This window comes from Dreissena polymorpha, chromosome 1, assembly GCF_020536995.1.
Source record: "Dreissena polymorpha isolate Duluth1 chromosome 1, UMN_Dpol_1.0, whole genome shotgun sequence".
Taxonomy (NCBI): domain Eukaryota; kingdom Metazoa; phylum Mollusca; class Bivalvia; order Myida; family Dreissenidae; genus Dreissena; species Dreissena polymorpha.
Window position 1 is genome coordinate 205,095,480 of NC_068355.1, and position 112,394 is coordinate 205,207,873.

A 112,394-nucleotide genomic window follows, 5' to 3' on the forward strand; every position below is an offset into this window, starting at 1 on the left:
AAAACGTGTATTCTTTTTATACTATTGTTGTTGTTCTTCAGAGTTTATTTTTCAGGTCCCACGCCCCTTCACGGAGTCATTTTAACTGGACCTGCCCCTGTGACCTTTCAGGGGAGAAAGATTAATTTAGAGCCAAAGTAGGTCAAATTTACCCCGGTTTCCCGGGTATTCGCCAAAGATATAATTTGGATCCAAATAGACCAGTGCACGGAGGCCAATGATGCATTAATGTACCCTGGTTGATAATCTCAATATAAATTCTTGTTTGGACGCAGCTCCGCCAAGGGTCTGCAGCTCACCGCTCTGCCTTTATGGCCACTCTTGCTGTCACCGGCCGTCGTCTTCATCCCCGCGACGGTTTCCCCAGTGCTTTGAGCGTACTGAGTACCGCCGCCCCGGGGTCCCTCTATAAGGACATCCCCTCGATGTTCTAGTGACTACCGGTACTCCCTATGCAATAGTAGCCCCAAGGACGCCCCGTATTTCCTCCACACTGGTGATCTCGCTGTCCTACTATTCCCGTCCCTCTACAAACGGTTTCTCTGGTATTCTTTTAATACCATCGAATGGTTGATTTAAATATCCACCGTGTGTTACATGAAATATGGAAATGATATTAAAAGGATTATTTTCGCTGAAGCGTATGCTTTCAGACGAAACCACATCATTTGGATGGAATAGCAGCAAAATTATCAAGACCCTCTGACGTTTTACCGCTAAACCCTATATAAGTAAACGGATATTTTTAGTTGTTAAGTTAGGCCTTTACTATACCTATTCTAACTGTTGTTACAATTGTGGTTTATAATATTGAATCCTTTGCATAACGATTGGTCATGTTCAAATGTGTTTGTAAAAGTGTTATTCGTTTTATAATGCTGTTATGTTTTTTTGTTGTTTAGATTTGTTGTACATTTATTATATAGATCTCTTGCGGTTATATTGAACAAATAAGTTGATAATTATATCTGTAATGAGTCTTCTGTTATAAATTATAAAATATATAATTCATTATAAAAAATAATTATGTTAATTATATCAGTAATTATTACATTTCGTACATCAATATTATATGACGCCCCGTTAATTAATCTGACACGTGGTAAGTGTGAACGCAGCAGGCTAGTATCCTCTTGACACTCCGTTGTAAACACAGCAGGCTAGTATCCTCTTGACACTCCGTTGTAAACACAGCAGACTAGTATCCTCTTGACACTCCGTTGTAAACACAGCAGGATAGTATCCTCTTGACACTCCGTTGTAAACACAGCAGGCTAGTATCCTCTTGACACTCCGTTGATTAAATCACAGCATGCATTAATTACATGCTAATCTCTCACAAGAACACTATACTGTCATACAGTTTTGTGTATTGGTTGTGACAGTTCATATATTTCCAATTACACTTCGTTTTGATTAAAAGATATAAAATAGCACACCCGTCATCTTGCATAATCATGCTTCTATTTCGGATATTCTAAACAAATGATAGGTACTGACATGTGCGTGCTTTCAAGGTTTATCCGTGACATGTTTATTGGATCACGCAGTATATCTCTGAAAATGACGTTTTGTTATAACACGGATGTTTATTGTTAATTAGGTAATTAAAACATCTGTGATTGTTGATTTTTGTTTTAATTCCCGTGTATTCTAAAATGTTATACATGTATGTAATGACACGTGTATTGTCGGAACACCATGTCACTAAAGACATCTTATAAATACTTAGTTTCCAGTTACATTATTCAATTATTTAACATTGATATATCAGGAATAAACTTTTGCTAAATAAACGATAACATAATGGCATCCGATGTGCCGCTTTGTCTAGAATGCAAAGATGACGTGAAAGAAAATGATCGCGCGATTTCTTGTGATTCTTGTGACGGATGGACACATATATTGTGGAACAGGTAAGTTTTAAAAACTTATATGATACTTTTATACATGAACAGTGACTGTAAGCCGATCATTGTTGTATGCTGTATTTCTGTAATGCTGTCGTATATCATTTGATTCTTAGATGATTACGCACTTTGTTCTAGACAATATTTTGTATAAATATTATGTTCTTTACTTTGTAAGTCTACGAGACATAATAATTTTAGAATACGACAAAACGCTGCAACAAAATTAGCAATGCTAGCGTATCATTGATTCTTTAAAAAATTACGCGCGAATGAGTTTCGATTCTTTTTAAATAAATTCAAATATACACGAAGCAGTATCGTGGTTTCGTAACGTCATACTAATGTCTCAATGATAACCAAATGTTTGCCGTCGCGTGAAAATGGACCTGAAGGGCAAAATCTAACAAATCTTAAAAAGTACTGGACCCTCAATCTGAAACAATGGTTCATATATATATGAAATGCATTATGGAAAAATAAAGTTTAAACTAAAAAAAGCGCATATTTGCGAATAATATTGAATTTTGAATGTAAACGTTGGCCGTGCATATTAATAAGGTGAAAACGGGCGTGCAAAAATTCGAAATGTTAAAGTAAAATAAATGCAAACTCATCAATACGAAAACTGTAAAGAACTCGTCATTATATTAGGATATGATTTCTTTTCCGAAATCGGTTAATGCGTTTTACCTAATTTGCATAATTAAATATTTTTAAATGTATATAACTTTTGAACGTGTAATGGTATTTTTTTCATAAAAGTTATGTTTGGAAACCTCAAGGCATCTTTAATATTTATTCTAAATAAATATGAAGAATATTCATCGTAACAGCTTCGATTTTTTGCACGTGCGTTTTCTCCTAATCAGTAATATACACGGCCAACATTAGCAATCAAATTCGATCAAATTCGATGGTATTCGCAAATATGCCCTTAAATATATGTTTAAGATGATGCTTAGTTTTTGATAGTGATCAGTAGTTTTAAAGATATGTTAGATTTGGCCCAAAAGGTCGCGTTTCACACGACGGCCATCATTAATGTAATTGAAAAATAACTGCGAATATAATATTCATAATTGTATTATATCTGTATTTTAATGACATATACAATTTAATGTTCTTTTTTGTAGGAGTTACACGTGCTCAATATCTCAGAGCTGTAAAGACCGGAGAAGAGTTAAACTTAGTCCCAGTACTTGAGGTAAGTATCGTAGGACATATAACAGGAGTGTATTTTCTTATTTTGATTTTTTTCAACAATTTTGTTGCAGTAAGTCACTTAGGCTCTTTGTAATATGGGATTCGGATATAGTATGTTACTAATAAATAAAATACGCTACGGCTATATTGCAATCGAACATAGTAATGGGATCCGTCCGTCTGTCCGTAACACTTCGTGTCCGGTCCATAGCTCCTTCATTCATCAAGAGATTATGAAAATGTTATTCTGTGTGAGTTGAAGATTGATCTTTTTATTTAAGGCAACTCCACTGGCCTGAATGAGAATTCTGGCCTTGAAGAAGAAGACACATCGACGGTACAACGCTCCAGAAACGCCAGTGTTGACGTCGGTACAGACAACGGCGTTTACCCAGAGGGCGTAACGTCTAGTGGCATTGAACAGGTATATTTTAAACAGAAACGTTCATTTATTGCTTTACATAAGTCTTTTTCATGTATTTGATTGTTAAGTGACTGAACGTACCGACTACTCTTTATATATAATGTGCCAGTAGATGGATGCGAATATTGTCTTTGTGTCTATATCGATTGCTTTGAAAACGTCAACACATACTGTTGAATGGCATGTGCGTAAATTCGTTATCGATTTTTCAAAATTATTCCTGATAAATGTATGGAAACTTATGATTAAAATCCTTATTGTACATACCATTCCTAAAAAAAAAATCATAGAAATCCGTTGACCCAAACCTGAGAAATATTATTTTATATCGTGGCACAGTTTATTTTTTATATTTCTTTAAATATTTAAGGAGAACGTTAGTGATGCGTTGCGGGTCCTTGAGAATCCGGATTTAGACTTCAACGATGTAACTGAAGAAGACACGACAGGTGTAACATTTAGTAGCCAGGTACGTGTTTCAAATGTTTGAATATCACCGTTTTATTATATTTCCAATTATGAAATACGTAGAGGAATTATTTGATAATTTCCCAATGTAAAATATTTTTCCCAATGATATATATCTTCCAACGTTCCAGGCTGGCTGGCTGGATAGTTCTTTTTGAATGCTTTGATCTTTAACGAGTACATATTTAATTTAAAATCTGTACGGCGTCAAACAAAACAACATTGGCTATTTATATATATTGACCGACAAATACACCATAAACAAGCATGATGATACTGACAGATAAAAGACAGAAACATCAATTATTATAAAGAAATCTCCGAGACGGTAGTTTCCAACTTCGTCTAATTCTGACAATGGCTGACCGTTTTGACGTGTGACCATATTGACTTTTGACCAATTCCACTTTCTTTAGTTAACGTGCTTACTCGGTCGACAGATCATCGATAAGCGGTTTGGGATTTTTGAAGCAAAATCAAGTAACAGACCTTTTTAACTCGACTTACTTTTAATTAATACGCTCTTATGACATAACATACAGACTATGAGCCTATGTAATTAGTCATAACACCGGGACTTTTATGTCAAGATGCATTTGTAGTGTTTTCACGGTTAGCTCTTTGGGGTTCTTTCACAACAACTACAGCAATTACTTGCAACGGCACTAAATACAATACTCACGTTGGCATCGACTGGAATGCTCGTCAGGATGCACCAAACGTCCTCGTCGTCTTCGAGGGAACTCGTCGGCTATACTCGTCGGTTGCACGTCACAAAATGGCACCATACATGTACTTCTGGGAATACACCTCCAGGCAAATACGTACTTAAACACACAGTCACCGGCTTACATACACATATACTTCTGGGAATACACTTCCAGGGAAATGCCTGTCATTTACACAATCACAGGCAACTCACAGACTCACATACACCGTCACAGACTCACTTATATCTTCTGGGAATGGCCTTCCAGGTAAATACGTGTTGAACAAACATAAAATACAATATAGTACAATATAATACAATATAACCTATACTCAGGCTCACAATTACTCACTCAGGCTCACAATTACTCCAAGCAATACTCAACTTGGGAAAAGACGTCCACTCGCATCAATCACCCGTGCACAAGAGACCGTACTATCTCGTGCTGCCCAGCATGCACTATACCGATTTGTCGCTGGTTCCCAATCACGAGGTATGTGCGCATTTTGTAGACCGGGCACCGGCACAACACTCCTCCCACTTTTGTCCTTTTGGGACGACGCCACACAGCGAAGGAATCGTACCGGCGCCACCGATGAAGTAATAGTGCCCCTTGCGTAAGCACCTTGACCCAACTCCCCTAAGTCAGGCATAGCTTTCGTCCGACCTCTCTTTTGGCGCAACGCCTGCCATAAACCACAACTAAAGTTAATGCATCTCCATTAAATGACCATTTGTGTTTAGCACCTTCGCACAAATATGAACGCATATGAGCCTTAATCTTTGTTATAAAGAGTTAAAAATAAAAGTTCATAATAAGGCCCGGTAACTCTTGCTCCTTTTCTTGTCTGCACAATAATTGGACAAGTGTACCCACCTTCCAACCTATTTTCACAAATTTTAAGAAATAAAATAACTGCATACAAATACATCTCCTCGCAGCCCAAATGAGAAGGCCTACGCCCTCTGCATGTGACTGCATAATATACAATAAAAATCCTCTTGGTTATATTACAATAAAAATCACAAGAAATTTAACTTTCTAAGGTTATAAAAATCCTCTTGATTATATTAAAATAAAAATCACAAGAAATGTAACTTTCTAAGGTACTACAAATGCGTTAAAATAATATCTAAGTGACAAAAATGTTAAAAATATAAGAATAAAAATAATGTTATTTTTGTCCAAATAATACATATAATCATTGACATTATATGGAGGAAAAGACAACTAAAATAAAACTATTGTACCCACTACATTCCTCCCATTTTTCTCCTCTTGGGCCGCCGCCATACGGTCGCACCCAAGGCAGAAGAGACAGAGACTCAAATGGGACCATGATCCCCCTCCCGCAGGCACGGGACTGCCTTTGCCCAGCGGGGTACATACAGACCGCTGCATTCTAGCGGTTAGTGACCAATATGTTTCTTGCATAAGAAAATTTCCATCACATTAGTAAATAAAAAAAACATTATTGTCGGCTATCGTCCGACAATTGCTTAATCAAGAAAAAACATTCTTGTTGGCTTTCGTCCAACAAGTACAGTCACTTATGTATTAGAATGTGGAGATCACACTGAGAAATAATGTACTTTACAAAAATAAAAACAATAAAAGTGTACATGCGCCGGGAAACAACTCCGGCCATTCAAAAAATCAAAGTGACGCTAGAGACAGTTGCCGTCAAGCACGGTCACACACAAATTAAAAAAAACCTGCAAATATTGTTTAAAAGAACAACTCCGGGAAATACCACTTCCGGCCAACAGTATTGAGTGTGACAGTGGTCGTCAAGCACTGTCACCTATAAAAAACAAACTCATGCGACAAAATTCTACGACATTGCTCGGCATATGGTTTGTAGAAAATAAATTCATTTATACAAAATTACGGAAATAAATGACATGATACAGCAATGACGAAGTGATTGAAGTTAGATCGAATCACAAATCTTAACATGGAAGGATAAAAGGTGACGGAGGTGCCAAGACTGGGATATTGCAGGGGAAACCGGGTTCCTATTCACCATCTGCGTAGTTACCACATCCGATGGTGCGGTGTGACAGCGGTCGTCCGACAATGTCCGACAATGTCACACCCGACCATAAGGAAAAAAACAACAACAGACTTCACGGGAAATAATCAAACACATCCGTGACTGTGCAAAGCACTTCTTAGCGCGGTAATACAAAAAATACAGGAAGTTAAGCGCGGACGGCACAAGATAATTTGGGACGACACTTTATGCCTATTCATTAAACCCCCATTTCGCAGAGCACTGCTCAGATTAATTTCAATTTTATAGTTCCAACAATATTGCAATAAAAGACTGGGCTTAAACTGAGACAATAGGACATATATATTCAAAACAATCTAATCAAATTAATCAAAATGTTTAAGAAAACTATTACTTTTATACACCGCGTACTTTATGTAATATTCATAACAACAGCTTTTACTACTACTACTACTACTACTACTACTACTACTACTACTACTACTACTACTACTACTACTTCTGCTACTACTACTACTACTACTACTACCACTACTACTACTACTACTACTACTACTACTACTACTACTACTACTACTACTGCTGCTGCTTTTAGTGTTACTACTAGAGATACTCCGCGTACACCGTAATACGTTATCAACACCGCGAATAGAATGTCACTGCAACTTTACTATAATTTTTTTTTAATTGGGGGTCTTTTGTATTTTGCATTGTTTTCCTAGTTTTACTAACAATTAACCTCGCCATTTACAATTTTAGGCGGTACAGATTTTGGAAGTTAGACGCTCTGGTGGTCGCCAACCTAATTTCCACCGCTGAGACCGCTCCCAGCGGCGAGAACTAGAGGGTCGCCACCCTTTGGAACCACGCCTAACAAGTCTTCGAACACCACCTTCCCAGCTGTCATCTGGGGTAACTCGACATCCGCATGCTCCGCCCTCACGGCAATCACACGCGGCAACTTCTGTCGCCCGTCTGACAGGGACTGACCTGCCGGTGGCCGGAGTAGTTTCAGCAGCTTTTCGTTGGGCTATTTTGGCCCCCACCTGGTCGGCCCCGTCGGTCGCAATGCTTTTAGCCGCCTCCGCAGACTGAACCGCAACGCGCTGCACGCGAAATTCATCATTGCACACAGAATCTCCATGGTCTCCTTCAGTGCTCTCGCTAATGACAATCCTTGGATCACTGACGACATCTGGCACTGTTGGCAGCACCAAGGGAACTGCATCGTGCACGTCCTTGGCATGCTGCACCTTCATGCAGAACTGGGAAACCGGACCTAGCTGGTTTACATGATCCACTTCCGGTTGGCCCAACTGCTTAGTCGTCGCAGCTACCACAACGGGCTCCTTCTCCTTATGGTTGGGCAAGGACATGGCATGGAAATGTCCCCAGTTGGAACCATATCTGCCGCGATACGATCCCTCAGGGCGGACTTTTGAATTTTGGTTCCGATGCCCACGTAAACCTCCGCCACCCGCACCCGCAGGATACATAACCTGGCGTTGGTCGTCGTACCACCGGTTCCGGACCTTCCCTGGGTAGGGGCACTCCACAGGGTATTCGGCATAGCCTTTTTTATTTCGAAACGGCTTACCCGGTTGTCGGACAAAGGGATCAACGGCCGAACTTCCAAAAGAGTTTGACAATCTCTCCACAGCATCCAGCAACTTCTCGACCACCTGGGTCAATTTGTCGACCGCCGACACACTGACTTCATCCGCAGTGGGTGCTTTCTTCACCTCGTGAACCCACATTGACTCTTCTTGCTCAGTCTCCTGGGTATACCTCGGAGCCGCGGCGCAAGCCGACTGAACATGGCAATATATCTTCAGCATGTTCATCGCATCTCCCATAGATGTTGGTAACTGCAGACTAACATGCTTGCCGGCCTCCTCGTCAATCAAACCGTGACAAAACTTCGTCACTGCCTGTTCAGCGGCGTATGCATAGGGCAGATCACGAAACGCCGCTGTTGCCAGCTTCAGCGCCCGATCTGACCAATTGTCTAGGGACTCGCCTACTTCCTGATGGGCAACGTGGAAACGGCCCTGCGCGGTGGCGGTAAGCTCCCTGGCGCCAAAACGCTCCTGCAGTCGCTGCATTAGCTCTGCGTAAGGTACCGTCCCTCTCCCTTCGGTAAGCAACGCATAGAAATCGACCGCCTTTCCTGTCAAACACCAACCAAGGCAATCGGCGCATTCTGCGTCAGACCAATCTTGCACCCTTGCGTAGCGCTCAAACTTGCTCTGAAAAACAAACCAATTGCTCTGCCCATCATATAGCAGGCTCTTAGGCAATTTTGTCAGAACATCCCGATCTTTCTGTGTCGGGGAAATACTTGGGCCAGGAGGGTTGCTTGGTCCGGGCAAATTATTGAAAACCGGTGCATTGCTGGGTATGGGAATAGTGATGGTAGATGGAATTGGGACAGGTAGACCATTCGGGGCAAGAGGGCCCTTTGAGGCACGATGGGATCCCGTAGGCCCATAGTCCCTACTCTGGGGCAAACCTAACAAAGGGGGCGGGGCGGGGACGCTTGATGCGACATTAAACGGTTTCGGTATGCTTGTCATCATATTGTCCGGCTGTAACAACAGACGCTTTGGGAACAAAGGCTTTGCAATCTGGGGAAGAAAATCGTCCCATTGAGCTACGTCCGCCTCAAGAGCCGAAATTTGGGCTTCGAGTTTGGCCCTCTCGTGATCCTGACTTACAGACTCCTTCTCGAGCACAGACATATCTATCCACCTTTCGTGTGGGTCCATGGGCCTATTTGCGATTGACCGCCACATTCCACCCTCCCCAACATGTTCCGCCCCATCCCCATACCCCAGGGCTTCTCTAAATAATGCGGGGTTAGTACTAAAATCCAACTCGGTCACCAAAGGTCAGCGGCCGCCCTATAATTGCCTCTAAAGTATGTGGTAACAAATTTCCCGTATTTTCCCGTATCAAAACAATGGCCTGTGCCAGTTGTCTGCCCACACCCAGAATATTGCATAATCTAGTGGGAGTGTCGTAGTTCACTCGAATTTTTCTGGGGGCTACCAGTAAAAATGGTGGGGTATATCCACTTCCCATATCCATTGTTAATTTAGAACTTTTTCACTTTGCCCCACGTTGGGCGCCATTGTAGTGTTTTCACGGTTAGCTCTTTGGGGTTCTTTCACAACAACTACAGCAATTACTTGCAACGGCACTAAATACAATACTCACGTTGGCATCGACTGGAATGCTCGTCAGGATGCACCAAACGTCCTCGTCGTCTTCGAGGGAACTCGTCGGCTTTACTCGTCGGTTGCACGTCACAAAATGGCACTATACATGTACTTCTGGGAATACACCTCCAGGCAAATACGTACTTAAACACACAGTCACCGGCTTACATACACATATACTTCTGGGAATACACTTCCAGGGAAATGCCTGTCATTTACACAATCACAGGCAACTCACAGACTCACATACACCGTCACAGACTCACTTATATCTTCTGGGAATGGCCTTCCAGGTAAATACGTGTTGAACAAACATAAAATACAATATAGTACAATATAATACAATATAACCTATACTCAGGCTCACAATTACTCACTCAGGCTCACAATTACTCCAAGCAATACTCAACTTGGGAAAAGACGTCCACTCGCATCAATCACCCGTGCACAAGAGACCGTACTATCTCGTGCTGCCCAGCATGCACTATACCGATTTGTCGCTGGTTCCCAATCACGAGGTATGTGCGCATTTTGTAGACCGGGCACCGGCACAACACATTCAATGTTTCGTACCCTATTTATGTTCGTACCTTTGTAATATGGGATTACATGACTAGTTTGTTGTTTTGTTAAATATATGGCTACAGGATTTCCATATAATGAACTTAGCTCGTTAAATGATTATGCTACCAATCATTGTGCATTTTAAAAACAGCTGTATCCGGTATGTGAAAACTAAAGGGTTTTACATAATTATAAATAGCCGGAAATCTGGTATTATGGCGCAAAGACCTATAGATAACACAGATTGGAAACTCTCGTCTTCGCGATAGCGATATGCGATAATAACTAACGGCCGTTGCGGGTCACGTGACATTGATTTTGGAGACGCCGATGTACCTGTAGATTCTTGCCTGTTCCAGCTACTGTCGGCCATTTTGTTATAAAGCAATCAATTATTCTTCGTAATTAGTCGTTAATATTTGTTGTCGTAGGGTATTTTGAGCATGATCTGGTAGTTTATATTATTTTGATATTGTTATTAACAATCTTCATGTGTTAATTAGTGTTTTTATCGCTCGGTTGTCAGTTTGCAGAGCAATGAATGTCTGAAAGCGCAACGTTACAAACTTTACGTAGTGAGCAAAGTCGGTCGCCGAAAAATGACATATTGAATATTTTTTGTGTGAATAAAAATAAGTATCTATTTTCTGTGTTGATAATTCTTTAGGTTTTGGTAGTTATTATTCTAATTAATTATTAATTTATCGGAATTTGAAAGAGAACACTGGATTCGTTCATTTTCGATAATTTTTTAAAAATTGAAAGGCCCGAAGCATTTTTAAAAAAACATCTTCATTAAGCATCACATATTGATAACTTAAGATTTTTATACTAGGTGAGATGTTAATCTATGTATGATTTATAAAAAGTAGACGAAAATGAGGTATTTTAAAGGATTTTGCCTTTGTACAATTTGTACTATTTTATACTGTTATTCCATTCTATCATTTTTCACACCTGTCGCCAAAGTGGTTTGTTTCTTTTTGAAAAACTTTTCTATTTCTCATCCCATAATGATATCATTGAAGTAAGATTTTTATGCTAGGCAAGATGAAAATCTAAGTATAGATTTAAACAAACTAGAAGAAAATGATCAATTTAAAGTATTGGGCCTTTTACAATGTTGGTACAATTTTAAGCTCTTTTCTTTGTTGTACAAGGTTGCTGTCAAACATGTTTTTGTTCTTTTTGATAAACTTTTTCATTTTTCATCCCAAATAGATTAAGTCAGATTTTTATGCTTGGTGATATGTTAATCTAGGTATGAATTAACTAAACTGGAGGAAAATGTTCATTTTAAAAGATTTTGGCCTTGTACAAAGATGGTACAATTTTAAGCTCTTTTACCCTCTATTATACACACATGTCGTCAAACATGCTTTGGTTCATTGTGAAAAACTTCGTCATTATTCACCTCACATTGAAGAAATAAGATTTTTGTTCTGGGTAATATGTTTATTTTGGTATGAATAAAAAAACTAGATGAAAGTACAATTTATGGGTTTAAATTCGTATTAATATCTTCTTTTATTAGTATTTTCGGACCGCGTATTTTTCGGCGACGCTCAATAAACTTGTTTTCTTGTCAATGTTACACATGCAAGTTAATATACAAACATATTTTAACAGATAGCTGTGAGATTATTGTAACACAAACAAAAGCTGTGAGATGACTATAATTCGCCGGCCGCGGCCACTGATCACACAATTAAAATCAATCAACAACGCAAATTGATAATTGAAGTTAGGATCCCTTCTTTTAATTAATTCTCAAGAATAAAGAAAAAACACACAAAGCATCTTCTTCAGTTCGGTAATTAATCCAACGATTAACACCCGCGTGAAAAGTTGTTTTTTTTATTCGCGAAATCCTAGCCCACGATACTGAAAGCTTAATTTAATTACCAAAAGAAAAAAAAACTGGATTACAAACAAAACTTTAATAACCTATAACTCATGAATAAGATCTAAATAAAAAGAGAATTAAACAATTGAAAAAATCTACACAATCAATATTGAAATAAGTCTAACTGAAACCGTTTTTGGATTGAACGATCATAGCATTTATTATACTGTAATGTTGTTTTAATCATAGACCTAGATCTATGTGTCCACATATATCTATCCGTTTTGAAATAATAATATTTTATAAGGTTTTAACTGTTTGAAATACCAAATTATACAAGAATATTTTATCAGAAAAAGCCTTTCAAATAAACTATTCAACAGCATTCTCGCCGCGATTGGGAAGTTCTTAGCGCTATTTCTTCAACGATCGCGGCATTATAAATTCTTATTGTAGGTAAATAAAATCGAGATTTTATAGAAACATAATTACTCATGTTTCTATGAAACTTTATTTTATAAAAATGGGATAATTATTGACCAAGTTACAGCCGCCTTTCTATAGCGCCGTAACATTTTCACATAACTTTGCTCGATAATCGTAGCCGTTGCAATTGACGCGTCGCTATCTTATCGCAATCGTGATACACCGGCTATCTCCGGACTACTCCGATTGATTCATGGAATAAATCGTCTGCTGATCCTAAGTGTACTTATCGGTTTCTCGACCACGTGACCCCGCCGCAAGATAGCCCAATAAGGCGCGAAGTTTCCAATCTGTGTTATCTATAGGTCTTTGTATGGCGGTACTAATCAAATAAACATTTGCATTTAAACAGCATGTTTATATATAGGATAAATATTTGAATAGACAATCATGTATGACTTTATTTAATAACTTCTTTTTTATAAGAAAAAACTTAGATTTTAAAGCAGGGTTGGCACCAATCGACCACCCCCGGTTTTACCGGTTAAACCGCCCCAGTCAATACTCTCGAAGTGGTCATTACTGGTCAATACTGGTCGATTGAACTTTACCCCCAATTTTGATTAATATTCCATGCTTAATCAAACAATATTGATTATTATATTAAACAGACATGTTGCCAATAATGCCTTAAGCTATTAATACCCACTATTTTATACCTGTTCATGCAATTTGTAGGCCAATCTCTAAAAAATTTGCAAACTAGTCAAAGTTTTTTTGAGAACTGAATAATTATCAATGATGTGCATTATTAAAAGTACAGTCATTGAAATTCAGATTTAAATCTACAAGCAAGTCGGGCTATGGGAATTTGAACAAGCCCGAGTCAGATTTTACTAGCCCAAACATTTTTGTTAAAAATGCAGATAAACATAACATAAAACATCCAAAGAAGCATTCATTTATTCAATCTTTGGAATACAATACAAATCTCTTATTAATTTCATCCTCATCCAAGTTAGCTTCCTCGTCATCTGAGCCAGCCTCTTTCGGATCCTGAAATAAGAAGAAATTAATTTCACACACGGATTTCAATCAAATCACAATTATAAATATATACATAAAGTTTAGGTAAAAAATTAGCAGATATGTATCCCATATATCCATGTGAAAGAAAAGGCAAACCTGAATCACCAGAAAATATATTAGCAATTAAGTGCCAGGTTATTCTACAAAAAGCCAGTTGACAAATGCGACAATCACAGTTACCTCAGATTCGCATTCCTCAACGACGTACTTGAGGTCACATAACCCCAAACCGGAACTCCTGTTTTTAGGGTTACATGCAGTCAGTTTGATACTTAGCACACATTGTTGAGTGCATGCTGCCTAGGATTTGTAAAATACATTGCAAATGGTTGGTTTTGGTATCAACATGAAGGTATATTTGTAAGCAATAAGAAAATAAGCCATTTTTGTGCTCTACTTTTTGTGTTGATGGTTCCCGGCTTTGAAAGTAGGTCATACTATTTGAGCCCAAAATGGTTGTCTGCACAGCTGTCAAAACCGGTTTGCCTTTTCTAAGGTAATTATTTTGAGTTTGCGCGTATAGAATTTAATGACATGCATTTTTTTCTAAAGATTATGCATTAATCTTTCCAATGATGTATGATGATATAGTGGGTATGCGCTTGATCATGGTAAAAATTGATATCGAACTTCAACTATTTTATATGTAATATAGAAGGAAATTAATTGCGCATGCGTAACCTTTAAGCACATCCGACCAAGTTAGTCGTCTGCCAGAATTTTGACATTTGAACATCAAAAACTCTCTGTATTGCAAAACATAACTGCCAGATGTCATTTTGACCCAAATTAGGGCTGTTTGCAATTGGGCTGCTGCACTTAGGGTCATAAGGGGGGTAAATGCTGGAAAATCACACCGAAACCTGTTCCGGAGACATATTCTAAGACTAGTTAAACACCCGGTATTGTTTTTCAGTGCCATTTTGACATTAATTTGCATCAATCTCAATAATGAACCTATTGCATGTCTCTATTTCATCTGTATTTATTATTATTGTTTACTTTTTGAGCCTTTCACTGTTAAAAATGCCCGCCAATTTTGGACCGACACTTCTATCTGCCTTCGCCTTCAACCCATTCAGGCAGATCTACTCAGAATAACACTACTTTGCCTTATTTTACCTGTTTGGATATCTTGCTGAGTTCAAGTAATATCAAGTATTCAGGTGAAAACACAAAAATGATAATAATATTATGCTTTCTTTCCTGGAAGAATGTTGTTGCGATAGACCCTGCATGAAAAACACCAGGGAATCTGTATTTAAGTGACCTTAATATTATGCGTAAAACTAAGTGTGCATTTGTAGGCGGTGTCGAAACGGGTCTATAGCTCTGCCTGAACTGTCGTCCAATTGGTTTACAAGTCCGGCTGAAGTGACCGGCCATCAAAAACTGTACAGCGTGACTGATTCGGAGACGGCCCTCAACACTCGCACAGTCGTGTCGAGAGGATCGGTGTCTTTGCAGGTTAGTACGCCGTTATTTTCAATTAAATCTATTGTAAAATGATTTCGTTGATATCCTGGCACACTTTTGTCACCAAAATTAGGAAAATTGGGTGTTTTACATTGACTGCAGCTCTGAAACCAAATTTTGTGGCGATAACTTTGCCGGTGTGCCCGACAATGTGATGCCGGCGTGGTGAATTAACCATTTGTAGCAAATAAAGCAAGAAAGACTATTGAAAGCTTACTCTAATTGTATCTAACTTACATTAGTTGGCACCGTAATGAGTAAATGCGCACAAAAAACCTTTTTGTTTTCTCAGATTACACGGAATTGAGCACCCGGGCCAGACTGACACTTTCCGGAGCCTGCCCGAGACGGAACTCGAGCCGAGGAATCATAGGTCCAGGTGTGACAAAAGACTTAAAGCTCATGTCTGACGATGACTTTTTTTAGTCATGAAGTCAAGTGTGTTGTTTTTCCATGCAAGTGAGCCCTTTTGTTGGGTCAAATGACATCAGAATTGCTGCTTCTACATGGATTTTACCTAAAATGTGCAAAAAAAAATAAAAAAAAGTTTGTTCGAATCATGTTCAAAACCTGCTTTGATGCACAAATATTGCCATTGATGATTTTTTTCACTTATTAAGCCATATGTAAGATCAGCTTTGCCTATTAGAACCGAAAGACATGCCTTGTATGGAGTCTAAGTGCTGCATGTATGATGTAACCAAGTTTGGCTTTTCTACCTTAATTCTTGACGCGAAACGCTGTTACGCATGGCGCTTTCAACGGCAACTTTTATGAATAAATCTGTGTGTCATTGTACCGGAACTTTGTGATCTTTCTCAAAACAGATTATACCTATGGGAAAAGTGCCTTTAATTTAAATTTGAAGGGGTTGGGTTCTCTTAAAGGTCACATAACCCCAAACCGGAACTCCTGTTTTTAGGGTTACATGCAGTCAGTTTGATACTTAGCACACATTGTTGAGTGCATGCTGCCTAGGATTTGTAAAATACATTGCAAATGGTTGGTTTTGGTATCAACATGAAGGTATATTTGTAAGCAATAAGAAAATAAGCCATTTTTGTGCTCTACTTTTTGTGTTGATGGTTCCCGGCTTTGAAAGTAGGTCATACTATTTGAGCCCAAAATGGTTGTCTGCACAGCTGTCAAAACCGGTTTGCCTTTTCTAAGGTAATTATTTTGAGTTTGCGCGTATAGAATTTAATGACATGCATTTTTTTCTAAAGATTATGCATTAATCTTTCCAATGATGTATGATGATATAGTGGGTATGCGCTTGATCATGGTAAAAATTGATATCGAACTTCAACTATTTTATATGTAATATAGAAGGAAATTAATTGCGCATGCGTAACCTTGAATGACAACTGTTCGGCCATTACTCTGTGTCCCGAACGCAACGCAAAACATTTATTTTACATAATAGTAATCCGGGAACCACAAAACCATGCGCTTTATGCGCAGTAATCCAATTATCGGCTGATTGCCCAGCACGTGTGTGCAGTGTGTTTAAACATAAGCGGCTGTTGATTTAAGCGGCTCAAAACTTTGTTTACAAATATTGAAAATGAAAGTGGAACTCATTTTCTTTTTAATGAATTGTACAAGCACGTCGGGCTTGTAATATTGGATTTCCTACTGTACAAGCCCGAAAGAAAAAATACTAGTTTTTTGCTGTCGGACTAGTGCGAATTTCAACGACTGAAAGTATATTCAATGTTTTTGAGATCATCATCATCATCACACAGGCATTGTCAAAATGTGCGTTGTTGAGGCGTAAAAAAATAATTGTTTGTTTCCGGTGGCCCGACCCTACTTAATTTTTTGCCGCCGGTCATAATCTTTTTTGAGCCTTAAATTCGAAAAAAATCGGACCGCGTATTTTTCGGCGACGCTCAATAAACTTGTCTACGTTATTATTTTTATTGTAATTGAAGCGCCCGTGGTAGCTGGCCAATCAGCATTGAGTTTGCTCACACATAATATTGGGTCATTCATGCGCAGACACTGTACACTTGGAATATACAGTCAGTTTATCTTGTCGTCTGCCATCAATATAGCCGCCGATGGCAAACGTCGTATTTAAAGATTAACAAATCAAAAGAAGCGTAACAATAAATAAATTATTTCTAAGCTGATTACTTTACACCTTTCTCTGGACTATCGATCTGATTTAAAGGATGATAATTAAATAATAGTTCTATTTCGACGATGTTACACCTTTCTGCCGATTATCGTTTTAAATTAAAAGGTGATAATTAAGTTGTTTTTTACCCACAAAAAATGCTATTGTAAAGCAATATGTCAACCAAATTGTATATTTGCTAGGTTTTGCAATGTCTTCAGTCAAACGATATGCACATTTTATTTAATGTGGAAAACGCGTACAATTTTTCGGACTGTTGTTTTTGGATACATTATTTTTCGTCGATTATAATTTATTTTCGAAGTTCTTTATAGAAGAAATAGGATGACGAATGCACATGCGGTGATACGGACAGTGTGGTTTATAATATTTTAAATTGTATTCACCTGAAAATACAATTGGAAAGACTATAAAAGGGAACAATTAGTAAGGGCTCTGGATGGGGTGGGGGATCTGCCCTTTATTCCTGTTGGGTTCCTGCGGCTTAGCGGGGTTCCAAGACCCCTGGCCTTATTTTCAGGATTTCAAATTTGGAACAATCGACACCCCTATTAAATGTACATCTATAAAATAACTTATGTTTCTACTTTGACAAGTACCATACTAATTATTTCTATATTGAAAAATGTATGTTACATAATGATATGTGATATGCCCTTGTTGTCATTAAAAGAAATATAAACAAGTTGATAGTAAATTTATATATAATTATTTCAAAACCAGTTTTCGCGCATCGTAAAACAAAAACCTGGTTGGCTCAAAGAAATTTTGGGACAGCGCTAGCCCTGGTAGATAGACCCCACGACACCAGTACATAATATAATCTGAAAATGTGGTCCTTTGGAAGCATAAACTGCATCCAAGAAATATAATAGCACACCCAGTTTGATTGGGGAGGCGGAAAACTACAACGGGCGAGGCATGATCAGGGGTGATAACCCCAAAAAAGGGTTTGGTTAAGGGTTAGGATTAGGGGTCGGGTTAGGGTTAGGGTTGGGTTTAGGCTAACCCAAACCCTAACCTGACCCCTAACACTAACCCAAACCCTAACCCTCTAACCCCCCCTTGCGCAATACCATACCAGGGGTTTTCTGCCTATTTTGGGAAAAGGAGTCTGACCAAATTGGGAATTTTTATCGACAAAATTGTCCATTTTGGGAATTTTCGAGTCGATGAAACGGTCAATTTGGGAATTTTATCATGCTTAAATAAGTAGGTGGTTTTACAAAAAACATGTTTTTATTTGTTATTTTGTCTTCAAAAACAAACACTGGTAACAGGTAAGTAAGTCACACAAGTCACAGCATGATTTTTCTTTGCTTTCTTAAAATAACATTAGACAGAAATTAACTACACATACAAATAAAATGTTATTATTTCCAATTGGATTCTTTAACTCATAGCCACAATAGGCAAGCCAGTTACATTTAACAAAACATTAATTTTACTGCTACATTATTAATTTATTTAACGACTATATCATTTTACCTGATACTTCACCGCTCATTACATTAGCACCATCAAAGCCAACAAATCTACACCGCCGTATGTCGATCCCTTTTCCAATGCAACACTGCTGTAGTTTTATCGTTATGGGAAGCCATGCTTGAAAATAAGCGTCTACAGATTTGGACTAGAATGTGTATTGTGCGGCTCTATATACTTGTTATAATGCGGAACAGTTCGAACCTTATCGCTGTCAATGTTGGCAGATGCATCCGACAAATACACCTGCTAAAATCTGAGTCGCTAAAGGTTACAATACACTAAATGAACGCTTCATGTAGGGCTGTACTCTCTAAAAAAATATCATAGTTGACAGGAAGGCATGTTTTACACTTTTTACCATTATTCAGGTGTTATCTTGCGGAGATAATGGTAGGGCATGAATAGGTGTTCACTACTGAATCCCTGAAATATGATACACTTGAAGACTATAGTAAACCATTGCACTAGAAAAGGTTACATTCCACTAAGAAACGGCCGAAAAAAAAAGTTGCAAAAACAGTCGATTTTGATTTGTGTCAAGTTCTTTCTTGCATTGTACATGACATATCTTTTTTATTGCATAAATCGATTCCGCTTAGAATGGCCTTTAAGAAAAGGTATGGTTATGGGGGTCTCTATGTGCAAAATGTTGCATTTATTTTCGCTCAAAGTTGTCGCTTTTACATTGAATAATATAGGGAAACTATTTGGTGTATTATGACCTAAACGCAAAACCAGGCCTAGTCACAAAGAAGCTGTATTTACAGAAAATCATCATTTTTTTAGTGAGATATTATGCGTTTTGGCAAATTTCACGGAATAAATGCGTTTGTTTCACGAATTTAAGGAGCATCGTGAGTTTTTAAGAAAAAAATACGTTTTCAGAGGAAAATAAGAAAAAAAATGTACAAAAACTCGTCTTGAGCATCTCAAATCGCAACAATTTGTGCTGAAAGAGCTCATGAACACGTTTTAATAGTTGTTTACTTCTTTTTCTACAAAGCTTGTAACAATATTCCAGTATTTTGACCGATTGTAAATATTTAGGGTAATCGTTTTACGCCTGAACGCCCGTTATAAATCAAAGCTCCGAACGCGAAAGCCACATGGCTTATCAGGCGTTATAATAAAATGCATTTTCAAGCATTTCTACGTGAAAGATCGGTCTGAAAATTGGCATGCACATAGAAAATAGGTTTATAAGTATCGAGAAGTGCTTATTTTTCGCGATGTTAACAGTAAACGTTGTCTTATAGGTTACAATACACTAAATGAACGCTTCATGTAGGGCTGTACTCTCTAAAAAAATATCATAGTTGACAGGAAGGCATGTTTTACACTTTTTACCATTATTCAGGTGTTATCTTGCGGAGATAATGGTAGGGCATGAATAGGTGTTCACTACTGAATCCCTGAAATATGATACACTTGAAGACTATAGTAAACCATTGCACTAGAAAAGGTTACATTCCACTAAGAAACGGCCGAAAAAAAAAGTTGCAAAAACAGTCGATTTTGATTTGTGTCAAGTTCTTTCTTGCATTGTACATGACATATCTTTTTTATTGCATAAATCGATTCCGCTTAGAATGGCCTTTAAGAAAAGGTATGGTTATGGGGGTCTCTATGTGCAAAATGTTGCATTTATTTTCGCTCAAAGTTGTCGCTTTTACATTGAATAATATAGGGAAACTATTTGGTGTATTATGACCTAAAGGCTTAATTACGTCGCGGATGAAGGGAAGTCACTCTTTCGATATAAATTATGTTTACTTTTTACGATTTTGAAAGAATTTTTTTTTTGGAATTGGGAAATATGTAATCAAAATTCGATTGGGAACGGGTCCGTTTGCTTTGGGAATGCCTCCGTTGTCCGGAGGCGCAGACAGTGCAGAAAAACCCCTGCATACCATGCCTCGCCCGTTGTAGTTTTCCGCCTCCCTGTTTTGGGTCAGTTCATGGTGATAATGTTACATGCAACACCACTCGCGTCCCCCTAGCACGGCTTTTGGGCTATTTAATATTTTATAAATTATAAATAATATAGTATATAATCCATGATCCCAAAGGAACAGAAAGTATAACAACACTGAATCCCTATAGACACTGAGGGTCAAGCTTACTGCGACTTAAGTTATGCCTTTTATTGGTCATAAAATGGACTATTAAAGCTGTTGCCAGAAGTCAACATTAAACTCGGAAATAAGGAAAGCAACAAATGCAAAATTAATGAACAGCAAGTTTTTATTTCATAAAAGCATTTAAATAAAGCCATATAGCATTACATACATCATCAAATTTATTGTACATACAGTTGTACACACAAAAATGAGAAGAAGATGCACCATGTACGACATTTAAAAAAATACATATTTTTAAAAATAAAATTATTTGCCTACCTATGTACCCTAATTTTTTAGGCCATGTCAGTGGAAACAAACATATTTTTTTTGTTAGGCCTGAACTGTCACAAATTCACCAGGTAATGTCTTGATCTGCACGGAGAAACCAGTAACACACAACTAATAATAGGGCCCAGCACATATTTGACACGCCCCTTAATTACCTGTCATGTATTCTTGCAAAGATTTCTTTAATTTCTTTTACAAAACAGTGAAAAATTGATATACAAATAAAAAACATAATTAGAAATTATTATAAATAAAAGATAAATAATTGAAAAGAGGAGTCTAGTGTAGACCCACAATTGAAAAACATTATTTGTTGGCAAAATCAAGAACTTTGATTGCTTATTCATTTGAAGACCAATTGAACTGTTAAATATGAAAGGAAAAAAATCTGTAAATACAGAAAGGAGACAAGTTAGAAGTAACTATTAAATTAATAGCAAGTTGTCTCCTTTTGTTTGAGTGATATGAAATAGCCTAACAGCAGATTTGCTTCATTGTCAATATCAGAGACATAACACTGCATGCATTTTATTACCAATTAAGGCTTAGGGACCAGTATGGGGCCAGATTTATAACCCTAGAAAACACAAGAGTTCTGTTTGTTCATCTGCTTATCAAATAGATATAAGAATAGATCATTAAAATACTATGGTAACTCAGTCCTTCCTAAAATAAAAATTTGTTGCCGGCCAGGAGGTCCTATAATCATGCAGCCTTTGCTGGCCCAGACTAATCATTGCCGGCCCAAAAAATAAAAATGATCATTTAAGACAAAAATGATATTTGTTAACAATATTTTAATATTTTTATAGAAAGAGAAACTATTTAATATCAATATTCATAAATGTCACTGACAATTAATTAAACTTAATTCTTCTTAAACAAATAATGTACGCCTGAGAGCTTCACTTTATTTATTACATTGTGCAAGTTAAAAATTCAATTAAATACTTGTTTTTGTGATCATTTTTTTATTTATGTTACGTTACTGTATTGTAACTCATGTGGTGATGTTGACATTTCATGATAATTTCACAATGACCTTTGTTTTGTGCCCTGCTTACTTATGAAATAATCTAATAAAATGGGAGCGAACTCATATAGTGATGACGTAGAGTGTATTTCGCTTTGACAACATGGCAAAAATCTGATACTTTCGATATAAAAAAATGCAACCAATAAAAAAGCATTTTACTTCATTGGAGTATTCATTAATAATTCGGTAAATTCTAACTTTAGCCTTGAAACTTTTAAAAAAATAGCTTATTGAATTCCAAATTTTGCCATAATTTTATAACCGGAAACGAGGTCCTGCAATATAAGAATCCTTTCCGGATTTTCCAAATTATTATCGGAAAAATCCGAGGACCGATGGTATTTCGGAAAGACTGGTAGCTACAATAGTAATAATACTTTATTAACAGGTGTGATACACTGAGATAAAGATATTGTCTTAGTCCTTATGTATTTGAGGCCGTTTCCATAATTTGGCATAAATAATAAAGAAGTAATTTTTTACAGCTTTGAAGATTTTTTTTTACAATAAATAACTCAAAAAAAGTTTATCAATTACAGAATAATGATTGATTTAATATAGAATAGCTTAAAGTCTTCCTTTGTGATGTTTAAATGCTATAATTTTCAATGGACCGGTATTGACCAGTATTGACCGGTTTTAACCGGGTATTGACCGCCGACTTTGTCAATACTTAATTGTCCAACGTTTTGGTAAATTGACAAAATTAAAAAAAGTTGTTTCAGATTCGCAAATTTTCGTTTTAGTTATGATATTTTTGAGGAAATAGTAATACTGACCATTAACCATGCTCTTAAATATCTATTATATGCATCTTTTGATGATTTGAAAACCTTAAAATTATAAAGTGTTGTGCGACGCGAAACGGTTGAATAGTTCTGTTGTTGTCGTTTTATTTTGGGATACTACGAGGATTGCTTATATAGGTAAAAAATACATGCGCTCTTAGCATGAGCATGGATGGTCGAGTGGTCTAGGCGGAAGACTTTTTACTTCAGGACTCCAGGGGTCAGTGGTTAGAGCCCTGTTGAGGGTTACTTTTTTTCCTTTTTTTAAAATTGTATTCTTGTTTTTTTACTGGAGATTTTTAGTTCAATTATTTAAATTTATCAATATAAAGCATTTAATAACAAGCTTCAATACATGCCAAAATCTGTTGGACGGCCCCTTTAACAACAGTCGCAATAGAAACAAGACCAATGTATGTCATTCTTATTTGCCATCATGGCGAGTATTTCTGGAGTATATAGGTTTTAAAGCACTAATATTAAATCAAACATGAATATACAAAGATCTGATACAAATCCATAATAAAACAACAATCAGTTAAGTTCATTTCAGTTTAAATAAATGGAATTTAAGACATTAATAAATATCACAGTTATTTTCAAGCACTATACACAATTTTTATTTAAAAAAAACAAACAACACAAAATAATCAAAATAAGTAACTTGTGTGCAACCCAAAGAATTGATACAATATTAATATTGCCATTGCCTGACCCAAGATCCCGTAATTATAAGGACAACACAAACAATCTTATGAGTGAATAAGTTAAATGGTAAAGTTCATTTCAAGATAGATATATTCTTCATGTGTTTAAAGTCAACTATTATCTATTTTAAAGGCTAATTTTATAAATGTTCTTTATGATCAGTGTGAGTGTTTTTAGAAAATCCATGATTGCTTTCTGTCTTGATAAGAATGTGAGCCTCTTTCTGGGAATGCTTAATGCATGTGCATACAGGCTTATCAGGGACCACACTTTCCACTTACACTGGATCTTTCTTCAGAGGACTTTCCTCAAATGAAATATTCCTAAGCAATGGAAACTTTACACACACGGATTAATCCCAGTGTTCCCAGAATGTAGCTCATATGATGTCAGACATGGCGAAAGACCGTCACAATTTACAGGCCAGACTGCCCGCCGCCTACAAGGAGAAATAATTTACAGGCCAGTTGTCAATTTCACTGCAGGCCTCAATTTTAAGTGTTTAATCCTGGAGGGACATTGCATAGTAAATTCCAGTAGTTAATGTTAACATGTGGTTGATTTATGAAAGGGCAAAAATAGTGTGAACAGCCTGATTTGAAGAAATAAATTAAGTGTATTTTTCAGTTTGGGAAAAATATTTACACATATAAACATACATGATTGAGTTTTTTTTATGTACTTAACACAGATTTATTAATATATATGCACATGAATCGGATTATACACAAATCCACAAACATACAAATCGAATCATGTTTGTCTGTTTCCATTTTCTAACGATAATATAGTTAGATTTCTTGTCGCGAGTAGAATGAACTCCAAATTATGAACACTTAATTCTGTGACATTGATAAATTTCTAATGACAATGTGTTTATTGTATCTTAAGCGTATTCTCCCTTGTTCAATGACAAACGCTTTTCATTTCATTATCGATGTTGCACTGAGTTCATGACCTACGAAATTTTGTGAAAATAATCTTTTTATATTTAGAAATATCATAATCTGGTAACACAAAATAATGTTGTTGTGAAAACTGCAAGTGGGTTGCATTTTTTTTTAAACAAAAATTACCGGACAGTTAGTCCCATGATCTTGCATTTCACCATCGGCCTTTTAATTGTTTGTCGGCAATTTCTGTCGGGCTTTCGCCATGTCTGTGATGTTTAGTAGATAGAAATATTGTTGTGCCATCACAGATTTATGCAGATTTATGTATCAGTGTTTATTGTAAGGGGATAATTATCAAGTTGTGAAAAATATTAAACCTTAAGTTTAACCAAACCTGCAGTCAGCTTTAACCATTAGATCTTAATTACAACACAGATACAATGCAAATTGCATAGGTATATCTGGGACGACACTTCACTTCACGCACAATGACATGCATTTAACAGAGTCAGACTTACATGTATGTGCTTTGGCGTTTTTGGTCAGATTCTAATGCAAGAACCCAATTTCTAATGCAAGAACCCAATGGTAGTGGAAATCCGTGTTGCATTGGGAGGGGTTAAAAATGAAGATGAAAGACAAAGATTCTAAAGAGTCTCACTCTGGGAAAACAGGGTTTAATGCATGTGCGAATAGTAGTGGTGAGTTGATTAATCAGATTAATTAATTAATTAATTTACTCACAAAACACATAAGGAATAGTCATGATAAAGTTCATTTTGATAAAATATAGCAAGATAATGTAAATATCAACAAAAAAACTGGTTAAAATATTTAAAACTTCATTTTTTGTTAAAAAAAGCTGATTAATCGATTAATCGCTGATTATGGCCTCCAATTAATCAACTCGGTTTAGTTAAACCGATTCCAATCACTAGCCAATTGTGACCTCAACCTTATCAGGGATGATACTTTCAACCTAATAATAAAGTTATTTAACATTTGTGGCTGACAGACAGATGTCGGCATGTTGTATCAAACAATCAGTGAGGTGTAACCAGGTTTGATATAAAGTTACTCTCAAAAGTAAAGCTCTAAATGGTTTGTATCATATCTAAAATGAGTCATTATAACAAGAGCCTTGTTCTAAAACTGTCCTCCCAAATTAACCCCTATGGCGCACCAAAGGGGTAGAAACTTTAACTTCTGCTGCAGCAGAAAAAAATGCTGCTCGAGCAGCAAGTTGTTGCACGGGCATAATCTAGATGCTGCTCAAGCAGGAAGAGCAGCATTTTTTTTCTGCTGCAGTAGAAGTTAAATTTTCGACCCCTTTGGTGCGCCATAAACCTGTGCAGTTTGCACAGCCTTGCATAGGCTTATCAGGGAGGACGTTATCTGCTTTTATGGATTTTTTTAAGGGAAGTCCCTTCTAAACAAAATCAGTTTAGGCAGAAAGTGTCGTCACTGATCAGCCTTTGCAAAATGTGCAGGGTAATCTGGGGCGACACTTCACGCACATGTATTAATACCCGTTTTCCCACAGCGAAGTCATTTCTAGTGAAAACTCATTCAGGTTAAAAATCCAGCTTTGAGAAAATACAGACAAAAGGACATTTTTTAGGCCTTTCATTCATTTTTATGCTCCCGGTAGGGTGGCATATAGCAGTTGAACTGTTGTCAATCCGTCTGTGCGTCCGTCCGAAAACTTGAAAATTGGCCATAACTTTTGCAATATTGAAGATAGCAACTTGATATTTGGCCTGCATGTGTATCTCATGAAACTGCACATTTTGGTGAAAGGACAAGGTCATCCTTCAAGGTCAAAAGTGACAAAATACAATCCAAGGGAATTTATAAGCTTTAAAAGGGAGACAATTTCTATATCTACCAAATGATATATTGAAATTTTATTTCAAAGCGGCACAATAGGGGACATTGTGTGACTGACCTACACATCTCTTGTTGAAAACAAATTTTGAATTATCCTCAGAGTGATGCCTGGAAGATTTTATTTTTTATTTCGGACATGAACATGTTCATAACAACTTGCACAGTATATATTTAAACTATATCAGAAAACCTACTCTTTTACTTAAGTAATGTTGTGTCATCTCTTGACATCATTTTTTGCCATGAAATTGATCTCCTTTTGGTTTATCAGAAGGGCAAACATTTCTGATCAACCCAAAATGACACTTTTCATCAACTGTAAATACTGCTTACTACAAAGCTTTTTATTCTCATATGGATGTAAAAACTGAAAATTGTAAAAAAAACATCACCTGACCTCTTTTTTACCTTGAAATCAACCTTCTTTTGTACTAAGACTTGTTAAAATGGTCACATGAATCAATACGGACAAGGCTTCCAGCTATATAGAGGATGCTAGGATTTTATTGACTTGAGTGTGTATATCTATCATTAGGAGCTATATTCAGAAAATAAGCAAAGCAGTTTTGATGGAAGCTATTGTATCGTACGCATTACATGTAATTTACACTAATTTGCGTAAATGTCAAATTGGTTGCGTTTTTATTGTGCATGCTATTGTATTAATTTGAGTTTTTAGCTCATCTATTTTTTGAAAAAACTATGAGCTATTGTCATCACCTTGGCGTCGGCGTCGACGTTGGCGACGGCGTCTAGTTAAGTTTTGCGTTTAGGTCCGCTTTTCTCAGAAAGTTTCAATGCTATTACATTCAAACTAGGTACACATACTTACTATCATGAGGGTACTGGGCAAGCAAAGTTAGATAACTCTGGCATGCATTTTGACGGAATTATGTGCCCTTTTTATACTTAGAAAATTGAAAATGTTGGTTAAGTTTTGTGTTTAGGTCCATTTTTTTCCTTAAGTATCAAAGCTATTGCTTTCATACTCGCAACACTTACTAATTATCATAAGGGGACTGTGCAGGCAAATTTATGTTACTCTGACTGGCATTTTGACAGAATTATGTGCCCTTTTTATACATAGAAAATTGAAAATTTGGTTAAGTTTTGTGTTAGGTCCACTTTATTCCTACAGAATCAAAGCTATTGCTTTCATACTTGCAACACTTATTAACTATCATAAGGGGACTGTGCAGGCAAAGTTATGTAACTCTGACTGGCATTTGGACGGAATTATGGGCCCTTAATACTTAGAAAATTGAAAATTTGGTTAAGTTTGTGTTTTGGTCCACTTTACCCGTAAAGTATCATAGATATTGCTTTCATACTTTGAACACTCGCAAGCTATCATAAGGGTACAGTAAAAGGACAAGTTGCATAACTCTGGTTGTCATTTTTACGGAATTATGGCCCTTTTTTGACTTAGTAACTTTGAATATATGGTTAAATTTTGTGTTTCAATCCACTTTACTTCTAAAGTATCAAGGCTATTGCTTTCAAATTTCAAATACTTTCATGCTATCATGAGGTTACTGTACCATGAAAGTTGAATTTTACCTTGACCTTTGAATGACCTTGACTCTCAAGGTCAAATTATTAAATTTTGTTAAAATTGCCATAACTTCTTTATTTATGATTAGATTTGATTGATACATTGACAAAACTACTCTTACCTGACATACCACCATAGACTCCACCCAAACCATCCTCCGTGCCCCCCCCTCCCCCGAATCCCCCCCTATTTTTTTTTAAGATCATCTCACAAATGACCACCACACCCTCACACTATACCCCCCCACTCCACCCCACTCCAATTTTTTTTTGAAACGGTTAAAAAACACAAATATTTATTATTATTATTTTATTTTTGAAATACCAACCAACCATGGCACCCAAGAATCCCCTCCCCCCCACCACCCCTTCCCGATTTTTTTTTATTTTATTTTTTATTTATTTTTTCCGCATTTTTGGAAGATAATGTAATAAATGTCCACACCCCCACACTATACAACCCTGTTCACTCCACCCCTCCTTCCTTTGTGATTGAAATTGAGAGTCCCTTCACCTTTAAAAAGAAAATAGATGAGCGGTGCTCTTGTTAAATATTTTAAAAGGGTGAAAGACAGATATGCAGCTTATCTGGGGCACTGTATTATAACTATTTATAAGATTTATTATTATTACATAAGCACATATGTTTTTTGTAGATCTATGTTTATCATCATCTTCATATTATTGCTATTAAAACTTACCTACAAAAATCAATCATACTGATAAAGTGATTCACACTGCTTGTATGACTTCACCCTTATACAAAACTGCATATATAAACCGGAAACAAATTATGTATTCTTTGCTATGGCCAATGTATGTTATATGTTCCACATGTTGTATCAAAATATACCTCAGAGAAATAAAGTATTGTTCTGGTCTTTAGTCTGTTTGTCTGTCAGTTATTATAGACAGAAGGATAAATTCTTCGGTGTGTCACAGTGTTATGGTTTACCTCCCTGTAAAGGATACACATTTGTAATATATTTTAATTGTATTTCCTTATATGGGAAATGCAATTTTGCAACATACTTATTATTAAACATGTACGAGTAGGTTGCTAATCAACAATATAGGCATATGTATTCTCTAAAATATATTAGATGGTTTTAATTGTGAAAACTACTATAAATATAAGAAAAAACACTCAATTTAAATCTCCATTAATTACATGTTTATAATGAGTAGTCAATATTACATCTACACCTGCTTAAACGTTATAGAGATTTTTTTTCAAACAGTTTAGATGTTTTCAAAGAATGTTGTAAGTTGCGCTTTTGTTAAAACCCAAAATATTAGCATTTTGAATACTGTGAAATCACTTATTTCTGTTGAGGTCTAATTTTTTGCACTCCAGACATAGCAAGAATTTATGACAAGTGCGAATTGTTTTATCGTTTTTCTGATACCATTTATCTTCATTTATATTCTAGGTCAATACATCTTAAAATGTCTATCATTTATTTACCAGATTAATAGATCTTTAAATGTCTATCATTGTTATTTGTTAAAATAAAAATTTGTGATCTTTGTATTCAGTCGAAACCTATTGGCTCTAACTCCCTGTGACTGACAACACAAGTTCAAGACATCCGTTATTTGAACCAACCGATTTCTAATGGACTTATGTTTATTATCATGAAACTGCAATAGATTTACATCTCTAGGTGAAGGGTTTTTATACTGCCTAAACTGCGTACTGCTTTCTGCTTTTGAATTAATAAAAAACAAATATATGCTTAATATGTTTAATTATCAATATTTTAAACATTTACACTTACAATCAAATAAATATCATATAATAAATGTATATTAATATATCAGTCTGTTTTACGAAGCACATTTTCTGGTTACATGTAAGGAACAGCTCTAAGAAACGACATGCATAAGCTTAGAATTATATGCACATCTACAAAAAAGCCAGATTGTATACAAAACGCATTCTTTTACTCAAATCAATTAACGATTTAGTAGATGACATGTTTGCAATCATGGTGAGCCTTTACTCAAGTGCTCCTAATTGATTGACAGCTTTATGCGAACTGAGACGAGTTCGAGCCAAACAAACAAAAGAATGTGTTAAAATTGTGACTGGGACTATGAAAACAGTCCTAGCCATCTGATAATTCGACCCTCGCAAATTTGAGCCATCGGACAGAAATTTATATGAATGTATAGCATTAAAAAATTGGTGCTTAGAGGTGATTTGAGCCAACCAGAAATTCAAGCAAAGCGAGTTCAAGTCTTTGGGAAAAAAATGTACTTAATCAGGGCTCAAAATTAACATTTGCACACTCGCAAAATGTGAGTGAAAAATACCGATTGCGAGTTAAGTTTTAAGCCACTAGAAGTTTTTGCGAGTAAAGAAATAGTGAAAAAGAGTAATATTGCTAAACGCGCTCGACTTTGTGAACGCTAAACCGCAGGTCAATTTATAGAACGTCCGAATACCCGTATGCAGAAGCTCTCACCTTGTATGTAGACTGGTATACTTATAGTACATATAAGCGGATGATATTGGTACAAAGAACGTGAAACAGTCGATTATCCACACATGTTCATTATGAGAGGCATGAAACTTGAATCGTCATGGTGTCGAAGCGAAAACATTACTAAGTTTCTTTTTGCCCACAGATGGAAATAACAATACAAAATATAAAGTAAAGTTAACCGTTGAGTTAGGTAAAAAAACGGACATTAAATCCTTCTACGAAAACAGTGAAAAGTGGGAAAAAGAACTTAACATATAACACTAAAACTTGTTGTTGATGTCATATTTTATTTTGTTTTAATAGTACTAAACTAATGTCCAAACTTGCTTTTTTTTATGTTTCCAGCAAAATTTGCGAGAATGTTTTTGATTTTGCGAGTTGGTACATGTATTAAAGCTGCTCGCAATGTTTCGCTAGTAGAAAAAAAAGTTAAATTCGAGCCCTGCTTAATAAAGCATATAATTTTCAGCATGAAAATAACTATTGTTAGGTGTACTCCAATTGTTTTTATGCCCCCGGATAAAAAGATCGAGGGAATATTGTTTTTGGCCTGTCTGTCTGTCATTCATTTATTCATTCATTGTATGTGTGTGTCCCAAAACTTTAATCTTAATTAAAGTTTGACAACTTTTGCAATATTGAAGATAGCAACTTCATATTTTGCATGCATGTGTATCTCACGGAGCTGCACATTTTGAGTGGTGAAAATTCAAGGCCAAGGTCATCGTTCAAAGTCAAAGGTCAAATATTGTATTTTTATTTCCTAAAACTTTAACTTTGAAGATAGCAACTTGAGATTTAGCATGCAAATATATCTCATGGAGCTGCACATTTTGAGTGGTGAAGGTCAAGGTCATCCTTCAAGGTCAAAGCTCAAATTTATGCCTTCAAAGCAGGGCAATACATTGTGTTTTTGACAAACACATCTCTTGTTTATATTACATTTATATTATAATGTCAGTGTTTTGTATGCTTCCAGAACATAGGTTCTGGCGGGCATATTAAAATCGCACCGTCCATTAGTCCGTCAGTCTGTCCGGATTAGTTTCCGCTCAATAAGTCAAGCAATTGTCATCAGATCTTCATTAAACTTCATGACAATGTGTAAGACAATAACATCTAGGTCAAGCTCGATAATCAGCCAAATTGAACCAGACACTCTTGAGTAACGGCCCTCGAATCATCGTAAAATTGTTTTTTTCTTGTTTCCGCTCAATAACTCGAGCAATTGTCATCAGATCTTCACCAAACTTCATGAAAATGTGTAAGGCAATAACATCCAGGACAAGCTCCATAATCGGCCAAATTGACCCAGACACCCCTGAGAAACGGTCCTTGAATCATCGTAAAATTGTTTTTTTTTTCGTTTCCGCTCAATAACTCCAGCAAATTTCATAGGATCTTCGCCACACTTAATGAAAATGTGTTAGGCAATAAAATCTAGGTCAAGTTCGATAATCGGCCAAATTGACACAGACACTTCTGAGTAACGGTCCTTGAGTCATCGAAAAATTGTGTTTTTTCTTGTTTCCGCTCAATAACTAGAGCAATTGTCATCAGATCTTCACGAAACTTCATGAAAATGTGTAAGGCAATAATATCTAGGTCAAATTCAATAATCGGCCAAATTGACTCAGTCACTCCTGAGATACGGCCCTTGAATCATCGTAAAATTGTTTTTTTATGCTTCCCCAAAATTTTTGGGGAGAGCATATAGTCGCCGCTTCGTCTGTCACTACCAAGAGGAGATGAGCATAATATCAGCAGGTTCTGGTCGGAGGATTTTTCACAGAGTTATGGCCCTTTGAAATTTTCCATAAACTGTACATGTAATGCAATTCTTGTCTGTGCTATTTCTTAGCAACTAATGACTGGAATTCAATGAAACTTTATGGGAAGCTTCACTACCAAATGGAGATGTGGATATTATCAGCCAGTCCTGGTCAGATGATTTTTTCACAGAGTTATGGCCCTTTGAAATATTCCATTAACTGTACATATAGTGCAATTCTTGTCCGGGCTATTTCTCCCAAACTAATGACTGGAATTCAATGAAACTTTATTGGAAGCTTCACTACCAAGAGGAGATGTGCATATTATCAGCTGGTTTTCGTCGGATGATTTTTAAGAGACTTATGGCCCTTTGAAATTTTCCATTGTACATATAGTGCAATTCTTGTCCGGGCTATTTCACAGCAACTTATTACGGGAATTCAATGAGTCTTTATAAGAAGCTTCACTACCGACAGGAGATGTGCATATTACCAGCCGGTTATGGTCGTATGATTTTTGACAGAGTTATGACCCTTTGAAATTTTCTATAAACTGTACATATACAATGTAGTGCAATTCTTGCCTGGGCTATTTCTCCCCAACTACTGACTGGAATTCAATGAAGCTTTATGGGAAGCTCAACTACCTTGAGGAGATGCACATGTTATTAGTGGGTTCTGGTTAGATGATTAATTTAGAGAGTTATGGCCCTTTGAAATTTTTAAGTTGCTAAACCATCCATCATATTATTTTGTCCATAGTTATGCCCCTCAAGACGTTTCCTTTTATCTGAATATATAGTGAAATATTGTGACAAATAAAATCTTTGGGGAGCATCACCCGTCTCCGACGGTTTCTTGTTTTAGCTCGAATATTATATATGAAATATATATAGTGGAGCTATCCTACTCACCCCGGTGTCGGCGTGAGCGTGAGCTTTAACCTTAGCGTGAGCGTGCAAATGTTAAAGTTTGCATACCACCCCGAATATTTCCTATGTCCCTTGACATAATGCTTTAATATTTTGCATAATTCTTTACCAACATGACCCCAACCTATAAACAAGAGCAGACAAATGTATCAAGCATTTTGTAAGAATTATGGCCCTTTTTTCACTTAGAATATGCATATTATTGATAAATCTATGTTAAAGTTTGCGTACCACCTCAAATATTTTTAATGTCCCTTGACATATTGCTTTTATATTTTGCAAACTTAACCAACATGACTTTAATCTATAAACAAGAGCATACAACTGTATCAAGCATTTTTTGTAAGAATTATGGCCCTTTTTCCATTTAGAATATGCATATTATTGAAAAATCTATGTTAAAGTTTGCGTACTACCTCAAATATGTTCAATGTCCCTTGACATATTGTTGTCATATTTTGCAAACTTCTTAATCAACATGACCCAAATCTATAAACAAGAGTAGACAACTGTATCAAGCATTTTGTAAGAATTATGGCTCTTTTTGTCCTAGTAACTGAATAGTTTGTTAAATTTTCTGTTTAGATCCACTTGACTTCTAAAGTATCAAAGCTATTGATTTCAAACTTCAAATATTTTCTTACTTTCATAAGGGTACTGTACCTGGCAAGTTTAGGTTGACCTTAACATTTGAATGACCTTGGCTTTCAAGGTCAAAAGAATACATGTTAGTTAAACTGCCATAACTTCTTTATTTATGATTAGATTTTATTAATACTTTGACAAAACAACACTTACCTTAACACCACAATAGATTCTACCCAAACAATACCCCACGCCCCAACCAAGAATCCCTGCCCCCCCCCCCATAACCACCCCCCCCCCCCAATTTTTTTTTTTGTTTTTTTTTTTGAAAGATCGTCTAATAAATGACCCACCCCACATTATAACCCCTCTCAACCTCCCCCCTTTACACAAATTGCTATCAAACTTTAATTAAATAAAATCTTATTAGTTTGTTTAATGTCTTTACAAATGTTCAATAGATTGTGGAAAATATACCTGAACTATTACCTTGACCTTATTGAATACTTTGAATAATTTCCCCATGATGGCCTACGTTATTCTGTCAAGCACTCGAATAGTCGAGCTCGCTGTCCTCTGACAACTCTTTTTCTCCTTTCCGCTCAATAACTCGAGCAAATGTCATAGGATCTTTGCAACTCTTAATGAAAATGTGTAAGGCAGTAACACCTGAGTTACGGCCTTGAATCATCAAAAAATTGTGTTTTTTCTCGTTTCCGCTCAATTACTCAAGCAAATGTCATAGAATCTCCGCAACACTTCATGAAAATGTTTAAGGTCATAAGATCAAGGTCAAGGTCGATAATCAGCCAAATTGACTAAGGCACTCCTGAGTTACAGCCCTTGAATCATCGAAAAATTGAGTTTTTTTTTCTCATGTTACGAAGTTGTGCATGTTGGATTGTGATTGTCCTATATAACTTTTTTTATGCCCCCAGTAGGGTGGTATATAGCAGTCGCACTGTCCGTAAGTCTGTCTGTCAGTCGCACTTTTGCGTTTAGGTTTCAAAAAATGCTCATAACTTCTATGTCGCTTCAGATTTAACCTTCATATTTGGTATGCATGTGTATATGGACAAGGCCAACCCATACGCACACAAATTGTGACCCCTTTAACTTTAACTTATGGTCTGCGTTTAGGTTTCGAAATATGCGTTTAGGTTTTGAAAAAGCGTTTTTTGGGGCATATGTCCTCCGATGGAGACAGCTCTTGTTTGTTCAAATTCAAATCAAATCAAAACCCCTTGACTCCTTGGTTTAAAAAAAAAACATCACAGAAATGATCCTTAGATGACCTTTGCCCAAATATATCTGGTCTGCTGCATATATACATGTAAGTCATCAGATCTTAAAACAAATATTGAAAGAGATAACTAGAGAAATCCTTCTTTTAAATTGCAAGTTTCAGAGATTTAATCTATGGTGTGTTACATCGTCTAGTAGTCCTTTACATGTACAAATCATGTCCCTGGGGTAAAAAGATGGCAATGTCTGAGGGATCATATGTTTTATATATGTAGACTGTTATAAGAAATAACTTAAAAAAATTCTTCGCGGAAACTTAAAGGCACAAGCGTTTAATATTTGGTGTGTTATATTATCTAGCGTCCTCTAAAAAAGTGGTTAATATCTTAAACCTTTTTTGTCAAAACTAGCTGCATCCCAGGATTCACATAATTTATAGGGACTTGTGTAAAAAATAACTTTAACGTTTGGTGCGCATCATCATTAAATGGTCCTCAAGTAAGTTTGTTTAAATAATGTTCTTGAGGTAGAAACGTGACATGTTTTATACAGACTAATACAGTCAATAACTTGATTAATATTTTTTTCATAAATCTCAAGGGTCAGGGGGGGGGGGGTATTTTTTTATGTGAAACATCATCCCGTGGTCCAAAATAATATTTTTCAAATTGAACCTCCAGAAAAAACTGATCCCCAACTCCAGGGCAACACAATTTATATTGACTTCCTAAGTAAACTTTATAAAAATCTATGAAACAAAATCAAAAATGAAATATATATACACCTATAAACATACATACCTTAGTGTTATTAATGTATTTTACTGAGATCAATTAATCAATATAATATTTTTACCCTTCATTTTCTTCTGTTCATTATGCTCCCCTTCGAAGAAGAGTGAGTATATTGTTTTGCACATGTCAGTCCGTCGGTAGGTCCGTCCATCCATCCGTCTACCAAATGGTTTCCGGATGATAACTCAAGAAGGCTTACACCTATGATCATGAAACTTCATAGGTACATTGATCATGACTGGCAGATGACCCCTATTGATTTTCAGGTCACTAGGTCAAAGGTCAAGGTCACGGTGACACGAAACAGTAAAATGGTTTCCGGATGATAACTAAAAAAACGCTTGCGCCTAGGATCATGAAACTTCAAAGGTACACTGATCGTGACTGGCAGATGACCCCAGTTGATTTTCAGGTCACTGGGTCAAAGGTCAAGGTCACGGTGACTCGAAACAGTAAAATGGTTTCCGGATGATAACTTAAGAATGCTTACACCTAGGATCATGAAACTTCATAGGTGCATTGATCATGACTCGCAGATGACCCCTATATATTTTCAGGTCACTAGGTCAAAGTTCAAGGTCACGGTGATTCGAAACAGTAGAATGGTTTCCGGATGATAACTCAAGAACGCTTACGCCTAGGATCATGAAACTTCATAGGTACATTGATAATGACTGGCATATGACCCCTAGTGATTTTCAGGTCACTAGGTCAAGGGTCAAGGTCACATTGACTGGAAACAGTAAAATGGTTTCCGGATGATAACTCAAGAAAGCTAAGGCCTAGGATCATGAAACTTCATTGGAACATTGATCATGACTGGCAGATGACCCCTAATAATTTTCAGGTCACTAGGTCACAGGTCAAGGTCACAGGGACCTGTCTGCCACTACAACGGACAGCCGATATGTGGGGGGGGGGCATGTGTGTTTTTACAAACAGCCCTTGTTTACATGGTAATACAGAAAACAGTGCAAAATTAACAGACATTAATAACGCAGACTATGCACATGAATCTGATTTTACACAGATCCACTAACATTTAAATTCTGTCTTTTTACTATTCCAACAATAATCTTGTTAGATGTATCTTTTTCATTAGTAGACTGAGCTCCAATTTACAAACACTCGTTCTGTGACATTCAGTGTATACATTTCCATTAACAAAAACTATATAATTGTTGAACTTAAAGGACACCCTCTCTTTAGCTCACCTGAAGACAATGTGCTCACTGTGAGCTTTTGTGATCGCCTTTTGTCTGTTGTGCGTCGTCAACATTTGCCTTGTTTACACTTTAGAGGCCACATTTATTGTCCGATCTTCATGAAATTTGGTCAGAATATTTGTCTTAATGATATCTTGGACGATTTTTAAAAAATGGCCACCATTGCTTGAAAAACAGGGACGCAAGGGTGGCATTTTTTCTAATATGGCTATATATGGTCATAGTAAAACCTTGTTAACACTCTAAAGGCCAAATTGATTGTCTGATCTTCATGCAACTTGGTCAGAAGATTTTTCCCATTAATATCTTGGACGAATTTGAAAATGATTCTGGTTGGTTGAAAAAAATTGCCGCCATTGGGCGGGGCATTTTTTCTTATATGGCTATAGTAAAACCTTGTTAAAACTCAAGAGGCCACATTTATTGTCCGATCATCATGAAACTTGGTTAGAAGATTTTTTTCCAATGATATCTTGGATGAGTTCGAAAATGGTTCCAGTTGGTTGAAAAACATGGCCACCAGGGGGCGGGGCATTGTTCCATATATATAAGAAATAGAAAACCTCACTGAGGGTCCTATGGCAGAATAGTGACCAGCCAGGCAGCCGCCCCCAAATAGTATATGGACCGAATCTTTATGTTGTAAAACTTGCACAAATGTTACAAATAATTAACATTCTAGTGGGCACTATTCGATGTGCGCACATCTGGTCAGCATGCGCTATACTGTATAGAGCCAGCTGACTAGCTGTGCGCATCTTAACCGGGCACTTTTCAAACTAACGGACCTGTGGAGTTTATATACGCAAAGAAGAAACAAATTTATGTGAGGTATAATACATGGCTATATATGGCTGTAGTATCTAAAATAAATCTTTTGTGTGATGTCTCTACAAACCTAAAATAAATCTTTTGTGTGATGGCTCTGCAAATCTAAAACAAATCTGTTGTGTGATGATCTAATTAAAATTTTGTTCTTGCCCAGACCTTAAAGAGTCTGACGCCAGCTCTGGACCGATATGAGTGTGGGGCTGCCATGGAAACCATCACCCTGCAGAAATCCAGAGTCAGCTACATCCTGCCTGGTGAGACTTTCACCTTGCTTCTTATTTCGCCTTGGTTCTGATTCAGAAATCAATTTTAGTTATGTCTCAATTTTGTTTTTTTCTTTATATGTAACATTAAATAGATACTATTCTATAAGTGTCCTGAACTCGAAAGCTTGCTTGTTTTTCATATTTTGTTAAAATTGTAAGATTTTGCTGTGTGCTTATTTGTGAGGAGTAATACAGCTAAGAACAATTTCCAGTTTTCTCTTTGTAAGATGCTTTTTAGCTCATCGATTTTTTGAGAAAAAAATGAGCTATTGTCATCACCTTGGTGTCGGCCTCGGCGTCCGGTTAAGTTTTGCGTACAGGTCCACTTTTCTCATAAAGTATCAATTTTATTGCATTTAAACTTGGTTCTCTTACTCACTATCATGAGGGGACTGGGCAGGCAAAGTTAGATTACTCTGGTGTGCATTTTAACAGAATTATGTGCCCTTTTTATACTAAGAAAATTGAAAATTTTGGTTAAGTTTTGTGTTTAGGTCCATTTTTTCCTTAAGTATCAAAGCTATTGCTTTCATACTTGCAACACTTACTAACTATCATAAGGGGACTGTGCAGGCAAAGTAATGTAACTCTGACTGGCATTTTGACAGAATTATGTGCCCTTTTTATACTTAGAAAATTGAAAATTTGGTTAAGTTTTGTGTTTAGGTCCACTTTATTCCTACAGTATCAGAGCTATTGTTTTCATACTTGCAACACTTATTTACTATCATAAGGGGACTGTGCAGGAAACGTTATGTAACACTGACTGGCATTTGGACGGAATTATGGGCCCTTTATACTTAGAAAATTGAAAATTTTGTTAAGTTTTGTGTTTTGGTCCACTTAACCCCTAAACTATCATAGATATTGCTTTCATACTTGGAACACTCGCAAACTATCATAAGGGAACAGTAAAAGGACAAGTTGCATAACTCTGGTTGTCATTTTTTACGGAATTATGGCCTGTTTTTGACTAAGTAACTTTGAATATATGGTTAAATTTTGTATGTCGATCCACTTTACTTCTAAAGTATCAAGGCTATTGCTTTCAAACTTCAAATACTTTCATTCTATCATGAGGTTACTGTACCTGGCAAGTTGAATTTTACCTTGACCTTTGAATGACCTTGACTCTCAAGGTCAAATTATTAAATTTTGCTAAAAATGCCATAACTTCTTTATTTATGATTAGATTTGATTGATACTTTGACAAAACTACTCTTACCTGACATACCACAATAGACTCCACCCAAACCATCCCCCGTGCCCTCCCCCCTCCCCCCCCCTGAATCCCCTACCCCGAATCCCATCTAATTTTTTTTTTAAGATCATCTCACAAATGACCACCACACCCTCACTCTATACTATACCCCCCCATCCCACCCCACCCAAATTGTTTTTTTTTAAACGGTTAAAAACACAAAAATTTATTTTAATAATTTTATGTTTGAAATACCGTCCAACCATCGCACCCAAGAATACCCCCCACCCCCCCTCCCCCCACGAATTCCCCCCCCCCCCCTTTTTTTTTTTTAAGATCATCTCACAAATGACCACCACAACCTCACACTATACTATACCCCCCCCCCCCGAATCTCCCCCCGAATCCCCCCCTATTTTTTTTTAAATCATCTCACAAATGACCACCACATCCTCACACTATACAATAATCCCCCACCCCACCCCCCAATTTTTTTTTGAAACGGTTAAAAACACAAATATTTATTTTTAGTATTTTATGTTTGAAATACCGTCCAACCATCGCACCCAAGAATACCCCCACGCCCTCCCCCCCTCGAATTTCCCCCCCCCCCCCCTAAATTTTTTTTTTTTTAAGATCATCTCACAAATGACCACCACACCCTCACACTATACTATACCCCCCCCCACCCACCCCCCCATTTTTTTTTGAAACGGTTAAAAAACACAAATATTTATTTTTATTATTTTCTGTTTGAAATACTGTCCAACCATCGCACCTAAGAATACCACCCACCCCTCCCCACCCCTGCCGAATTCCCCCCCCTATATTTTTTGTTAAGATCATCTCACAAATGACCACCACACCCTCACACTATACACCCCCCTGCCCACCCCCCCATTTTTTTTAAACGGTTAAAAAACACAAATATTCATTTTTATTATTTTATGTTTGAAATACCGTCCAACCATCGCACCCAAGAATCTCTCCCCCCCACCCACCACCCCCCCCTCCCCCCCGATTTTTTTTTTGCATTTTTTTCCGCATTTTTGGAAAATAATGTAATAAATGTCCACGCCCCCACACTATACACCCCTCTTCACTCCACCCCTCCCTCCTTTGTGATTGAAAATGAGAGTCCCTTCACCTTTAAAATGAAAAAAGATGAGCGGTCTGCACCTGCAAGGCGGTGCTCTTGTTAAAAGCTGCCTCTAGGTTCTTATTTAAAAAATATATTTATTAAAATCTTGTCATCATCCTTAGGTTGACTGTTAATTGAATAGTTAAAGCTATACTTCCCAACTATTTGTCATTGTTTGCGTAAAATTCTTGTCAAGGTATATATGTAATATCTCCATATCATTGGGTCCATTACAGGTAAAATTTAAACACCGTACATGTGTTCAGGTCATCGTGTGAGGTCACTGAAAAGTTACATAACTCTGTCCTGCAACTTGTGAAGTGAAACTTATGGTGTTTCTGGAATGTGGTCCATGGGTCGCAGAAAACACTGGATATGTTAAAAAGTTACCCCAGCTAATTTTTCTAAAACCTTAAACACAAAGTTTTTTATTTTAAACTGTCAAATATTAAAACACATAAACAAATCTTTAAAAAATATGTTTTTGAATTGAATTTCAAAAAGGACAAAAATGTATCGAATTGCAGATTTTCATTTTGAGACTGTTGTTGTTGTTGTTTTTCAGCAAATCGTTAAAGGCATCACCTGTTCGAGTCGAGAATTGCAACGATTTCATCAACACAGTGTTCCTTCCGGTACGTTTATGTGTTTGTTGCTGAGTTTTATACTGAAAGTTTGAAAATCCGCTTATATAAGTGAAAGGTGATGAAATATGTACAAGATTTTAGGGGATTAGTTTAATGTTTTATACATTTTTAGCTCACGAAGTGACATAGTGAGCTTATGTGACCGTGTGATTTCGGCGTCCGTTGTGCGTACGTGCGTCCGTCCGTCAACAATTTGTTTGTGTAGACACTAGAGGTCACAGTTTTCATCCAATCTTTATGAAATTTGGTCAGAATGTTTATCTTGATAAAATCTGGGTTGGGATTGTATCTGTATCATCCTGTACTGGCCTGAAAAGTACGGGTACGCAGTGGAGAACGGTCCCCTAAGTATCTCACCAATATATGATTGTATGACATGAATTAATTCCCCTGACTGTATGTATTCTCACCCTTGTCCAGTTCTGTGCCCTGTACTAGCCTGAAGAGTACGGGTATACAGTGGACAAAGTTCCTATGAGTATCTCACCATTATATGATTGTTTGACATGAGTTCATTCCCCTGACTGTATGTATTCTCTCCCTTGTCCAATTCTGTGCCCTGTACTAGCCTGAAGAGTACGGGTATACAGTGGACACAGTTCCCATGAGTATCTCACCATTATATGATTGTATGACATGAGTTCATTCCCCTGACTGTATGTATTGTCTCCCTTGTCCAGTTGTGTGCCCTGTACTGGCCTGAAGAGTACGGGTATACAGTGGAGTACGGTCCCCTGAGTATCTAACCATTATATGATGGTATGACATGAGTTCTCTCCCCTGACTGTATGTATTCTCTCCCTTGTCCAGTCCTGTGCCCTGTACTAGCCTGAAGAATACGGGTATAAAGTGTAGTACGGTCCCCTGAGTATCTAACCATTATATGATGGTATGACATGAGTTCTCTCCCCTGACTGTATGTATTCTCTCCCTTGTCCAGTTGTGTGCCCTGTACTAGCCTGAAGAGTACGGGTATAAAGTGGACAAAGTTCCCATGAGTATCTCACCATTATATGATTGTTTGACATGAGTTCATTCCCCTGACTGTATGTATTCTCTCCCTTGTCCAATTCTGTGCCCTGTACTAGCCTGAAGAGTACGGGTATACAGTGGACACAGTTTCCATGAGTATCTCACCATTATATGATTGTATGACATGAGTTTATTCCCCTGACTGTATGTATTGTCTCCCTTGTCCAGTTGTGTGCCCTGTACTGGCCTGAAGAATACGGGTATAAAGTGTAGTACGGTCCCCTGAGTATCTAACCATTATATGATGGTATGACATGAGTTCTCTCCCCTGACTGTATGTATTCTCTCCCTTGTCCAGTCCTGTGCCCTGTACTGGCCTTAAGAGTACGGGTATACAATGGAGTACCGTCGCCTGAGTATCTCACCATTATATGATTGTATGACATGAGTTCATTCCCCTGACTGTATGTATTGTCTCCCTTGTCCAGTCCTGTGCCCTGTACTAGCCTGAAGAATACGGGTATAAAGTGTAGTACGGTCCCCTGAGTATCTAACCATTATATGATGGTATGACATGAGTTCTCTCCCCTGACTGTATGTATTCTCTCCCTTGTCCAGTCCTGTGCCCTGTACTAGCCTGAAGAGTACGGGTATACAATGGACACAGTTCCCATGAGTATCTCACCATTATATGATTGTATGACATGAGTTCATTCCCCTGACTGTATGTATTCTCTCCCTTGTCCAGTTGTGTGCCCTGTACTGGCCTGAAGAGTAAGGGTATAAAGTGTAGTACGGTCCCCTGAGTATCTAACCATTATATGATGGTATGACATGAGTTCTCTCCCCTGACTGTATGTATTCTCTCCCTTGTCCAGTCCTGTGCCCTGTACTGGCCTTAAGAGTATGGGTATACAATGGAGTACCGTCGCCTGAGTATCTCACCATTATATGATTGTATGACATGAGTTCATTCCCCTGACTGTGTGTATTCTCTCCCTTGTCCAGTTGTGTGCCCTGTACTGGCCTGAAGAGTACGGGTATACAGTGTAGTATAGTCCCCTGAGTATCTAACCATTATATGATGGTATGACATGAGTTCCCTCCCCTGACTGTATGTATTCTCTCCCTTGTCCAGTCCTGTGCCCTGTACTAGCCTGAAGAATACGGGTATAAAGTGTAGTACGGTCCCCTGAGTATCTAACCATTATATGATGGTATGACATGAGTTCTCTCCCCTGACTGTATGTATTCTCTCTCCCTTGTCCAGTCCTGTGCCCTGTACTAGCCTGAAGAGTACGGGTATACAATGGACACAGTTCCCATGAGTATCTCACCATTATATGATTGTATGACATGAGTTCATTCCCCTGACTGTATGTATTCTCTCCCTTGTCCAGTTGTGTGCCCTGTACTGGCCTGAAGAGTACGGGTATACAGTGTAGTACGGTCCCCTGAGTATCTAACCATTATATGATGGTATGACATGAGTTCTCTCCCCTGACTGTATGTATTCTCTCCCTTGTCCAGTCCTGTGCCCTGTACTGGCCTTAAGAGTATGGGTATACAATGGAGTACCGTCCCCTGAGTATCTCACCATTATATGGTTGTATGACACGAGTTCAATCCCCTAACTGTACGTATTGTCTCCCTTGTCCAGTCCTGTGCCCTATACTGGCCTGAAGAGTACGGGTACACAGTGGAGTACGGTCCCCTGAGTATTGAGCTGTTGTTCTCATCAGAAGCAGACGCCAACATTACTGTGAGGACATTCAAGTTGACACACAGGACAAAGGTTGGTAGACAGCAGAAAAAGCATGTTATATTTTGATGGTATTGGACACAGGAATTCATGTTTTTACTGATATCAGTTTTCTTATATTGCATAAGGAATATCTGCTTTGTAGAGTTTGTGTTTTTTAATTATTAAAAGCCAATTGTTTATGAATACACATTAATGTTCGTCATGTTGCCTATAGTGTGGTATATTTTATCTAATGTTTTGTAATATTGGTTAAATACAGTAAAATACATCATTCAATTAGCGTTTAACAATTAAAAAACAGGGCCCTCAATCCATTTTTGGGGAATTGGGTCGCTACCCATCGCGGCGTTTCCCTTTTGGGGGGATTTTTTACTTACTCTCTAATTATAACATTTGTACATGTTTGCACTATATTCATTGCTTTTTCATAATTTAGTATGTTTGACAAGATTAAATTAAAATAGAATTGAGATATAATAATCATGAGACACATCTATCTATAAAAATTTTTTTTTTTTTTTTAGGGGGAATTTTTTCCCCCAAAAGGGGAAAAAAGTATACTTTTCAGGGGGAGGGGGGATTCCGGCCGAATTTCGGCCGTGGATTTGACAGATTGAGGGCCCTGTTTAAAAATATCTTCTTTTGAATTAGACTGAGCTTATACTCATATTATTTTATTGATTAATTATGTAATAATGGTCAAGATTGTGTATTGTTCTAGAAAACCTTAAGAGAACGTTTTGGGACATCTCAAGTGATTGAGTGATGTTTGTTGTTATGCCCTTGGATCAAATAATCCGGGGTGTATTTTATTTGGCCTGTCTGTCTGTCATTGTGTGTGTCCCAAAACTTTAACCTTGGTCAAAACTGTTGCAATATTGAAGATAGCAACTTGATATTTGGCATGTATATGTATCTCATGGTGCTGCACATTTTGAGTGGTGAAAGGTCAAGGTCCTTCTTCAAGGTCAAAGGTCATTTTTTGTTTCTAAATAGCTGCCATGCGGCTTCAAAGCGCAGTAAGGGGCATTGTGTTTCACAAACACAGCTCTTGTTTCAATTTTGTTACTGTTCAATTCACTTAAGTAGCAATTTCCTACCAATATCAGTTAGTAACTGTCTATAAAACCAATATTGGACTGTAGCCTACTAGTAGGTTGTGTGTAACCTTTTTAAAACCCCTTGTTGCTGAGCAGCATGTCATACTGTATTCTGCCTGTATCCCATGCAGGGAGAGGACCGTGCTGTGAAGCAGTTCCAGTTCAACACGTTGCCAGACTACAAGAGTGTCCCAGTGAGGACGTCCAGTCTGCTGCGGCTCACTGATGCTGTGCTGGAGTGGATGAGACAGAACGGCAAGGGACCTGTCACCGTACACTGCATGTACGTTCTGGCATTGGCAATAGAAGTGTTTGTAGACTCAGGGGTGTGATTGTTAATGCTTTCAGCAAATTTTCTCCCTTTTAATGTCAAATTAATTTACTAATAATGATAAAGTTTATAGAGAATACTATGTTAGTGTGATTGTGTACTTAAATTTATCCCTCAAGTGAAGAAAGGTTTACATGGCGAGGCTTGCCGAGCCTTGTAAGCCTTTCTGACACGAGTGGGATAAATTTAAGTACACAATCACACTTACATAGTATTCTATTTATCCTACAATATTGTTTTATTTAATTGATTCCTAAAATAAAAGCAAAAACACATTAAATTAACTGAATCTAACATTGCGTAGTAATATTTATTGTGATCTTTCCTGTTTATGGAACTCGAAATAGTCCTTAAGAATTCCACGCAAAAGAAAAGTAACGAGACAAAATATCGCTATACGCCTCGATTCAAATATAATCAGCGTTCCAAATGTAACACTCTCAAATAGAACACAGACGGTTGTGTTCAAACTACAATTCTTGTTTCACCACTGTAAAAAACCCAAAAAACAAACATAGCTCCCGCCATTTTGAAATTTACAAAATGTGTAGACACATACCTCGGCTACGTGAAGCTTGATTCAGCATTTATTCCCGCCAATATTGTTAATTTTAGTCTTTAAGCAACTCTTCTTTTAACACACTTTATACTTACTTACATAAAATTATTGTTCTACTCACCAAAGTTGTATAATAATCACGTCCATGTATATTTTCGTAATGTTTAATTTGCTTCCATGACGAGTTTTAATTCTAGACAAATTTCTTCATCGCCATCCATCTTTTCCATTTCAAAGCACTCGATGTAAGCAGGCAATTCTTTGTGGATAGACATTCTTCGATCGACTGACAAAGGAACGACTAAACCATCAAAGAAATTACCATTTTAATTCGACATCGATTTCCTCCGAAAAGTTAAAGAACAATTCACTGACACTTTTTATGTCCCCCACTATAGTAGTGGGGGTCATTGTTTTTGCCCTGTCTGTTGGTCTGTCTGTCTGTCTGTCTGTCTGTCTGTCTGTCTGTCTGTCTGTCTGTCTGTCTGTCTGTCTGTCTGTCTGTCTGTCTGTCTGTCTGTCTGTCTGTCTGCGCCAACTTTAACATTTTGCAATAACTTTTGCAATATTGAAGATAGCAACTTGATATTTGGCATGCATATGTATCTCATGGAGCTGCACATTTTGAATGGTGAAAGGTCAGGGTAAGGTCATCCTTCAAGGTCAAAGGTCAAATATATGGGTCAAAATCGCTAATTTAATGTACACTTTTGCAGTATTTCAATATTCAAGATAGCAACTTGATATTTGGCATGCATGTGTATCTCATGGAGCTGCACATTTTGAGTGGTGAAAGGTCAAGGTCAAGGTCATCCTTCAAGGTCAGAGGTCAAATATATGTGGCCAAAATCGCTTATTTTATGAATACTTTTGCAATATTGAAGATAGCAACTTGATATTTGGCATGCATGTGTATCTCATGGAGCTGCACATTTTGAGTGGTGAAAGGTCAAGGTCATCCTTCAAGGTCAGAGGTCAAATATATGTGGCCCAAATTGCTTATTTTATGAATACTTTTGCAATATGGAAGATAGCAACTTGATATTTTGCATGCATGTGTATCTCATGGAGCTGCACATTTTGAGTGGTGAAAGGTCAAGGTCAAGGTCATCCTTCAAGGTCAAGTATAAGGGTCAAAATTGCGCATGTAATGTCACTTCTGCAATATTGAAGCTAGCAATTTTATATTTGAAATGCATGTGTATCTCAAGGAGCTGCACATTTTGAGTGGTGAAGGGTCAAGGTCAAGGTCATCCTACGAGGTCAACATCATATACGGGGACATTGTGTTTCTCAAACACATCTTGTCTTAAATTTAATCCATCAAATGTTCAACAAAACATCGCGTTATTCGAGTACATTTGACATTTTAACTAAATCGAAAATGTAGTCTCACCAGTTTCATTCCAGTTTTATATCCAAACACTGTGTTTTCACATTCATAAGATTATAGTAATCCATCGTAAACACACACACACACTCGTAAACTCGTTAAACGACTGCGTACCCAATGACCTAAATGATGCAATCAGGGGTGAAAGGCCAAAAAAACTAGTCCCTACGTAATGTTCTAAAAATAACTGCTATAAACCGGATCTAAAAATAGCAATAAAGAAAACCTTATCTTTTCTTTATGAGTCGTATTTGTTCTATAAAATCATTTAGCTGTAGGATAAAATGGATTTATATACAAATGAAGAGTCTTGTTAAACCCTGTAAGGGGGGCATGTCATTTTCCACAACTGAGTTTTTTATTAAATCAATCCCCTTGTAGTGAGACTGCTGCTGCTTATGTGATTTTTATATATATTTTTTAGCTCATCTATTTTTTGAAAAAAAATTATGAGCTATTGTCATCACCTTGGTGTCGGCGTTGGCGTCGGCGTCCGGTTAAGTTTTGCGTTTAGGTCCACTTTTCTCAGAAAGTATCAATGCTATTGCATTCAAACTTGGTACACTTACTTACTATCATGAGGGGACTGGGCAGGCAAAGTTAGATAACTCTGGGGTTCATTTTGACAGAATTATGTGCCCTTTTTATACTTAGAAAATTGAAAATTTTGGATTAGTTTTGCGTTTAGGTCCACTTTTCTCAGACAGTATCAATGCTATTGCATTCAAACTTGGTACACTTACTTACTATCATGAGGGGACTGGGCAGGCAAAGTTAGATAACTCTGGCGTGCATTTTGACAGAATTATGTGCCCTTTTTATACTTAGAAAATTGAAAATTTTGGTTAAGTTTTGTGTTTAGGTCCATTTTATTCCTTAAGTATCAAAGCTATTGCTTTCAGACTTGCAACACTTACTAACTATCATAAGGGGACTGTGCAGGCAAAGTAATTTAACTCTGACTGGCATTTTGACAGAATTATGTGCCCTTTTTATACTAAGAAAATTGAAAATTTGGTTAAGTTTTGTGTTTAGGTCCACTTTATTCCTACAGTATCAAAGCTATTGCTTTCATACTTGCAACACTTATTAACTATCATAAGGGGACCGTGCAGGCAAAGTTATGTAACTCTGACTGGCATTTGGACGGAATTATGGGCCCTTTATACTTAGAAAATTGAAAATTTTGTTAAGTTTTTTGTTTTGGTCCACTTTACCCCTAAAGTATCATGGATATTGCTTTCATACTTGGAACACTCGCAAACTATCATAAGGGTACAGTAAAGGGACAAGTTGCATAACTCTGGTTGTCATTTTTACGGAATTATGGCCCTTTTTTGACTTAGTAACTTTGAATATATGGTTAAATTTTGTGTTTCGATCCACTTTACTTCTTAAGTATCAAGGCTATTGCTTTCAAACTTCAAATACTTTCATGCTATCATGAGGTTACAGTACCTGGCAAGTTGAATTTTACCTTGACCTTTGAATGACCTTGACTCTCAAGGTCAAATTATTAAATTTTGCTTCTTTATTTATGATTAGATTTGATTGATACTTTGACAAAACTACTCTTACCTGACATACCACAATAGACTCCACCCAAACCATCCCCGTGCCCTCCCCCTCCCTCCCCCCCTCCCCCCCTAATTTTTTTTTTTTTAAGATCATCTTACAAATGACCACCACACCCTCACACTATACCCCCCACCCCAACCCCCCCACCCCACCCCCCAATTTTTTTTTTTTTAACTGTTAAAAAACACAAATATTTATTTTTATTATTTTATGTTTGAAATACCGTCCCACCATCGCACCCAAGAATCCCCCCCACCCCCCCCTCCCCACACCCGAATCCCCCCCCCCCTATTTTTTTTTTTTTAAGATCATTTCACAAATTACCACCACACCCTCACACTATACCCCCCCCCAATTTTTTTTTGAAATGGTTAAAAAACACAAATATTTATTTTTATTATTTTATGTTTGAAATAACGTCCAACCATCGCACCCAAGAATCCCCCACTCCCCACACCCCTGTTTTTTTTTTTGCATTTTCTGCATTTTTTTTCGAAGTTTTTGGAAGATTATGTAATAAATGTCCACACCCCCACACTATACACCCCTCTTCACTCCACCCCTTCCTCCTTTGTGATTGAAAATGAGAGTTCCTTCACCTTTAAAAAGAAAATAGATGAGCGGTCTGCACCCGCAAGGCGGTGCTCTTGTTTGTTGGTTATCATGACTTACATTCATCCTATAAACGGTTTCATATTTTATACTTTTAGACTGGTAGACTAAATAAGTTATTTTTATGCCCCCGAAGGAGGTCATATAGTGATGGGACCGTCTGTCTGTCCATCTGTCCTTCCGTCACACTTTGCGTTTAGGTTTCCAAAAATGCTCATAACTTCTATGTCCCTTCACATAGCAACTTGATATTTAGCATGCATGTGTATCTCACGGAGCTGCATATTTTGAGTGGTGAAAGGTCAAGGTCATCTTTCAAGGTCAAAGGTCCAAAAACATGTATCAAAGCGGCGCAGTAGGGAGCATTGTGTTTCTGACTTGTTGTTAATAATTTTAATGCTAATTTCCTAAAGTATTTTAATGTGGAATGAATGTAGGTTAACACTAAATGTCACCGTGTCTCAAACTTTGATAATAATAATAAATGTGGTATTTATTTAGAAAATTCATTTTCATGCTCATAATTTGGTCAAATTTTGAAACCAGCATTTTGCTGCCCTGGAATTGCAAATTTAATGTCTTCATGTGTTATTTTGTAAAACTGTTCGATTACAAAAGTTATTTTGTTCAATATGATTTAGGCTTATTACCCAAAGTTAACATTTTAATGAGTTTTTATATCAACACTTTATGTCAATATGCCTCTACTTTTGTTCATAATACATATTGTATTTATAAAGAAATTGTATGTTCCTTCTAACAATTTGGTCGGATTTTAAAACAGCTTCTAACCTCCCTTTAATTGCAAATTGTTTCTACACTTGTAATCATAATGTACCTAATATCAGTTTAATGAATTAACATCTGGTCAGTATATATTTGCTGCATGGTGTTGTCACATAACTTCACTTAGAGAAAACATGTTTTAGATGTTATTTAATATTTAAAAGTAGCTTTTGCTTGTCATAAATTTGCTGTTTAACAAGAAATTTCATTTTCATGTTTAAAATTTGGTCAAGTTTTAAAACAGCTTCTTGCCTCCCTTGAGTTGCAAATAGTTGCTATATTTAAATATAATGGTGTACTGGTACATAATAACAGTTTAATGAATAAACATATGTTCAGTATATTTACTGCTCAATTTGGTCACATAACTAACAGAAAAATTGTTTTAGAAAAATATTCATTATTATAAAGTAATTTGTGAGTGGGATAAAGAAACAAAAGACAAATTATTGGGTTTCTTCATGAAAGCAAGTAACCATTGAAAAAAAGACCTTGAAATATCATTGTTGAAATATTATCATACTTCCAAACACAAATATTGAGTCATTTTAATGCATTCTTCAAGGTTGTTTCAAACATGTCTCAAGACTCTGCGATTATCATATCACTTTTAGTTGGTTATTATATCCAACTATCCATTATATGATTGTCTTCATATTTTATACTGTAAAACTGGTATCAAGTATCAAGTAAAAAGTATCAATAATTGTTTGTCTAAAAACCTTGAGTATTCAATGTTTAATGATTTTGTAGGTTTATGTTTTAAGTCAACATATCTTGAATTTTCTTGATATTAAGTTTGGAATTTATCATGAAATCTCATTTTCTTGCTCATAAACCCTAGCTCTCATTAGAGCAAAAGTTCTGACTAAATTTCATCAAGAGTGGACAAAACATGTTACTTCTAGAGCGTTAAGAAGCTTTATTTGTATATGACATATAGTCAGTTATAATTAGAGTTATAGTCTCAATACGATTTCTACATATTCGTATTAGGAAAACTGTTTCGCCACTGGCGGTCATGTTTTTGACGAACCAAAACCATTTTCTAATTCGTATGAGCTATCATAAGAGAACATGTTCTGGCCAAGTGTCATGAAGATTGGACCAACATTCGGACTTGTAGAGATTTAGCAAGTTTTCACTTTAGCAATAAAAGGAAAACTGACCGGGCCCTCTTGTGCCCATGTTTTTGAGGAACCGGAACCATTTGCAAAAACAGCCGAGACATCATAAGAGTACATGTTCTAACATGTTGGAATAGAGCTTACAGATGTTTCTCAACATATAATTTATATAAACTTATTAAACTAATGGTATGGCTTTTAAATGTATCGACATATGTTGTTTGTCAGGCTTAATGATCGAAATTACATTTGAGTATTCCTGAAATATCATAATCAGACAAGTACATCTTTGTAACATATGTTGCTATTGTACCAGACGGCACAGTTGACTCTGTGACTATTTTGGTATATCACATTTCAAATCCATTAAAACAACATTATGTTACACTAATTACCGGTATTTCAAATAGATAAAAAATCTTCTTCCATTAAATATCCATTAGCAATAATGTTTGCAACATGTTATGATAACACGCAATTTTACGTGGACAATCGGCATGCCATCATGTTATAATATAATTTGTTAAGGCCAAAATTCTGTGAATATTGATGAGGATACGCATAGGTTTTTGTATTAATCATTGGCACAACATATGTCATTTTAAATGTACTGGAATCAATATAGATGTGCCTCTACAACTTTGTCGCTACAACATTAATGTTTGTGCTATAGGAAAATCAGAAAATGCACATAAAATGACATGGTGAATAATTGAGTAAAAGGGATGACTTTCAGATGGTCCAGTCGTCCAATAGATTTGTTTGCAGAACAATATAATCAAATTAAAAGAGAACACACGCTATTAAACCCCGAGGAAGATTGTTCCTTTGCCCATTGCATCTTGCTGCATCAAATCATAACCGTGGTTATCACAGGACTTTGTGTCATATTGCGCATTAAAAACTTGAATCAGGTGAATTTATTTGGAAAAGGGTTGCACTTGTTTTTATTTAAACACAAAGCTTTAAGACAGTATGAGCTAATTTATTGTTTGTGTTTTAAATCTACAGTTTATGACAGCATCTGACTTTTATCTACAAATGGTAATGGTTAAAATATATTGTACTGCTTTTTCAAAAAAAAAAATCAAACCCGCGTTTGCATAGCAATCAATGTATTTGACATAAAGTGTAATTAAGCTCCGTTCTTTGTGATTTTTTCATGTTTTGTGTTATGTGCTTATTTATTTGGTTTAACAATAAACACAGTATTCAGTTGAGCGTCGCCGTGGTAAAATGCACTTAATGTATCTGGGTAAAGTGTCGTCCCAGGTGTAGTCTGTATTTGTCGTTGAAAGGAAGTCTTTGCTTGCCGTATATTCATTTACAAATGTAAGGCAGAAAGTGTCTTCCCTGATAAGCCTGTGCGGACACTTTAAAGTATTTTACGCAGATGCATTTAACCAAATTTTACCTGAGCGATGCTCATTTGCATTTTTTCAGATTATAGTTAGCTATAAATGAAGTTTCAGTTTGAGTTGTACAATTGTATATACATGTACTCAATGTGTGTTGTTTGTGTAAGCTGTTAGATTAATTTGAAATCGATCTTATACAACTTTTCGAAAAAGATTGATCGGGTTGAAATGTTTTATGGAACATATCGTTTTGCGACGTTTACTTTGCGACTAAGTAACACATGCTACACGTTGATCATGCGATAGTGTTGAATTATGGTTAATATAAAGTATATTGGTGTTATGTGAATAGTTCTTTAATTACCATATCGACTAGTTTTGTTGTAAATCAGATACGCATTACCGTTTGTATGTGTAACCATATTTAAGTCTTGTCCAAGTGCATGGTAAAACATAGAACAATGACTTTGAACAGTCAAATTGCATGCGTTTTGGGCTTTACTAAGCAGCCCTAATTAAATGCATATTAATTAAATAAACATTGTAGACACAGTTTTTTCTTTGTTTCAAATTAAAATAACATACAAACGAAATGCTTTCGGGAAACAAAATTCAGGATAATGTTTAATCTCGTATAGAAATGAACTAATTGGTGATGGTAGATTCGACAAAGACTAAGACTATTGGAGTAGTCGCTATCATTTTTTTGTCAAATCAATTGATTATTCGAATCTGATATGCTTTTGCTATAGCATGTTGTCCATTTTGAATTTTTCAGTAAGACAGTAACAGAAATAATTTGACGAGACAATATTATTTAATGTGAAAATGATGTGTCTGCCTTTATATTTCATCTATGGTTTCAGCAGTGTTTTTCACTTATTTCAAGCTCAAATCAGTCTAATAAGACCAATCGCAGACGTATGCGAAATACTTAAACTGGACAGACTACTATTGTAACTGAACAGAAGAACATTTCTAGTCATATTCTGGAACCTGTAATTATAAAACCGTGAACAAATTGCAACCAAGCGAAAAGTAGCGTATAATAACGTACGACACACATCACATAGTATTGAAGACTGTATCTCAGAGATATAACGAGTGGCAAACTGTTGCATTTATGGTTGATCGCAATGTAAAATAGTGTTAAGTATGGTGAAATGTATAATGTTATGGTGTAGAGTAGTGTGGTGTAGAGTAGTGTGGTGTAGAGTAGTGTTATGTAGAGTAGTGTGGTGTAGAGTATTGTGGTGTAGAGTAGTGTGGTGTAGAGAAGTGTGGTGTAGAGTAGTGTGATGTAGAGTAGTGTGGTGTAGAGTAGTGTGGTATAGAGTAGTGTTGTGTAGAGTAGTGTGGTGTAGAGTAGTGTGTTGTAGAATAGTGTGTTGTAGAGTAGTGTGCTGTAGAGTAATGTAGTGTAGAGTAGTGTGGTGTAGAGTAGTGTGTTGTAGAGTAGTGTGGTGTAGAGAAGTGGGGTGTAGAGTAGTGTGGTGTAGAGTAGTGGGGTGTAGAGTAGTGTGGTGTAGAGTAGTGTGGTGTAGAGTAGTGTTTTGTAGAATAGTGGGGTGTAGAGTAGTGTGGTGTAGAGCAGTGGTAATCGTTCTGGTCGTCAAACTGATCATCATACTGGTCATCGAACTGGACATTATACTGGTCATCTTACTGGTCACTATACTTGTCATCACACTGGTCATCACGATGGTCATAGTACTGTTCATCATCATATTGGTCATCGTACAGGTCATAACGATGGCCATCGTACTGGTCATCATATTGGTCATCGTACTGGTCATTATGATGGCCATCATACTGGTCATCATATTGGTCATCGTACTGTTCATCACGATGGCCATCGTACTGGTCATCATACTGGTCATCATCATACTGGTCATTGTACTGGTCATCATACTTGTCATCATACTGGCCATCGTACTGGTCATCGTACTAGTAATCGTACTGGTCATCGTACTGGTCATCATAATGGTTATCATACTGGACATCATACTGTCCATCGTACTGGTCATCGTACTGGTCATCATATTGGTAATCATACTGGTAATCATACTGGTCATCGTACTGGACATCATACTGGTCATCGTACTGGTCATCGTACTGGTAATCATACTGGTAATTATACTGGTCATCGTACTGGTCGTCAAACTGGTCATCACACTGGTCATCGTACTGGACATCATACTGGTCATCGTACTGGTCATCATACTGGTCATCGTACAGGTCGTCATACTGGTCATCATACTGGTCATCGTACTGGTAATCATACTGGTAATTATACTGGTCATCGTACTGGTCGTCAAACTGGTCATTACACTGGTCATCGTACTGGACATCATACTGGTCATCGTACTGGTCATCATACTGGTCATCGTACAGGTCGTCATACTGGTCATCATACTTGTCATCGTACTGGACATCATACTGGTCATCATACTGGTAATCAGACTGGTCATCATACTGGTCACCTATACTCTATATCATACCATATGATACACTGCGTTGCATTCAGTTCCATCGCACTCTGTTCAGGTTGTATGCTATTTGCTGCTCATCAGTATCTTTAGGTTTAAAATGAAGCCTTTTAAACTCGATTCTAGTAAAGAAGATTTTAAAGTTATTAATTTGATTTTCTAAGCGACTACACAAGCCTCAATGTGCGTGTATAAGGGTAAATGGTTGAGCATGCAATAAGACTAGACTTAAATATGGTTACACATAACAACATGTATTCGAGTGTGATTCCGAGAAAAACTTGTCGAGATGGCCATTAAGGAGATATTAGCAAACTCGTTATGAATCATAACTTAAAACAGTCGCAGTTCAATATGGGACCCTGAATGCATTAGTAATAAATAAATGAAAACTTGCTTCTATAAACGAACTGTAACATGTGTTACTTGGTCACCTTACGCAAAACGAGATGTCATATAAAACGTTTCAACCCTATCATTTAATTTCAAAGCGATATATAAAATCGATTTTAAATAAACACAAAAGCTTGCTAGATCAACAACATCAAAATGCAATCCTATTTCTGGAAAAACTGGGTATAATGCATGTGCGTAAATTGTCATCCCAGATTAGCCTGTGCAGTTCGCACAGGCTAATCAAGGACGACATTTTCCGCTTTTATGACATTTTTCTTTTAACTCTAAGTCTCTTCTTAGCAAAAATCCAATTTAGGCGGAAATTGTCGTCCCTTATTAGCCTGTGTGGACTGTACAGGCTAATCAGGGACGATACTTGACGCACATGCATTATGCCCAGTTTCTGAGAACGCGACTCAAATAATAATTGCCCAGTGTTGAAGCATCTGTGGTTATTGACAAATCAGGATTTCCATGATCAATAAGCTTTTTATAATAACTTAAATTATCAATCCACCATTTCAATTCAACTTTCATTTCGCATGTGATAAACATTAATTTGGAAAAATCACCAGTAGCTTTATTCAGTGCTTGAATTTTACCAATTCCAAATTTCCGGTAAAACAAACGACCATATTCTACTGCGGAAAAACTTGAAACCATTAGACCTACAAGTCTAGCAACTGATTGAATTGTCGCTTTTAATTTGTAAAACAAAACTGAACATTCTGAGATTAAAGTATGTACTTTACATACTGGCAAAGATACTTCCATTTTCTCAGAATCAATTTCATTACCTAAAATGGTAATTTTTCTTGTGGGAATTAGAACCGATTTCGTTTCATGGATTATGAACCCTAGTTCAGTCATCAACGAAACTGTGTCAACCACATTTTTTATATGTATCACCAAGAAGTAAAGAATCATCAATAGAACCAGAATTAGAATGACCACGCATTCGCAATGCAGCAAAAACTGCTTTCATAAGTTTAGTGAAAATTCTCGGGGCAAAAGAAATACCATTTTGTAATGCACAATATTGATAAACATGACCAGAAAATGTAAATCTAAGTTTTACTTGATCTTCCTTAGCTATATAAATAGAATAATAAGCATGTTTGAGATCAACAGATGCCATAAAACAACCTGGACGTACCATTTTCAGAGCAGACTCGAAGGTGTCCATTTTAAAATGGTGATATTCAATATATTTAGTTAACTCTTTTAAGTTTAAAATCAGTCTATATTCCCCAGGTGTCTTATTGGGAACGACAAAAATAGGAAAAAGAAACATATTTTGAACATGAGAAACCTCTTCAATAACTTGTTTTTCTTGCAATTTTTGTAATTCTTGTTCCACTACAGATCTCTCTGTAGAATTGAAATATAATTCTCTACAAATTAATCTAGTTGGTCTCCTATTATCAATAAAAGGTATATGACAACTTTTTATAATATCAATGACATTTGAATCATTCGGTAATTTAGTCCAATTTTTTTTCAAAATACCGTGTTCTACCGGCTTCAAATTTATCTATAACCTGACTTATTTCTTCTGCCCCTCCCTCTGTTTTTTTGCAGGCACTGGAATTCTGTCCTCAGTCCTGATGTAACCAGGGAAACCAGGATATCCACGGCCCCGAAAACCTCTTCGGAAGCCCCGTATCCCGCGCCTATATGGCATCTTTCGATATCCTCGTCCACGAAAAAACTTTTTCCAATCTTGCTCATATCCTGTATGTCCTTGACATTTTTGTTCACATCCGTTCCATTACCATACAGGAAATCAGTGAATGGTAAACAAGAGAAGTCAAAGGATAGAACTTTGGATCTAAATCATTCCTGTGTGACTCTTTTCTCTTGTTATTTATTAACTTGTTTGACTGTCCAAGTAAAGCAAGAGCATTAGTTCCCCACTCTAACGACTGAGTGTCAACATTTTGGCCTTCTTTGTCTAACAATTTTGCAATGTTAATAGAGGCTTTCACAACATTATTCTGAATAGACTGCATTTAAGTATCTTCAGTTTGTATTTGAGGTTTCAAAAGACGCCAGATTCCTGGATTTACCCTCGTGTGTGTCAACGCCTCACAATTTACTGGCCTATGGACATCCATACTAATTTCTGTCACACGTTCTTCTGAAACACCACTTCGGAACGAAGTGTTGATAAACATAGCAAGATCATCATTGACTTCATCGTCAACTTTTTTGGAGAAAAAAAACTTGTCGGACACACCTTTGAAACATTGCCTTGAATTTTTACCAGGTTCACATTCTGACTGAACACCATATATACTAGTGTTACTACAATTCATGCCAACAGGCTGCTGTTCATGTTCGTCAATTTCAAGACCCCCTCAAACTGAACATCTGGTGTGTGGTCATACCATTCATAAAGAGTGTCAACTCTACCATTCAATTTTTCTAATTTCTCACCGTGTTGTACGACATTAGAGTTTAACTCACGCAGAATAAGGAGCACCACCTTTGTTGGATCTTTGTCAGTTTGTTGAGGTTTGTCTTGTTTTTTTCATAGGCTGTTTAGAAACAGTAGCAGACCTTCAACCTGAACAGGCACATTAATGTTCTCTTTATCGCCATTGCCACCGGAAGGGGATTTTCCTTTACTCAGTAACATTGATTCGGCCATTTCGAACCATGTGCTATAACATTCACTGCGTGACTATTCTTTAATCAATTATTCACCTTTATTTAAAAAATAAATAAATTATATTACAATAAATGCAAAAAAAATCAAGAATAACCGCGTTATTCTTATTATAATGAAAAAAAAACAAAGCATATATTATGAAAACAACAACGTTGTTTTCAATAAATTTTTGTCACGGTCACACTCCACTAAACTAGCAGAGCAATATAATTCGTCTATACACGACGAATTCTGAAAGCGCACTGACATTATGGTCACGGTTCGGCGCGCAACTCATGTGGTCTCGGAAGTAGTATGACGTAATAGAATGAGTTGTCCTGAGAAGGACTTTTTTATTTTTATTTTATACTGTACTAATGATCGATTGAACTTTGCATTTCAAACTACAAAATATACAATTCAGTATTTTTTTAACATCAAAGAATCGTAAGAAACGCGCATTGAATCTCATACAGAAATTATTACGCCGTTTTGAGTATTATGCCACGCGGTGACTGCTTTAGTTAGAAAACGCCTAATCGGATATCTCGAGCTCTCGTTATCTCGTATTGTTTCTTGTTCCCGACCTCGAGATAACGAGAGTAAACTGTATGTATTATACAATATTGTTAACAGCAGTTTTCACAAAGCAGATCCGGCTAAAACTGGCTGGGCAATATTACATGTATCTGAACATAGGAAGTTGCAAAATGACATCAAAGCTTGGCGTCAGCATGACAATAAAATAGGTACTAATTGCATGCATTAATTTCAAAAATAATTTTATGAGATACTGCCACATCTGCTCGACAGTTAACTACATTTAAATTTACAATTAATTGCATTCGTAATGTTCACAGATTGCTTAATTAGATAGTGTCACATCTGCTTAACATATACGTTCGTTCTCACAAAATCTAGACAAATAACGTTGCTGATACTCAAATTGCATTAACTTTATAATTAATGTTTGGATATATACAAATACGCTTGCTATCAAAGAAGTGAAACAAATATTATGTACATATGCATACATATAGATTGCCACATATGTGTGTCTTTGATACCATATGACTATGGAAAAGGGCCATATGAAACTATACATCATAATGCATGGCAAACATATGAATGACAACTTTTTTCATTATTTTGAAGTCAGCCATTTGATACATATACATATACATTTATATTCAATATCTAGCATATCCCCAGAACAGGAAATATTGCAAGTTGTTTTTTTATGCCCCCTTAGAAGAAGAGGGGTATATTGTTTTGCTGAATGTCAGTCTGTCCGTGGACCAGTTTGTTTCCGATCACTAACTCGTCAATGGATTGACCGATTGTATTGAAACTTCACATGTGGATTGGCATTGGACAGTAGATGACTTCTATTGAAATTGGGGTCACTAGGTCAAAGGTCAAGGTCACTGTCACAATAAGTGTGAAAATCATTTCCGATCAATAACACGTCAACGAATTGAACGATTGGCTTGTTATAACTGATTTTATTTGGCATCTCATAACAAAACACCTTTTTTTATAAGCAATCGTGTTATCATACACATAATTATTTTTTGTTCCCAAAAACCTAGAGTAATTATGGTATTAAAAAAAACTGGACAATATCCCAGAAAACAATGATACACTTAAATAAAGAGTTATAGAGAAAACCGAAAAAGGTTGAACAGATACAGAGTTAAGGAGGCAATAGAAGTCCTTGAGTAGATGAAACACTCGACAAAAGAGTTTAAAGATAAAAATGAACTTCAGTGAAAACTTTACCCGCACAACTCTAGAAGAAATCCAACATGTTTATTGAAATATAAACAATTGAAACCGGCTTGAACACTTTAGTGAAGTGTATAAAAAAATTGAGCAAGATCTGAACTATGGTCATTAACCCAATAACACAATAGCAGAATCAACAATGGGCATTGAAATAGTAAAGTGCATGGTTAAAAATGTAAGCCATACACGTTTTGTTGACGGATTCATCTTCATCTGATTATCTTAACATAACGATATTCAATTTAGTGAGCAGATTTAACAGCCGTTTGATTTGACACTTCTTTGAATGTGGTCATTTCAAAGGCTCAAGCTATAGCAAATTGGGAACCACAATGCAGATACTGCAGTGAAAATAAGAAGATTTCTGATCCGAGACACACATTATTGTTTTGTCTGGTGTGTTATGCTTCAACCCATGACAGTGCAATTAATTACGAATTGATGAAAGAAGGGGATGACGAGACCAATAAAGATATAGTTGACCAAAGGAACCTGCAAAAGGTCCCATGAAGCTACATGCTGCACTTGGGCCAGAATCTTGTACCTGGTACCAGTGTTAATTTTTATTCAAAAGCTGGTATTCGGCCCCATTCCCAAATGAAAAAAGTATATATTTGTCCCCAAAAGACAATTTTAAAGCTCTACAAGTTACACTTAATTTAAGTTCATATTTAAAACACTTTAGTTCTCATTTTTGAAGCATTTCTTAGAAAAACAAAACAACTTATTTCCCAATTTTGGTTAAAACACCGCAATTTTTTCCAATCCGAAGGGACCCGGCCCCATTCCCAAAATGGCTAAACAAACACGGTACCACTGTATGGGTGCGCAATACAAGTGTTCTTGTTCTTACTGTTTTTAAGGAGGATATTCTTATGTCACATCAAACTGTACATGGGAAAAACAAATTTGGGAAAGCAAACCGATACTGATCATTCTGATGATGTCACAATAGAAGCAGGAGAAGAAACCATTAATAGTGAGAAGAAAGGCAAAGTCATCAGAGACACATGTGCAATTTGAAAAGAGTCAGTTAGATAGGTCCATTACTATTGGTAAGATCATTGAAGCACAGCACGAAAAAACATTACATATCTTAAGCGTGTGATATTGACGATAATTACAATATCTACCATACATGTAAACGTCATTGGCAACAGTTCGAAATGTACTGATCGGTTCAACTGGCATATAAAGCAGAATAAGATTTGGACATAGCCTAAAGCTATCATAAAATAATTGTTGCCCCACAACCAACAGGGAAAACCAACAGATTTTCTCTATTCCAAATGACATGCTTGCCGTTCTTAATAATCATTTTGAACATCATTATATAATCAGACTTTGAAAATTGTTCTATATCAGGCCCGACACCACACATCAGGCGGACTCCTGTCTAAATATTCATTATGCCCCCCTTCGAAGAAGAGGGGGTATATTGTTTTGCTCATGTCGGTCCGTCCGTCCGTTTGTATGTCCGTATGTCCGTGCACCAGATGGTTTCCGGATGATAACTCAAGAACGCTTAGGCCTAGGATCATGAAACTTCAAAGGTACATTGATCACGACTCGCAGATGACCCCTATTGTTTTGAAGTCACTAAGTAAAAGGTCAAGGTCACGGTGACCCGAAAAAGCAAAATGGTTTCCGGATGATAACTCAAGAACGCTAATGCCTAGGATCATGAAACTACATAGGTACATTAACTTGACTCGCAGATGACCCCTTTTGATGTTGAGGTCACTAGGTCAAAGGTCAAGGTCACGGTGACCCGAAATAGTAAAATGGTTTCCGGATGATAACTCAAGAACGCTTATGCCTAGGATCATGAAACTGCATAGGCACATTGATCATGATTCGCAGATGACCCCTATTGATTTAGAGGTCACTAGGTCAAAGGTCAAGGTCACGGTAACCCGAAATAGTAAAATGGTTTCCGGATGATAACTCAAGACAGCTTATGTCTAGGATCATGAAACTTCATATGTACATTGAACATGACTCGAAGATGACCCCTATTGATTTTCAGGTCACTAGGTCAAAGGTCAAGGTAACAGTGACCCAAAATAGTAAAATGGTTTCCGGATGATAACTCGAGAACGCTTATGCCTAGGATCATGAAACTTCGTAGATACATTTATCATGACTCGCAGATGACCCCTATTGATTTTCAGGTCACTAGGTTAAATGTCAAGGTCACGGTGACCCATAATAGTAAAATGGTTTCCAGATGATAACTCAAGAACGCTTATGCCTAGGATCATGGAACTTCATAGGTACATTGATCATGACTCGCAGATGACCCCTATTGATTTTCAGGTCACTAGGTCAAAGGTCAAGGTCACGGTGATCCGAAATAGCAAAGGGGTTTCCGGATAATAACTCAAGAACGCTTATGCCTAGGATCATGAAACTTCATAGGTACACTGATCATGACTCGCAAATAACCCCTATTGATTTTCAGGTCACTAGATCAAAGGTCAAGGTCACGGTGACCCGAAATAGCAAAATGGTTTCCGGATGATAACTCAAGAACGCTTATGCCTAGAATCATGAAACTTCATATGTACATGGATCATGACTCGCAGATAACCCCTATTTATTTTCAGGTCACTAGGTCAAAGGTCAAGGTCACGGTGACCCGAAATAGCAAAATGGTTTCCGGATGATAACTCAAGAATGCTTATGCCTAGGATCTTGAAACTTCATAGGTACATTGATCATGACTCGCAAATGACCCCTATAGACTTTCAGGTCACTAGGTCAAAGGTCACGGTGACTTGACTCAGTAAAATGGTTTCCGGATGATAACACAAGAAAGCTTACGCCTATGATCATGAATCTTCATAGGTACATTGATCATGACTCGCAGATGACCCCTATTGATTTTCAGGTCACTAGGTCAAAAGTCAAGGTCACAGTGCCAAAAAACGTATTCACACAATGGCTGCCACTACAACTGACAGCCCATATTAGGGACATGCATGTTTTACAAACAGCCCTTGTTTTATTATCATTTAACCTTGGTGTCGAGAGGTTTTTTGCTCTTATCAACATCTACATTTTACGCTTGTGATATGTTTATACTTGACATGCATTCAAAATAATGTAATCATCATAATGTAGACTAATTTTCTTCTCAAGCTTTAACTAAGCGTATTAGTACACATGAATTTGACAAAAGACGCTCATTGCAAACCAATAGAGTCCCTGGGACGCACTTTTTGTGCATGACTGCGTATAAAGCAATAAAGCAATAAAACATTGCCTTGTATGGATTTGCTTTCATTCTAAATTTTAATTCGTTTTTACATTGATTGTTATAATTGAACCTTAACATACAATGCTTAGCCTTGGATACAATATATGGATATATTCTCAAATAATGCTCCCATCATTAGGCAGTATCCTACTTATGGCAAATAGTAAAGTATGCCTACTCTGTAATCTTGCAACTTCAAGGCAGTTGATGTAAACAGCAATACAAAATGGAAAACCTATTGTCACGGGCATCAAGTTGGTGTATGTGGTATCACTTGTTTCATTATTTCCGTGGTTGAAGGGTGTAAGGTAAACCGGGTTCAGCTTGGACGACCTGGTCTGGGTGTTCTTGAAGGGTGACAGTAAAGTCTGCGCACTTGAAACTGGAACTAGACAAAATAGACTTTGATAACAGTTCGACTTCCTCCTCCTTGTCCACTCCAGACAATACAAAACAATACGCACATAATTCATCATATCATGGCATTATAGTTATCACATATGTGTGGTCCAAAGTACTATATATTAACAATTCAAGTTGCTTGTATTTCTCTGACATGAAAACAATACAAAAATGCATATACAAATTAGGTAATACTGATTAAATATGCTATATTACATAAACTTAAATAAAAAAATACACATGTAAACGTTTCAAAATTATAATGAATGTACACAAATTTCAGAAATTATTTTGAAAACCTGCGATACCAAATATATTTGTCTTATATTTAGGGCAATTTATCTTTGCACTGTTTCTACACTAAATATGTTATATTTCACACTATTTTGCTATTGTTGATATGTGTATGCCCCTGATAGGGTGGCATATAGCAGTTGAACTGTCTGTCAGGGCGTCAGTCTGTCCGTCCGTCGGAAAACTTTTAACATTTCCCATAACTTTCGCAATATTGAAGGTAGCAACTTGATATTAGGCATGCATGTGTAATGTGTATCTCATGGAGCTGCACATTTTGAGTGGTGAAAGATCAAGGTCATCCTTCAAGGTGAAATGTAAAATATGTTGGGGGGACATAGTGTTTCACAAACACATCTTGTTTACTTTTTATTTTACATTGTAATATAAGTTGGAAACTGTGTTGATCTATGATTGTCTCACTTCTATTTCACAACACTATTTACTGTCGTTTAATGTCAACCTAGTCAATAATATTTCTGTGTGTTTTGTGTAAACTATTGGGTATTATTTTTATGCATGTTACAACAATTAAAAAGCTATTTCCTACGGTACAAATAATCAAACATTAAATCTGGTAAAATGTTGCAACTCGGCTCTGCTTGTATATGAACATGGAAAAGTCATAAACATCTTAATGTTTTGTAATTTTCAAACTAAGCGTAATTAAGTAATCTCATTACGTGGCTAGTATAAAAAACATGCAATTGTAGATCTCGTGCATTGGCAGTTATTTAAATTTAGTTGTGTTTTATTTGTTGCAGTTTCCTACCATCTCACACATACCAACACATGTTCTAGCACAGGTAAATACAAAGTTGTATGGGTTATCTGTCCAGATTTTCGTTGGGGATCAACAATCTATTAAAAATAATAAAAAAGGCATTTAATTGTTTCTATAAGAAAAATGTGGTTTTAGAGTATCTTTGTCTGATTTCAGGTTCATTGCTGATGGAAAGAACAGGGAGAGGTTCTTGCTTGAACAGTAACTGGCCATCAGTTGACTTGATAATAAGTGCACAAGACACTGCCATTGCCCATGAAAAGGCCAGAAGCCCAGGAGATAGGAACCTCTGACACACACAAGTTCCGGATCCAGAGCATCTTCAAAGGCAAGCCCTTATAGTATGTCATAAGTAAAGTGGCATCTGCCTATACAAGCAGATGAAGAATGAGTTTTGTGTAAAAAGCTTCAAAACATGTATTCACACATGTTTATGCCCCCTTTCGTAGAAAAGGGGGCATATAGTGATCAGACTGTCCGTCTGTCTGTATATCCGTCTGTCTATCTGTCTGTCTGTCCGTCTTTCCGTCACACTTTGCGTTTAGGTTTCGAAAAATGCTCATCACTTCTATGTCCCTTGAGATATAACCTTCATATTTGGTTTGCATGTGTATATGGACAAGGCCTTTCCATACGCACACAAATTTTTACCCCTGTGACCTTGAACTTAGGGTCCGCATTTAGATTTCAAAATCTGCGTTTAGGTTTCGAAAAATGCTCATAACTTTCCATACGCACACAAATTTTGACCCCTTTGACCTATGGTAACAGCTCTTGTTGTTTCAAAACTTATTGAAATAGTTAATATAGTTGACAGAAATAATTTTAACCAAATATTATAGCTGTTAATGGGAACATCCTTATAGTGTAAGCAAACACACCTTTCCATATTGAGAGGAAATTCAGGTTCAAATCCTGGTGGGGATCCCATATAAGCAGCAACTTATGTAATGTCCACATACATGTAGATTATACAAACAATATTATTTGTTGTCATAGTGTGTGGTATTTAATATGCATATTTAATTAAATAAGCAGTATTTATATTTTGTTTTAATTGATGTCATGTATCATTAGTTTAAGGGCACCATAATTAGGTTCACACTATATCAGATGGCAAAAACAAAGGCCCTTAATTCTGTCCTGGCAATATATATGATATTTATGTTTATGCCCCCGAAGGAGGGCATAGAGTGATCGGAGCGTCCGTCTGTCTTTCCGTCACACTTTGCGTTTAGGTTTCTAAAAATGCTCATAACTTCTATGTCCCTTGAGATATGACCTTCATATTTGGTATGCATGTGTATATGAACAAGGCCTTTCCATACGCACTAAAATTTTGACCCATGTGACCTTGACCTTGAACTTAGGGTCCGTGTTAAGGTTTGACAATCTGCATTTAGGTTTCCAAAAATGTCCCTTGCGATATAACCTTCATATTTGGTATGCATGTGTATATGGACAAGGCTTTTCCATACGCACAAACATTTTGACCCCTGTGACCTTGACCTTGAAATAAGGGTCCCCATTAAGGTTTCTAAATCTGCGTTTAGGTATCTAAAAATGCTCATAATTTCTATGTCCCTTGAGATATAACCTTCCAATTTGGTATGCATGTGTATATAGACACTGCCTTTCCGTGCGCACTAAAATTTTGACCCCTGTGACCTAGACTTTGAACTTAGGATCCGCGTTTAGGTTTCGAAATCTGCGTTTAGGTTTCCAAAAAACGCTCATAACTTCTATGTCCCTTGGGATAAAACCTTATTATTTGGTATGCATGTGTATATGTACAAGGCCTTTCCATACGCATACAAAATTTTGACCCCTGTGACCTTGACCTTGAACTAAGGGCCCGTGATTAGGTTTTCGAAATCTAAATTTATGTTTCGAAAAATGCTCATTACTTCTATGTCCCTTGAAATATCACTTTCATATATGGTGCGCATGTGTATATGGACAAGGTCTTTCCATACGCACATAAATTTTGACCCCTCTGACCGTGACCTTGAACTTAGGGTCCGCGTTTAGGTTTTAAAATCTGTGTTTGGGTTTCGAAAATTGCTCATAACTTCTATCAAAGCGTTTATCGCGGGCATATGTCATCCTATGGTGACAGCTCTTGTTTTAGAATGACTTTAGAAAGGAAAGGGTTCATCTTTGTGTCTACTACAGAATCAAATGTAAACATAATATATCTTACTCTATTCCAAAGTCAGGATATACGCAAATATTTAAAAAAAAAGTATTTCTTTTTCAAATATTCGTAAATGAAAATGCGTCTATGTATGCCTGAACACAGTTTAAAAATACAATGAAAATGCTATAACATACCATCACTGTTAATGAAAATGTTATGGAAAACTGCCTTCCAAAATAAGAAATTCCAAAATGCATAGTTAACTGTTGTTGTTAGAGTTCAAGGACATGAAATGGCTCGAAATAACTTCATACAACACTGAAATAATTAAACAATATATACATGTTATTTATTCTTTATTAATATATACATTTATCATGATAATATTGATGCATTTTAAATGGAATGACAAAAATGTAACATCATTGTTATGCACCAATAACATTTGGATTTTTAAGGCTGACTAAGAAAAATAAAAATCCCTTACTTCTCATGTACTTTCATAGAAGTATTACAATTTTAACTTGATTATGAGTTTCTAACTATTGTTAAACTACTGTCATAGTTTTAGCTATTTTAATGGGAATTTTGGCTGCAATAGTGGAAACTCAAATCAAAGCCTAGATAAATAAATTCAACATATATTGATTGATCAAAATATATATACTTTTAAAACATGTAATGAAATGTGTATGATTGCATTACTTCATATATGATATTTTAAGATACAACATGCTCAAAGGTGAGCTTTTGTGATAACCTTTTGTCAGTCGTCAACATTTGCCTTGTTAACACACTAGAGGACACATTTATTGTCAGATCTGCATGAAACTTGTCCAGAAGATTTGTTCAAATGATATCTTTGAGGACTTTGGAAATGGTTCTGGTTGCTTGAAAAACATGCCCACCAGGGGGCAGGGCCTTTTTTCCTTATGTGGCTATAGTAAAACCTTGTTGAAGGTTTAGATGCTACATGTATAGTCCAATCATGAAGCTTGTTCAGAATATTTTTCCCAATGATATCTTGGACGAGTTTGAAAATGGTCTCGGTTGCTTGAAAACCATGGCCACCAGTGGGCATGACATTTTTAGCTCACCTGATTGCTCAGATGAACTTTTGTGACCGGTCTTCGTCTGTCATCTGTCCGTCAATCTGTCCGTTCATCATCCGTCCGTTAACATTTGTTCGTAAACACTCTAGAGGCCACATTTCTTAGCCGATCTTCATGAAACTTGGTCAGAGGATTTGTCACAATAAAATCTCGGTCGAGTTTGAAACTGGGTCGTGCCGGGTCAAACACTAGGTCAAAAAAAAAGAAACAACTTTTAAACACTGTAGAAGTCACATTTCATGCCCATTCTTCATGTAACTTTGTCAAAATGTTTGTCTTAATGATATCTTGGTTGAGTTGAAAAATGGTTCCGGTCTGTTGAAAAACATGGCCACCAGTTGGCGGGGCAATTTTCCTTATTTGGCTATTGAGAAACCTTGTAAACACTCTGGAGGCCACATTTCTTGTCCGATCTTCATGAAATTTAGTCAGAAGATTTGTCCCAATGATACTTCGATTGAGTTCGAAACTGGGTCATGCTGGGTCAAAAACTAGGTCACTAGGTCCAAAAAAAGAAAAACGTTGTAAACACTGTAGTCGTCACATTTCATGCCCAATCTTCATGTAACTTTGTCAAAATGTTTGTCTTAATGATATCTTGGTTTAGATCAAACGTGGTTCCGGTCCGTTGAAAAACATGGCCACCAGTGGGTGGGGCACTTTTCCTAATTTGGCTATTGAGAAACCTTGTAAACACTCTAGAGGCCACATTTCTTGTTCGATATACATGAAACTTGGTCAGAAGATTTGTCTTAATGATATCTCGGTTGAGTTCGAAACTGGGTCATGCTGGGTCAACTAGGTCACTAAGTCAAAAAAAGAAAAACCTTGTAAACACTGTTGAAGTCACATTTCATGCCCAATCTTCATGTCACTTTGTCAAAATGGTTGTCTTAATGATATCTTGGTTGAGTTCAAAAGTGGTTTTGGTCCGTTGAAAAACATGGCCGCCAGCCAGCGGGGCAGTTTTCCTTATTTGGCTATTGAGAAACCTTATTGAGAAACACTCTAGAGGCCACATTTCTTGTCCGATCTTCATGAAACTTAGTCAGAAGATTTTTCCTAATAATACCTCGTTTGAGTTCGAAACTGGGACACGCTTTGTCTAAAACTAGGTCACTAGGTCAAAAAAAGAAAAACCTTGTAAACACTGTAGAAGTCACATTTCATGCCCAATATTCATGTTACTTTGTCAAAATGTTTGTCTTAATGATATCTTGGCTGAGTTAAAAAGTGGTTCCGGTCCGTTGAAAAACATGGCCGCCAGCGGGCGGGGCAGTTTTCCTTATTTGGCTATTGAGAAACCTTGTAGACACTCTATATGCCACATTTCTTGTCCGATCTTCATGAAACTTTGTCAGAAGAGTTGTCCCAATGATATCTCGTTTAAGTTCGAAACTGGGTCATGCTGGGTTGAAAACTAGGTCACTAGGTCAAAAAATAGAAAAAAACATTGTAAACACTGTATTGAAGTCACATTTCAATCCCAATCTTCATGTTACTTTGTCAAAATGTTTGTCTTAATGATATCTTGGTTGAGTTCAAAAGTAGTTCGGGTCCATTGAAAAACATGGTTGCCAGTGGGCGGGGCAGTTTTCCTTATTTGGCTATATAGAAACCTTGTAAACACTCTCAGGGGTTTTCCTCGCTTCATTGGGAAGAGGTCCTAGCCTATGGATTTTGGGAAGAAATTGCTCATTTTGGGAAGAATTATCGCTAAAATTACTGCTTTGGGAAATGGACAAGCTGGTATAAGTTAGGATTTAGGGGAAAACTGCATGATTTTAAAGAAATTTTCAATTGGGAAGGGGCCTTTAATATGCCCCTGTTATATAAGGCTGAAAACCCCTTACTCTAGAGGGCACATTTCTTGTCCAATCGTCATGAAACTTGGTCAGAAGATTTGTCCCAATGATACCTTGTAAACACACTAGAGGCAATAAATGTGGTCCAATAATGATGATACATGATCAGGATGTTTTTCTTGATGATATCTATGCAAAGTTTGACATTGGGTCATGTGGGGTCAAAATCTTTGTCAGGAGGTCCAAATCTTACAAAAACCTTGTAAACACATGTAGAATTAGCATTACCGGTACTTGTAAATGTTTGCATGCAAAAAAAACCATGCAAATAGACAGTTCTCAATCAGAATTAATCATATGCCCACATTGCAAAAGTAAACAGAAGAGAACCACTCTCATATGCTCTAGAGTACTGAATTTTCAACTAAGCAATTAACAAGGCCTTGTAAAAAAATGTTAGCGATCTAGGGCCATCTTGGCCCTCTTGTTCCTTATATGGATTGGATATATATGGCTATAGTAAAACCTTGTTGTCACTCTAAAGGCCACATTATTGTCCGATCTTCATGAAACTTGGTCAGAAAATAAGTCCCAATAATATCTAGAATGAGTTCAAACATTGTTCCGGTTGATTGAAAAACATCAACTGTCAGGTAGGAGGAGGGCATTTTTCCTTATATGGCAAAGGTAAAACCTTGTTAACATTCTAGAGACCACATTTATTGTCCGATCATCATGAACTGGGTCAGAAGATTTGTCCCAATCAGATCTTGGACAACCTCCAAAATTGTTCCGGTTACTGGAAAAAACATTGCCCCCAGGGAGTGGGGCATTTTCCCTTAAATGGCTATACATGTATATGGCTATAGTAAAACCTTGATAACACTATAGAGGCCATATTTATTGTCCTATCTTCATGAAACTTGGTCATAAGATTTGTCCCAATAATATCTTGGACGAGTTGGGATGTTTGGGATTGGTTGAAAAACATGGCAGCCAGGGGATGGGGCAGTTTTCCTGACATGGTTTTTGTAAACTTTTGTTAAATCTCTCAAAGTCACATTTATTGTCCAATCTTCATAACTCTTGGTCAGGCATTTGTTGGATGATTTCCAAGATGGTTTCAGTCTGTTTAATAACATGTCCACCAGAGATTTGGCATTTATCTCTATGGCTAAAGTTAAACCTTGTTAACACTCTAAAAGTGGCATTTATAGTTCACTCTTCATGAAACTTTGTCAAAACATTTGTTCTAATTTTATCTTGGGCTGCACAGAACAGAACAGTTTTGTATCTCAGGTGAGCGACTTAGAGCCTTTCAGGTCGTCTTGTTTTGAATGTGTCATCATTTATATAATATTATATTAAACAGAGATATTCATTCTATATTTTATGGTAAAATTTGGGTGGTCAGCTAGAATTTCACACTCTGTAGTTTTTCCACGGATTGTGGTCTTGTCCCGAGTGTGAGCCAAGTGAGGTATTATTGGGGAGATGACTTGTAAAGGGAGTTATGCAAGTAATAAGCAAGGACAATAAGATATCACTCATAAATGTAAAGGAATACACACACACACACACGCACACATTTATATAAATTTTAGACTTAAAGCGAACTGCATGAGAATCATTTACGAAATCTTCATTTTGAAAGAAACATGATAACAAACAAATAAAAAGTATAAATTAATAATTGAATTAATCTTTAACCCAGTCATTTATTTGTGGATACAATGTTTATTTATTACCTATCATCTCAGGTTTCTTTAGCTAGTACTTATATCGGCAATAATTGTTGTATTGCATAAATACTCCATTGTCTCTTTCTACAGTGAACACATAGTTAGTGTTAACATCGCAAAATGTGATTAATCCCGTTTTACTTTTGTTTGGGAAAATGTGTAAACACCACCGATACATTCATTTTGTAAAGACTGGTCAATAAGAGGTGAAATAATATAGAGGAAAAGTAAACTGTTCATGTAAAAGGTCAAAGTTCAAATAATAAATAAAAGTTGAAAGTGCTCTTTTCATCAAAAGTTTGACAATATTTTTCCCTGGTTCAATGAGCGTTTTATACAGCCTTTTAACAATAGACTGATAATTTTGTGGAAGGTTAATAAGTAATACATGCCGAGACAGTTACCTTTAAACACGAGACCTATCTTGCGGAGGATTTCGGAGATAGTTGATGTATCACGGAGTGTATATGTCAAAACACCTTTTTTCGGACCCAATGATCCACATGTTCTTGAGTTATGGTGCCCTTTAACTTCCACATGGGCATGATTGTTATGCATGTGACAGGGGTATTTTAGTCACTTTTGACAAAGCTTTTATTTTATGTTTACAGTGATAGAGAAGTTCAACGGACAATGTACTGTATTGCATCATCTGTTACTACCTGACTTAGATCATCCCTGCCTGCAGGTGAGTTGTTCAAGGTTCAGATTTGCACAGAACATTGCACAGATCATTCCACGCTAGTAAAATGTCATCAAGAAAACCAGGTACAGAGTGTTTGAGTTATGTGAGAGAAAAAAATAAAGGTCCAACATAAATTTTAGGGGCATGACTGGTGGGCCTCTGCTAATTTACAGTTGTCAGTTGTTTATTGTAAATCCTTTGACTTTGTTAATGATAGTAAGAATTGTGATTTGTAATGCTGTAATAACTCTCAGGTGTTGAACACTTTACTCTTATTCCCCCCAAAAGGGGTGGCATGTAGCAATCACACTGTCCATCTGTCTGTCCGTCCAGCATTTCGTTTTCTGGAGGTTGTTACAAAACGCTTTCAGATATCGAACTGATTTTTGGTATGTGAGTCTACCTTCATGACCCTCTGATGAAGTTCGAAATTCGTTCCAGTCCATTGATTTTTGGCAAAGGTATGGGCATTCGACTTATCAATTTTCTCTAATGCTGCATTTACATTATGTTCCCGGCAGCCACAGCAGTCCCGTTTGTCCGAAACATATCGCGCCGTGTGACGGTTGCAATTGTTTACCTTTAATCCAAGGTTTGCTAGATTGTGCTAAGTTTCCTCACAGTTTATCAAGGTATCCGTGACGTGCTGTCGAAGTGAAAATGCGGCCCTTCGACGGTGCGCTAAGTTTTCATCCACGGTCTGCCACGGATGTATCAATGCTTCAAGGTAAAATGCGTTCTGTTAAGTTCCCGCACGTTGCTTGCATTTGTCATGCAGGTCTAACACGTTGTACACGTTTGTCATTTATTTGTCACGTTCTATCAAGGTACCGTGCTGATAAAACGTGGACACCCGAGAGGTTTCGGGCACGATTGTGCTCCCAGTATAATAGAAAACTCTCAAGCAACAGTATTTATTAAAACAAAATAATTCCTGTGACATGGATGTACATGACGGGGATGATTTTGTGTTTGCCTGCTTATTTGCAGCATTAATAACATCTTTGTGTTGTAAAGAGCTGAAAGAATCACAAAAGTCCAGGAAAAGACGAAGAAAGAGGCTCAAGGTTCCTGTGGGTTAGTCCATGGCTATCGGAAGCTAGAGGGCAGCAGCAAGGGCACTTTGATGCATTTCTTACCAGGGAACTCCGCAACGAAGATATCAACACATTTCAGAAATATCTAAGGATGCCCCAAAAACTATTCGACGAGATCCTTGAAAAGATATCTCAAGTCATCTCAAGACAATATACTAAGTTTCGCTCTGCCCTTACACCTGGATTGAAACTGGCACTGACTCTGAGGCATTTGGCTACAGGGTACAATTACTCTTCACTCTCCTATGCGTTTCGGTGCAGTTAGGCAGCAATTTATCATATGGTTCCTGAAGTATGCAGCGCTTTTTCCCAGGCCTACAAAGACTAAGTGTTCACCGTTCGTAGCACATGCTCCTCCTTTTGTTTCTTCTTCCTCATTTGTTAGAGGCTGATCAACAGGATCAGTGGGTTCTTCTTGATCGTGCGGTGGTAGGCATGGACTTTCAGGTTGATCCACAACTTGAGCGTCCTTTGCAACGCGGGCAGCCTTTGTTCGGCACTTTCTTGGTGGCATTATACTGATCGAGTATTCAGACTGAAATGAAAGTTTCTTGAATAGCACGGCCTTTATATACTTATCTTCAGACCGCGCGAAGCGTGTCAGACCGTACAACAACTCAACTGGCCATAACGCATCTGCCTGCAAAACGCAACACACCGCTAACGGGTCGGATTAAACACGTAGCGAAACGGCTGTCAATTATCATGGCTTGTCGTGGTGATCTTGAAAAAAACGTAACAAAACTTGATAAAAACTTAACATGTCGGTGAATGAATAGGATTCCCGTCACAGTACGGATCCTTTTCGGGTTCTGTTACGGCCTGCTACGTACTGTCAAATCTTTTTGCGTTTAAAAAGTTCTATCACGTTTCTCGTTTCCGCCGTGGCTGCCGTGGCAATTTTTTTTACAGTTTGACACGGCAACCCCGTTGTGTCGAGTTTTGCTGTCCCGTTCCCCTACGTTGCCTCACGTTCAGCCCGTTTCCTCCACGGTGGCCCGAAACGTGATTGCCGTGGTCTCCGGGAACATAGTGTAAACGCAGCATAAAAGAGCTGCAGTGCATCTACAAAGCGCAGAAGATGGGCATTGGATTCACAAATGCTGGTCTTGTTAATTTATTTGTTTCGTGTCTGAAAATTAAGATACCGGTACACACACAAAATCCCAAAATGTGTACACTGACAGTACATATTTACCTATTGCAATGGATGTTCCTATATTACTTTGGTAGCATCATCTATGTACTAGTAATACTGACGGTTGAAGTTCAAACTCTTGTATCTGATATATGGTAGAACTGGGCATCTCATACAACATTCTTTCATTCTCCCTTGACTTGAGTTGCAGTCATCCACATAGGCAGTTTAGCTATGACAGTTAAATGAACAACTCACACTCTGAATGTAATGGCAAGCATAATGAATATTTACCTGTGTATGTTTGGGATATCATGCAGGGCTGATTTGGGTCCAAATATACCAATTTAATTTTGTTCATTTTGTTTATGATTATACCCGTATTACCATTGGGAGCTATTGGTAATGGGGGCTATATAGAAGTCACTTTGTCGGTCTGTCGGTCGGTCGGTCGGTCTTTCTGTCGGTCTGTCCCGAAATTTCATCCGATCGTAACCAAACTTTGTCCGAAGTAGTATCTAGATGATGTCTAGGACAAGTTTGAATATGAGTCATGCCAGGTCAAAAACTAGGTCACGGGGTCACTTAGGGTATTTTAAACTGAAAGTTTGTCCGGACCATAACTATGTCATTTATTGTTATATTTTAAAATGAGATGGTACATTTGTTCACCATCATGGGACGGTGTGTTGTGTGAAAAAAGTACGTTGTTATCTCAAAGGTCAAGGTCACACTTGTAGTTCAAAGGTCAAATGCTTGTCCGGGCCATAACTTTGTCATTTAGTGTGAGATTTTAAAATCATGTGGTAAAGTTGTTCACCATCATTGGACGATGTGTCGCGCGAAAGAATTATGTCGATATCTCCAAGGTCACGCTTTAAGTTCAACTATCATAAATGAGCGTGTCCGGGCCATAACTATGCCATTCATTGTAAGATTTTAATATCATTTGGCACATGTGTTCATCATCATTGGACAGTGTGTTGCGCGAAAGAATAACGTCAATATCTCCAAGGTCAAGGTCACACTTAAAGTTCAAAGGTCAAAAATGGCCATAAATGAGCTTGTCCGGGCCATAACTATGTTGTTAATTGGAAGAATTTAGTCATTTGGCACATTTGTTTACCATCAAAGGACGGTGTGTCATGCGAAAGAAGTACGTCGATATCTCCAAGGTCAAGGTCACATTTTGAGTTCAAAGTTCAAAAATGGCCTTAAATGAGCTTGTCTGGGCCATAAATATGTCGTTCATTGTGAAATTTAAAACTCATTTGTCACATTTGTTCACCATCATTGGACTGTGTGTCGCGCGAAAGAATTACCTCATTATCTCCAAGGCCAATGTCACACTTTGAGTTCAAAGGTAAAAACTGGCCATACATGAGCTTGTCCGGGCCATAACAATGTCGTTCATTGTGAAATTTAAAAATCATTTGGCACATTTGTTCACCATAATTGGACAGTGTGTCGCGGGAAAGAATTACTTCGATATCTTCAAGGTCAAGGTCACACTTTGAGTTCAAAGGTCAAAAATGGCCATAAATGAGCTTGTCCGGGCCATACATGTAACTATGCCGTTTAATGTGAAATTTTAAAATCATTTGGCTCTTTTGTTCACCATCATTGAACGGTGTGTCGCGCGAAAGAATTACGTCGATATCTCCAAGGTCAAGGTCACACTTTTAGTTCAAAGGTCAAAAATGGCAACAAATGATCTTGTAAGGGCCATAACAATATCATTCATTGTAAGATTTTAAAATGAATCTATACATTAATTTTGTTCAAAGTCATTGGACGGCGTGTCGTGTGAAAAAATTCAAGAGTTCAAAGGTCAAAAAGGCTATAAATGATAATGGCATAATAATTCTTAAAAATCGCCATAAATTAGATTATCTAGTCTGTGTCAATGCGGCACGTGAGGGTATACGTCATGTCTGTGACAAAGCTCTAGTTTATTATGTTATTAATCTGATTGTGCTGTGTGAGTCTACCTATATGACTTGCAGTTTATGTTTGAGCTTTGTTTTGGTCCACTGATTTTTGACAAACACACAGGTATCGAAATTAACCATTTTCTTTATTATAGCGCGTTACCATCATTTTTTACAGAGCGCTTTCCAGTATTTACCTTTTTTTTCTAAAGCACATTATCAACTATCAAATTGACTGTAACTTCTTCATGAAGTTTCTAATTGGGACATAGCTGTTTTGCGACTTAAAAGTGCATAAAGGGACGTTTGGTTTTACAAACACAGCTCTTATTGTCATAACTACGTCACATTTACTTAATTCTTGGCTTTTAGTGTCACCATAGCTTCAGATGGGATGATTGCAGTTGTGACTCTGGCCAATGGAGACATGAGAAAGGCTCTCAATATTTTACAGGTAACATATAAGCCATATGTAATGGAAATATAACTAGACAGTCAGCATAAGTTATATAACTTTGTAGTATTTGTATGCCCCCGGATCGAATGATGGGTTGTATAATGTTTTTGGCCTGTCCATCTGTCATTGTATGTGTGTGTCTGTGTGTCGGTCCCAAAACTTTAACCTTGCATAACTTTTGCAATATTGAAGATAGCAACTTGATATTTGGCATGCATGCGTATCTCATGGAGCTGCACATTTTGAGTGGTGAAAGGTCAGGGTCATCCTTCAAGGTCAAATGTTATATTTTCTAAAATAGCTGCCGTGTGGCTTCAAAGCGTCGCAGTAGGGGGCATTGTGTTTCACAAACACAGCTCTTGTTTTAAGCTCACCTGTCACGAAGTGACACGATGAGCTTATGTGATCATGTGATGTCCGGCATCCGTTGTGCGTGCGTGCGTCAACAATTTGTTTGTGTAGACAGTAGAGGTCACAGTTTTCATCCAATCTTCATGCAATTTGGTCAGGATGTTTATCTTGATGAAATCTGGGTTGGGATTGTATTTGGGTCATCTGGGGTCAAAACTAGGTCACTAGGTCAAATAATAGAAAAAAACTTGTGTAGACAATAGAGGTCACAGTTTTCATTCAATCTTTATGAAATTTGGTCAGAATGTTTATATTGATGTAATCTGGGTTGGGATTGTATTTGGGTCATATGGGGTCAAAAACTAGGTCACTAGGTCCAATAATAGAAAAACCTTGAGTAGACAATCGAGGTCACAGTTTTCACCGGATCTTTATGAAATTTTGTCTGAATGTTTATCTTTATGTAATCTGGGTTATGATTGTATTTGGGTCATCTGGGGTCAAATACTAGGTCACTAGGTCAAATAATAGAAAAACCTTGTGTAGACAATAGAGGTCACAGTTTTCATTCAATCTTTATGAAATTTGTTTATAATGTTTTTCTTGATGAAATCTGGATTGGGCTTGTATTTGGTTTATCTGGTGTCAGAAACTAGGTCACTAGGTCAAATAATAGAAAAACCTTGTGTAGACAATAGAGGTCATAGTTTTCATCAGATCTTTATGAAATATGTTCAGAATTTTTGTCTTGCTAAAATCTGGGTTTGGATTGATTTTGGGTCATCTAGGGTCAACAATTGGGTCACTAGGTCAAAGTTTTAAAAAACACTTGTGTAGACAGTAGAGGTCAATGTTTTATCCAATCTTAATAAAATTTGGCCAGAATGTTAATCATGATACAATCTTGGTTTGGATTGTAATTTGGTTCTCTGGGGTCAAAAACTAGGTCACTAGGTCAAATCATAGAAAAACTGTGTGTAGACAATAGCGGTCACAGTTTCCATCAGATCTTTATGAAATTTTGTCAGAATGTTTATCTTGATGAAATCTGGATTGGGAAAGTATTTGGGTCATCTGGGGTCAGAAACTAGGTCACTAGGTCAAATCATAGAAACCCTTGTGAAGACAAAAGAGGTCATAGTTTTCATCTGATCTTAATGAGTCAGGTTAGCGATTCAGGACCATCATGGCCCTCTTGTTTTTTAATATATTTATAAGACTTTTGGCCAGGCCATTGTAAATACTAAATTTTGAGTAGCTTTTCCCAGTATTTGTACTTTGCAGAGAGAGGGGATGTTGGAGTTACTCTGTCTGTCTTTTTGTGTTTTCCTCATAAACTATTACAATTAAAGTATTTCCACATGTCTCAAGCAAATAAAGTGATTCATAACCATGGGATGTATACATGTACAATACTTTTTTTTCAAGAAATATGGATGAAATTGAGTCCATGTAATCATTTCCATTGATAGATAGAAATAAAAAAGAGTAATTACATGTATGTGTATTTCACCTAAACAATCCTGAACATATAATGAATTTGAAGACAGCAAAAGGCTTTGCTATGCAAGATATACTTACTAAAATTGATCAATATGCTCCCAAAAATAGCTCAAATTTGTTCGCGAAAACTTCACAGCTTTGAAATCACAAGTCATACTTCTGAGTAAGTGTTTCAAAAATACCAGCCAGTATTTTCGTTCATAAGCCAGTGATTGAACCTTTTCACATTTTGCATCTCAGCCGATTAAGTTTCAAGAACAGTTTGCATTATCTAATTACCCACTGGTTTTATGCAATATGCTGCAAGCGTAGATCTTTTCTAGCCTGTGCATCTGCACAATCTGGTCAGGAGCTACATTGTCCACTCTTGAAACGATGAAACCTTGCGTGACCTTATATATGACAGCCTAACACCTTACCAGACTGTGGAATTGTGCTATGGCCACATGTTGCATTATACTAATTTTTGCATCACTTGTGTGCAATAGAATCTATTTAGTAAATGCCCTTTTCTGATTGATGTTTCTTGTGATTTGTAGCTGCTGATTATAAAATGTACCATCTCCATTGTTTCTTATTAATAGGTCAAAGATTTGGTCTGAAAACACTAGTATAACTGTTACTGGTTCTTGTTTAATGAATTTTCAGAGGTCAACTTCTTCATCATCTTTACTGAATAAATGTTGTTGGGTTTCTGAATTTCACAAAATAATGTTCACTGACTGTCTTCATAAGATGGGGCAAACACATATGTTGCAAGAACAACAACAACTATAAAATGTGTTTGTTTTTATGAAGATCATTCAAATTCAGAGGGTCATTTTAGTTCCCTACTGGTGTAACATGTAGGGGTTAGGTTTACCCCAGGTCTGTCAGCATTTGTGTGCGTCCGTCCTAAAATGGATCCTGCGAAAACTCTATAAGTACTTAACTTATATTTATGAAACTTGTATAGATGGTGATTAATAATTCAAAACTAAGATATGAATCCTTCAGTAACTTCAAATGTCTACAAGCTTTGTTGATAACACTTTTGTATGTGAAAAGAGGATTATATGGGGACTATGCACGTTTTTTTAGTTTTGTGTATTTAACAAATATTGATACCTGCTTGTCAAAAGTTAATATGAGGATAAAGGGCCATATATTGACTTAACTTGCTATTTGAGTAAGCTAAACTGTATGTCATGATCCAAAAAAACTCAAAATTTTGGAAAAAAACATTGAAACTAGCGACAGCTCCCTAGCAAGGAAATTTTGAATCTTCAAAAAGGAGGTTTTCACTTTTGGCAGAAGTCAATATTTCATTGTGCAGAAACAGAACAGAACTTTTAAGGTGAATTGTGAAAAATCTAAACGTATGGAAGACACTTTTCTAGGTAAATACACACAGCACAGGGATGAAATTACTGAGTCATGTAGCTAAAACTAGGATTGCATTCTGTTTGAATGTACTGTGCATTCCATGAAATGGGTCAAATTTCTTATTTTTTCATTAAAAATGAGGTGGGTGGGGGAAGATCAAGGGCCATAGTTTCACAAGTGAAGAAGCCAGCCTTGTCTATGGTTGTATTTTCAATATATGTTGCCTATGTTATGACACTGACAAAAAAAGGCTTTCTTGTGTCACTTTCTGTTTTGATGAAATGGATTTGACTGTTTGCGGCCTCTCGGAACTTTAAATTTGGTCAACAATATATAACCTGCCCCCTAAACATAGAGACACAGTTCCCCTTAAAGTTAAAGGTCAATGGAATTGAGTGTGTAGGTACATGTAGAACTAACTAGGGATTGCATTTGGGGCAAGTAGGCTGAAGGTAAAGGGCACTGTATCTAAAAATAAACAGTTTCTTAATAACTTAAGTTTGATGTATGTATTGTAATAACAGTGTGTGTGTTGGTAGATTAAATGCAGACCAAGCTTAGATTACAACTGGGGGCCAGGCAGTTTAATGTCAAGATTATTGTTATTAAAATGGTAACATTTTTTCTGCTTTATTAGTCAGGTAAAGGCCAAAATGTATGTTACTAACAATATTAAAATAATGTGTGTTTAAGCTATGCTATAAAAGTGCACTCTTGGGAAATAAATATTATAGTTAGAAGCCTTTAACCAGCAGCTGAAGTTTCATGTATTGACCAATGTCAAGTGAATGTGTGTTAAACTTGATAGTGACTTGTTGGATGTTTCTGATACTCATCGATATTGAACACATGTTACTTCAAAGCATTGAGTCATAGAGGGAACCTGTAATGGAATGATGTACACGAGACAAATGATCACCACGGTGTGTTAAATATGTATCCCTAGCTCAAAAGTATGTTTAATATTTAATCCTTTCAGGCCAGAGTTATGTATTTATATTAAGATAAGCAGGAAGTAAATTAACAGAGAACCTATGGGACCTTTACAATTTGTGCTTGTTGCAAGATTATCTAAGACATTAATTGCATCAATTGGTCCTAAGTTAATAAAAAATTACCTTAAAATGGTGTAGGGTAAAAATCTGTAAGTCAGTGTTCTGTGACAGGTCCCATTAAATGCAACCATTTTTTTTTGGTTCATATGTTTAGAAGGTAACTAAATTCATTTAACTTTAGGCTGATCTTAGAGACCAATGAGAAGATACAGTTAAGCTCATTTATAGCAGCCTTCCAGGTGCCAAGAGGTGTTATTGTTGCAAAGGCCAGGTGATAAGGCGACAGGCTTAAAATTTCTATAGTGATTGTACAAAGAGACATAATTGCAGTGGTAATTGTGCTACAGACTCATGTTTGATATAAACAAGTATTTGCATACTGAACTGTCTGTCATTGAATATTTATAATCAATGGCCTGTTAAAGCCACATAAATACTTAACATCAATGTATATTTCGTAAAATATTTTGTAAATAAAGTTAACCCATACAAAATCAGTGTTCCTTATAGCAACAGCCAAAATTAAGCCACAAGATTTGGTATGATAACATAGTTTTTTCGAGAAACAATAAACTCGTTTTAATTTTGTGTGCCACAATATACATTCCATGTGAATTTCCCGTGACGATATCTGAACATTGACGAGCAACCGCTAGATTGGCATCAGGGATCGTTGGAGGAATGATGTAGTTCTTATGAGCCAAAGCCATTCTAGTGTTCGTTCGAAAATGTTCAGATATCGTCGCGGGAAATTCACATGGAAAATATCATGACACAAAAAATTAAAACAAGTATTTTGTTTCTCGTTAAATCTATGTTACCATACCACATTTAGTGTTGAAATTTAGCTTTTGCTATAAGAACACTTATTTTTTTATTGGTTAACGTTATTTTTACAAAGTATTTTACAAAATATTTGATGATTTTGAGCATTTATGTGGTTTCAAAATTTTCATGACAAAATAAACTTAAATGCTATTCATCAAGATATTATTTTGATTGTTTGGTGGCAGTATACAAGTTAAACTTCAGTGATGAAGAGCAAGTAAGAAATAAATATTAGATTTGACATGTACAACTTGACTCATTGCAGTACTGTTACCATAGGAACACTATTCCACACACATGAAGGTTATTTGATCAAAGGCTGTCCAAATGTTAAAGAATAATATTGAAAAAAAAATCCACACATATTGGCACTAAAACTGCATAAATTATAATTGCTTGTGTTCGTGCTACCTCCAGCAGTTGCAGTAATTAGTTTTTTTTAAAAATTGTGCATACATGTATACGTATTCAACATTGCATCATGCATAAAGGCTTTTCGTTACCATATTTTGATTCCTGAAAGTTAGTATTCTGTTGTTAGGTTTTGCATAGAATTTAAAATTGTATGTACATAGGACCTTGCATTGACATAGAACACATTTGTTTTGATAATCACTAGAAGAAGAAATCAAAGCGCCGAAGGCACTGAAGTTGTTCGCTGTTGTAAAATTTTTGACGCAACTCAGTTTTCAAAATTATGTTATAGCTTCTTATATCGCAAGTTTGAAATGAACACACCCCATTCAAATTAATAAAGAGTGTGTCTTAAAGCACAGGTTGAGATGTGTTTTTTTTTTCAAATCATTAATAAAAAAGATAAAAGCTTCATTTTGGGAAAACAGGGCTTAATGCACATTAATTGTCATCCCAGTACCAGAGACTGTCTTTAAACAAAAAACACCATAAAATCATGTGTCGTCCTTGATTAGCTTGTGCGCATTGCACAGACTTATCAGTGTGCACAGGCTAATATTATTTGACATGCATTAAGCCCTGTTTTCCCTGAAAGCAGCCAATATGTACGGATTTCAATAAATCACAAGACTGGCCAATGTCTGTTACGAGCTGTTAAACACTATTTATTCAATACACAAACTGCAGTAGTAGAGCAGACGCTCCTAGCATTCGTCGTCTTCATAATTTTACTGCAGGTAGTGAAGACAGGCAGTGGTTATCGTTCCTAGCGTAGCTTACAGCAGACTGACTTGCAGTTATCGTTCCTAGCGTAGCTAAACTTGCAAAACTGCCTCTCTAAATTAAACTAAAAACACGCTATATGGAAGCATTGTTAAATAAAGTTATAATTATAAAATTATAAAGTTGACTTAGTGACTGAATGACTCTTTTACTCAGTGACTGTCTGACTTCAAGATTAAGTGGCTGAATTGCTATTAAACTTAGTGCCTGACTGATTATTATACTGAATGTCTGAATGACTAATAGACTAAGCGACTGACTTACTATAGGACAATTTTATTGACTTACTAGACTAATTTACTGTCTGACTATAAGGCAATGTGCCTGACTGGCTATTAGACTAAGTGACTGACTGACTATTAAACTAAGTGGCAGACAAACTATTAGACTAAGTGGCTGACTGACTATTATACTAAGTTATTGACTGACAATGAGATTAAGTGGTTGACTGACAATCAGATTAAGTGATTGACTTTTAGACTAAGTGATTAACTTAAGATGAAGTGACTTACTGACTATTTGACTAAGTGATTTACTGACTGTGAGGCTAAGTGATTGTCTGATAAATAGACTAAGTGATTAACTGACTATGAAACTAAGTGACTGACTGACTATTAGACCAAGTGACTGACTGACTATTAGACTAAGTGACTGTCTTGCTATGAGACTAAGTGACTGGTTGACTAATAGATTAGATGGTTGTCTGACTATTATGCTAAGTGATTAATTGACTGTTAGACTGAATTAATATTATTCTAAGTGACTCACTGACTATTATTATAAGTGACTGACTGACTATAGGACTTAGTGACTGACTGATGTTTAGACTATGTGATTGACTATTATGATTAGTTACTGAATGACTAATAAACTAACGTACTGACTGATTTGTAGACTATGTGACTGACTTACTATTAGACTTAGTGACTGACTGACCATTAGCAAAGTGAGTGACTATTTGACTAAGTGATGACTGACAATAATACTAAGTTACAGAATGACTTGTGTAATATTTGACTGACTGAACTATCAGACTAATTTACCAACTGGCTATTCAACTATGTGACTGAGTGTCTGTAAGACTATGTGAATGACTGATAATTTGACTTAGTGACTGCCTATGAGACTATGTGGCTGACTGCCTATTTCACTAATTAACTGACTGACTATAAAACTAAGCGACTGACTGAACATAAGACTAACTGACTAACTTACTATAAAACTAAGTGGCTGACTTACTTTTTGACTGAGCGACTTATAAATATACTATATGACTGACTGACTGAGTATTGGGTTATGTGACTGACTGACCATAAAACTAAGCTACCACTTACTATTAGACTTGGCAACTGACTTACAATTTAAAAAGTCGACGGAATGGCAATGGGTTAGGGTTAGGGTTAATAAGACTGGGCAACTGAATGCCTATTTGAAAGGGCAACAGACTGACAATTGACTGGGGGACTGACTGGCCATTAGACCGGTTGACTGACTGACCATTAGACAAGGGTATTTACAGAAAATAACACCAGGCGATTTACTTACTGTTAGACATGAAACTGACTTACCATTAGACTGGGCCACTGACTATTAGACTGGGTGACTGACTTACCATAAGACCGGATGCCTGACTGACCATTAGACCGGGAAGTTGACGGAAAATCACTACAGACGATTAACATTTTTTAGCGCACTTGAGCACAACGTGCTCATCGTGAGCTTTTGTGATCGCCTTTTGTCCGCCGTGCGTCGTTCGTCGTCAACATTTTTCCTTGTGAACACTCTAGAGGCCACATTTATTATTTATTTATCTTCATGAAACTTGGTCAGAACATTTTTCCCAATGATACCTCGACCGAGTTCGAAACTGGGTCATGCTGGGTCAAAAACTAAGTCACTAGGTAAAAAAAAGAAAATCGTTGTGAACACTGTAGAAGTGACATATGATCCCCAATCTTTATGTAACTTTGTCAAAATGTTTGTCGTAATGATATGTTGGTTGTGCTTAAAAATGGTTGTGGTCCGTTGAAAAACATGGCCACCAGGGGGGGCAGTATTCCTAATATTGCTATAGAAAAACCTTGTAAACACTCTAAAAGTCACAATCTTACCAATCATCATGAAACTTGGTGAAAACATTGGTTAAATTGATATCTCGGACGAGTTCGAAAATGGTCCAGATCGGTGAAAAAACATGGCCGCCAGGGGGCGGGGCAGTTTTCTCTATATGTAGTGAAAACATGTGAACACTATAGAAGTCACATTTTTGGTCCAATCTACATGAAAAACATGGCCGCCAGGGGGGGGGGGGCAGTATTCCTTATATTGCTATAGAAAAACCTTGTAAACACTCTAAAAGTCACAATCTTCCCAATCATCATGAAACTTGGTGAAAACATTGGTTTCATTGATATCTCGGACGAGTTCGAAAATGGTCCAGATGTGTGAAAAAACATGGCAGCCAGGGGGCGGGGCAGTTTTCTCTATATGTAGTGAAAACATGTGAATACTATAAAAGTCCAATTTTTCGTCCAATCTACATACAATTTGGTCAGAACATTTGTTTGCTTGATCCGACGGTTGAGTTCGAAAATGGTTTGGATCGGTTAAAAAACATGGCCGCCAGGGGGTCTTTTTCCTTATATTTATAGAGTAAAAAAGCTTGTGAACACTCTAGAAGTCACATTTTGTTCCTATTCATCATGAAATTTTTTCTAAACATCAATCTTATAGATATCTTGTACGAGTTCTAACGAAAAAGGTTATGATGGGTGGAAAAACATGGCCACCAGGGGGTAGGGCAGTTTTCTCTATATGTATATTGTAAAAACATCTGAACAGTCTAGAAGACACATTGTTCGACCAATCTTCATGAAATTTGGTCAGAACATTTGTTTCCTAGATACGACGGTTGAGTTCGAAAATGGTTCGGATTGGCAAAAAAACATGGCCACTAGGGGGGTGTCTTTTTCCATATATTTTTATAGTAAAAATGCTTGTGAACACTCTAGAAGTCACATTTGGGCCTAATCGTCATGAAATATGGTCAAAACATTGGTTATATGGATATCTCGGACGAGTTTGATAATGGTCGTGATCAGTGGAAAAACTTGGCCGCCAGGGGGTGGGGCAGTTTTCTCTATATGTTTATAGTGAAAACATGTGAACAGTCTAGAAGACACATTGGTTGCCCAATCTTAATGAAATTTGGTCAGAACATTTGTTTCCTGGATACGACGGTTGAGTTTGAAAATGGTTCGGATCGGTAAAAAAGACATAGCCGCCAGGGGGGGGGTCTTTTTCCATTTATATATAGTAAACAAATCTTGTGAACACTCTAGAAGTCACATTTTTGTGTCCAATCATTATGAAACTTAGTCAAAACATTGGTTATATGGATATATTGGTTGAGTTTGAAAATAGTCGTGATCAGTGAAAAAACATGGCCGCCAGGGGGTTGGGCAGTTTTCTCTATATGTATATAGTAAAAACATGTGAACAGTCTTGAAGACACATTGTTTGTCCAATCTTCATGACATTTGGTCAGAACATTTTTTTCCTGGATACGACGATTAAGTTCAAAAATGGTTTTGATCCATCTAGTGACATGACCGCCGGGGGGGGGTTAATTTTTTATATTTATATACTAAACAAACTTGTCAACACTATTAAAGTCACATTTTTTGGCCAATCATCATGAAACTTGGTCAACACTTTGGTTTTATTGATATGTCTGATGAGTTTGAAAATGATCGTGATCATTGGAAAAACGAGGCCGCCAGGGGATGGGACAGTTTTCTCTATATGTATATTAGAAGCATTTTCCGTATATATACTTTATTAAAATCTGGGTATTAAAAACATGGCCGCAAGGTTGGGTGGGGTAATTTTCAGAATATAATATTGAATATAACAACTTGACATTTGGCATGCATGTGTATCTCGTGGGGCTTCACATTTTGAATGGCGAAAGGTCAAATATATGGCTTCAAAGCGGCGCACTAGATGGCATTGCGTTTCCGACAAACACATTTCTTGTTTATTTTATTTTATTAGTAACATAATAACAGAAACATAATTTTATGCCCCCGGTAGGGTGGCATATAGCAGTTGTATGTCCGTCAGTCTGTCCGTCTGTCCGAAAACTGTTACATTGCCCAAAACTTTTGCAATATTGAAGATAGCATCTTGAAATTTGGAATGCGTGTGTATCTCATAGAGCTGCACATTTTGAGTGGTGAAAGGTCAAGGTCATCCTTCAAGGTCAAAGGTCAAATATATGGCTGCAAAGTGGCACAGTAGGGGGCATTGTGTTTCTGACAAGCACGTGTCTTGTTCTTTCAGTGTTAAATTGTCTTGAGAGGGCAAAAGTCCCATTTATAGTATTTAATAGAGTTGCAACTGTATGTGACATTGAGACATGACAATGAAACCAAGTGAACTGTGCAAGAACTATACATCTATATTATTAGCCAAAGAGTTAATGCTCTTGGTTTTATGTTTAAACTGCTTAAGCAGAACATGACTCCCGATGTTTCAAAATATATCGGAGTAATGGTAATATAATACAAACAGATTCAAATATGATGAAATGTAGAACACTAGCATCCTATTAATATGACATTTTCAAAATATTTATGGAGTAAAAATTAATACACTGTAATTTTCCCGTTCGAATCAAAGCTACATCGGTATTGAAGGGATCCACATTGAATTAATGAATCCACATTGACATATTGAGTCACGATGCGGTTTCTTCTTCGACATATACAAGTTACTGCTGATAAATTTGAGACTTCAGTATCAAAACAAAGTACGTTTGCGCAATCTTCTTTAAATATAGGTAAAACGTTTCGCTTGTAAATATTGACGTATATAGACCGCATAACGTACCTGTATACACTGCATGTATTAAATAAATATATTATTCGCCAATTAATTAATTAATAAACCTTATGATGACCCAAACGCAATTTGAACTTTAAACTTTTAACAGCTCCATTGTATTGGCATAACCATGAAATTGAACAAATGTAAAAGAGATGCAGCCAGTTAATAGCCAATCTTATATATGCATAGCATGTTTTCAAAATTATTGTTGCAGGATATTACATAAGAAAGAAAGTGAAATGAAGTTTGTATCAAATATAAATAGTAAGTGTTAAATAATCTTTTTTTTAAACTGGATTTGAAATGTTATTTCATTATTTAAAGCAAAATAACCACTAAACCGTCCATGCCGTCTGATGCAATAACAACATATGTTACCAAATATACTTGGATGATGTATAATATGTTAGGAATATGAAAACGTATATACCATTGTTAAGTTTGAAAAACAACATATGTCGACACATTTGAAAACCGATCGTTAGATCTATTAGTGAATGTTGATTATCAGCAGAGCGACATCTGGTATTCCAATGATGAGACTCGTGAATTTACAATAAAGTTGGGGATGGGTTTTAAAATGTGAAATGACTGGTCAGAAAATGTCTCAAACAAAGTGTATTTCGTTTTGTGTTGTTAAATATACCAATTGTTATTTTAAAGTTCTGAATTTCCCAAAGAAAATCCTAACAAATTAGACCAATAAATTGCAGATGAATAAGACTGAATAATACAAATATTACACAGTGTCAACATGAATGTGAGGATTGTTTATAAGCGTTCTGTTGTTCTGTTAAAACACGTTTTAAAGATTTTACAACTATCAAAGAGACCAAACTATTTAATAGCAATCTTCAAGTGTTTCCTTTTCAAGATATTTCCATACATCGTGATTCGTGTTTTCAAATTAACATAATTTGGAGGAATCCTGAATGTAACCGCATCATCTGGGATGTTTTAACGACTTGATACGTATATTAAGATAAAGAATATGACTTGATTAGTCTCTGCATCTGTCCAAACTCGATTGGTAGCTCCGGTATGTTTACATGTGAGAAGGCAGTTCCTGATGGGTAGTCAACCGTGTACGGTAACATCACCAAGGATTTTCATTGGCTGAACAGGATTTTGGCGTAAACTGCCATTTTATTTGCCTATAAAATAGTGAGAGTTGAGCTGATAACTGTTGTCACTTCTTTTGGTTCCGAATCTCGAAGAAGAAACTTCACTCTTGTGCAGATAGCTATAAGAATGCTACGTGTAAGTTTTTAACATTTTACTATATGTGTATTTTGGCTTTATTTTCAATTGTTTGTTTCCATAGAAGTTTTGAGGAAAATAATTTAAGGAACAGCAGTGTCAGTAACCCGCAAGGTATCTTAAATACACATATCGTTTAATTGGTTGCATTGTGTGTAACTAGCGAGGCAATGATATTATGCATGAAGTGGATACTCAGCGAGTATGTGGCTTGTGATGCATCAGTGTTAAGACATGAACTGTTTTTTGTTCAATGATATTCAATACTAATACTCGTAATAATAATAACACTAATGATATGACTTTATTACTTTAATAAATTTTATGGCAGTGGCTAGCCGTACGGCCCCGTATGACTAGCCAATATGCTTAATAAAGTATAGAATTGTCAATCAGTGTTGTAAATCAGTAATAAGTTTATTTAAGCTCATGAAAGTACACAAATTCTTCATCTGTTTCGGCTTCCTTTCATGTAATACGGTTGCTAATTTGATTCTTTAAGTAAGTGTGAAAAACTGTTTTAACGAGTTGAGGCATCGATATTACTAAATTCAATGACGACAGCCGTCAAAGGTAGGTCCTAGAAATTGACTTACACATTCTAATTTGATTCTTTAATTAGTCGACGTGTCTGAGTAAGGTATGAAAAACTGTTTTTAATGAGTTGCGGCATCGGTATTATGAAATTCAACGAAGGCAGCCGTCAAAGTTAGTTCTTAGAAATTGAATTACACAAATGATTTAATTATCTTTTATACAATTGATAAATATATGGTTTCATACAAGCAATATATCAGTTCTCTGAAAACGGCCGTGCCTTTGACCGTTGGGGAAATTTTCTCCACTTATGGTATATAAATAGGCAAAATTAAACTGTACCAGCGTTCAAATTGTGCACAGTTTTAGAAACGTAGTTCAAGGAAAATTGAGGCTGCGAAAAGCAGATGCATTAAGAAAACTTTCAATGAAAATCTTGAAGTGTCAGAAATTACATACAGTTGTATTCATCGAGGGAATAACTTCAAATCAGAAGGCAGAGGCAAGCGAAATCAGAGGTAAATAGGATAACTTTCGCATTCTTGATATTCCTTTATTTTGTTAACTTTAGCACATTACTTAGTGGCTGATAGAAATTATTTGCTGGGTCTGGTCATAATCATTGAAGTCCGACTGCATTGAGTTTGAAGTTTAAAAAGTATAAAATCAACATACTTTCATAAATAAGAAGACATTCTATTATTTTAATGAAACATTTTGTTGAAGTGTTTAAATTTTATTTATACTTTTTGTCAAGTGATATAAATGAGAAATAAATATATATACTTTTTTCCTCCTTAAGCTATTCAGCTTTTAGTATTAAAATGGTAGTTTTATATAAACAGGTTTCTGTAACAGGTTTCTGTAATACTTTGTTTTCCTATAAGTTTGCGCGCAATTGGATTTTTAATTTTATTCTTTTGAAATTGTATGTAACGGGATCTCCATTAATTGTCGTATGACAAATTGTTAAATTCTTAATAATTAATAGTTCTGTCCGTTCTTCGATTATCGGTTTAATGTTATATGCTTTAAATTACAAATATTATTTTTACCATATGTCAAGTTCAGTGAGCGTAAAGCGCTGATACGCTTTAATGCATTAGAGACGTAAATAACTAAGTCGATGATGTAAAACAGCCCATTTTATTCTCTGCAAATAAAATCAGAACACTCTGGCCAGTCTGCCGAGAGCGGTTCTTCAACCCTTTGCATGCTCGGAAATTTGTCGTCTGCTAAAATGTCGTCTGCTGAATTTCTAAAATTAGCTTTTTCTTCGATTTTTTTTCAAAGAATACTATCAGAATAGCAAACAGTTTGGATCCTGATGAGACGCCACGTTCTGTGGTGTCCCATCTGGATCCAAACTGTTTGCAAAGGCCTTTAAAATTCGGTTCCCGCACTGAAAGGGTTAAATATTATTTCGAGGTCAATTTCTTGGAATTTTGATCGGCATTTCCAATTTGTTTATGTATTAATTATTTCCACTACTTCATACATTAACCCATTTATGCCTAGCGTCTAGAAAAAAGTCCTTGGCAAACAGCGTAGACCCAGATGAGACGCCGCATGTAAGAAATATTCTAAATATAGAAATAAATATACTAGACATCCTTAATTTTGGAAATAAATTGATCCAATTTAGAAGGATGGGAAAGTCCACTAGGCATAAATGGGTTAAATGCATGATGTGAACTTCAAAATGGAAAATTTGCTTACAAAATAAGTAGTTCTTTGGGAAACCGGAGCTTAACGCAAGTGCGTAAACTACTATTAATTTGATATATTGTTATAATAAAATAAACTGCACAATTCATTACATAAAATTAAGCGTTTTTAACATTATACAATAACTATTTAAGATTTTTTAATTGAAATTGATTAAACTATGTTTATTATGATTAATAAAAATTGTTAAATAATTTAAGATAAACATTTAGATTATACATTATTTCATGAAATTGTAATTTTGATTGGATAACATTTCACCGATGTCCGTATTCGATAGCGCACTTTTGCATGGCAAAGACATCTGCACGTAGATCAATAAATAATCAATATATTTATTTGTTATAACAGCCGTACGGCTAGACAGTCCCTATAGGAAAGGCTATACGTACAGAGCCGTACGGCTAGCCTATTGGCTAGTCGTACGGGGCCGTACGACTAGCCACTGCCTAATTTTATACACATCTGTTTATTACCGATAAACGTGTTAAGTGTGTATCGTATGTTAAAATGTACGTTTAATTACATTACATTCATTTGTATTACCCATAATTTTATGTTGACTGTTTGTTTCGAAATGAAAGATAACGTTTTACAATTGTAAGATTGCTGTGGTGAGTCTTGATAATTTGATTGTCAGTTGTATTGCTTGCTTGCTTTGTTAACAATTCATTTTGCTCTGTGATCCATTAGTTTACATGGGCGTTTATTCAACTACTGATATACTGAATCAAATCTGAGTGACGCAGTTTAACCAAGGCCGTATTTACTAATAGCTTGTTTGTGTGTAATCTTCGATGATTGTTTTGATATCGTTCAGGAAATTAACCTAATACACACAGGTTGTATTACATATCTGGTATAAGCAAACCCCGGCTTCATTGAATATTCACAAGTGATATCATTGAAATAAAGGTCCACGATGTCGCTGAGCTGAAAGAGCTGAAAAAAAAAACACACTGAAAGATCTGATTACATGAGTTTTAAATGTTTCGATTGTATTTACACCAGAAGGCAAAACAGCCTTCGTGATTAGTTATCCTTTAATGAAGATATTACATTTCAAACCCATTTCGAAATACATAATTTCGCACTTACTATTTTGAATACATGTAGACGCAGAACTTCATTCTACTGCTCTCCCAAATTTACTTCCAGCAACACAAGTTGTGGAAACAGACTAAGCATGAACTCGATTGTCTTCAAACTCGATATGTCTTTTTTATGACGTCATTAAATTAGTCCGCTGGTATGGTATGCTAGTAATACGCATTTGCAAAACGAATATGACGATCGAAACTTGTATGTGTCATAATAAGTTTTATTACTCAATAAGTTGACGAAGAACGTATTCAGTTAATATTATAGTTGACATATAGCATTGTATACATGGATGTAATGCATGTTTTTTTTTCATATTAAGTTATCAAACGTGAAAGTTTTATTTATAGAAAATTGAATTATCGAGCTAAATTAGCTTCCAACGTTGACATCTGGACCCAACAAATGAAAGTAATTGTAAGCAAAAAGCCTTTAGATACTCGTTTACTGCTATATTTCTCAGAACCAAATATTGTGTCGCAAATCTCGATAAATGATGGTAATTTCAAAATGGCGTTCATCATAGATGCTATTCTACACCATACAGATGGTTAACCAGATTTTTCAATTATAATCCACACTTTTTAAAGACAATGCAGAACGTTTAATATTATTTTAAGTTGGATAGTTTTAACAAATGCACACATTCCAGTTATTCATTCGGGCTTATCTTTGGTTCATGTCTCCCAACATTTTGTTTGCTCATGGAAAATGACAATTATGGTCAAAACCACAGTAAGACAGCTACTCCAAAAGAGTGAGCTCCTTCTAATCATGATGAACTTGTTAATCAGTATTTAACATTTTTGTTCAGAAAAATGTCGGAGGAAAATACGAATACAGCGTTTACATGGTTGTTATTATATCATCTCCACCCTCAGTAGCATCATCCCAAGCATTAGCGATAGAAGCATTATTATCATCACCACCACACAGAAAACACACATTGCTCATAGCAGCGGACATGACATGATACTGAGTTTACTCGGCTTTTTAATCAGTTCAGAATCACGCTCTAATATGTCCTTTTTCTTCATTAATTTGTTGTGCAATATACACGGCTTGTAGTTATTATTTAAAACTATTATATTTCTCAGCACTGTATGTATGCTCATTTATATGATATTTGATTATGTTCTGAAAACAACTAGATAAGCCACGCTTTGGACGTCCAAATTGAACGTTTGACGTCTTGCACTCCCAACCGCTACCCAACATTTTAACAATTATACTATTTTGATTCACAGATGCAACCCTTATGCAAGTTTGTGTATGCAGTGGTCTGCATTGCAGCAGGTATGCAATAGTTCAGTTTTTTACAACTATCAGATATCAAGAGCCTTTTCCCCCCAAAAAACGAAGTTTTGGGTGGTGTATAGGAGTGAACTTGTCTGTCGCTCTGACGGTCGGTCGGTCGGTCCGTATTAAGTGTCCACTCTCTAATTCAAGTTGTTTTCATCCGATCTTCACCAAACTGTGTCAGATGTTGTATCTAGATAATGTCTAGGTCAAGTTCGAATATGGGTCATGCCGGGTCAAAAACTAGGTCACGGGGTCACTTAGTGCGTAACTTATAAACATTTAGCATGGTGTCCGCTCTCTAATTCAAGCAGTTTTCATCTGATATTCAACAACTTGGTCAGAAGTTGTATCTTGAGGATGTCTAGGTCAAGTTTGAATATAGGTCATGCCAGGTCAAAAACTAGGTCACGGGGTTTAAACACTCAGCATGTTGTCCGCTCTCTAATTCACGTAGTTTTTATCTTATATCTTCACCAAACTGGTAAGAAGTTTTATCTAGATGATCTCTACGCAAAGTTTGAACATTCAGCATGGTGTTCGCTGTTTTTGTGAGGACAACATGCAAAATAGTCTGTGGCAATTATGCATGTGGGGGTATTCGTCACGTCTGTGACAAAGCTCTAGTTATAATTGTATCGAACATTATGTTTTCGTTTTATTTATTGTTGTCATACAGTCAACCACCTTCGACCTTCAAATTTAAATAAGGCTTTTTGCCCATGTTTACGCGATGTATGAAGAGGGCCATATAAATTCAGTGCTGAGATATTGTTCCTGGATTTGGATATCCAGTTGCTTAGCAGGGCAGCAAGACATACATGATAAATGATGAGACAGCCTTAATGCACCAACAAATGGTTTAATTAAACTCGGCTTTAACCGAGAATAGTTCCGACATTATGGACGAATGTTGTATGCCCAAATATTGCCAAAACAGCTTGCATATAAGAAAGTATGTTGATCGGAGATCTGTAATTTCTGTCAAACGTCACACTCAGCTTTGTTGGTTATGCTTACAAATTAAGTATCACCAAATATCGAATTATATAAGTTCGCATTTCATTCAGAGTAGGTTAACGTATAAAGATAAGTATGTGCGAAATTTCAAACTACAATATTCTTTGTTTACTTACATTCGCAATTAAATATACTGAATATGTACAATAATAGCATTGTTTTGCAATTAAACGCATATATTTCTAAAATATTCATTGACATGGTTATTTATAGACGATTTGAAGGCATTGTTATTGCATATAAATTGAGCTGTCAGGAGATTTAAATACGCGCACTCAAATATTAGATTATTTACATGATGATATTATAGATAACATTTGTTTAATTACAATAATGATCCTTGAGATCGCCTACGAAATAAAAAAGATTTTTTTTTTGCGACCCCAATAAAAAGTTTAGGGTCTGCGCCAATTCGGGAGACCCGAAACTGACCTTTTTTTTTGCCTAAGATACCTTCGTAATACAAAATCAACAGTAAAGAAATAAGTATTAAATCATGTCAGGATATACAACTTTATAGCAATTTTAAGTTTAGAGTTTTGCAGTTATACATTGATACAAATAAGATTGTAGACTTATTCAACAAATACGTGTGTTTATTTGGAATTCTCGCTGTTTTGTTAAATAGTAATACAGTAATCCTACTCACAACTGTCCAGGGAAAGTTGGTTGTGCAGGTCTAAGTGCGCACAGTTAGTCACTGAAAACTGCCTTACTTGAAACATATGTCGAGGAGAATCAAATCCGTGTAATTTGAGAAACGCATGCCAGTGTCACCATTTTATGTCGAAGTAATTGTATTTTATGTGTGCTCATTTGTTAGCTGCCTTTATGCTTTATATACTGCATGTCTACTATTAATAAATGATGAATGGTTATTCCTGTAAATGTATCGAAAATTGAATCCGTATTCGCGTATACTTTGATTAATGACATTTCAGTGGACGGAGCGTTTACGTGGTTCTCGGGCGCGCCTTCTACAAGTTTCACCTCGGTTAATTTAACGGAGTCAAATCCGTGCTCAGTCGCGAAAGCTTACATGGCACCGTATGATGATCAGGTGGCTCCAATGCATGTTTACCGGTAAAACTAATAAACAATCACGTTTCTATATTGCCAGTGTATCGTTTGCGTACATCATGAACACGTACAGTTACAAATCGACAGCGGCATAGCTACAGACTTGATTAGTGGTAGGCCCCGTCCTGAAGCCGAGATGCGCAGTCAGCTTTTTAATCATGGTCAAGGCTGAACACAACTGTGCGGATATGTGTGTTTGTGTAATTTGGAAAAAAAATCATGAGTAGATGCAAAGTGTTCACATATAGTTTTAAATAAAATCTATATACGTCATGAATTTCATAAATATACGATAATCATACTTAACCTTCATGCAATATAGTGGCTTACATGAGGATAGTGGTGTTGGTTGTCAGCATTATTAAAGCAATGCATTCACATGCGGTCATCCTGACATCAGTTTTTATTTGTTTGCTCGCGAACAACTGATATTAGTTACTACACATTCTGGTATGGCGGTAGCTTGCAAGTATAATGATTCTTTAAATTAACCCAACTTGAGGATCAGTGTTAACTTGTTTTATCTGCATAACATTGCTTTGTGAGATACAATAGTTGCACACTCAACCCGAAAGAGGTTTAACGATTGCTTAATTTTAACATGTTTTTGAATAGAATGTTACGATTTTATTTCTAATAAGCAAAATAGCAAAATAGCGCGATACAATTCAGCTGGATAAAACGGTTTTTTTGCAAACAAATTTTTGAACCATCAGAATACAGATACTTCTTGTATTGTTTGTTTTCTTGTTTTGTAAATTTGCAATAATTAATTTGGGAAAAGCTGGCAATACACCAATCAGCCAACTAATATGTTTTGTGGTCATAATTCTTAATCATGAACTATTTACAGAAGTATAATGTGAGTTAAGCAAGGGTAAACACTCTAGTTTTGTATATATATATTGGCATATTGGGGGGCTAAACAAATGCATTCAATACTAAATCCAATACATGCTGTGTCAAATTGGCAAATACATCACACGCATCACCAGAAATCTTTTTAATGTATAAATGACTCTATGTATTGAATTAAAAATTGTCTTTTTATCCGGAAGTAGCTTTTTATCCGACAAAGTGGAAATGTATTATATCTCCCGCAATTGTTCTTTTTTTTATAAAATTAATATTTGAAAATTTAGTTGTTTGATCAAGAATGTGCACAATTCATTCGTTGTGCATTATTCTTAAAGTTTAGAGTAATTTTGCCATGTAAGCGTCTGAAAATATCTAAGTTGAATCATAGTTCTTCTGAAGATCTTGTTCGGTCTTAATATAGGTACTTTAATAAATAGATTTGAATGTCGAACGTTTTTTATGTTTGAAGTTGCATCTTGAGTCAGACTCCTGACGGGGGTTTTTCCACGAAAGTCTATGATCGAGGGTTCGTCCTAGCCACTCCAGGATCGTTCATATTCTGTGATGAGACTGCCCTCAGAATGAAGTGTCAGCAGTCGAGTTACTCCCTGACAGTGGTGTAAGTCTCTGTTCAATAACATTTTAAATGCTTCCTTCGTCCATTAACATTATACGTGCCGATGACACCTTATCAAATAAATAACGTTTACTACAAAGTACAAGAGGTTAGCGTGAATGTCTGTTGCCATAGAAAATCTGATTATAAACAACTTCTCACCACGTCATTCTATAGCATATCGTTTTAGCAGGTGCCTCAGAACTGTAACTAAAGTGCACATTATATTGGAGCTATAGTAAACAAGTTCGTGGGTTATTTTGTTGTTTCAGCGCAGCAGATGCCGCAGGCAACCCGATACTTACAGACACGGGCGCTGTGGCAGTTAATGAAACATGGACAGTTGCCGTTATTGGTTTACCAGGTAAGTCTAAGAAGTGATTAAGTAAGACACTCGCGTCCATTATTGATAAGTGTATGTAACAGGAAGATCGATGTTTCTATCGTCCAGTTGCAAAGAAGTGAGAACAAACGTCTCAAATGGTGGTGTAATGTAGAAGTTAAGCTTTGGGGTGTGACAATAAATTAGGGTTCATTGTTCTCGGTTTCATTTTTTGTGTTATTTTATTGTCATTTTAGCGCCGAGAATTGATTTTATGACGATAACCCAATGTTGTAAGAACTGTCCTGGAATTCGGAAAGCGAATTTGTTCATTTTAAAACTAAGGCACAGTCGAAATTGATGTTTACACCTCTTGATTGGGTTAAAATGTACAGTTGTATCTTACGCTAAAGCAAAGTGTTTGTTATTTTGAAGAGTAAATCATCATTTCTAAGTTGAAATGTAAATGGATGTATGTGGGGGTTTTAAACATTAATTCACCAATCGCTTAGGACAAGACCTTTTTACATTGTGTTATATAAAAGAAGTTGTGTTGATTTTAGCTGCATTTCTTTAAGGCCAACGTTTATTACTTTGTTAATCGAAACTGAAACGCATACGAATGGATTGCGATGGATTGAAATCTGATGAGCCGATCTAAAATATTACAAGAAACTAAGTACATATGACACCTCAAACACATATCAGATTGAATTTATTATAATGGTAGAGGAGATATTGAACAATGTTTTTCAAGTACGTTAGTCAGTGGACAACACATGACAATGCTATTGAGCAACACACTTTTTATAAGAAACTGTTTATTTTTATACACAATTGAACAACACGTTTATTTATATTATTTTTTTTTGAAACTACAACGCATAAAAATGGAGTGCGATTGGCTGAAATTTGATAAGATATAAAATAATGCAAGAAACTGAGAACGTATGAGGTATGGCCTTCACAAATACCTCCCAATAAATATCAAATTGGATTTATTATAAAGGTAGAGGAGGTATTGTTGCTGTTCATGTACTTTAGTCACTGGAAAACAAATGACAATGTAATTGAACAAAACAAACTAAATTTGAAAAAAGTGTGTACTTATATGCATAATTGGTGGTGCGGTGGTCGAGTGGTAACACTCTGGTCTACCATTCCAGAGGTCCCCGGTTCAAATCCCGGCCGGGGCACTGGAAATATCAGAAATGCTTCAAGTGTTTCCCACCCAACTAGAGATGTACTGGTATGAAACCCAGGTAATTCTCGCGTGTATCGGTGCTATACACTGAGCACGTAAAAGAACCAAGGTATCTATTCGCAAAGAGCTAGGGTATCGCACCCGGATTCCTTGTATCCCAATACTGTCTCTTCTGCTTGCTGTCTCTTCAGCAAAAACCAAAGGACCCCATTGGAAATAAGTGCTTGCACTTTCATGGGTTATCCTTGACCGCAAGGTCAAAATAAATACATACATACATACATAATTGCACAAATAAATCATGAAACATCAGCTTCGTTCTGAGAAAACTGGGCTTAATTCATGGGCGTAAAGTGTCGTCCCTGATCCGGATTAGCCTGTGCGATCCGCAGATACTAGTACTTATTGGAGACGATACTTTCCGCTTTTGAGAAATCCAGTGTAGGCGGAAAGTGTTATCCCTCATTAGCCAATGCAGACTGCACAGGCCAATCTGGGATGACACTTACGTAGATGTATTATGCCCAGCTTTCCATAAACGTAGCTAATATCTGCATCCACATTCGATTCGTGATAGAGTCATTTCCAGCCATCATTCGTTAGTGTGTGTTTGGTATCCAATCACCATGCGTACTAAAACATTCAACATGTTATCTGATATCTGATAAATTGCTTTGATATTAATTAGACTATAATTAACACAATCATGTTCTTCTGGAACTATAGAAGGGAAATCATTTTAGCACAATTTAAGACACACATAACATTTCAATGATCATGTTGCAAAACGACAAACATGCGTATCTCTAGTGAATTATTATTTTTTTCTCAAAATCCAAATAGATAGCATATACTGTTCCATACATATCTCGTTACCAGTTTTCACGCTAAAAGATATATCGTAAAGCAATCGAATTAAATACTATATTACATATAATAACAGCAAAAAAAATAAAATATTGAAATATTGAAGGGTTTCTTCCTTCCTTCCTTGCTACTCATCGTTTGTATACAGAACCACCACAATGAATTAATTCACGTTACGCAAATTCGCGTAAGCATGGAGTCACTGTCGCGGATCAAGTATCGCGGATCACTCAGACATTCGCTTTCAAATTTACTTTCACTTGCACTTGGAATACTTGCTTAATTCATTTTATTTCATTTCAGCCAATTGCTGATCGACAACAACAACAACATCGACAGCAACAACGACAACGCTATAGCATCATCTCGATAAAGCATCGTCTCTAAAATTTATTTTCTTGTAACTATATTAAGCATAAGCAAATGCCGGTTTTATTGTTAGTATATACCTAAATGACTTGTTTGTAAATTATTTGAAAACAGAACGAAATTGAATAAAAGTGCATATATTATCAAGTGTGTACATGTTTTCCTTGAACTTTAATATCATTATTATCAGATATCGGTTGTTCGTTGTGTCTAGTGAGTCTTCAATAAAAAAGAACTCGCATGTTGAGAGAAGAATCATTATTAAAACTGAATAGCATTTATTATAACGTACAAAGCGCTTACGTTAAGTCGCATCTGTCCCAGAGCTCTAAAATGAAAGTTTCCTTGGATAAACTCAACAAATGTTATACCAAACAACAGAGACTTTCTCGTAGTTACCATAACTATCAATTACAGCGATGCGAGAAATGTTTATCACTAAACGATTTTAATGTTTTAATTATACAATTTAAATAGTCATGCATACGTATACATTTAATATTTATATTACATATAAATTGTTTCAGGAAAAAAATATTACCTCACTCAGGATTTTAACCTGAAACAAAAGTCGCACGACACATATCTTGTAAGTTAGTAATCAGTAGTCTAGTAACAGCATGATATTCAACATATTGACACACGCGCTTACATTTTTCAAAGCGAAGCAGTTCGACTTTTAATACATTCGAGCAATAATCTAAGGATGAACACTCTTAATAGGCTTCTCGATCATTGCCCATTACAGCGAAAGGTGCCAAATTTCGGCTCTTACATTCTCTTCGAAAATGATTTTGTGCAAATTGTAAATAAATAAATCTAACAATTAGAATAAATATATCGACAAATCTATTAAAATACGTTCAAACATGCATTCGTACTGACGGACGGAGTGAGAGGCGCGCTGGCGGGCGAAACAGACAGACATTCACGTTGACAACCACTGGCAAATACGTACATTATTTAGGAAAACTTTTCAAATAATGAGATACACGATGTTCATTTTCATTGAAAAAGTGTTAATTATTTGGTTTAACGTGTAAAACATAATAAATATGTTCTTTATATTTTATTTCACATTGCATTTGTTAAACAAACAACAGGTAACCTCTTTGGCATTTGAACTCTCTCGAAAAGTTGAAAAGAGTGCTAACCATCTGCGCAACCGCGACAGATAAAACGTTATGCCAAGAAAACTTTTACAAAACTGAAAGCGAGAGCGCTCGATTTCAAATACTTTTAGCATTGATCTAAGGGAGAAAACTACTCTTCAATCATTATAATTTGCTTTGATTATGAACATCATTTCACACTAGCAGACGATATAATTTGCTTTGATTATGAACATCATTTCACACCAGCAGACGATATATTTACACATTCTACTGTTTATTGGTTAAACACAGTATGTATTCTTTCTCGAATATATAGCTTATGAATACTGACTCTTGTCAATACAAATATTCATTCATTCACATCAAAGCATAGACGATCTGTAGGTTAATAAACATTAATTTCTGAAAACAAACAAATAAAATAAAGTGGACGTGAGGCAACAGTAGTAGTGACCGCTTATTTAGAAAATTCACGCTGGGCTGGGCAGCACTTGTGCGATCACTTACTAGGTCAGACTCGACAATGGACTGAACAATACTTGAGTGACCACTTACTAGGACAGAATCCACAGTGGACTGGACAGCATTTGAGTGACCACTTACTAGGACAGATTCCGCAGTGAACCGGGAAGTGCTGGAGCCCCGGGGGGTAACTTCCCAAATTTTAGGGTAGGGGTGTCCCGCTGAGACTTCCGAAATGTGACCCATTTTTATACTGGAACTCTGATAAAGTAGACCCATTTCGATACAAGATTTTTGAAAAAGTATACCCATTTGTATACGATACCGTAGAGAATAAGGACCCAGTTCAAAACAAGAAGTTTGATAAACTGGACCCATTTAAATACTAGATTTTGATAAAGTGGACACATTTCATACTAGAATTTTAATCTAGTTCACATAAAAAAAGTATACTTATTGAATTTGCTATTATATCTTTTCCGCTACTGAAATTTACTTTTTGATACCCATTTATATACAAGAATGACATTTATCATACCCATTTTGATACTGATACTTTCAAATCTATATGCATTTATATACAAGCAAATTTCTGATTTCAATACCCATATCTATACTTAGATGCGCAAAACCATACCCATATCTATATTTTTAGTCGAAAAACACACCCCATAAAATCGACACACCCCTATATACCCGTATATAGGAAGTTACCCCCCCCTCCGGGTATTGGAGTGACCACTTACTAGAACTGAATCCACAGTGGCCTGGACAGTACTTGTTTGATCATTTAATAGGACATCATCCACAATTGTCTGAACAGAACGTGTATGACCACTTACTAGGACATACGCCACAATGGACTGGGCAGTATTTTTGTGACCACTTACTAGGATAGAATCCACAAAAGACTTGAAACACTTGTATGACCACTTACAAGGACATAGTGCACAATGGACTCGACAGTATTTGTGTGACCACTTAGAAGGACATAGTCCACAATTGACTGGACAGTACTTGTATGACCACTTACTAGGACATAGTCCACAATGGACTGGACAGTACTTGTATGACCACTTACAAGGACATAGTCCACAATGGACTGGGCAGTACTTGTATGACCACTTTCTAGGACATAGTCCACAATGGACTCGACAGTACTTGTATGACCACCCACTAGGACATAGTCCACAATGGACTGGACATTACTTGTATTACCACTTACTATGACATACTCCACAATGGACTGGACAGTATTTTTGTGACCACTTACAAGGACATAGTCCACAATGGACTGGACAGTACTTGTATGACCACTTTTTAGGACATAGACCACAATGAACTGGACAGTACGTGTATGACCTTTTACTAGGACATAGTCCACAATGGACTGGACAGTACTTGTATTACCACTTACTATGACATACTCCACTATGGACTGGCCAGTATTATTGTGACCACTTACACGGACATACTCCACAATGGACTGGACAGTACTTGTATTACCACTTACTATGACATACTCCACAATAGACTGGACAGTATTTTGTGACCACTTACAAGGACATAGTCCACAATGGACTGGGCAGTACTTGTGTTACCACTCCACAATGGACTGGACAGTACTTGTATGACCACTTAGTAGGACATACTCCACAATGGACTGGACAGTACTTTTGTGATCACTTACTAGGACAGAATCCACAATTGACTGGAAGTACTTATGTGACCGTTTACAAGGACAGATTCCACAGCGGACTGGACAGTACTTTTGTGACCACTTACAAGGACAAATTTCACAGTGGACTGGACAGTATTTGTGTGATCACTTACAAGGAAAAAATCAACAGTGGACTGGGCAGTACTTGTGCGATCACTTACTATGACGGAATCAACAGCGGAATAGACAGTACCTGTGCAATCACTTGGACAGAATTCACAGTAAATAATAATGCGGGTCAGAATGGCTTTACATTAATGTAAAAACTGTATAACACGTACTTCGTGAGTTGTTGATTGTAAAAGAGTATTTTCTAATTAATTATTTCACACGTCGAGATCACCCGAAACAAACCATGTACTGAGAGATATTCCGCACCGACGTACTGGCATAGGAATCACGCATGCATTTTACTATTATTAAACTGAGTCTTATTATAAAAAATGAATTTCATGAACCGAAAATCATTTATTCCTACATAAATAAACAATAAAAATGTGTCTGGTCCATATTTCTTTAAAAAAACACAACATGTGAGCCGTTTTCCTTTTAATTCATCATTCTTTATGTTAAACACATACACTGATGAATAAAAGCAATGCAATTAAACCGTTGCTATGGTAGCAATGTCTTGCCTGCGGACGGATAGTGAACTGGACTGGACGCAGGTACTTGTTACAGCCATACAGACCGCAACACTGTCTACAGCCCAGGACAGGGTGGGAGTCCAACCGAACAGAGGGGTTTAACCCGACATATTGATAACGCTACCCGACTGGGAACAAGCTGACATATTGAGATGGCTACCCGACTGGGGATCAAACCCGACATATTGGGAACGCTACCCTACTAGAGATAAAACCCGACATATTGAGATGGCTACCCTACTAGGGATCCAACCGGGCATATTGAAAACGCTACCCAACTGGGGATCTAACCAGGCATATTGAGAACCCTACTTGATAAGAGATAAAACCCGACATATTGAGATGGCTACCCGACTAGTGATCCAACCCGGCATATTGATAACGCTTCCCGACTGGGGATCTAACCAGGCATATTTAGAACGCTACCTGACTAGGGATCCAACCCGATATTCTGAGATGGCTACCCGACTTTGATCAAACCCGGCATATTGAGAACGCTACCTGGGTGGGTATAAAACCCGACATATTGAGAATTTAGCGAATGTGTTTAAATGTTGCAAAAACTGATCGTACATTTCGTAGTTACTTTAGTGATATTAGCCAAACTTACCAAAAAACAGCCTGACCAATCAACACAAAGTAAGGGTCGGCACACATATAAAAAACCGCCGGTCGGGTTAGTTTTTTAATCCGTACGATCGAGCTTAAATCTAGAGTATCTTCCTACATTTATAACAATCGTCAATCGCACATTCTCGGCCCTTTCCGTCAAACATCGGATAAGTACCTCGAAGGTGATAGTATGAATACACATTTCGGAAGCGGTATTGCGGTCTACCTACGCGGGCCTACGCGAATCAAAATTACATAGTAAAAACAAACATGGCCCGTTTTGCGAGTTGTTTACATTTTGCAAAGATGAAAATGGGGATTTTCTATGCTCTGAAGCCAGAGCAAGTACAAACTCTACAGGAATTATGGACGCCGTCGTTGTTATTGTTTTTGTTGTTGTAACATTCTTAGAATGGTATCACGTGGGCGGACTACTTTCAACCCGTATTTCTCCCGAGTCCGATTATGATAATCTGCGAGGGGTACCGAATGTAACAATCGTATGCACATAATCTTCCTCAAGACCCTTGACCTAAATGTTAGTTCAATTGTTCGTTCATACAATAACAGTTTGATATCTGGTTATGGCAACATATGGTTGTCTATATCACCGGAAATGTGTATCTACAGCGTGTCCCTAAACTGATCGAGTTGATTCGACCCATTCTCTTGGCTTCAGATATTGAATATTATGACAAAACAAATGCGATTTTATTTCGAGGCGTGTGTTAGAAATTAGAGTCACATTATAACATTCACCTCAATCATCATAAGTCATTTAATGTACACACAAATTTTGGACAGCGCTTTAGTAAATACTCTTTTGTACTAACGTTGTATTGCGATCTTAAAAAATAAAAGGGATCATCTCATTTATGTTAAAGCAACAGATAGGCTCATTTAACATTAACGTTTTATATAATAAAGTGAGGGTAACGGGTATTTGACGTGACCTAGCAGTAAATTACCAGAATTACGACGTTTTGTTTATATGAGAAACAAGAGCAATATGTCATATCCTTTAAAGACCTGAGCGACGGTACCGTCCGGTTTCACACAGGCACAGTTACTGTAGGACGCACGAGTTCTTGTCACGAAGAAGCTCTCTTGCTTACACGTGGTGACTTGGATGGGGAGGTGGCACATGGAAGGTTCTGTTTGTCCGTGTTTCTGCACAGGCAGTTAGGTGGTCTTGGCGAACCCTTCGCAGAAGTCTCTGAACTTGTAGACGCATGCCTCCAATACTTGACCGGGCGAATACACCGCTGTATTCATCCACACGGCGATGTAAAGAAACGGTTACAATACTCATGAATCTTCGCAGATTTTGTGTGTACATGTAATCAAAATCTCAACAATCAAAATTTTCAAAAAATCAAATCGCTTAAATAATAACGTATGATAATGTCTTTTGGTTAATTTGCAAATATGATAACTGGCAAAACCTCTTTAAAATGTCAACATGTATATTATTGGTTGTTCTTTCTCAATAAGCACTTTTCCATCAATATATGTATGATTGTCGATTAAAAACGTTCAGATGTTCATTTGTAATACCCTAGAACTTTACTGCTGGTTTAGCATACCGGTAATGGATGGGCTGCCATTGAAGCCGATGTCTGATGTGCACTCTGGTCCCCGGCACAGTACGCTAACCTCATAATCATAATTAACAGTGTCCTCTGACCTGATCACTATAGAGAAACGGCGTTTGGTTTAATGAAGACTATAAAATTATAGCTTATTATATCTCAGCAATATGATAATACTTAAGTTATAAGTCCATACAATTAGATGATTAGGAAGTGTAACCACCGCATGACATGATCCATTGGAAATCGGTTAACAAGCTGTTTTAGACAATATACACTATATTAATTTACGAAAATAAGCAGAAGTCAAAAGTACAGTTCAGAGAAATGTACCACAACAATTTTATAGACAAATACGAATGCTTACCTGTGGCAAAAGCGCAGACCATTCAATACGTCAAACGTGACGTCTTTTTGACCGACAGCTTATGACGTAATGTTCACGTTCAGCCACGGAGTCAAGCCGCAGCGGACGGTGAATTAAAGCTCGATCGGGACTTTCTCGATGATCGTAATCATTTGGGTATGAGAGCTGACGTGCAAGTCCCTGTAAAAGATTCGCTGGTGCGACATTACAAACACGAGGGGATGCTATTGAAACTATTTGAAATTTTATAGCCTTATGTATTTGAATCTTACAGTGTTAAGCGTACAAGACAATCTGCTCTAGAAATGTGAAGAAAATACGACTGTTTCAGTTGAAAATTAGGATGCTACCAAAGATGGTATCCCATAAATTAATTTGACATAAACATGTCAAGCGAGTGCGATCGCATCTTGGAATTTTAAACGGTGTTGTTATCAAGTGTATCGTGCCTTTTTGCCGGTAGTTAACTGTATTGCTGAATTTAACCAAAGAGCATCAACTGTTTGTTTCAATAAGTGTAACATAAAAATTATCTTTGCTCGGTTGGTCTAAAAACTCTACAATATTATTGTACATGAATCAAGTATTTGACGAACAATGTTAACGATTTTGTACCCTTTCTGTTATAAAGTCACGCGTCATTAGCGGTCTGGGTGACACGTGACCAGACTGCACGGATGCGGAGGCTGGTTTTGATATACGCTGGTCTTATAACGTATTAGAACCCATTTTTCGCCGCACGACGGTTAACATCATTGAATAGATCAACAAAAACGTAACAAGTGCCGAGACATAGAATAAAAAATAACCCATTATCGTTGATTTGTCAGACATTACAGTAAGATATTGAATGTAAACAAGTAACTGTTACTATTCAACATAAAAAAGGTATAATACTTTCAACCGCTCACTCATAATTAACATTTAGATCTACCAATACTTTTTGTTATCTTTTTGTTTAATCCGTAATAAAAGTTACACGCCGGGTATGCGGATACTTTGATAACAGGTGGCACTTCGATACCAGATAACAACAAAAGCCACGCGCGAGAGGTGGGTTCTTCAGCTTTTTGCATTTATGTTCTGTTCATTTGGTTTTCATATACGTATCATTGTTTGGTCGATTAATGGTATAGTTCTTCGTATTGCGGAGTAAAAACATCGTGGAAAAAAACAGTGGATTATAATTAAAAAGATAAAACTCCATCGGTTTTCATTATGAATTCGATGATCAGTGCGTATATCAACAAAATAAAAATACTTGAAAATAAAGCAAAAACGTGCCAAATAATCGAAATAAAAGATCAATATGTCAATTAATATAACAACGTTTTCAATTTTAGTTTACCAACGTATTTGAGAAAATTCAAATGTTTTAAGAGTCGGATGACAAATTTTCATGGACACTTGTTTTACCGATCATCTCAAAGACAATGGCACTTCGATTTCAGATTTCTCGACACTTTTTACCATATACAACACACTCTATTTAGTGAATCAGAAATGCAGAATTCGCTGTGGAATACTGTTATAGTAAGCAGGCAATAAATAAAAAATGTATGTACTGACGTAAATTAAAAATGAATTACCGAAACATGTTCTTATCCCTTTGGAATATGATAATGATTTCGTATAAATATGATAAACACACGTGCCTAATTCGAAATGCCTAATGAGTAGAGTCTTTTTGACCATACATTTTCCAGTTTTCGAGTCACCCAACAGCTGGATCTTCGCATAGTACACAAGCTTAAACAATTTTAAATTACATTTAAAATGTAACTCATCAGACATATCGAAGATGTTATTGTAAAATTGTTAAACCTCATGTACTAAGTAATTTTTAATTACATTCTTTGTAGCGAAACGGCTGATATAAAGCATGTATAATTATGTACTAATGAAGGTACTAAGGCCATTTACTTATATACTAGATAGCGTGTCAGGAAACATCACTCCGCTAAAACTGCTAAGAGCTTAATTTCAGCAGCGATGCAGGTCCGAAATTCTATTAGAACATTTTGACTCAATGCCATGAAATAAAAAAATAGCAATAATGGTACAGTCGGTCGATATAATCACACGATGGTGGTGTCAAAGTTGTGCAAACCCGTCGTTGTTATTAATATAAACACCAAACATTCTGCATACGAACTTGGATATACGTGACATAATTATATAAGCAGAGATTAGCATTTGAATCTTATTTAAAATTTGCACTTACAATATTAATTATATAAATTAATAGTAATAAGATTTTTGAAAACGAACAACGCCTTTGGTTATATTTCACATGTGTATGTAATTACGTTTTTCATAGATTCCCAATGTGTCGCGCTTGAAAATTCAAATTGATTCGTACTTCAATATGTTTGGTAAGAATAGCCATAATATACATAAATGCATTTCATGTAGAAGATAAAACTCGGTTATTAGAGTGCCCAATTTGTTGAAAGTCTCTGTTATCAAAAGTACCCTATATCGGGAATCAAAGTATCCGCAACTTCATAAATACCACCTATTAAAACATGCTCTATCTTCGTTTATATTTTATTGAATACTATCAAAATTTCAATATTTGAAGCACATCGATTACCCTACATGCTGGAATATCAAACAATTTCTTGAAATATTTCTAAGTAGTTTTATTTTGTTAAAATGTTTACTGTTCATCCGGTTCATGCTGTTTTCCGACCGAATTTTCTATTTTTGGGAGAAAAATCTACCATTCTTCGGTGATTTTTTTCTTTCCAATATAAAAAGGATACACTATTTATATACTCGACCATGCGCCTTGTCTAATAACCTAATCTTTATGATAAAACTTAAAAAAAAATGAGGAACTTGCCTCTCGCGCGTGGCTTTTGTTGTTATCTTGTATCGAAGTGTCATCTGTTATCAAAGTATCCGCATACTCAGCGTGAGTTAGTAGAGGGTTTTACACTATAAAAAAAGTTACAGTCGCTATCGAGGTAAAACGTCTGTGCATGATAATAAAGGTAACTGAAATACAAATCATATGTTGCTTTATAAAACAAAAATAATATGTCTTATTTATATGATGGGTATAATACCATTAATTGTTACTAATGCATTAAAAAATCAAAAAATACAACGTATTGCTTTATATGCAATATTGAATTTTCTTTAAAAAAAACACACACTTGTTCAGTATAGCCATCGCATTGTAAGCGGGAGGTCACGAATTCGAATCTGGACTGGCTGCAGACTTTTCACCACACCGCAACACCAAGTGGTCGTACCTATTGTAGGACTGCTTGTTACTGTCGGAGGAAGACTGTTTGGCGATTCCATGATTTCCCGGCTGTGGCTCAGCTGTTGGTGGACCACCACTTCCGGCTTGTGGGATGGCTGTCCTTCGAGTCAGTTAGGAGGAATAAATGTTGGAGAACCTAAGCCTCGAATATTCGGAAAGGAGATTGGGCGGCATCCACTTCCGGTTGGCCAATTGGCTTACAGTGTTACACCACTTCCAATTAGTGGGGATACAGTTGGCATCCCTCCATACTGTGTTGAAGGGCGATGTATTTGTGATACTCAAACATGAAATTGGAAAGTGTCATACAAACCAGAAAAAAATGCGTAAACTAAATGATATGAGTAATTTAATTACACATTTAACATGCCAATCATATTGTATTATTCAATTCGTTAAACTAATATATCTGGATACCGACTGTCCGAGTTACATAAACCTTATTGACACCGTTTATTTACATTTCATGTCCTATTTTTTTCGAACAAAATTAACAAAACTCTTTGAATTAATGATAACTAGGCATTCGGCTCGTCGTTAGCAACCGGCGCACACGACTTATCGATCGCTGATTGGTCGGCGATACAGTTGGCGAGATGTCATTTCCGGTGTATCACTTGACCCAAATGCAATCCAGCTATAACAATCATCGGCTTCAATGATGAACGTGCCCTGGACCTCTCAGTTCCAAGGTAGACGTTTTTCCGCGTCGCTATAAAAGCTAGCTCGTTTTTTTTGTTTTTGTTAAATGCTGTTGTGTATGACCGTTTAACACAGTGGTTAGAAAACGCATTTCGTACAAAGGCGACCAGGGTTAATACCCGTTCCCGGAATCATGTGAGCTTGTCTGGTGGTCACCATACCGGAAAGGTGAGGTTTCCTCCGGGTATTCCGCCCCCACGGAATACAAAACCACACAATAATGGAAAATCTTAATGTCTGGAAAGTGCAGCTATATGTTATGATTGTAGGAAGCACATTATGGAGGATTTCTGAGGCACACTCCTGGTCCTCATATAATGCTGCCTCAGGCGCGATATAAAACTTCATAAATATCAGAATTCACACTCTAAATGAAGTAGTAAAGTGTCTGTTCGCTATGTCCCCGTTTTCATAGAGCTCTGCTTAAATGCAGCGATCAAGCGTTCCTTACCTATCTCAAGCAGGCAGTGGACATGCGTTGGGGACGAGGCCACTGATGACCACATGGGGTACGGGACTCTGTCTCAAGGAAGTGTGTCAGCAGCTCTACACCTGGCCCAGCTTCGAGGAACGTACTTCCGGCTCATGGTCATCTCTATGCGCCATCCTGTTTGCTTCTTATAAGCCTCGTTCTTGGAAAACTGGACTTAAGGCCTGTGCATAAAACGTCGTCTCAGATTTGCCTAGGCACTCCGCACAAGATAATAAGGGACGACCCTTCCTTTTCCGCATTCATAAAATTTTAGGCGGAAAGTGTCGCCTCTAAATAGCACGTGCATACTGCACAGGCCAATCTGGGACGACGATTTACTCTCATGCATTAATCTCAGTTTTGAAAACGAGGCTTTAATCTTGTATTGTATAATTTTGTTGCGAGTTTAGTGGATGCTTTATTTCATAGTGACTATAAACTATGAATTAGCATTATTAGGTATCTTAGGTATCAGCGGTGGTACTAATAATTTGTTGCGCATGATTTCCCCATAATATTTACGACTTTATTTATTTGTTTGTTTATTGTTTCGTTGTTTATAAAAACAAACAAACATACAAGACAAAAATGTTCTAAGTGCACATGTAAGATGTTTAAAGCTATTTTAAACGAATAAGTAACTATAATGTGAAAGGACTTGTTCAGTGGTTCGCCGTCAAGCATTATGAATCCGTGACGTCCATATAAATGCATATTACGCACCACTAAAGACCAGCGTTCTAAGACAACATTGCTTAATGTATGAATGTAAAGTGACTCTCAGATGAGTTTGTGAAGTCCGCACAGTCTAATCTGGGT

General features: G+C 36.6%; 1 protein-coding gene and 1 long non-coding RNA gene across 3 annotated transcripts; both read left to right on the forward strand.

The window, feature by feature from the left end:
* The first annotated feature begins 4,418 nt into the window (after positions 1 to 4,418).
* On the forward strand, positions 4,419 to 65,374 carry LOC127864744 (uncharacterized). 2 transcript variants are annotated; one of them, XR_008042264.1, is made up of 6 exons: positions 4,419 to 4,488; positions 38,303 to 38,402; positions 41,322 to 41,391; positions 44,036 to 44,170; positions 45,372 to 45,523; positions 65,209 to 65,374. It is a non-coding gene; the product is annotated as an uncharacterized LOC127864744 (long non-coding RNA). The 2 variants fall into 2 exon arrangements; XR_008042263.1 differs by lacking the exon at positions 65,209 to 65,374 and having other exon boundaries at positions 45,372 to 45,635.
* A 7,081-nt stretch (positions 65,375 to 72,455) lies between these two features.
* On the forward strand, positions 72,456 to 100,718 carry LOC127864732 (uncharacterized). The gene is made up of 7 exons (XM_052404618.1): positions 72,456 to 72,539; positions 77,075 to 77,156; positions 94,222 to 94,270; positions 96,235 to 96,376; positions 97,701 to 97,850; positions 98,120 to 98,211; positions 100,544 to 100,718. The coding sequence occupies exons 2-7, from the start codon at positions 77,097 to 77,099 to the stop codon at positions 100,552 to 100,554; spliced, it is 504 nt and encodes a 167-aa protein (XP_052260578.1). The 5' UTR covers positions 72,456 to 72,539; positions 77,075 to 77,096; the 3' UTR covers positions 100,555 to 100,718.
* The last annotated feature ends 11,676 nt before the right edge of the window (positions 100,719 to 112,394 follow it).

Excerpts from the sequence above, each read along its gene's own strand:
- LOC127864732 (XM_052404618.1), top strand. The coding sequence starts at position 77,097 with ATGATTGCAGTTGTGACTCTGGCCAATGGAGACATGAGAAAGGCTCTC. Across the intron at positions 77,157-94,221 it reads AGGCTCTCAATATTTTACAG|ATGCAACCCTTATGCAAGTT; the intron begins GTAACATATAAG and ends TTTGATTCACAG. Across the intron at positions 94,271-96,234 it reads AGTGGTCTGCATTGCAGCAG|TGGACGGAGCGTTTACGTGG; the intron begins GTATGCAATAGT and ends ATGACATTTCAG.